This window comes from Notolepis coatsorum (genome assembly GCF_963971535.1).
Source record: "Notolepis coatsorum genome assembly, chromosome: 18".
Classification (NCBI taxonomy): Eukaryota; Metazoa; Chordata; class Actinopteri; order Aulopiformes; family Paralepididae; genus Notolepis; species Notolepis coatsorum.
In genome coordinates, this window is record NC_140182.1 from 80,733,336 (window position 1) to 80,877,514 (window position 144,179).

The 144,179-nt window shown below is 44.6% G+C and overlaps 1 protein-coding gene across 2 annotated transcripts; it reads left to right on the forward strand.

Annotated features, from left to right (window-relative positions):
* The first annotated feature begins 4,802 nt into the window (after positions 1 to 4,802).
* Positions 4,803 to 116,269, forward strand: ces2b (carboxylesterase 2b). Of its 2 annotated transcripts, XM_084334750.1 has the most exons (25): positions 4,803 to 5,047; positions 20,313 to 20,502; positions 22,528 to 22,666; positions 23,763 to 23,896; positions 25,341 to 25,494; positions 31,208 to 31,312; positions 31,403 to 31,504; positions 31,836 to 31,979; positions 44,519 to 44,599; positions 47,060 to 47,207; positions 61,698 to 61,847; positions 62,032 to 62,104; positions 63,895 to 64,071; positions 67,975 to 68,175; positions 78,475 to 78,613; positions 79,690 to 79,823; positions 80,293 to 80,446; positions 80,814 to 80,918; positions 81,014 to 81,115; positions 81,970 to 82,113; positions 107,213 to 107,293; positions 109,140 to 109,287; positions 111,481 to 111,630; positions 111,806 to 111,878; positions 115,164 to 116,269. In XM_084334750.1, exons 1-25 carry the CDS (start codon positions 4,960 to 4,962, stop codon positions 115,345 to 115,347), a joined length of 3,300 nt encoding a protein of 1,099 aa, XP_084190876.1. In that variant the 5' UTR covers positions 4,803 to 4,959; the 3' UTR covers positions 115,348 to 116,269. The 2 variants fall into 2 exon arrangements, with proteins under 2 accessions (XP_084190876.1, XP_084190877.1); XM_084334751.1 differs by lacking the exons at positions 4,803 to 5,047; positions 20,313 to 20,502 and adding an exon at positions 20,760 to 20,766.
* The last annotated feature ends 27,910 nt before the right edge of the window (positions 116,270 to 144,179 follow it).

Here is a 144,179-nt window from a genome sequence, read left to right on the forward strand (position 1 = left end):
CCATACCTCATTTTTGCATTTTGTACCTCGTCATTTGCATTTTGTACTTAATTTTGTACTTTAGGTTGTACAAAATAGTTTGTATATTGTATGCTTTTTATAGTGTTTGGTCTTTATTCTTTTTACTTTTTTTTACTGTATGAAGCATAATCTCAGGGGGGTTCATATAGAACCAAGCATTTCACTGTAATGTACATGTACTTTATATGTGATAAATAAAACAAAACTTGAACTTTAAAACTATATAGCTATTTCACAGAAACTCCATCATAAGACTCACATGTATGATTATGAAAACAACAGGTTACCCTCTCTCTGATATGACCATCAGTGTGATATGAAATGTTACTGTAATTGTGTTCCTGGATCAGCCTTAATTAAAGTGCGTAGTCACGCAGTGACACCAGTTGCATTCTTTGTAAACAAGAACGCAAGTAGGCTACTGAGTCCTGCCTTGAACCAGCCCCCTCAACACCATTATCTATCACCAGGCCTGTTTCTTTCCATATGCGGACTTTGCGGTTGCAAAGGGCCCTGAAGCCACCAGGGGGCCTCCTAAAATGCGATAAAAAATTTAAGAAATAATAATAATAATAAAAAATAATAAATGTTATATATATATATATCCTGTAGGGATGTAACAAATCATCAGCTTAAAACATTTAAACAATAGGCTACTGCTTATGACCGCAAGTGGGCGTTTTTTTTTATAAAAAAATAAAATACATAAGTAGCTTACTGACAAAACTTTAGCATTTTCAAACTTTATTTAACTTTATCTTAAATAGGTCCATTTAACTTTCAATATTGTAAGTCAGAAATTTGTATCTGCAGTCTCATTTATGTGCATTTGGGAGATGTTATAATGTGGATTCGGTAAATCCTGTAAGTTTTCAGGAGTTTCTTGATGTAGGGGAGCCCCAGTGTTTCCTATTTATTATAATTTTCTGTCATTGCTGGGGTCAACTTGAGATGTTTGATTAAAATTTGTGAGGAAAAAAAGATATACGTTTTTTTCATGGATCTAGCCTCTTTTCCTCTTAACACATTGGACGCCAGACCCGAGATAAGTCGGGTTAACTCGCCATCGCTTGAGTGCCAAACCCGAGAAAAGTCGAGTTTTGGTCGTTATTTATTTTATTCGCTATTTCCATTCATAATCCATCGAGGGAGCCTGATGTCATCATTGGGAAACAGATGGACACCAATACTGGAAATCGCAAGCACACAATTCGAATATTCCTTTTGGAATACCCCCGATCAAAGGTAAGGGCTATCTGACGTCAATTCCAGCTTGATCGTACAATGTTTTCATATCGATCCAGCTGATCAGCGTGTGTGGTGTTCAAAACGAATGCCGTTACTGGCCAATATCAAAGCATAAAAAAACTATCCCCCCCCCCCTTTCATGCATTCATGATGAAACATAATACCTATTATATACATTTGATTTGGAAATAGTAGCGTGTCCAGGCAAGAAACGCCAACGATTATAGCAGAATTCACGTGGCGCCCTATAACTCAGCTTTTCAGGAATGATCCCGGATCACTCCTAAACTATAATATTCACCACGGGATAACGCGCGAACGTATACATGAAAAAAAGTATTTATTTTTTGCATGTTCGACGGAAGAAAGTCACTGTCAAATGGCCATAGTATTGTCTCCATAGCTATAATATATAGCTCTCCAAACATAGTGACGCACAGTGAAAGTAGGCTATGGAAACCTGGCGCAACCATTACAAGGATAAGGCTAATGGCTGGTGCCCAATGAGTTAAAGGGTTTGGAATCCCCCATCATACAGTCCTTCTACTCCGGAGCTGTAGAGAGCATCTTGACATCACTGCCTGGTATGGAAACAGCACGGCACAGGACAAGAAGGTCCTACAGAGAGTGGTGCGCTCAGCCGAGCGTACCACGGGTATTGCACTACCACCCCTGCAGGTTCTATACAACAAGAGGTGCAAATCCAGAGCCTGCGGAATAATGAAAGACCCTCACCACCCCAACAACAGCCTGTTCATGCTGCTGCGGTCAGGCAGACGCCTGCGAACACCAGCTACTAGGACAGAGAGACTTCGGCTCAGCTTCTTCCCCCAGGCCATCAGAGCCTTGAACACTGAACTCTCCACACACAAGCACACATGAGCACACACACACGACACACACACTGTACACGCTCACACACTAGCAGCCACTTTAACATGAGCAAACACACACTCATGCTGCACACGCTCACACTTATGGTCACTTTACTAAAGGAAAGGTCACTTTAAGAATAGTATCTACTAGGGCGGTTAGGTGGTCGAGCGGAGATTGCGTTCGTCACCAGCCCCGGAGCTGTGAGCTTGGTTCGCCTGTTCGAATCCAGCTCACAGCTCCGGGGTTGTCACCAGCTTGGCTGGCCGTCTGCACTGATACAATTGGCTGTATCAGAGGGTGGGAGAAGCTGGCGGGGTGGGTCCGGGTCATTGTAAACAGCGACTCCTACAGTTCGGTCGGGGCGCCTGCTAAGCGCGGATTGGACGTGAGGGGGATAGTGTGGTCCTCCCACACGCTACGCCCTCTCAATGAGAATCCGCGCTGCCAGGTGAAAAGAAGCGGTGATTGGCTGGACGTGTGTCGGAGGAAGCACGTGGTAGCCTCCACTCTCCCAAAATGATCTGACTGTGGGGGGTAAAAGCGCAGCGACCAGGAAGGGACTGGGAATTGGCATACGACTAACATTGGGATGGGAGAAAATCGGAGGAAAAATGGAGGGGGAAAAAGACCAATAAAAAAAAAAAAAAAATAGTATCTACTACCCAAAGCTGTAAAGGAATGTGAATCACTACCCACTTTCAAAAACACTCTCAAAGAACACCTACGGGAGACTGCAATTCGAAACTGGCCCCTGTAAATGTCCTAACCCAACCCAATGTACAGTAAATTACCAAGTATGGTTGTCAATATTACAATGTACAGTTTTGCTTGTACAGTGCCCCCCCCCCCCCCCCCCACCCCCAACCACCTCCAATGTACAGCCCCCCCCCCCACCTACCCTCCAATGTACAGTCAAATGTATATACTCTCTTTTCTGGACTCTTTTTGTATCACAAACAGTACTGTATTTGCAAATCTGATATGTCATAAATGTATAGATGTAGCAGTACTGTCTATCTGTATGTCGTGTATGTCATATATGTTATGATGAATTGAAAATGGGGGACCCTGATGTAAACAAGACGAAAGTCTTTCTCTGGTCTGCATCCCCTTAACAATTGTATGCATTGAGCTGTACTGTACTGTACCCATTCTGCAATCTGTTAATAAAGTTTTCAATCAATCAATCAATCAATCAATCTATAACTTGAGATTGTATAATAGCATTGCAGTGTACATAAAGACCCAGTGCCTCATCCGTAGCTAACAGTGTATTGCACTACCACAGGACCTAGCATGTCCTACCATGCTCTGTAAATAACTCATGTTACGTACATATACTGATATGCCCTACTTTGTTTACTTGTTTTATTGCACAATGTCGTTCTATTGGATTCTATTATATATTACTATTGTATTATGCACATCGTTGCGGGCAAGACCCCCCGCATTTCATTGTATACTTGTATGCCGTGACAAATAAAACTCTTGACTCTTGACTTGACTTAGAATACCCTGAAGACTCTGGCAGGAGCACTCATTCAGGGGTACTACGACTATGCTTGCACCTCATGGTACCAAAGCACCTCAAAGGCGCTAAAAACAAAATTACAAACATCTCAAAACAAACTGGTCAGACTACTGCTTGACCTTACTCCTAGAACCCACCTCACCCCTGCCCACTTTGACAACCTAGGATGGCTTAGAGTAGACGACAGAGTACAGCAACTTGCAATGGGCCTGGTCTACAAGATACACTACACGACCAAGGTACCCATGTACATGTCAAAATACTTCCCAAAGGTCAGTGAATACCACGATCACAACACCAGAGGGAGCTCCACAAATCATGTTAAACCCAGATTCGGCTCAAATAAGGGACTAAACACGTTTCGCAATTATGCCACATCAATGTGGAACGCCCTACCCAAAGCTGTAAAGGAATGTGGATCACTACCCACTTTCAAAACCTCTCTCAAGGGACACCTACGGGAGACTGCAATTCAACACTGGCCCCTGTAAATATCCTAACCCAACCCCCTCCAATGTACATTTACCTAGTATGGTTTTGTCAATAGTCCAATGTACAATTTTGTTTGTTTGTACAGTGTCTCCCCCCCCCCTCAATGTACAGTTTTGCTTGTTTATACAGTGTGCCCCCCCCCCCCCCCCCACCTCCAATGTAGATTACCCAGTATGGTTGTCAATATCCCAGTGTACCCAACCCCCCCCACCCAACCTCCTCCAATGTACAGTTTCTACGTCAAATGTATATACTCCCTTTTCCTGACTCCTTCTGTATCACAAACAGTACTGTATTTGCAAATCTGGTATGTCATAAATGTATAGATGTAGCAGTACTGACTATCTGTATGTCATGTATGTCATATATATGTCCTGATGAATTGAAAATGGGGGACCCTGATGTAAACAAGACGAAAGTCTTTCTCTGGTCTGCATCCCCTTAACAATTGTGTGTATTGAGCTGTACTGTATTGTACCCATTCTGCAATCTGTTAATAAAGTTTTCAATCAATCAATTTCAATCAATCACTTGATACAGTAGTTTCACAAAATAGGGGCCACCAAACAACATTTCGCGTAGGGCCCCCAAAAAGCTAGAAACGGCCCTGTCTATCACAACCGAACAATACAACGCGAGGTCATGCATTCATTCAGGTTGCTTCACTAAGTTGTGCAAAGGTGACACAGCTCACACACCCATTTGGAAACACTACAAATACCTCATCTTTAACGGCTACACTCGGTCCTTTACTTTACCCACTGGCGAGTCCACGGAGAACCGTCGTCGCCATGCAGTTTTCTACAAACGCAGTTCAGTTGACGACGTTCTACTTGGCAGTGTGTACGCTAGTTTTGTGTACTTCAGCAGACGTGGATGGTAAGTGCGACACGTAAATTGAAATGACAACAACAACAACAACAACAACTCTACAACAGTCGTGTGTGCCCAAATACTATTGTTTGTACAAAAATACTCAAAAGTACCAATAATGATGTATATTAAAAATACTAAGTATTGAGAGTATTGAGAGAATATGACTTTGGGTTTACTCAAAATTCAAAAGATGCAATGCAGATTATACCTGAGCTGGTTGATTGATTGATTGAAAACGTTAACTTTTTAACAGATTGCAGAATGGGTACAATACAGTACGGTCCAGACCAACATTTGCAAAGAATATGTGAACATACAATCATATACATTTGAACAAGCTCCTCCTGTTTCTATGAGGTGTGCCTGTCTACACTATCTTATTTGTTGAAACCTAGAAATATAGGTGTCCTATAGCCTATAGACGTTTTATGTACACAAGCTCCAAACCTCGAAATTGGCAGTACTATGTCCAACATATTTTGGCTTATAAAATGCTGACTATTAAATGGTTGTATTGACCTGAACATGTGCTAATGAATTTGTTTACATTTATATGTATGCTAGTTCAAAAATATATACCACACGGCACACTAACTTGGTTGGTTGGATCAAATAGTTATAAGATTGTAATCCATGAATTCAATCATTCAACTCACTTCATTCATTCATTCACTCGGCAATTGAGCAATCAGGCACAACCAGGCACTCCCCGAATGACTTTTTACTTATATGTAATTATCATGACATAACCTTGAGATTGATAGGTCAACATCATGGTTTATTGCTTATGCTTAATGACCGATGATTGTTAGACAATCTCAGAGACTATTATTATTTATTTAGTTAAAGATTTAGTTGGCCTATTGAAACAGTGGCCACAATGGCTGCGTAATGTGTTGGTTGGTTCCTGTTTTGTCCTGTCTACAGACATTGTTGTGTATATTCATATTGGTATTGATAATTTATCAGATCATAATCAATGGGATGATTCTCCAGTATGGTAGAGAAAAATAAATGTATTGAGGCTAATGTTTTATTGTAGTTGATTGTGGAGGCCAATGTTTCAATCTGTAATGCTATTAAACAGTGACCTCTGGGCAAAATAACCCCACTTGGTATTGCACTTTGTTTATATTTTTGTTTTGGTCTGATATGTGGGTTGGAGTCGATTGGGGATAGGTGGGTTGCTATTGCTGACCACACAGGTTCTGCCATGAGGTCTAGTTACATTCACACTGTAATGAGTTACTAAATAGCCACATATTATGTGAAGAGTTCATTTTCAAAAAACCTATATCTCCGTTTCTAGTAATCTTCACAAATCATGTTTTTCAGGTCACTGTTTGACGGCATTACAGATTCTACCTCAACATTTAATTAAGATATACAGGCTATACTGTGCATACAGTAGGAACCATAATATTAACTGTCTAATCAGACAACCTCCCATACCTCACACTGGGTCACAGTACCTACACTTTTATTCAGTTTTCTCATTATGATCAAATGTTTTCCCATGACTGGTTTTTATATCCAGTTTTGACTCTTATATTATTATTATTATTAGTTTTAATTTAACAGTGGTTATCAGTGGTCGTCTGGTTGTCTGGTAATCAGAAGGTTCCTCGTTCAAATCCGGCTCCTCCCGGGAAGCGTGTCGAAGTGTCCTTGAGCAAATCAAATCAAATTTATTTGTAAGGCCTGACAACACACGTTAATGTCCCCATGGGCCGGACACGTCTTCTTTAAACAAGTCAAGAAGAAACATAACAATAAGTCAAGAACAAAACAAGAACACCATAAGGTCCAACAAATTTAAAATAAATGCAAAATAAATGAACGAATGCAAACACTCCCAGACATACCCCACGCGAAGGTAAGGAAAAACTCACTAAAACCTAACAATAGGAAAAAATGCACCACAGGCAGTGTGGAGGAGAGAAACCTTAGAAGGGCCATTCAAGGGGGGATCTCCCTTAGTAGGGATGGGAATTGATAGGATTTTATCGATACGATTCCATTATCGATTCGATTCTTTATCTATTCCCTTATTGATACCTGATCAATTTATAATTTAAATAAATAAATTGGAAATGCAACAGAACTAAGCTGGTTAGAATAACAACATGCAACTTGACATTTCTGATTGTCATTTATTGTTGAGCCCCCATGTCAGTGGCTCGGGAGGTAGAGCAGTCGTCTGGCAATCCGGAGGTTCCCGGTTCGATTCCCGCTCCTCCCGGGCAGCGTGTCGATGTGTCCAAGGTTGAGCAAGACACTTAACCCCTAACTGCTCCCGATGAGCAGGTTGGCACCTTGCATGGTTGCCTCCGCCGTCGTTGTGTGAATGTGTGAGTGATTGGGTAAAATGTAAGGAACAAATTGTAAAGCGCTTTGGATAAAATTCTTAGATGTCGGTGATAGTAGTGTTGCAGACGGACAGTTGGTAAGCATGCACTCATGTGTGTAGTGAAACACAGATAAGTGCATGCAATAGCAACTGAACATTTTGAAAAATTAAAGATAGAGCTGATAGCGATAGCAACTGAACATTTTGAAAGATTAAAGATAGAGCTGATAGCGGATCTATTTGAGGCACAGGGGCGGCGCAAAGAGGGTCACGTCCTCCCCGTCTTAATCACGGGACGTTCAACACTCCGGTCATCGCTCCGAGACAGCTGGAGACAGGGAGATAGGGGGGGGGGGGCGCAGAGAGGATCGCAACCTCCCCGTCATCATCGCGGGACGTCCAGGACTCCGGTCATCACTACGAGACAGTCGGAGACAGGAGGGCACGCAGAGAGGGTCACATCCTCTCGGTCTTCCATCACGGGACGTCCGACACTCTGGTCATCACTCCGGGACAGCAACTCACAGGGAGACGGGACAGGCGTTAGACAGCTCGCGTGATTGTAATGGGCGGACATAGCAATAGATACAAGTGGTAAGCATATATGTGAATAGAATAGATATATGAAGTAAGCATATTATGTGAATAGAATAGAAGTACTTAACCCAGCAATGAAACCACGTTGACAGACCACAAACCATGTTGACAGACCACAGACAGAAGACGGTAAGAAGCTGATCCATGGCCTCGGTGGTGTACGTAGAGCAGTCACTGCAATCTTGGCCAAGACCCCGAGACATCCATCACCTTGGTCAGCACTACGAGACAAGCACTCAGAGAGATGGGGGGGGGTTAGAGAGTTCCCATGTTTGTAGTGGGCGGAGATGGAGCAACAGATACATGCAGTGAGCACATGCACACATGGCGACAGCAGAACCACAGTATACAATAAAATTGTGAAATAGAGCAATAGATAGAACCACTGCAAGCGCATGGACACAGGGTGAGATACGAGACAACAGCCCAGGGCCGCATGCCCCGTGGGGGCAGGAGGAGCCACTCAGAAGGTTCAGCACTGCAGGCCAGACAGAAGGCGACACGAAGCCATTCCACGGGACCGGCCGAGACAGAGGCCAAAAGGTTCTCCCATGTCTGCAGAAAAGCAGACATGGGAGAAAATAGACATCCTAACTAAACTAGACAGATTAATCTAAAGGTCAGTCCCCGACCAGGTGGCGTGAATATTAAAGGCAACCAACTTGTGTTCGGCTTTTCTCTGATTGGCCGCGACCCCCCGCCCCCACGCGCAAGCAAGCGGCAGCCCCTCCCACGTCCCAAATGAAACCCAAGGAGTTAGCGGCAGCGCGGGCAACCAACTTGTGTACCACTACCAACCAACTTAAGCTGCTGTACCAACCAACTTGTGTTCAGCTGCGGTAGCAGTGGAGCGCTGCTGACTGATTATTATGTTTCGCGTTTTTAACAACCAACTACCAGATTCACTCGTCACTGTACATCACCTCTGTCTCTGAAGTATAAACAAAGCCCATACAGTTATGAAATGCGCTGAACTAGAAAGCGTAACGTTATTATGTTTCGCGTTTTTAACAACCAACTACCAGATTCACTCGTCACTGTACATCACTTCAGCTCCAGCAGCAGCAGCGGCCGCGCTCCGTTGAAGCCCTTCAATGACAGAGCTCTCATATTTTGCGAATGCATAAACTATATCTTAAATTATGGCTATGTGTCTAATATGGCTGTCGCTTATCAATGACTTCGCGACAGCCATATTAGACACATCGCCATAATTTAAGATATAGTTTATGCATTCGCAAATATGAGAGCTCTGTCATTGAAGTGGGTGGTGGCAGCATTACTAACAGTAGCGATTTTTATTGTTTTGTCATGACCAAACATAATTCCAACATAGATAGGAGGTGTACTGTATGTCAAATGTCGGTCATGTGGTGGAAGAGTTTAGTACAGTCACTGTAACTGAGGGGTACAATTCCCTGACTGTATTACTAGATATGATACTTACTACCACTACCTTTGTACTTAATATTCGGCCACCCAGTACACGGCATAAATATATTATCATGAACACTCTCACGTAGATGAAACGGATCCAACACAAATGTACGAATTAGAAATAGGTCTTTATTTTCCTACACAGCGATGGTGTGTAGAATAAACACTTAATCACTTAATTACATTTATGAATTGAAATAGTATGCACTTTTATGGCAAGGAGTATTCGTCGGTATATCAATAGATAATGTCCAATCTCTGAAGGCGCAGGTGGTAAATATACGACCTGGAATAGTTAAGGAATAACAGCAATGATACTTTAATGATTATAGGCTGGATACACTAGAGGGGGTTAATCCGGTCGCTTGTAAGCCGACAGGAGTAGGAGGGGGGGGGGGGTAGAATCCAGCTGCCTCGTCCGGCCAAGGGTATCCCAGGAGAACACACTGTAGTGCCGTTCAATGCGCCGGCGATCCTTGGACCACAGATGAAAGCAGGTGGACTCTTTGTGGGCCGGCTCTCTCCGGTCCACGGGGGAGAGATGTGGAGAGACCTCGTCTTGCAGAGCGTCTCCTCACCTTGCGACCTCTCCGGGGGGGGGGTTCCAACACACGGTAGTGTCGGGGGTCTTTATCCATAGAATAATCAAAGTATCCAAAGCATAATCCGTGCCTGGGAAGGCGGGCTGTCGTCGGTAGAATAATCCGGTATACAGGTCCACTCGCTCGTCGGCTCTGGGGCTCCTCGGGTGCAGCTTCACATAGGGTCAACCACCCTGGGTAAGCAGCCAGTTCTCTGCCCGAAACGATGGGGTACTGACTACGGTAGTATTCTCACCGCACGAAGCACTATATATTAACAGACTATTATTAGCTTAATAGACTACGTCCAACTCGACGATATAGTGCCAAATATGACTATTCAAATATTAATATACACGATGTCTCAATACCGATGGTAGGCGAACTTGGCCTTACTCCCACACGTGGCATCGCGGGGAGGCTTTACGTCTGTGACTCTATTGGAGGGTAAGAAACTGGACTGAAAAGAAAGTCCTACTTTAGTAGCGCAGTATATATACGCACTATGAACAAATAGTCCCATTAGTGGTGCGGTAGCCAAATTCCTACGCGGAACTAGGACTTGTTCGTACATGTCGAGCGGTACGTTTGAACTGGGTCTGAGGGGTATGGCAGCCTGGCACCAAGGTCTCGACCAATAGTAGAATGGAGACTATTATGGGATGTTCAGTAGGCTAGAATGGATATTCAATGCATATTGTACAAGGAATATACAAGGGATATCAGGGAATATTAGAGAATATACAAATACAATTAAATATATATATATAAATAAATATATATATTCGGTTTAATCTGGCCCTTCACAACAGTCACACAACAGAACACCAGTGTTTCTAGTAGATATGTTTATTAATATAAATAAACACCTCTGTCTGAACTGGTTCGAGCAGCGCGTTGGTTCGACCAGCGCTTCTGCCGCGTCTCTCAGCGGAAAAGGGCGTGTGCTAGGGCGGTCACGTGGCCGTGTGGCCAATCAGAGAAACGCTGAACGAAAAGCTGAACACAAGTTGGTTGCCTTTAATATTCACGCGACCAGGTGAGATCAGGGTAGGTTGAAAGAGAGAGAGAAAAGATGGGTCTTAAGCAGGGATTTAAAAGCTTCGACAGAGCAGGCGCCCCTGACGATGGCAGGTAATTTGTTCCACAGGTAGGGAGCGCGGTAGACAAAGGCTCTGTGGCCAGCGGATATCTTTTTAACCCTAGGAATCGATAGAAGCCCAGCATTTTGTGAGCGCAGAGCACGAGTGGGCGAGTATCGGGAGATGAGATCGGATAGATAGAGCGGAGCAAGCCCATTTAAAATTTTGTAGGTGAGGAGTAGCACTTTAAAGTCAGATCGCGCTTGAATAGGAAGCCAGTGTAGGGCGGACAAAACTGGTGTGATGTGATGAACTTTTCTAGTTCTAGTTAGTATCCGTGCAGCCGCATTTTGCACAAGTTGAAGATTTTTGATGCTTGAATTAGGTAGGCCTGAAAAAAGTGCATTACAGTAGTCCAGACGTGATGAGACAAAAGCATGAATCAGGGTTTCAGCATCAGCCAGAGTTAAAATGGAGCGAATTTTTGCGATATTATGAAGATGGAAGAAGGCAATTTTGGTGAAATTTTTTATATGTGCATTAAATGAGAGGGAGGATTAAAAAAATGACTCGGAGGTTTTTTATGGTGGAGCTCTGGGATACATGACAAGTATCAAAGTTGAGGGAGATGTCCTGAAACAGGCCTCTGTGGTTTGGGGGGGCCAACAATTAACATCTCAGTTTTATCTGCATTAAGGAGTAGAAAGTTTTGCGACATCCACTTTTTGACGGCAAGCAGGTAGGCCTCAAGGTTTTGTAATTGGGACTCAGGAATCATTTGGCTTAATAGGTACATATAATTGGGTGTCATCAGCGTAAAAAAGGAAAGCCAAATTTGCTTATGATATTGCCGCGGGGTAGCATGTAAATCAAAAATAGCAAAGGGCCCAGGACAGAGCCTTGTGGGACACCACATTGCACTGGGAGGGTCTCGGATGTTAAATCATTATAGACCATGCAGTGTGTTCTATCAGTTAAATAAGATTTAAACCAAGTGTTACAAAGGACCAGATTAAACCGAATATATATATTTATTTATTGATATATATTGCATAGTATTTGTATATCGTTTGATATCCCCTGTATATTCCTTGTACATATACACGGAATATCCCTTTAGCCCAGACCATAATAGTTCATTCTCCTATTGGACAGCGGTCCACCGGCGCCAGGGACCGGCCTCCGGAGCCAGGTTCAAAGTCACCGTCAAGATGTGTCTGGACATGCCCGGCCTTGCCCAGGGATACGCGACAGAAATGAGATTGGAACTAGTTTGTTCACCGTGCGTATAAATACGGCGCAGGTGAATATAGAAGCCCCTTACCTCCTTACCCTTCGTCCTTAGTATATGTTACCGATAAGTTGAAGCCTCACCCACGATACAACGTGCGGTGAAGTATGGCCTGTTTGGCCCCAGAATAGAGCATTGAAACCGCGTGCGAATTAGTAACTGAATTGTCAGAGTTTGGCGCTATACCGTCGAGTGCGACATATTTCTATTAAGTCATTAATAGTCTATTTGTGTATAGTGTATCGTGCGGTTAAAGTTCTACAGTGACCAGCATCTCCAACGCTTTCTCGTATTAGCTAGAGTTCTTATCCAGGCTGGGCCGACCGCATGGCGCTTTCACCCGAGGAGACCTAGACGAGAACCGTATGGACATGTACACTGGATTAATCTACCCGACGACTACATAGCCCTTTGCGGCTGGAATATATTTGCTTTGGTCCTGTGATTTATGGAGCGGATAATCGCCGACGCCTGCACGTGTTGGATTTACCCCGAGAGGAGTCAAGTCGAGTCGGCGCTTCAGAGAGCCTGAGGTCGACTAGCTTTCTTCACTGTGGAGCTACAGTCTACAAGAGAACCAAGCTGTATTTGTCTGTGGATCAAGAGGCTACTGCACCGGCTTCTGTACCTGAGGTCTCCTTAGTCATCGTTGACCAGACGTCCTACTACCGACAGATCTTCTACCCCCCCCCGCTGGCTTACAACCAGGGGAACCCCTTCCAGTATCTCCCGCTATATTACTAGTGTACCATAGATATAATTCCCTAAGATTCAGGTTGTATAATTACCTCCTGCGTAACCAGAGAATGGACATTCGTTATTGATTTGCCTACGCATACTCCTTTGCCTTACAAGTGCATTCAAAGAATAATGTAAAGTATCCTATGTACCTTTTGCTCCATTAAATACTTGATTAATACCTTTGACTGGAACCGATTTCATTGTGGGAAGTGTTCATCATATTCATATATCGTGTACTGTATGGCCAGTAATTAAAGTACATAAAGCGGTAGTGGTTTAATGATACCATACTTATCAATACAGTCAGGGAATTGTACCCCTCAGTTACACCAAGCAAGTGCGTGACCCCGAATGCCAACATGATTCTCAAGCCGACCTAGAAGAATCGAATGATCGATAGTGTCAAAGGCTGCACTGAGATCAAGCAATAAGAGCACAGAAGTTAGGTTTGAGTCAAGAGAGAGCAGTAAGTCATTTGTGACTTTGGTAACCGCCGTTTCGGTGGAGTGTAAGTAGAGCTGCCGCGATAACCGCATTACCGCGGTATCGCTGTTGCATCACGCCCACCGCAGAGTTAGGGCCCGCGTCCACCTGCCTCATATTTCCAGCTGAAAAACGCTGGCAGTGCGCCGGTAGTTTTGGGATGAAGTGCATCTTGTAGCGAGATGACAGAGAGGAAGAAATCTAGCGACAGCCATCGTATTTTACTGCCGCGGTTTTGCACATATAGCATATTTTAATACACTTTATTGTATATTAATTATATAGTTATTGCCTGACACCACAGTTCGCCCTTTGCTTTTTATTAGTGTATTCGTGTAGTTATTAGTGTATTTGTGCCCTCATACTGCTCCTGTCTCTTGCGGGTAGACAGGCAGGCAGCTCCGGTGTCAGGTTACAAGCAGAGTGGTAGATATGACTGGCTGTGATTGGTTGTCTGAATATGCGCTCGGCGCACCGCTCTGGAAAGTTCAGAAAGTTTCAACTCTCTAGGCTGTGTGCGGCCGCATAAAAAAGCTGAAAGGCGCTGAAAAAAAAAGCTGACTGCAGCGCATTACCTATAGGCGGCCGCATACACTCCCTCCCCATTCGAATACATTGAAAAAAGACGCGTGCGGTCATAAATATGAGGCAGGTGGATCTGCGCCCTTAGGCTGAATACCGCATCACCGCTGTTTTTTATAATAATAATAAAGTAGCGCCGGGCGGATACGTGGCGTAGTGGGCAAGGCGCTCGCCACGAATGCGGAGACGCTGGGCTCGCCTGTTCGAGCCCAGCGCTCCACATTGCTTTCAGTTTAGCTGGTCATTCATACTAATACACATTGGCCGTATTAGGGGGTGGGAAACTGATGGGTGGGGATCGGGCGTTGTGGACAGCGACTCCTACAGGTCGGTTGGTGCGCCTGCGCAGTAGAATCAGGAAGTGTCGGGGGCAGCGTGAGCCTACCACGCGTTACTCCTCGCCACTGAGAGATCGAGCTACGCAGGTGAAAAGATGCGACTGCTGTTACCTCAAGTACCGGAGGGGACTTGTGCTATGTATGACTTAAGGCCTCTGCATGCTACAGCAAATTCAAAGCAACTTCGACACAACATCGACAAAGCAACGGTGTTGCAGACACTCTACCTTTATGCTTCTGCAAAATCAACGCGCAGCCTATGTAACATTGTACCCCGTATGTAGCTAGGTTCCCTAGATAGATGACGCTTCCCTTCTCAACCAACCCATTGATAAAAGCAGAAAAATAAGCATAATTTTTACTTCCGGGCGGGGGGTTTCAAAATAAAAGAGCGAGTCTAAAAGCACCGTAAATACGTTTATTTTTTACAATATCTAACGTTACACGAACCTAATCTAATCTAAAGTTAGTTTAGGTTCGTGTTAACTTTGGATAATGTACAAAATAAACGTATTTCCGGTGATTTTAGACGTCGCTCTTTTATTTTGAAAACCCCCGACCGGAAGTGTTATAGTGTCTGTTGCTAGCAGCTTAACTTTCTGTGCTTTTCGAGCTAACGTTACCGTAACATCATTAGTTTCCAATGGAGAGGACCTCGGCTCACATGCAGCTCAAACTACCTATTGGAATAAATTACTTGATTGATGTTTAACTTGTAACCCTGTGTGTGTCCAGTCATTTCGACTAGCAAACGTTGTATTTAACGTTACCTCAGGACGGATACCATTGTATTTACTTGGACCCAATGCTAGCTGGCTGGCTACAGCTTTATTTACTAAATTATGGAGGCTTTTTAATCGTCAAGGTAAGAGAGGATTTGTCATGATCAACTGAAGGCGTATGCTATGGAACAATATGTGCTTGGGTTTTCAGAAAAAGGCGAGCTATGTGACGCTGATTATTTAGCGTCAACGCTGGCTTCAACAATGGAGGATATTATTCTCTGCGGGACTAATATTATTCTATGACAGCCCCGCCCCCATTCGCTAACCAACCAATCACTGCTACGCAATATCAACGCAACGGTTGTTCAGATTAGATTCTGGGGACATGTACGCAACGTCCAAGCAACACAGTCTACAAGACCCTCTAAAACAACCGCGCTGAAATCGCGCCGATGTTGTGTTGCAGTTGCTTTGAAGTTGCTGTAGCATGTAGAGGCCTTTAGTCCACATTGCAGCCGGCTTGTGGGAGGCAAGAAACAGCGTTTGTGACAGGGGAGGGTTGAATTGGATGATACGAAATTGGGATGGGAGAAAATATAGAAAATGGGAGAAAAAGTGGATAAAAAAAAATAATAATAAAGTAGCGCCCAGACGTTGGGCTTGCGGCTCTGCAGATATACCCTACTCGGTTCCAAGCGACCCTATTGGGTAGAAGTGGTACCAGAAAAGTCACGTGAAACACTGCAGACCACTGATTGGTCAGAAGAGAGACACGTCACACGTTGGAGCTTCCTGCACAAAAGCAGAAAGCCGCCATCTTTACTGCCTCGCTAAGGATGCATTTCATTCAGGATTTGTTTGCAACAGCACCAAGTGCAATAAACAAAAAAGGATGGATTCACTGTGTATTCTGCCTCATTTATTGATGAAACAAAACCGACATCAACCCAATTTACCACAGAGCGGAGAGTTTAGTGTCACAACAAGATCGCTGATGTGTTAAGCTTGTTGTTGTTAGCCTAATACTAACGCTAACGTCAGCAGATATACACGAGAGGTAACGTTAAACCCGGGTTGCTTGGTAGAATAGACACAATGAGAGGTAACGTTAGTTTTAGCAGAATAGACACAACGAGAGTCTGGTTAATGTTGTTATTGATTGATTGATTGAAACTGTGTTAAACTCTGGCTTGCTGCAAGCCCTCGGACATAGCTATGCTCATGGAGATTTCAGTGTACACAAGCGGCCCCGCCTGCATCCCCACACGGAGACAAATGGAGTAGTACCTGCAGTGGAAAAGGAACGAAGTACCAGGTACCTAAAGCGGGTTGAGTCGAGTAGGTACTATGCAGTGGAAAAGTGCCATTAGACTAGAGGCAGGCTATATGCTATAAAGAGTAGACAAAAAAAATTTAAAATGCTTTCAAACTTTTTATTTTTATATATTTTTTGCGGTTATCGTCGCGGTACGAAATATTTCGCAAATTTGTGCGGTAAGGAAAAGATCAATACCGCGGCAGCTCTAAGTGTAAGGCTCTAAAGCCAGATTAAAAAGATTAATTAAGATTATTGTTTGATCTGTTCGAATCCAGCTCACAGCTCCGGCGTTGTCACCAGCTTGGCTGGCCGTTCACATACAATTGGCTGTATTAGAGGGTGGGAAAGCTAGCGGGGTGGGTCCGGGTCGTTGTAAACAGCGACTCCTACAGTTCGGTCGGGGCGCCTGCTCAGCGTGGATAGGATCTAAGGGGGGTAGTGTGATCCTTCCACACGTTACACCCTCTCAGTGAGAGTCCGCGCTGCCAGGTGAAAAGAAGCGGTTGATTGGCTAGACGTGTGTCGGAGGAAGCACGTGATAGCCTCCACTCTCCCAGACCGACTGTGGGGGGTAAGTGCGCAGCGACCAGGAAGGGGATTGGGAATTGGCATAACGACTAACATTGGGAGGAAGCATGTGATAGCCTCCACTCTCCCAGACCGACTGTGGGGGGTAAGTGCGCAGCGACCAGGAAGGGGATTGGGAATTGGCATAACGACTAACATTGGGATGGGAGAAAATCGGAGGAAAAATGAGGGGGAAAAAGATAAAAAAAAAAAAGATTATTGTTTGATAAATGGTCAGTAAGTTGCGTTGCGACAATCCGTTCTAACACTTTGGATAGGAACGGAAGATTGGAGATGGGTCTGTAATTTCTTCAAGATTAGAGGGTCGAGGTTCTGAGGTAGTGGTTTAATGACTGCTGATTTAAAGGCCAGGGGCACCACGCCAGTAGACAAGGAGGTGTTAAAGATATTGAGTAGGGCAGGGCCTATATATAGTTGGGAAGAGTTTTTTGATGAGAGTTGCTGGAAGAGGGTCAAACAGACAGGTTGAGGGTTTAGCCGCGCCAACCAATTTAGAGAGGGCACTAACTAAGTGAGATGTTTTCAAGGCAGCATAGCGTATGGCTGGATTTAAAGTCAGGGGGAAGGCCCATCAGAGGTTGGGAGGGACTCTGATTGTTGAGTAAGCCAACAATTTCATCTCTAATGAGGTACATTTTCTTGGTAAAGAATTTAATGAATTCGTTAGCCGAGAACGCATGGTTTAGGGCACTTGGTTTTTTCTGAGTAAGTTTTGCAACTGTGTCAAACAGAAACGTTTAGTTGTTTTTGTTTTCATTAATGAGCCTGGAAAAATATGAGGTTTTGGCAAGTGACAGTGCCTTTTTGTAGTTACGTAAACTATCATTCCAGGCAAGGCGGAATACTTCGAGTTTGGTCGAACGCCATTTATGTTCAAGTTTGCGACAAGCCTTAGACACTTAAGCCTTGTTCAGACTAAAACGATTTTGATCTGTTTCATTTTCGTTTCGTTTTTAGGTTTCCGTAATTATTTAGCTAATACTGATAGCATAGCTTGCTGGCTAGTAACAGCTCAACACCATGCCATGGGGATACTATTTACTAAATTATGGAGGCTTTTTAACACTTTGGTCGCCAGGCTTATATTCTTAATATACCATCCTCCGCCAGCTCTATTTGTCTATGGAGAAGTTCCCCTTCTTTGCAGGGCTATAACTTTTTAAATTGTATTGCTAAATTGACATTACTATGGCCCATTCAACATCAAGTATCTATTGTTCAGGGTGTAGCAACGTTATACTTTTTCATTCACATATTCATACTAAAATACGGTCTAAAGTATAAGTATGTTTTTATCGTTTTCTGCAGCTTTCTCCAGAACGTGATTTATAGCCCCAAATGCATTATATTGATGATCAAATACAGTTTGATAGGAATCTGCGCGAGATAAAAAATTTCAAATGGACGTGCTTCTAGAAGTTACTACTCATCATCTGATGTTGACCGGATGGGGGGGGGGGGGTCGTTTATAATTCCGTGGCCAACGTTAGATGATTCATCTAGTGTGGGTGATATGATCATTAGAGCAGTTAGTATCGAACACGTTAAAAAATACCGTAGCTTCCTCATAGCGTTGGGCGATGAGCGTGGAGCAGAAATATTCCTATAATGGGATGTAGAAATATGCAATCCATTTCCAGGTTGTATAATAGTATATACGTCCAAATCATGTTGTTTATCGAGTTATTGGTAACGGATTGCTATCCGTTGTGTCTAGCTCGAGTCCTGGGACTATTAGCGAGTGATCGGACCGAATTGAAATGAGCACCAGCTTCCATTTCCTGTTTCCGCTCTGGGCGATCCGCCGATCGGCCACCAGATGGCGCTCTTGAACCGTTGGAGAGTTGAGAGGGGATCAACAGTAGATCTCAAGTCTCCGGGGGAGAAATATGATTTCGATCACAGATCTTTGAAATATTGATATCAAAGACGTGGTACGGCGTCTTTGGCAGAATGAGCATGGCGGGGAATGACGTGGTACGGCGTTTTTGGCGACCATAGTGTTAATCATCAAGGTAAGAGAGGATTTGTCATGATGTTGTTGTGATGTTGGCTGAGAGTTTGCGCATGCGGGGTAAGGAAGAGGTGGGCCAACGCGTCATCGGTTCAGGAGAAGACCCGTGTTACCAAGTAAAAAATCATTGTCAGCTCTCAGAAGCCCGCACCGTTAGCGTTACTGCGTTAGCATCTAGCCTAGCCATGGCAGACTATTTGATTCGTTAAGGGCTCGAAATTGCCTGGGTTTTAGTCATATGCTCCCGAAATGCTCCCGTTGTTTGGCTACTTCTATGTGCAGTGAAAACTACTTGAATGCTTTATAACCTAGTCATTGATTTAGTTCAGGGTAATCTAAGATTAGCCGCAGAGCTAACGCTAGTTAACGTGAGCTAATGCTAGTTAATCAAGCTCAGTAGCTCACAGAGAGAGATAAACAGCTGACAGCGGATAGTACAGGACGGTACAAATACAATAAAAAGGCGGGTGGGCGCTGTTGTGTAAACCTTGTACTCTTTAGTTCACATATAATAAGAGACGGATTATTTGCTTGCTCTACCAGCGCACCACAACAACACACACCAACTCTCGTCACAGCGCTTTACGGTATTTTCACAGCACTGTCGCAACATTACCGTAAAACGTGAACACCGTTGTGACCCACTCGCTCCACTAGTGAGGACGCCTGGTCTCGTCCTCTGCTGGCGCGTGTGTGCACTACACTCAAAACTCTGTTTCACTGTAATAGAAGCTGAAGCGCATCTGTGATTTTGACGGTGACGGACGGTATTGATTTTCAATACCGTCTGGATTTCTAAATACCCTGGTATACCGTAATACCGTCATACCGCCCAAACGATCAAATACTTTGCCTAAAACGACCAAAATCGTCTTAGTCTGGACATGGCCTTAACCTCTAACTGCTGCCGATGAGCAGGTTGGCACCTCGCATGGTCGCCTCCGCCGTTGGTGTGTGAATGTGTGAGTGAATGGGTGAAATAAGCTGTAAAGCGCTTTGGATAAAAGCTCTATATAAATGCAGTCCATTTACCATTTATAATCCTGATGCAAAAGGCTAGGACCCTAATCCCTAGGGGTGTTTTGTATGAAACTTCCTGTTCAGCCAGTTGCAACATGCTTATATTCCTGTCTCCTAACAGGACCTGTGGTCCAGACCAAGCTGGGGGGTCTGAGAGGACAGCATGTGAGCGTCAAGGGGAGAGAGGACGGGGTCCATGCCTATCTGGGCGTGCCGTTTGCCAAGCCCCCTGTGGGGCCGCTGAGACTGGCCCCGCCCCAACCTGCAGACGGATGGCAAGGAGTGAGAGACGCCACCCAACAACCACTCATGTAAGAGACGGGTAGCTACAGGTCACCACCCAACAACCACTCATGTAAGAGACGGCTAGCTACAGGTCACCACCCAACAACCACTCATGTAAGAGATGGCTGGCTACAGGTCACCACCCAACAACCACTCATGTAAGAGATGGCTGGCTACAGGTCACCACCCAACAACCACTCATGTAAGAGATGGCTGGCTACAGGTCACCACCCAACAACCACTCATGTAAGAGATGGCTAGCTACAGGTCACCAGCCAACAACCACTCATGTAAGAAACTCCACCAACCCCCGCCGGGTGTGGGAGGGAATCAAAGCCATCACTGACTACAAGGGGACAACATCACCCATAAATAGCTCTGTCACATTAACCGAGGAGCTGAACCATTTCTATGCCCGGTTCGACAGAGCAAATAGGGACCAAGTAGTGCAGCCCCTCCCCCCCAGCGGCACATCCCCCGTCCTGAGCCACCATGACGTCAGGTGTTTCCTCCGGAATACCAACCCAAGGAAGGCAGCGGGACCTGATGGAGTGGTGGGCCGCATCCTGAAGGAGTGTGCGGATCAGCTGACGGAGGTTTTTACAGATATATTTAATCTCTCTCTGCTATTATCATATGTCCCAGCATGCTTCAAAACATCCACAATAATACCAGTACCCAAACAGTCAGTTGTCACGTGCCTGAACGACTACAGACCCGTGGCACTCACCCCCCTCCCTGCTAAACCGCCCTAGAACATCTGGAGAAGAAAAACACCTACGTAAGAATGCTCTTCGTTGACTATAGCTCTGCCTTCAACACTATACTCCCCCGTAAACTCATCAGCAAACTCCAAACCCTGGGTCTGTGTAACATACTGTGTAACTGTGTGCTGGACTTCCTCACAAACCGCACACAAGCCGTCAGGCTGGGCAACTACACCTCGTCCACCCTGTCTCTCAGCACCGGTGCCCCGCAGGGTTGCATACTCAGCCCTTTACATCATCAAGTTCGCAGACGATACCACAGTTGTGGGTCTCATAACAAACAACAATGAGTCTGCCTACAGGAGGGAGGTGGAAGACCTTACAGCCTGGTGTGACAGCAACAACCTGGCGCTCAACATAAAGAAAACAAGAGAGATCATAGTGGATTTCAGAAGGTCAAGGCCTGACCACTCCCCTCTGCTCATCAACAACGAGGCAGTTGAGAGGGTCACTGAGTTCAAGTTCCTGGGTCTCAGTGTGAGTGAGACCCTGTCCTGGAGCACCAACACCGCCTCAGTGATCGGAAAAGCTCAGCAACGCCTATACTACCTAAGGAAGCTGAAGCAAGCTGGCCTGCCACGAAATCTCCTTGTCAACTTCTACCATCGTGCGGTTGAGAGTGTGCTGACCTACGGTGTGTCTGTGTGGTTCTCCAGCTGCACAAAGGCAGAGCAAGAGGCTCTACAGAGGGTGGTGAAGGCGGCAGGCAGGATCGTCGGGACTCCTCTACCAAACATCACCTCCGTCTTCACCTCCCGCTGTCTCCACCGCTCCAAGTGTATTATCAAGGACCATTCTCACCCAGCACATCACCTCTTTCAGCTCCTTCCCTCAGGGAGGAGATACCGGTCCATACATGCGAAGAGTTCAAGATTTATGAGCAGCTTTTTCCCCCAAGCAGTCAGACTGTTAAACTCTCATTGACTGTCCCCTCACGTGTACCATGCACTTTACCTGGACTTGATAACCACTATGTTTACCGCTCATCATGCACTTTATTATTTAAAATATTTTGTTATATGTACAGTGTTATGTGTTACATGTATATTGTACTACGGTCTGTGGGAGCTCCCCTGAAATTTCGTTGGTATACTTGTGTGCAATGACAATTAAAAGTCTATTCTATTCTAGCTACAGGTCAGATTATATTCAAATAAAATGTATTGTGATTATACAGCACAAGTAACAACAGCGTAAGCTATTCAATGTAGCACAAAACTTGAAACATCTATTACTTTCATTAAATTGATCAAATTAATTGAAATATTATTGAATTTTTTTCAGGTGTGTACAAGACAAACAGGTATCAGTTGACCTGTATCAGAATTTCTCCATGGAAATGGAATTCCCGGATGTATCGGAAGACTGCCTTTATGTCAACATTTATACTCCTGCCAAATCGGGTCAGAACAGCAAACTGCCTGTGAGTCTCAAAACGGAGTACTTCACCCAAAAACAATAATTTGCATATCAGTTACTCACCTTGTGATGCCTTGAATTCATGAAGGTTATTATTTTCCTCGCATGCCTCCACAGGGGATGGTAAACTCCAAAAAACGTTAGCCATACTCGACAAATTGAAGTTAACTGGGCCAATGTTAACAACGGCAAAACTATTATCAAAACATCTGTTTACAAACTCTCAAACACATTTTGCAGTATAATCCAAGTCTCCTTCATCCAGTCATATTCTCAATACTTCACAAACACATGCACATCCGGCTAGCAAGATAGTCTAGCTTAGCACAAATTGATGGAAGCGGATACGAGAACAGCTAGCCTAGCGTGCAGCCAGATGGCTTTCTACTGAACACACAGAGAGGAAATTGTTCTTAAAATTGACTAAATAACTAAACAATGCCGAATTCACATCAAGAAATAACCTATTATTTAAGCATTACATCACGCACGCGTGTTATAAGAATTAGAGCATGCCTAGGGGTGGTTGTTAGGCCCGAGAAGCAGCCGAGGTGTTATGAGAAATAACGACGTCTGAAACAAGTGTTTCAGCCAATCAGAATCAAGAAATTTGCATGCATTGTATAAATTTCAACAAACCACAATCTAAAAGTGACTAACTGATAACTGTGACCGACGAACCCCATTCTGTGTTTCTGGATTAAAATATTGGAAGATAATCACTTTAGTGGACTAACAATCTATTTCTTTTTAACAATCTTTTTTTTATTCTCATGTGTTAGTTGGCTGTTTATTTTTTTCTCATATTTATATATTCAGATCTAATTGTATTGCCTATATTTATGTCTTTCTACTATTACCCTGCCTATACCTGTACCTCCCATCCCCCATGCGGCTATGATGCGGGATGAGGGGATCAATAAAGGAATTTATATCTCATCTTATCTTTAGTTTGTAGTCGTGAAAAAAAATCTGTGATATAGTGTTCTATGGTATAATTGATTAGCATTTGAATAGTGGTAACCAGAAATGTTCAATATCACAAAACAATATTTATTATAAATATATTGTTATAAAACAATATTTATTTTGTCCTTAAGGTCATGGTGTGGATCCATGGAGGAGGATTTGTTATTGGTTCTGCATCGCTTTATGATGGTTCTGCTCTGGCTGCCTACCAAGATGTGGTCGTGGTTCTGATCCAGTATCGCCTTGGTTTACTGGGGTTCTTCAGGTAAGATCATAGACCGTAAAAGATGGATTCAGAACTGTAATTGTGCAATAATGTACCATAGAATGGGGGGAAAAGCGGAGTATATGAATAAGACCTATGGCTCTGACACTAAACATCTAAAATACTGCTGTGCTGAAGCAATTTTCTTATGTGTATCTGCCAATTTCATGATTTGATTGTCTATTTTATGTGTATCAGTGATAATCAAACCGTAAACAAAGAGGTCTATTAACACTTTGAGTGCCAGCCACGGCATAATTAGTTATTTCATGCCAACCGTTGAGTGCCAGAAACGAGATATGCCGTTTTTTAATAGTTTTTTTTATTCGCGATTTCCATTAATATTTCATCAATCTAGCCTCACGTTACCACTGGCACTCTCTCTGAGCTCGAATTGGGAAAATACCGCCCCTATCGTCTCTCCGGATGGTACTGCACCCCATTGGATTGGACTGAATGAAACGCATGGGAAAAAAAGAGTCCGGATTCCACATTTTTCTTATCAGGCATGTAATCCGAGCCTATTGCAGTCATCGCCCACCATCAGAACAGCGTGGAATATGTCTTTCGACCACCCAGCGTTGGATCAATAAACGCAATCGATATTTGGAATGGCGATCAGGAATTGGAATAATCTTTTTGGAGAACATCTGATCTGAGGTAAGGTATCTATTTTACCAGTATTGGGATAATCAGAGCTGTTTTCACTGATATATCATGTGTGTGTGTAGCTGATCAGGAAATAAGATAATCGATTTTTCAGCCCGCTTCTATGGCGTGCATAAGTACACATATACTATCGATAATCTAGTGTTTATTTGAAAACTATTCATAAATACGCCGAAAAATTACGACGTGTTTTGTGTATTACAGTAAAGCGCGATTCCTGCAGAATCTTTAAATTTTTTCTGAAAGTAAAAAAAAAACTAGCGTTTTTCAAAATGGTATAAAACGGAAATGAACCGATTAAAACAAGAAGAAAAAAAAAATCCGTTTCGACAATGTTGACTGCAAACAAGTCATTGATAAGCGACGGTCGTATTAGACACATAGCCATAATTTAAGATATAGTTTATGCGTTCACAAATGTGAGCGCTCGGTCATTGAATAGAGCGTTGGCACTCAACAGTGTATATAGGACTGGCACGGCTGGCACGGAAAGTGTTAAGATGTTAGATCCTAATATGAAAAACTATGTGATTTAATGTTGTATGCCTTACCTTGACTTTATGCTAATGTTATGCAAATGTTATGCCTAAATATATGTCTTCACTTTATGTATCACTCTTGATCTGCCAATTTTGTGTTCATTTTATGTCACCATGTATTTCTTTTTTTTTTTACTGCTGTGAAGCACTTTGAACTGCAATTCTTGTATGAAAGGTGCTATACAAATAAAGTTTATTATTATCAGGCATTTTAATTGTCTCCGTTCTTAAACCAGCACTGGAGATGAGAACATCCCAGGGAATTCTGGGCTACTGGACCAGGTGGAAGCCCTGCGCTGGGTCCAGGAGCACATCCACAACTTTGGAGGAGACCCTGGTTCAGTGACCATATTTGGAGAGTCTGCTGGTGGAGTGAGTGTATCCTTTCTGGTGAGGAAACACACACACACACACACACACACACCACACACACACACACACACACACACACACACACACACACACACACACACACACACACACACACACACACACACACACACACACACACACACACACACACACACACACACACACACACACACCCCTTTCAATTGACCCTATCTCGAGCCCTGCCCTCTTTTCTTGATCTTCCAATCACAACTAGGGAAGCAACAATTGTGATTCTAGGATCAAGACAAGAGGACAGGGCTTGAGATGGGGGGATGACAGTTGCTGTTCAAGCTGCTGCGGTCAGGCAAGCGCCTACGGTCACACGCTGCAGTGTTAATTTTGTCAACTAAAATGGTGACGAAAGATGTTCGTCAACGAAGGTTTTTTCATGACGACAACAAGACGTGACGTCACGTTATTGAAGACCATGTCACGCTAACGAGACTAAATAGTTTATTAAATATCGTTGACCACAACTGAGGACACAAAAATGTTATTTACAAAACCAGGATGAAATTTCTCTTCATGTATGTTGATATTGTTGACTAAAACAAGACGAGACAAAATAATAACTTTTCTTAATGCCATCGTCCTGACAGAGCAGTGTGACGGAGAGCTCTGTTATTAGCATTAGCTGAAGAGCTATTTGAAAAGCTAGTTTTAGCTTTAACGTTACCTTGGCTAAAGTTGGGACTATTCATAATCCAGCCGCAGACCTGCAAGCAAAGTACAGCAAGTTGGCAAAGGACTATTCCAAGGTAAATCACTTTTTCACCAGTAACGTTACATTATTTCCATCTAGCTCACGCTAACTGGCTAACCTAGCTCACGCTAATGTGGCTAACTGATCGACCTCTCGCACACAATTAATGACATGTTGCGGACAGCCATACCGGTGACAATGTTTAGCTTTTAGTGCCAAATGATAAGAGTCTGAGGCGGAGTCTCAAAAGAGAATGTTGAATATTTATTGTGCATTAAAAATCACAACAGAGCCGCTGCTACTACAGTAGCCAACCTAAACAGAGCCTTCTGGAAGCAAGTGCAACAACGTATAATGTCCGTGTGGAACCAATGTGCCAACAACCTTTCCGTGGGTGAAGCATAGTTGTCATTTAATGATACTAATACTAATCTATATAATCACCTGTTGTTTAATAAATACCATTACTTTCTAGTTAAAAAACAGTATATATAAAACAGTAGCTGTAAAAAAGAAAAGAAAAAAAAGTTTTATAATTTATATAATTTAAAAAAAATTTGTTCATTATATAAAAATAGACAAATGTCATCCATTTTCGTTGACAAAATTGAGACAAAAACTGACTAAGACTAAAATGCTCAGACATTTAGTTGACTAAAACTGACTAAATGAAAAATAAATGAAGATGACTAAATAGTAAATATGATGAAAACTAAAAAGGAGCACTTGACACTTGAAACTAAATGAAAATAGCTGCCAAAATTAACACTGGCTGCAAGAACAGAGAGACTCCGGCTCAGCTTCTTCCCCCAGGCCATCAGAACACTGAACACTGAACTCTCCACTCACAAGTACACATGAGCACACACACACACACACACACACACACACACACACACACACACACACACACACACACACACACACACACACACACACACACACAACACGCGGCAACCGCTAAAACAATCACTTAAAACAAAATGTCACTTTAAAAAAATAGAAAGTCACTTTAAAGGAAGGAGGTACTAATAGTTTAGATACATTAAGAGTTCAAATTGTATAGTAGTGTATATAGGAACCAGTTTCTCAGGAACTTAGCATGTCTTTTTTTTTTTACCATGCATATCTATTTAATTTTTTCTATGTTTCTTTTTTTCTATGCCTATTTTTATTATATTGTATTTTGCACAATCAATGCGGGCATGACCACCCGCATTTCACTGTATGCCCTGATATGTATGTGACAAATAAACCTCTTGATTCTTGATTCTTGACAGTGGCTCAGGAGGTGGAGCGGTCGTCTGATAATCATTTTTCTTTATCAAGTTTTTTTTATAAAAAAAATTTAACAGCAAACGACACAATATAAACATCCACAATAATAATTGTTGTAGCCAATTTAATGATTTTCTGCCGTTACGTTATTGTATGAAGGCACCGTGTCACCATGAAAGTGTTGACCAATTAGCTGGCAGTGGGCACAGGAGGCGGGGCTCAGATGTGCTCAGGTGCAGTCTATATGTATGTGTTCACAGGTGTGCAGCGGGAGGGAATTGGGTAATTATCACAGGGAAGCCACACTGTCTTTTTACCGTGCTCGTTTGTTTTGTTTTCAGTTATATTGAGTCACTTTTTGGGTTTACTTTGTAGCAACTATCCTGTGTTTAAAGTCCAGTTTAAACACAGAGTTTACAGTACGCTTATATTTGTCCACACTGCAAGTAAGAATAAAAACTCTCAAAAGTACTCAAGGAGAAGACATCTTTTTATTATCAACAAGCATCACACGTTGGAAAGAGCTTCACCCAGTATTCCCTCACTGGCATCTTTTCTTGTTAGGTTGCCCTTACAATAATAATAATGACAAAAACAATAATAAATAATATAGAGATCCAAACTTGGCAATTTTTTTTGATCTACTTTTTCTCCACCTTTTTCTGTGATTTTTCTCCCATCCCAATTTACCTCTTGTGCCAATTCTCTTTCCCCTGTCCTGATCGTTGCTCGCATGTGCCCCCCACTGGCCGGTCGTAGGGAGGATAGAAGCCCATCACATGTCCCCTCCGATACATGTGGAGGCAGCCAGTCACATCTTTCCACCTGCCAGCGCGGACTCTCATTGGCGTGGAGTAACGTGTAGGAGGCTCACACTGCCCCCGCCATCTTTGCTGTGCAAGGTGCCCTGACCGACCTGTAGGAGTCGCTGTTTACAACGACCAGACTACCACCCATCGACTCTCCTCCCGCTGACTCTGCCAATTGAGTCAGTATGATGGCCGGCCCAAGCCGGAGGCAACGCTGACAGCCGGATTCGATACCGGTGTCTCTTGCGTTGGTGACGAGCGCAATGTCCGCTGCGCCACCCAGCCAAACATTTTTGCCAATTCTTTTACTTGAAATGAGGACTGCATACTTTTTTTGCAAACCAAAACAACATACTTTATACTTATAGCACATGCATGAGCCTGGTCTCTTTTGAAAGATAACATTCTGAGGTTTCTGATTCCAGAAAAAGAATTCACTTTTAGTGCTAACGTAATAGAGTAACATAGGTCTGAACTTGAGTTGTAGAAAAACGTGTTACTCAAGTTTTTCTGTAGTAGTTAGTAGTCCAGAGGTAGTATTTCCCCAGAAGGTGGTATGGCTTACAAATCCAGACGCAGCCATAGCCTGAAGCCTTATTGTAACTGAGGGGTACAATTCCCTGACTGTATTGTTAGATATGATACTTACTACCACTACCTCTTGTACTTTAGACTCTGGCCACCCAGTACTAGGCATAAATAATTATGGTAAACACTCCCACGTAGATGAAACGATCCAACACAAATGTACCAAGTCGAAAGTCTGCGTTTAATAATAATTAATACATAGCAAAAGGTATGTAGAGCAATCACTTAATTACATTTATGATTTGAAATAGGATGCACTTTTATGGCAAATGAGTATTCGTTGGTATATCAATAGAGAACGTCCAATCTCTGGTGGCGCAGGCGGTAAATATACAACCTGGAATATTTAAGGAATAATAGCAATGATACTTTAATGATTATAGAACTGGATACACTAGGGGGGAATTCCGGTCGCTTGTAAGACAACTGGAGAAGGGGGGGGGGGGTAGAGTCTGGCTGTATCCGTCTGGCCGAGGGTATCCTGGGAGAACCCACGGTTGTGCGGCTCGGTGCCTCAGCGATCCTCGATCCACAGATGAAAGCAGTTGGACTCTCTGTGGGCCGGCTTCCTTCGGTCCACGATGGAGAGACGTGAAGCGACCTCGTCGTGTAGAGCGTCTCCTCACCTGTCGTCCTCTCCGGGGGGGGGGGTTTCCAACACACGGCAGTGTTGGTCTTTATCCATAGAATAATCACTGTATACAAAGCATAATCCGTGCCTGGGAAGGCGGGCTGTCGTCGGTAGAATAATCCGGTATGCAGGTCCACTCGCTCGTCGGCTCTGGGGCTCCTCGGGTGCAGCCTCACATGGGGTCGGCCACCCTGGATAAGCAGCCAGTTCTCTGCCCGAAACGATGGGGTACTGACTACGATAGTATTCTCACCGCACGAAGCACTACATATGAATAGACTATTATTAGCTTAATAGACTACGTCCAACTCGACGATATAGTGCCAAATATGACTATTCAAATATTAATATACACGATGTCTCAATACCGATGGTAGGCCGAACTTGGCCTTACTCCCACACGTGGCGTCGCGGGGAGGCTTTACGTCTGTCACTCTATTGGAGGGTAAGAAACTGGACTAAAAAGGAAGTCCTACTTTAGTAGCGCAGTATATATACGCACTATGAACAAATAGTACCGTTAGTGGTGCGGTAGCCAGATTCCTACGCGGAACTAGGACTTGTTCGTACATGTTGAGCGGTACGTTTGAACTGGGTCTGGGGGGTATGGCAGCCTGGCACCAAGGTCTCGACCAATAGTAGAATGGAGACTATTATGGGATGTTCAGTAGGCTAGAATGGATATTCAATGCATATTGTACAAGGAATATACAAGGGATATCAGGGAATATTAGAGAATATACAAATACAATTAAATATATATATATAAATAAATATATATATTCGGTTTAATCTGGCCCTTCACAACACTTATGTAGTACATATCCAAATTTCATAACGATCCATTCAGAAATGAGTGATTAGGAGTGATTTTGGTAAACTGTGTACAAAGAAATACTCATAGACTTCAATTAATTCGGCTGTTTTTCTCTTCCTGTTTTTGTGTTTGTGTTTGTGTTTTTTTTTTTAGATTCATACATGCATGTGGGGTATCATTGGAAAGCCACACTAATTGGCTACAACGATCCACAATAATTTTCGAGATCGGATCTAGATTGACGGAACTACTGCAGCCTGAGTTGGGAGTGGTATTTTGCGCAATACCGCATACTTTGCACAAGCCTCAAATACCGGCATGTAACTCGAGAACCGCTGAACGGATTTTGTCGGGCAGGCAACAAATAAGCCTTCAATTCGATATATATAACAAATAAAAACAAAACACACCACAAACACAAAGGACAAGACAGCCGGATTCCCCAGGACCAACACCCTACCCCCACTCCGCTGCTATGGAGTTTTTGACCAACTCGGCTGCCGCAGTCCACATTTCAACACCCGCCTGTCCCACCCCAACCACCCGAGTAGTTGATATCTCCAAATAAATAATGTCCAGCAATGTCAGGGACCAGTGAATTAGGTCGTCTGATAATCTAAAGGTTCTCGGTTTGATTCTTAGTACTAGATTATTCGATTATTCTCTGTGTGAAAAGTAGATTATATTATTCTGTGAGAAAAGTAGATTATTTGATTATTTTCTGTGTGAAAAGTAGATTATTAGATTATTCTCTGTGAAAAGTCGATTATTAGATTAGTCTCTGTGTAAAAATAGATTATTAGATTATTCTCTGTGAAAAGTATATTATTAGATTTGATTATTATTGTTCTTTTTGTCTCTGATTCCTTGTTCTTCACCGGCAGCTTCTCTCTCCCTTGTCTGTGGGCTTGTTCCATGGCGCCATAGCAGAGAGTGGCACCGCAGCAATGGATTTACTCACTAACCTCAACCCTCTGCCTGGAGCACAGGTTGGTGTTGGAACCAGGATAGACAATATGTTAAAATATGTATACAAATAAAAACCTTTTACAGTCATCTTCATTGTTCTCATCTTGTAGATGATAGCAACCATGTCAGGCTGTGACAATTCCACCACGGAGAAGATTGCTGAATGTGTGATGGAGTTGACAGTTGACAACATTTTGAAGATCCACAAAGAGGTGGGTTGTTCCGTGTAATGCTTTCTCGAATGCAAATGCTTAGTGACCCTAGAAGCATTTTATTCATTGATTGATCATTTATTCTTTATTATTCACCACTGAGAAATCAGGGCTGTCCTGAATACCATTTTGTGGCCTTCATAATAAATATATATATATATATATAAAAAGCCTTAGAGATATTTACAAATTGACCACCATTATTAAGTCATCAACATAACTGAAAAAGTTGTATTGGTGCATCCCTAATATCCACATGTTACTCTTTCTGCATAATTATCTGGGTCCAGCATACAAACACGTCTCGAGTTACTCATCTTGTCTTTTCTAGAATCCAATGCTGATGCCCCGGGTGACTGTTGACACGCAGTTTCTGCTCAAGTCTCCAATGGAGCTTTTGGAAAATCACGAGGTGCATAATGTGCCCTTTCTCCTTGGGGTCAACAGTGACGAAATGGGATGGTTAATTTCAAACGTAAGTTAACGTAATTTTTCATTCATTCCAATATGGGAGGGGAGGGGAGGTACAGGTATGGGCATGGTAATAGTATACATAAATATAGGCAATATAACTATAGTAAAGTAAAAAATAAGCATATTCTTAAAGATATTCGGAATATAAGAATATGAGCAAGTATAAAACACATGGGGGCAAATTCACAAAGGGATTGCACTGCTTTTTCTGACGCTATGCCTGTGAAAATAGCTCCGAAACAGTTTTATATTCACAAAGCAAGCGCAAATGGTGAAATGCGGTGCTAACTGCGTTGTCATCAGCATTGCGTCTCTGTGCGTCGGTGCTATTTGCGGGTATTTAAATGAGGTCATATGGGCAGAACATGTGCCCCTTTCTATTCAAATGAGCCTCAACGCAAAAACACTCCAATTCACAAAGATCGGCGCTAATTGCCACGCGCAGTTAAAGCGACGCTATTTACGTCTTCATTGCCAGGTCTCAGGTGATGAATGAATGTTGTTCCTCCAAACAAATCCCAATATCAAGCTCCGTCATACATAACAATCATAATGAAAAAGAAATTAAGCAAAAAGTCAAGAGCAATGTAGTTAGTTTATTGACATGTTAAAAAAATTTGTAGAGGGAAGCTAAGCTTATTGATCCCTACCCCCTTACATTAAAAAAAAAATTCTCCCATAACATTTTACTTGATTTAAATAATTTAGTATAATACATTACCGGTATATACTATAGTTTGACTTATAGTACAAAAAGAAAAAACTTGAGTCACTTGACAGCAGTAAATAGTACAATACCACACTACACAACACAATATAACATTACTTTGTTTATCCGCATTACTCAATTCTATATTTCTCTAATGTGTATTTTTTAAACTGCTTTTTAAATTGTGCAATATGTTTACTCATTTTGATGTATTCAGGTAAATCATTCCACAACTTCACTCCACAAACGGATATGCACATGCTTTTTAGCGTAGTGTGTACCATTGGTTGTTTAAGATTCCCTCTTAAATTATATTCTCCTTCCCTGTCTCTGAACCATCTTTGAATGTTGCCCGAGATTAATTTATATCTGGCTTTGTATACAATGAGAGCAGTTTTGAAATCAACTAGGTCCATACATTTCAATGTTTGTAGCTTTATAAATAAGTTATTTGTATGTTCATAATATCCAACATAGTTGACTATTCTTATTGCTTTTTTTTGCATGGTGCAGAGTGTTACCCCACACTTCCGCACAGTAGTTCATATATGGAAGGAAGAGCGTACAGTACAGTGTATACAGTGTCTTTTGGTTTAGAATGTGTCTTATCTTACATAAAACACCAACACTTCGTGCCAATTTTGTTCTGACATATTTGACTTGAGGTTTCCAGTTGAGTGTGTGGTCTATTATTACACCCAGAAATGTATTCTCAAATACCGTTTCTAGTTTAATACTATCATTCATTAGTTCAACCGGTGTGTTTTCTTGTATATGACGTTTACCAAATATCATGAATTTGGTTTTCTTTACATTTAATGATAATTTATTTGCATCAAACCACATTTTCAGCTTTGATAGCTCAGCTGCCACATTCATTAACAACTTTTGGAGGTTCTCTCCCTCAGAGAAGACATTTGTATCGTCAGCAAAAATTAAAATGTTCAAAAATGTTTACGCATTACCTTTTTATGTACAGTATGAATAATTTAGGGCCTAGACTTGACCCTTGCGGCACACCACAGCTTATGTTTGACTGAGTGGACCTGTACTCCCCCAACTGCACAAACTGTTGTCTTTGTTCTAGGTAACTTTTTAACCATTTGAGCCCTACTCTGATCCCATACCTTTCCAATTTTAGTAGCAGAATATCATGATTTATGGTGTCAAAAGCCTTCTTAAGATCTATGAAGACCCCTATTGCAAACTTCTTATTATCAATTATGCTTGTTAGTTCTTCTACTAGGTCCATGGCAGCAGTAATTGTTGCCAGGCGAAGGCATCGTAATGCCAGGCTGGCTCGTGAAGGAATATTTCGAATAATCCGGAGACACAGGTTGCCAGCTCAAGCAATTCTTAATCTACTTGATGAAATCAAGGATGATATTGAGCCAGCCACCCAGAGATCCCATGCAATCTTATTTATTATTTAAAGGACACTATTCTCCACCATCAACCGGCTACTCCGTCCCTTCGATCCCCCCCGCCCATCTGGTGCTCACGACCTCTTCTCCAGGATCCTTGTTTTCTTCCAGGACAAGGTTAACACCATCTACCAGCAGCTAGTGGTGCCCTCCTCCTCCCCCTCACCTGCTCTTCCTCCTGGGTGTCCCCCCCAATGCAGCCTCTCCTCCTTCTCCCCGGTGGATGGTCCTTAAGTTGCCAAGCTTCAGCCAAAGCCTCCACTTGTTTACTCGACCCCATGCCTACTACCCTGGTCAAGATCTGCCTCCCTGCTCTCTGCCCCACCATGGTCAACATTATCAACTCCTCACATCTGGTCCCCCAAGGTTCTGCCCAATTCTGTTCACCATCTACATGCTCCCCCTCGGTCAGATCATCGGCCGCCATGGCCTCAGTTTCCACTCCTACGCCGATGACTAGGGATGGGTACCGAATTCGGTACTTTTGAGGCACCGAACCGAAACACGTCGGTACTACCGAGTATCGAATCAAGTGAGAAACCGAAAAAAAAAAAAAAAAAATCTTATACCCTTTTTTTATAATTTCTTTCTTTTCATGTCAACGTTCACACGCACAATATATGCTTACCTAGGATTTGACTTGATTCAACAACAAAGCAGTCGGAGCAATGACAAGCCGAAAACTGTCGAAATTGTAGTTATTTGAATTTTGGATTTTTCTTTTACGACTGAGGTAGGTCAATTAAATTTCTTGAGACTAAAGTACAGAAAAAAGGTACCATTGGGTACCGGTATCGATTCACAGGTACCGGTACCGGTATCGGTTCAAATGTGAAAGGTACCCATCCCTACCGATGACTAGGGATGCCCCCCGGACCCCGGTTTTGAACGGGAACCGGTACTATATTAGAAAATACCGGAGTATTTATAAGCTCCGACGTCCTCGGTACTGCTATCGATACTCTAGAGAAATTATTATTATTATTATTATTATTTAAAAGTTGCGAACGATCCTCTCTCTGTCTCTGCACGAGAAGCGAGCCGCAGCCAGCGAGTCAATTATTACACACTCCTCGCGAGTCGCTCGCTAGTGCTACACATAGACATACGGGTACTACATACGGGTACTCCTTAATGAAAGTGCTCCCCGACGCCCCGTGCTATAGCGCGCTGCACACAGACAGCAGCTCTGCATGCACTGAGTCGTGATCATGGCGGATAGAGCGAAGCGTTCTAAAGTATGGATATACTTTACAAGGGTCAATGCCGACAATGCACGTTGCCACAAGTGCAACAAAACATTTGCCAGTAAGGGTGGCAATACGAGCAACCTATCAAAACATTTGTTGGCAAAACATGATATTAGCGTGCAGAAATGCGCCGTATTCGACTGCCTTGCGCGCAGTGGTCCATCTGCATCCACGTCCACTGCAGCCGGTAAGCCAAGATACGGAGTTTCCTAGGCTAATAACGAATTATTACAAATAGGCTAATAAACAAAATAATTGTTTAGCTACAAATACTACAATCTAAAAACTTTTTATAGATAGTCAAGCTGAGGCGTCAGCCACCAATGTGTCCCAGGCCAGTGAGCCCAGGGCCACCACACATCCTCCCTCTACCTCCCTCCACCACCCAAAGTCCTTTCTCCCTAGCAGCTAGAGGAAGGATGACAGAGGATAGGGTGAACGAGTGTCACAGTTCTGTTAGCCTTTTGCATTTGTTGTTTATTATAAAAAGTCTATAATTCAGAGTCAGACACATTTAAAACATTGTTGCTGCTGTTTCTGAAGAAATTATATTCATTTATTATATTTATTTATAAAGTTATATAAAAGAACATTGCTGCTGCTGTTGCTGAAGAAATTATATTTATTTATAATACTTATTTATAAAGTATTAAGTTGTATAAATAATAAAGCAATGTCGATTCTGTTCTTAATTAATTGTCTTTTTTTCTTGCAAAAAAAATAATCAAAAAGAACCGATAAGAGTATCGATAAAGTACCGAACCGTTAAGCAGTATCGATAAGAGTAGTAGTATCGATAAAATCCTAACGATACCCATCCCTACCGATGACACACAACTTTACCTCTCCACCAAACCATCCACCCAGCTCCTCCCTTGTCAACTGCCTCCACGAAATAAAAACCTGGATGTCATCTAACCTTCTCAAACTGAAAAACAATCAAACTGAGCTCATGGTTGTGGCACCCAAGGCCCTGTTCCGGAAGGTTGGAGATCTTACCCTTGATATAGACTGCTGCTCCATCTTCCCTTCCACAAAGGTCCGCAACCTGGGCGTTATCCTGGACTCCATCCTCTCCTACCAAGCCCATGTCAGTTCCGTCACCAAATCCGCCTTCTTCCACCTCAGAAACATCTCCAGACTCCGACCATCACTTTCCGACTCCACAGCTGAGACCCTCATCCATGCCTTCGTCACCTCCCGCCTGGACTACTGCAACAGGGTCCTGTCCGGGGTCCCAAGCAAAACCCTGGACAGGCTCCAGTATGTTCAATGAGTATGCGGATGAGAGGCAGTTCGGGAGCGTCTGGTCATCTGACACGTGGCGCATAAAAAGCTGCTCGCCTGACATATCGTCATGTTACTCGAGAACCAAGGCACAGATTTGGTCGAGTGAGGCGGCGTTTGAACGGCAACAAATGGATCTTTCGAACGGTAATTAATGTTTGGCGAAAAATGCAGCCCAGAGCCGCTAGACGCTCGCAAAGTGCTGTGACTATTGTGCGTTCCGCGCACGGGCACGTTGGGTAGGGCTGTCGCGGTAACCGCATCACCGCAATCCCACGGTGTGTCAAAGCACCCGCGGATGTAGAACAGACAACCGCGTCAACCGTGGTAAAAAAAAAGGGGGCGTCATCATTTTAAACTCAGTTCATTAATGACTAGATTGCCTCGTGCGTCTGTTTTCCAGTAGCATGAGCTAACTTCACGTTTCCATACAATTTACAACTCACAGATGAAATCAGGATTTATTTTCATATCCCGGACTCAAGCCCCCAATGTATACCTTTTCCTGTATTAATCTGAACCGTAGTAGAGTACAGGGGAGCGTTCTCCTAACACTCTAGGGCCGAAGTGCCGGTCATGTAATGTGCTTGTTAACTTATAACTAGCCGGACTTCGGGGTAATTCCCTCTGTAAAGTGGTGACAGTAAAGAAACCGTTCTCTCAAGGACTGGGCATTTATTTCCGTTTGCAGCTCTCTATTCTTCATGTTAGTGACTAATGTTACACGCAGATTGGGTGCTGCCTCTCTCTGCCGTGGTCCAGACGTTAGCTATAGGCTAGCTATCTATAACGTTGGTGTGGTCCCGACGTTAGCTATAGGCTAGCTATCTATAACGTTGGTGTGGTCCCGACGTTAGCTATAGGCTAGCTATCTATAACATTGGTGTGGTCCCGACGTTAACTATAGGCTCGCTATCTATAACGTTGGTGTAGTCCCGAGTGTGGCGGGGATGGCGGAGAGAGGCAGCACTTAGTTTTCCCCAATGATGAACAATGATGACACAAGTTGTGACATTTAACTAGCTATGTATTAGGGGTGGGAATCACCAGTTTCATCACGATACGATACGATATCGATTCTTTGGACAACGATATGATATTTGCCGATATCACAAAGTCTACGATATGATACGATTCGATTCAGGTGCCTGCGATCGATATGAGGCGATATTATGTGCCCATTTAACACAATCAGTCACATTTAGATCAACAAAAAAAAGGCTACGGAAATATCAATTGACGTTTTTATTTTTGAGCTCTTCCAGACATTTAAATGAAAAACAATCTATTGTTTTTAATACAAATAGACCTGTTCACTGTAAAGTGCCACGTTTTTATATATTGAGCTTTAAACTTTAAGTAAAATGTTTTGGAACTCACAACACGCAAGCTAAAACCCCTCCCTTTCTAGGGGTGGGACGATACATCGATCCAGATCGATATATCGATCTATTATCAATAATCAAATAGGATCGATGCCACGTAAAAAGATCGATTCATATTGCGATACTCTTATTTTGAAAATCCGGCGACGTCATCGCCCTGCGCCCAGTGTTGTGAAACTCAAACTCTGTTTAACATCAACAGCTGCCAGTAGCGTCTAGAGCGTCACTACTAGAGCAAGACTAGTGTGCCTATTCTGTGACCCAAAACATGTCCCTGCTGTTTTATTCCACAACGGGTCCAATGCATCTAACCTGCTTTGCAATCCTCGTCACTCCATTATGCCCACGTCGCGTTAAAGATCGAAGATAACGTTACTTTAGCGTGAGCTAACAAGCTAACCCAGAGCCATAGGCAGAGAGAAGTGGGGACTGGGAGGGTGCATTCTCGGGGATAGCCCCACTAACAGGATCTGGCCGGTACTGCACCTTGGGACTCCCAATATGCTTTTCCAGCCAAAATACAGCTCTGTGACAGTGAATAGGATATTAATATCGAGAAAGAAAGAAAAAATAACCAAAAACAGTGAACAGGAGGTCTATTTGTATTAAAAACAATAGATTGTTTTTCATTTAAATGTCTGGAAGAGCTCAAAAATAAAAATGTCATGATATTTCCATTGCCTTTTTTGTTTGTTGATTTAAATGTTACTGATTGTATTAAATGGGCACATAATATCGTCTCATATCGATCGCAGGCACCTGAATCGTATCGTATCGTATCGTGGCAGACTGTGTGATATCGGATAATATCGTATCGTTGTCCAAAGAATCGATATTGTATCGTATCGTGATTAAACTGGTGATTCCCACCCCTATACCCTTTCCCAAACTGTTCCTACAATTGTTTTATGTTGCATGATGATCATGAATACATTTATTATGTATACATGTTTAAATATCAACATTATTGTGAGGTTTTGGTCCGCTCCCTGCCACACGCTCCGTTCCTTTAAGGTACTATGTGATTAATGCATTCCCCGCCACGCGCTCCGTTCCTTTAAAGTGCCGTGTTTGATTGGTGCTTTCCCCGCCACACGCTTTTGGAGCAAGTATCAATCTCATCCCGCAGCTGTCACAGCTTGTAATTAGCGCCCCTGAAGGCTTTATATGCTCAGACCCCCTTACTATCGATGTTGGGTCGTTCTGAATTACACCTGCATATACCTGCCTTCCCCGTCGCTGTTCCTGTCTTTTTGCTCTCCAGGATCTTTTGTGGAGAACTGCTGTGGAGAACCTGGTTCCCCGTTCGGAGCTACGCCTCGTTATCTGCCCGCTTCTCGCGTTGCGCTCTGGTGAGTTTTTGGAAACTGTCTTTTGGATTATCAGTTTTTTGTGTGTTTGGTGAACACCGAAGAGATCCCGTTTTTGTTTGTACCAGGACTCACCTAATTTTGTGTTAGATTAACACTGAAGATACCGTATTGTTTTTTCTCTGGACTCAGCTAAACTTGTGTGTGGTACACCGAAGATCAAGTCACTTGGATTTATACTGGATCAGTCACCTCTCTGCCTCTGTGTGTTCGTTGGGCTAACTCTGATTTCTCTCTCTCTCCGTTTCCACCGGGAGTGAAAGCTGGGAGTATCTGCAGAGCCGCTTCAACGTCACTAGCCAATTCCTCACCACTACCTACTGGGAGTATCTGCAGAGCCGCAACATCTTCACATGCCAGTGTTGTGGCTGATGGTTGTTTAACACAGCAGGAGACGTTGTTTCCAATTTTAACAAGTAGGTAATTTATTTAAGAAAAGAAGTTTTAACAGCAGAAGCTATGGATCAGTAGACGGTCACCACAGTTGAAGAAAAACACTCTAACCTCTCAATCCCTCTGCTTGTCCCCTAAATCCCCTCTCAGTCCTGCCCCCACATGACAGATATGATGACGTGTCATATCATATCAGATATGACATGACGTACATTAAGATGACACGTAGATTTAACATCGAAGAGAGATAAAAACATTAAGAACATCGAAGAGAGATAAAGACATTAAGAAGAACATAGATTTAGATAAAAACATTAAGAACATCGAAGAGAGATAAAAACATTAAGAACATCGAAGAGAGATAAAGACATTAAGAAGAACATAGATTTAACATCGAAGAGAGATGCAAGATTAGTGAGATGTGTGTGTGTATATGTGTATGTATGAAAGAGAGAAAAGATTAAAGAGAGAAAAGATTAGATGTGTGTGTGTATATGTATGTGTGTAAAAGAGAGAAAAGATTAAAGAGAGAAAAGATTAAATGTGTGTGTGTATATGTATGTGTGTAAAAGAGAGAAAAGATTAAAGAGAGAAAAGACCAAGATATGATGTACACAAGATTAGAGCACACGATATGATGTACTGAAATGTCCATCTGCCTATCTCCAAGTTGTTTTAAGAACATCAGCCAGACCGTCTTTCAGTACTGCTTAGTTGACCCATATTAAACTAGTTCACCTCATATCCACATTTTCCCCAACACCAGATTCCCCGTTTGTTCGATTGCTGTACTTCATTCCATCTTGTGACTCTGTAAATAAATACGCCCTTGCTTTGGCTAACTCTGAACTTCCTCTCTGTGCCGTTGCGTTTGAGGTCGGTTACAAACCATAACAATTATCTGTCCATCCTCGGTAATACACACACACAGCCCTAACATCGTGACGTATACGTCCCGGTGCAAGTTATGAGGTTAACGTTGTCTGCTTCCCCAATGTGGTCGGCGCTATTGACTGCACTCATGTTCCAATTGTACTACCAAGCGAAAACAAACATGTTTTTAGAAATAGGAAGCAAACATATTCAATCAACACCCAGGTAGTGTGCAACGCCAGTAATATAATAACGAATGTGGTTGCCAAAGTCCCTGGTTCTGTGCACGATGGCAAACATTTTAGGAACAGCAGTCTATACGGAATGATGCAAGACATGCATGACAATCCCTGGTTACTGGGTAAGAAAGTAGTTTTGAGAAAACGTTTGTGCTGTAATATTCATTGCAAATGTGTGGGGGAAAAGTATGTGCTTTTGTATAGGTGACGGTGCACATTTGACCTCGTAAAAAGCCGGTTTAGATGCCTGGATCGTAGCGGTAGGGCAATGCTATATAGTCCCCCCAAAGTAGTCCAGATCATTGTATAATCACAATAAAGAGAATAGAACCTGCACACTCATATGCTCCAGAATAAACTTTTAATTTATAACGTTTCGTCAGGTGGATGAGGAGTAGACGCTGGAAATGTGGTCAGTGAACAGTTTATTCTGGAGTATATGATAATGCAGGGATCTATTCTCTTAACTAAACATTAAATACAACTTCATTTCTCACTAAAAAAATATTCCTAAATTTCACTGGCACAGTAACTTTAGTCTAAAGATTCAGCACCATGGACAGGTCTGCTCAAAATAATTGATTTGGGGATGACATGAATGAATGAATGAATGAATGAATGAATGACGAAAGATGGTGACAAAAAAAAGGATGCAACGTGTCATGAAAATATAAATTAAGCAAGCTCTATGCATTACGAAATAAACGAAATACAATACGAAATACAAATGGTGATATACTGTTATGTCATTTCAGGTTTATTTTTTCCCCTTCCTGATATCTGCCAACAGCACTGCCAGGTGCAAACAGCTCCGTAAGCCAACTGTGCTGACAGATATCAAGAGCAAATTGCACACCTTGGCGCTAGTATATCATCTGCGCAATATCTTTAGTGAATAGCTCACAAAGACAGAGCAAATAGCCGGCGCTAATCACGCGCAGTTATGGGTGCTATTAGCGCGCGCAATCCATTCTTTGTGAATTCGCCCCATATAATCTGAATATATATACTATGAGTAAGTCAAGTATACATAATACACAGGTCAGTGCAGTTACAGGTGGTAAGAGTCAGACACACTTGGTGATCAGACATTCCTAGTAGTTCTCGAGTTCTGCTGCTGTTAGTTCTCCGGCTGCTGGTAGTTGGCTAAATCATGTCATTCACTGCTGCCTTACTTTACTGTTTTACTCTGCTTTACTTTGCTGCTTTAGCTTTTTCTGAATATAGTTAATTGTTAATTGTGTCCATCCTTTTAATTTCAAACCTTTATTTCAACTCGTAAAACACTGAAGTTACCCTCATTTACAGTGATGACGAGCTTACAAAACAAGACTCAGTTTATCAGCAATTTCATACATATAGACACAATAAATAAGAATAAACAATACAAAATCCGCTAAGACATTTACAAGTCGACACACCGTGGTCGGAGATCATACATTTAAATGCAGCTAGAGAAGGAAGAACTAGTCAGTTGGAGGGCATTCCAGGTGTTGGAAGCATCGAAGGACCTAAGACTGCTACTGTTCCTAATGTACCGGTATGCAAATGACATGTCGTCAGCTTGTGACTGCAACTTGTTCTTGTTCATGGATGACTCAGCCCTGCTGGTCTCTGACAAGAACAAGTTGCAGGTTGAAAAAACCCTCAGCTCGGAACTAGGCAGAATCTGCATATGGCTCGCTGATAACAAACTATCATTACACATGGGTAAAACAGAGTCCATTCTCGTGTTCAAATAACAAACTCAGCAAGACCGACGGCTTCTCAGTTACAGTGGGTGACAATATTGTCACAAGGAAAGATGAAATTACCTACCTGGGTTCCATCCTAGAGGCTAATCTTTCCTGTGACAAAATGGCATCCAATGTAATAAAAAAAAGTCAACCAATGAACTCGATTCTTGTACCGGATCTGCTCTCTGGTAAACAAGAATACCCTGAAGACTCTGGCAGGAGCACTCATTCAAGGGTACTACGACTATGCTTGCACCTCATGGTACCAAAGCACCTCAAAGGCGCTAAAAACTAAATTACAAACATCTCAAAACAAACTGGTCAGACTACTGCTTGACCTTACTCCTAGAACCCACCTCACCCCTGCCCACTTTGACAACCTAGGATGGCTTAGAGTAGACGACAGTACAGCAACTTGCAATGGGCCTGGTCTACAAGATACACTACACGACCAAGGTACCCATGTACATGTCAAAATACGTCCCAAAGGTCAGTGAATACCATGACCACAACACCAGAGGGAGCATCATGCATCATGTTAAACCCAGATTCGGCTCAAACAAGGGACTAAACACGTTTCGCAATTATGCCACATCAATGTGGAACGCCCTACCCAAAGCTGTAAAGGAATGCCACCGTTGAAAGCCTATGGAGATGTTTACCTCCTTTGCAGGGCTTTAACTTTTTTAATTTGATTGCTATATTGACATTACTATGGCCCATTCAACATCGATTATCTATCGTTCAGGATGTGGGAACGTTATATTTTTTCATTCATACATTGTTGTGTTAATACTGTCTAGAATATAAGTATGTTTTTAGACAGTATAGCAGTAATTCCAAAAAAACGAGAGTTATAGGCCCTGACACATATGATAGATTATCGATTGGCGTTTCTTTCCTATACACACTACCGGTATATTAAAAAATTCAAATGTATATGATCGGTATACATTATGCTTCATCATGCGTGAAGGAAAGGGGGGGGTCGTTTTATAATTCCTTGATCGTCAGTAACAGCTTTATTTAGTATGGGTTGATATATTGATCAGATGGTTTGCAGTGAAATGAATAAACAATCAGGCTGAAAATAACGTTACTGTCCTCTTACCGTTCGCTGATGAGACTGGAGGAAAAAGATCCCAATTATTTGACGCCAATCTCCTACATCCATTTCCGGTTTGTATGGCGCAATAAACGCCAAAATCATATTGATTATTAAGTTTAGAAAGCGATCCAAATGCACTATAGTGTTTATCTGGAGCCACATAACAAGATATCACAGCTGGAGGGATTTCCTCGACGCACCGATCGGCACTTCCGGTTTTGGCGAGAGTGTGACTCGCCCGACCATCCACTAGGCGGCGGTATTGAGGCGTTGCAATCTCATACAGGGTCCCGCTGGAGTCCGGAGGTTGGCTGGATGAATTATGAATGCCATGGCGAAAAAATGTAATATTGATCCCAAAAACGGCGTAAGTCGTTCTTGGCGTTCAACGCATGGCGGGCAAAAACGGCGTAACTCGTTCTTGGCACAGGATGTGTTATAACACACAAACTCAGTATCTCACTCTCTCTACGAACTCTGCTCCTTCCTCACCTCCACTCAACTCTTCTCTGTCTCTCCTAGGGTTTTATGCTATTTGTGTGTGTGTGGGATGTGGGTGATCACGTGCTGCACAGGTGTATTCAATCAGTCCTAATCAACTCCTTAATTAACTCTCCTCTGCCCGTGGCAGTAGTATCTCCCTTCCTCCACGTAGCCATGGGATGGGGGATGATATCTGCCACACCGTAAATAAAATATGGGTCCCGTCCACTGATGAATAGAGAATGGTCCAACTATTATCTGTTCCTGTGTTTCCTTCTCATAGATGGTAGCTCCAGCAGGTTGGGTGGATGGAATGGACCGGGAACAAGCCACACCCATTTTGACCATGTTCGCATACCCTGATGTAAGCAGAGACATCATGATTCTTTAGACAATATCTGGTGATATTTCAGTATTGCATGTCATTTATAGGATGATAAAGACGACAAAATATTGCAAGAATGGAGCATCTTGCTTGTAGGGCTGGGCGATATATCAAGTATAATCGATGTATTGCGGCTTGTTCTACATGAGATGTAGTAAATTACTATATCGTGAACATTGAGTATAATGTTGTCACGTCATTAAGCCGCCGCGGCTTAGATGAGACTTGCTTTAGCGCAGAGCTTTCCTCTCATTTCATTATAGACACAGACCAGCGCGGACTTTCAATGACATGCAATTTAATTGACGTGAGCAATGAACTAACGTTAGCTGTTAACCCTGGAAATGCTCAAAGCGGACTCCACGACACCAGTTCCATTAGTGAGGAAAGGGGGGGGGGGGGGTTATATTGACAAGGCTTGACAACAGAGGTTCAAAGATAACTTCACATTTATTGGCTATTCGTTTCTTTATATCGGGCATCCAGTTTCCATCTCTGTGTGTTCAACTGTTCATGCACAAAGGGCCGGATGTTGTTAGTTCAGCCCACGCACACCACTGAGAGATTACCTGTAATTTAGCATAGCCTCATAGTATGGCGAACGCAAACAACAAACAAGAGATAGAAGACGTACCCCCCCCCCCCCCCCCACACACACACGCACACACACACACACACTATATATGTGGGCATATAGAATGGACAATTCATACACAGCAACGCGCCTCTGAACAAGGTGTGATAAACAGCGATATATGAAGTGATATCTTTTCCTTGGCATAAAACGGGTCTCTATTCATTATTCAATCTAGTTTTACCTTGAGGGATGATTTACAATAAACTAAAGTGTTAAAAACTGAGAAATAGGATTCTTACATTCTTGACGCTATAGAACTCCCAAAATAGCGTTAGCATGGAAAAAAAAGAAGGTAGGCCAGCAATACAAAATCTGAAGTATTTCCAAATGGGGCTTTAAGATTGCTCAGAGTGCAAATCACTGTCTTCGTGACTATCTGCCATCCCGCCATGTAGGGGTGGACGGTATAAACGGTATACGGTATAAACGGTATTAATTTGCTCTACGGTATGGATTTTGACTATACCGTGTAACCGGTAGAGCAGCTCTAAAATAGCAATGACGTCATGTAACCACAGCGCGACTATTTCAATCGCATTTGCCCCTAAAAATAGATAGAATTAGTCATAGATAATAGATATGTGCAAACTGGAAAAAGTTATTTAGGAGGCTTCGCGCAGTGGGCGTGTCAACACGCAATTGTCATTTCATAATAAACACATATCACCCGGCGCACAGCAAGTTTCAATTTCAGTTCCTGGCATTTTTAACCAGTGGAGAAAGGTAAGAGATGTCCCTATCGTTTTTCTTATATGAATTATTCGACGTTAATAAAACATACCTGGTGATCAACTACAGTTTGCTGTAAACATTATGATATGCGTGTAGTGTTATGATAACGAGAGGACGGGAGGACGGCTGCAGCAGTGGATTTGCGAATAGCATGCAGCTGCAGAGCCAGCGGCGCTTTCAGGTCTCACAGGCCCGCTCAACAGCGCCCCCCCACCCAACGGCTGAAAGCTGTGACCAGACCTGAAAGCGCCGCTGGCTCTGCGGCTCTGCAGCTACATATGCTTCTAGCAAAATCCAGCATCCAGCCCGCTGTTTGCAATGGGAGCAGCACGGACTTGGGACTTATTTTATTTGGAATATAATGACTTTATACGCAAAAGTAACCTAGTTTTAAGTTAAAATATTATAAATCTACATGCCTTGAGGATGTCATTCTTTATATAGCCTGCCTATCAGGCAAAAAAAATTATTCTAACGGAAACACTGATACCGTGATATATACTGTTACCGTCTATGCTTCAAATTATACCGTGGTATACATTTTAGACCATACCGTCCACCCCTACCGCCATGCGTTGTTGTTGTTACTACTGGCACGTTTTTCAGCTCAATGAAAGTGATGTTGCGTGTCTCCTATCCGTCATGCAGCGCATTCAGGCCCACGCGAGAAGTTGAGAGGAAGACAGCAAGTCGTTTATTAATTTGAATATAGAATACTTGTTGACAGCCCTAGTTAAAAAGAACTGCACACTACGTCACCCCCGAGTGGAACATGGAAAGCCACGTTCTGCAAACTTTTCCCCACTGTACCGAAATGAACCGTGACTTCTAACCCGAGGTACGTACTGAACCGTGGTTTTTGTGTACCATTACACCCCTACTGCATTGCCATCGTTCCTCCCAGTACACAGAACCTGTGGGTTTGAGGCTGGGAACAGGCTCACTAGAGTTCCCAGTCTCAGCCCAACAGGCAGGCAAAAGTGGTTATTTCTGTGCATTTTTGTAGTAGTGATTTGACGATTACAGATTGATATGTTGTCTCAAACCATATTGAATGTCCTATGATCTAGCCTAAAGACCAATGGATAACTCTGCTAGTGGCTGATGAATACATGGGAACATCTGGTGATCGTGTGAAGATTAGAGATGGATTTACTGAGGCAATCGGAGATTTGACGTTTGTCATTCCTTGCCTGAAGACTGCAAACTTCCATAGAGGTAAGTTCCACAGTGTTGTGGAAATAATATTTTCTGTGAAATGAAAGATAACTTCAAGAGTATGAAAACCAGAGACAAAAAATGCTCTCAACTTCATAAAAGTCTGTCAAAGCTTGCCAAAAGCCCAAACAGTGATCTCCAAGCCCACGTGGTTGAACTCAAACAACAAAGAAACAGACTTAAGAAACGATGTAAACACCATGATCAAATCTGCACACAAAAAATGTCATCAATGACAAAACGTACGTTATGTATATAACCATAGTTATATGAACAATGGTGACGCTCAGCGTCATAGTGACAATACTCTTCATGTCAGTACTTGCACTGAAATAAATTTTCACAATGTACCTTTATATACCATCATCTGTCTGGCCACACCCCCATCCGCTTAGGGGTGTGGCCATATCATCATCTCCTTCCCAATCTTTCACCACAAGGCAAGATCAAAGGGGCCACACTATGAACTATGGCTATATATGCCTCAGGCCCCCCCCCCCCCCCCCTCGGTACCCCCCCCCCCCCCCCTCCTCTTCCCCCAAGTGACACTGGCACAATGACACTGACTGCACTGCACTAGTCCGTACTGGATCTCTGCACTCTTCACTTTATATATATGTACTTTATTGATTAATCCCCCACTGCACTGTTTCGTTTCTTGTCTGTGTTGGTGTTGTTTACTGTGAAAAAAGATAGAAAATGCATACACTGTATTGCTGCAAAAATGTGTTTTAAATGTGTTTTACACAAATGGCTCAATAAAGGAATCTGAATCTGAATCTGAATAACCGTACGTTATATTTCACAATGGCTCTGCTCAGCGTCATAGTGGCAACCCAGGAGCTGAGCAGAGCTTAAGCCCGACAAATGCACCCCACTGAGGCCCCCCACAACCATCAGAACCGGGGAGGACCCGAGCCCCCCCGACCCTCTCTATTGGAGGGAACCCTCCCTATTGGAGGGAACCCTCCCTATTGGAGGACGGGAGGGAGACGGATCCGACTGCGCGAAGAGGAACTCAAGCAACTTAACGCACAGGGTGAGCAGACCGTGGGGTAGGTACCCACGACTACACACACGCACAACCCGCATGCCACCAGGGAACGAACGGAAGGAACAAACCTAGTTACCTCCCCCAAAATCACGGGGTCAAGAGGAAAACTCAACCCTGTGGCAAGGCCGTAGCAGCGGAGCACGAAGGAAGACCCAGACCCAGAAGGGACTGGATCCCCCCGGAAAAAGGGGGCCCGGAGAGGCCAATGACGCGACAGCATCGAGACCTCACCAGGCGGTCACTAGTGACGCCGCCCCCCACATCGCCAGCGTATTCGGACAGGGCCCATCCAAGAGCAGGCCCTTCCCCCCAATAGCACGCCGCCTGGCTCACTGACTCTGGCATACTCAGGCAGTCAGCATGGCTGTAACTCGAAGCACTCAAGAGGCTACACCTACAACGGGAGCAGGCAGCGCACCGGGGAGACGACCTCTAGAAAAGGTCGATCCCTCAATCCAGGCACAGGAACTCGACCCGAGCCTGGAGCACTGCGGACTAGACAGGCGCCAAAGGGGTCAACTGAAAACAGCACCCCGGCGGAAGGGGCGTATGCTGGCATTGTTGTGCACCATGTCACAGCCTCCACAAAAAAAACCCAGACTCTCTAGAGGGGCCGAGGCAGAGAAGGCTGACACGATTGGCAGACGTCATGAAACGTGCAGGGGCACACTCAAGCGGTTAACCCGGGAGTTGACTCCGCTCCAACACACCAGGGAACCAACCAGCCTCTTGGTTAACATGATGTGGTTGTTCCTATAACCCCTCAGGAAAAAACTCCAAAACACACCTGCGGGTATACACTGGCTATACCGCAGTACAAGTGTTTTAGTTTTCAAAAAGGGGTTATCCCAGGCCTACGGGTCGACGAAAACAACTTCGGACCGGGCCCGGCGGACCGGGACGTACACAGGGATGCCAGAGGAGTTCTATAAAAACCACCTCAACAGCCCCCTCTCAGCCATGCGTAAGTGGGAGAAGAGAGGGGCGAAAAGAATGGAGAAGGACCAGGCCCCCTTAGCGCAGCTCAAGGTACAACACAACATGGACCAAGCAACAGTGAGGGGTAACACGCAGTAACAACCACGAACATCTCCATAATATCAAACCCTGTGACACCCGGGCCGACCCGGCATTTTTCCCCCCGAAAAAAGCCCAAGTCCCTCAGGGTACCAGAACAGCAGATCTGCGTCCCCGGCGGACAACGGGTTAACTGACCTGGACCGGCGTGACCAGAACCAGTCCCGTGCCCTAATCACGCCGACATCCCCAACTCTAGGAGGGGGGTAGGTACGTGTGTCGATCTAAAACAATATAGAGGGCGCCACCCAGACGGTCTCTTATGTACCGCGCTTAGTGGCCCACCCCAAGGGCGTGAGACCCCTCTACCTATGTTTTGATCTATTCCGTTAACATCCCCCAGATATGAACGAGAATTCGTCGAGACAAACCTAGTAAACTGGCGCTCGGAAGAGACAAACTCCATCCCAGTTGCCCCATAAAAACGCAGTTTTAATGATGAGCAACCAAGGCGCGCGCGCAAGCATCATGCGTGATTCCTATCAGAAACACCCAGGGCCAGCACTATGTACACGTCGAGACCCAAAACACATCAATGGATAGTATAACAAGACACCAGATACCGTTCCTCCAAGCCGCCTGGGAGAACAACAAGAAGCCGCTTTTTAAATTTTTCATTTTTGACAGAAAAAATAAAAAAGAATACGGACATGGGTCCCATGCGACGCGGCTGAGGGAAACACCATCCCGTCAACCACACTTCATAAGAGGGGACGGTGAGCGACGTACCCCTATGATGGGGGGAAACCCATGACTCAACAGACCTGTAAGGCGAGGAGTCAGGGAAACCCTAAACAATACCCCGTCCACCTACTCCAAACAGGAGAGGACGGGGAACCCCCAGAGAGGCTTCCCACGTGAGCAATAGATTGAAAAGACATATTGCAACATTGAGCTATGTAACAATTGGATTGTTTGTTTGTTTGTTTGTTTATTTACACATATAAAAACAGTTACATATATAATACAATATAGTCCACAGGGGATGTGTAGGAGAATTGCCTAAAAACCCTCAAGGGGCTTGCATGTGGCATTCACCAGGAAGCAAAATTACATTATATCAAGATAAATATAAAATATAAAATAAAATTCCCCCCCCCCCCCCCCCCCCCTGAACAAACAAACACACACAAGCAGGCCTACATAGACACCGAAGTAGGCACCCCATGCCATACGATTTCTGGTATAGAGAAAACAATCAATGACAGTAAGAATATATAATAAAAACGAAAATACAATAACAAAATACATCAAGCCATCAGACTACAGTTTGTAAAGGAAGTCCATATGGGAAATATTGGTGATCTAGGAGATGAGATTTCAGTGCTCTTTTGAATTTCAGAAAAGAAAATTCCAAAATATGTGGAGGCAAAGAGTTCCACAACTTTGACCCTCGGTAGAGCAAACAAAACTGAGATTGGGAAGTGCTGGAAAAGGGTGGTCTAAGCAAACAGGAACTACGTGTGGGGTAATTATGAATTTGGTGATTGTGGGCAAACATGTCATGAAAAAAAGGGGGAAGGGCTCTGTTTAAAGAACTATGCACAAATAAACCAGTCTGAAGATGATTCACTTGATAAACACTGAGGATACCTAACTTATGGAATAGAGGCTGAGAAGAATGACTTCTATGTACACAGCTGATTATTTTTAGAGCTCGTTTCTGCAGACGGTATATGGGCTCAAGTTTGGTCTGATGCGTACTACCCCAAACTAAATTACAGTAATTGATATATGGGTAAACCATAGAGTAATATAACATTGTGGCAACCTCGGTGCTCAGCAAGTGACGTGTTTTTCCAAGAATACCAATACTCTTGGCCATTTTTGTAGTTATGGCTGTGATATGAGGTTTCCATGATAGGGATTCATCAAGCAGAACACCAAGGAATCGTGTAAAACACACCCTAGCTATGGGGATGTCATTGATCACTACTTTAGATGAAGAGTTAAAAATCACAGATTTGAGACAAAAAAAATGAAATTCGTTTTTTTAATGTTTAGTGATAATTTGTTGCATTTAAACCAAATTGATAGTTTGTTAAGTTCTTCATTTATGACCCTAATGATGGTATCAGGATCTTTATGTGAATAGAATACACACGTGTCATCTGCAAATAAAATTTTCGACAGCCTGTCTGAGACGTTAGGGAGGTCATTGATATATAACAAAAATAACAAAGGCCCAATAATTGAACCTTGGGGCAGACCGCAAAGTAAAGGAAGAAAAGGAGAATTTATCCCATTATAGGATACAGACTGACGTCTATCTTTAAGGTAACTGGTGAACCATAGCAGTGCATTGTTTTTTATTCCAAGATGTGAGAGCTTCTGCAGGAGGATATTGTGATTGACTGTATCAAATGCCTTTGATAAGTCTAAAAAAATACCTATAGTGTTTTCCTTTCTGTCTTTAGCTTTGTATATTTCATTAATTAGATGTGTTATTGCCATATATGTGCAATAACGGGGGGAATGACGGGGGGAAACCCATGACTCAACAGACCTGTAAGGCGAGGAGTCAGGGAAACCCTAAACAATACCCCGTCCACCTACTCCAAACAGGAGAGGACGGGGAACCCCCAGAGAGACTTCCCACGTGAGCAATAGATTGAAAAGACATATTGCAACATTGAGCTATGTAACAATTGGATTAGGACTCTCCGAGGAGGCTCCCTCACTGAGAGGGAGACTCTAACTCACAGAGGAGGCTCTGAACTCCCAGAGGAGAAGACTCTGAAACACCCTGAGGAGGAGGCTCTGACCCAATACACACACTACCAGTAGGGAGCAGAGCAGAAGAACAACGTCTGTACTGCGTTGCATCACCCACCTAGCTCAATACACATACAACAGAGCAGAACTTCTTTTTAAGTTCTACTCACCTTGACAATCTGAGGAGGAGGCTCTGAAAATTCTGAGGAGGCTCCCTCACTGGGAGGGAGGGTCCGAACTCACAGGAGGCTCCGAAACTCCCTGAGGAGGCTCTGAACTCCCTGAGGAGGAGGCTCTGAAACTCCCTGTAACAGAGGTCCATAACATGGAGCCTGAATAACCCACGGAAGTCTTACCAATAGAAACGTGCCCAGTGACGTACTCTATGGCGGGGGAATTTCCGCTGTCCGCACGCCCAATCTTTCATGGCATGGGACTAGGAAACTCCCCCCCCCTCCCACCGTGTAACGTGCTGATCCAGCAACGTGACAGGAAGCCTGAAGGACAGGGGCTTTAACCCCTGACCAATCAGAAAAGGGGAGGAAGGCTTACCAGTTCACCCCTTTACGACCCCTCACCCCTGATACGATGTAATGACAAAGTAGAGCCATGACACCAGTCATAGCATGCTACATGAAGCGTTTAACAGCTTCACATAGACCCATGTGCGAAACCTGCTATCTAATTTTTACAAAGAAAAAACACAGACCCAGAGAAAACAGCCATCTGATTTTTACAAAGAAAAAACACAGACCAGAGAGGGCCCCTTTAAGAGCCCCGGTACCAGACTTACACATGTGCTTCTGTGGGCCAAACCTAACCCAGTTGTAGATCTCAACGACACACACAACCCTTCATCACAATAAAAAAGGCAAAGTACACTCTTACTACCGTAAGAGGAACGCCGTTTTTCATAACGAGAGAAGACATAAGTCCTCGATTATGTATTGGCCACAGGCCTTGCTAAGCACACATGACAGCGACCAAAACAATCTTTTCCCTAGGAAAAAATCTTTTCTCAAGCAGGAGCACAACCCCAGCAGCTTAAGCTGAGGGTTACATCGTATCCCCACAGTGACACAATATATTGTAAACAACCTGTTTGAGAGGAGGGGGGAAAAAGCCCCAGGGAACCTGGGGGGAAAATCACCCCTCCCTACCTTACCCTTGATACGACTAGGTTGAACAGGTACTGCCCTGTTAACATGTGAACACGCTACCTGTTTATTTGTTATCACAGGCTGAGAGAAGGACTTACTCCTCGATCACATGTCACTAAGCATAGCTTTGCAGGTTAAATAACCCACTAGTTGTGAGCTCAACCACGTCACTAACGGTACATGAACACATGTTCTCATCACAACTAAACCAGTTAATTTTTACTCACGTAAAAAACAATGCCGATTTTCTAGGTAGAGAGAACCTATACCAGTGACAAGACAATTCACACACAACACACGTCGTATCCTCAATGTATTGCAGCAACATACGTTTTGGAAAACATCGTTATTACAAAACATTTAGAAGGGAAGGAAAGAAGAAGTGTTAAGTCCAGCAGGACTCCTACCTACACCCTGAGCGCAGGCTGAGAGGACTGCAAACACTGGTTAACGGGGACAGCCGAAGTCGAACCCGGCGTCTCCTGCGTTGGTGACGAGGGCAATGCCTGCCGCGCCACCCAGCCGCTACGTTCTCCATGTTGACGAAGTCCTCGCTGGCAGGGCACCTGGTGTAGGGTCGACTAACATCCTCTGTCAAAAATGACGTCGTAGTCAGAGTGTTAAGGCTTGTTATTCTCACAGTAACGTTCAACAGTGTAGCATTAAGCTAACAACCAACTCCCGACTGATAGCAACAAGCTAACGTTCCTAGCCTAGTGAATGCAACGGGCTAGCGCCGCAGCTAACAGCTGACTGGCTAACAGGTAGGCCACACAACTAGCACGCAAGCTAAGCAGCTATCACCTGAATTGTACACAAGAACATAATAAGCCACACTTCAGACAGGCCGCCGTCTGAGTCCCTCCTCATCCTAAGAGAGAAGAGAAAAAGAAATGTCAACACAGTTTTCAACTGTGATTTAACAAACATACAGCGGAGTCGGCACAATTCCCGTATGGGTTGCAGCCGACTTGAGCATGGAACTTCCGATAACGAAGATCCAGACCCACTTTTCCTCGTGCTTAGGGTTTAATCTTTCATTCAATTGAAAGATGGGGCCTACACAGGACAGAGAAGCATCCGCTCGTCCAGAGAACCCCAGGTTTAAACCAGATCTCGGTCGCGGCCCACTAGTTTGACCATTATGGGCTTCAAACCAGGACCCTCCGTCCGTCGCCTAAGAGGCCGAACAGAGGACCCCAATCTGGGGCCGGCCTTCGTAAAATTGTGCAGCTAACCCCCATAGCATTAGCAATACAACCGGCGCCCGCATAGCAAAACATCACTCACCCAGCCCAGAGGCAACCAATGTCTCACAAACAGCCGGTGCCTCCTGCAGTCCAGCTGTAGAACCGGAGGTTCAATACCTATCCAGCCGCAGCTTTGGAGGACTGCAGGTGGGGCGTAGACCAGCGACGCGAGCCCCTAATACGAAAAAGCCGGTGGAGGTCAGAATGATCATCATTTTCCAGACACCCCAGTGACGAAGACATTATCGCCGTATTTTCTCGAAAATAGTGAGAGAGAAAACAAAGATATAACGTCAACGTATCTCCTTGCTCTTCTGTTCTCCTTTCTTCATACTAAACAACCTAGCTCAAGTGCTGGTATACAGGCACTTCTTTGTGGTGAAAATTGAAGAAGGAGATGATGGTATGGCCACACCCCTGCTTATGTAGGTAAGCGGATGGGGGTGTGGCCAGACAGATGATGGTATATAAAGGTACATTGTGAAAATTTATTTCAGTGCAAGTACTGACGGGAAGAGTATTGTCACTATGACGCTGAGCAGAGCCATTGTGAAATATAACTGAGGAAAACAAACCCTGTAAACTTTGGAAATTACTCAACAACCAACTAAGCTGCAGTAAAAAAAAAACTAAACTAGATTTACAAACATCAACATAAAGACAGAAAACACTCATCACAGACAAGCTGGATGTGGCCAATTACTTAAACCAATTAATTACTCCTTTACAAACATAGCCACAACACTGGTTAATAAACTACCCTCCCACTCAGGGCATTTTGGGGTAGAACACATCCTAGCCTTCTACAAAAACCTAGGGGTCCGCAAAGACTACTTCAAACTCGAAATGGTAACAACAGATGAGGTGCTCAAAAAACTGAGCGCCCTCCAACCTAACAAGGCCACTGGCCATGACAATATCCCCTCCAAGTTCCTCAGAGACTCATCAGCCACCATCACCCACATAATAAACCTCTCCATAAAACAGGGATACGTCCCCAAATACTTCAAAATTGCGAGAGTGACCCCCCTGCACAAAAAAGGCAGCAAATTAGACCCAGGCAACTACCGCCCTGTTTCTATTTTTACCTCCATCTCGAAAGTCATGGAAAAATTTGTCTATGAACAGGTCGAAAGTACCTTACAGGGGGAAAAAAATAGCAAATCTACGAATTCCAATCTGGCTTCAGAACATCCCACTCCACTGACACATGCCTTCTCTATTTGAACAACCACATCAAACAAGAGGTGGACGCGGGCAAATACTGCGGCAAGGCATGGTCATGCTGGACCTCCAAAAGGCTTTCGACACGGTCTCACTCCATTCTGATTGACAAGCTAATAGCAATTGGTTTTGATGGTTCCATCAGTGAGCTGGATGCAATCCTACCTGGAGGGGAGAGAACAGATGGTGGAGGTAAACGGTACACTATCCCCCCCCCCCTCCCAGTGAGCTGTGGTGTTCCACAAGGAAACATACTAGGACCGTTACTGTTCCTAATTTATGCAAATTACATGTCATCAGCTTGTGACTGCAACTTGTTCCTGTTCGCGGATGACTCAGCCCTGCTGGTCTCTGACAGGGACGGCGGCACGGTGGTGTAGTGGTTAACACTGTCGCCTCACAGCAAGAAGGTCCAGGGTTCGATTCCCGCTTGGGGACCAGGTTTCCATGATGCCAGTTACCCAGGTGGGGTATCTCCCAGGCCTTTCTGTGTGGAGTTTGCATGTTCTCCCCATGCTCGCAAGGGTTCCCCCCGATACGATAAAACCAATGGAAAAACATGCACAACAACAGATCGCTAACGCTGTGGCGTCCTTGACGAAGACGGACAGGAGCACTTGGATTGGTCCCCGGGGCGCGGCTCATGTCGACGCCCTATCTGCTCCCGGCTGCCCATGGGGGGAAGGACGACGGGATGGGTCAAGTGCAGAGACTTAATCGCATTAGGCAAGAAAATTGCATGTGTGTGTTCCTGTGTGTGTGTGCCGCCCATCGCATGTGTGTGTCGTTTGCATGCCAAATAAAGACTTCATAAATCCTGCATTATTAAGTTGCAGGTTGAAAAAGCCCTCAGCTCTGAACTCGGCAGAATGCACCTGGCTCACTGATAACAAACTATCATTACACCTGGGTAAAACAGAGTCCATTCTCTTTGGATCAAATAACAAACTCAGCAAGGCAAACGGCTTCTCTGTTACAGTCTTCTTCTTGGCCCCTTAACTCCAAGCGGAGCATAGGCCATCGATGACTCTTCTCCATCCAGCATGGCTTTGGGCTGTCTTCTCCGCCTCTCCCCAGCTGGTACCACGTCTCTTCAGCTCTGCCTCAGTGTCCCGCTTCCAGCTGTTTTTGGGCCTTCCTCTCTTCCGCTTCCCCTGGGGATTCCACATCAAGGCCTGGCGTGTGATGGTAGCTGCTGGTTTACGCAATGTGTGACCAATCCATCCCCACTTCCGTCTCCGGATTTGGCTCTCTACTGGCTCCTGGCTCCCCCTCTGCCACAGCTCCTTATTGCTGATTTTATCCGGCCACCTGATTCTGAAGATGCGCCTCAGACAGCTGTTTATGAATGTCTGGATCTTCTGCAATGTCTTTTTTCCCATGTCTCTGAACCATAGAGAAGGACACTTTTAACATAGGAGTTGAAGATGCGCACCTTCGTTGGTGTAGCTATTTCCCTTGTGGCCCAGATGTTCTTCAGGATAATGAAGGCTGCTCTAGCTTTGCCTACCCTGGCAGTGACATCGCTGTCTGTGCCACCCTGCTTATCGATAATGCTGCCAAGGTAGGTGAAGGAGTCAACTTCTTTGACGGGTCTGTCATCTATGGTGACGGGTATAGTGGTCGGGGTGTTAATCCTCATCAGTTTAGTCTTCTTGTTTATCCTCAGGCCTATTCCAAGGGATGTTTTTTTTTTTTTTTTTTTAATCTTTCTTCCCCTCCTTTTTCCCGATTTTTCTCCAATCCCACCCTTCCTGGTTGTTGCGTACTTTCCCCTACTGTTGGTCCGGGAGACCGGAGACTGTCACATGCTTTCCTCCGACGCATGTGCAGCCTGGGGCAGGCCAACCTGGCCGCGCAGGTTCTCACCGGGGAGAGTGTAGCGTGTGGGAGGCCACACTATCTCTCCTCAGATCCAACCCTCGCTGAGCAGGCGCCCCGACCGAACTGTAGGGGTCACTGTCCACAACGCCCAGGACCCACCCTTCAGCTTCCCACCCCCTGATACAGCCAATTGTATCAGCGTGAGAGGACAGCCAAGCTGATAGCAACGCCGGGAGCTGGATTCGAACAGGCGAATCCTAGTGTCTCCCGGTGTTGGTGACGAACGTAATCTCCGTGCGCCACCTGCCCCCCTATTCCAAGGGATGTTGTTGATAGCTGGGTGGTCTTGTCCTGCATGTGCTTATGGTTGTGTGACAGGAGGGCCAGATCGTCAGCAAAATCCAGGTCATCGAGTTGTGCCCAGAGGGTCCACTGTATGCCGTTTTTTCCTTCCTGTTGTGGTGGTCTTCATTATCCAGTCGATAACAAGGAGAAACAGGAAGGGCGACAGTAGACATCCCTGCCGAACTCCAGTCTTGACCTCAAAACTGTCTAACATCTGGCCTGCATGTAAGACCCTGCAGGACATTCCCTGGTAGGTGTTCTGGACCAGGGAGATTATCTTTTCAGGGACACCATAGTGCCTCATTAGCTTCCACAGGGTCTCTCTGTCCACGCTATCAAATGCCTTTTCATAGTCGATGAAATTGATGTAGAGGGAGGTGTTCCATTCTATTGATTGTTCTACTATGATGTGTATGGTGGCAATCTGATCATTTTACATTTAGGTATAGTATGTGTACCCACATACACATACACAACTGCACCTATCCATACTTACATACGTACATACACACACAAATGTACATACGCATATTCCAAATCTTGACACTTTTTTCTTTTTTTTTTTTACCCATCACCCATACAAAAAACAAGAGACAAAAACACAAACAAAGGGGTGAGCACCAGTATAGATCCCGGACCGGTACACATCCAACATCCATCCCTACTCGTCCCCACATACACACACAAGAAAAACAACAACAACAATAATAATAGCAAAAAATAAAAAAATGTATAGAAAAAAGAAACCAAGCAAAAAACAAAAAATACAAATAAAATAATAATAAGTAAAAAGGCTTGAATTTTCATTGTAGGTATAGCTATAGGCCTAAGGGGTGTTCCCCAACAATTGAGGAGTAGATCATCACTGTTTCATGTTACTTAAAATCTTCCTTAAAGACTGATCTGTCTGTCATCTAGTACCCCTCCATAGTTTAAAGCAGTGCTTCTCAAACTTTCTCTGTCAGGCCTTGTGGATTTTCTTATGGGGGAAGATGCTGCCTCCTATGACCAGCTAGACATCATGGGAACGGGTCTGCAAACCTTTCTACATTTTCATTAATTTGGCCCAGTCCGTGTGTTCCCATGATGTCTTCAGCTCCGGTTTTGGCCCATGAGAATAGTGACATTGAGTGGAGTGGTTAGCCCCATGCCCAACCCCCATCCTGGAGGGCCAGGTGCTGCTCTTAGTCTGGCCCATCCCCAGAGGCCAATAATCCCTCAGGTTTGAGGCACGCTAGCCCCCCCACCGCTTCAAGGTGGCAGCACATCTCTGTTACAGTGGGTGACAATATTGTCACAAGGAAAGATGAAATTACCTACCTGGGTTCAATCCTAGAGGCAAATCTTTCCTGTGACAAAATGGCAACCAATGTAATCAAAAAGGTCAACAAACGAACAAGATTCTTGTAAAATAATAATAATAATGATAAATCAAATTTGTATAGCGCCTTTCAGGAAACCCAAGGTCGCTTCACAGTCAATTGATTGATTGATTGAAAAGTTTATTAACAGATTGCAGAATGGGTACAGTAGAGTACAGCTCAATACATACAATTGTTAAGGGGATGCAGACCAGAGAAAGACTTTCGTCTTGTTTACATCAGGGTCCCCCATTTTCAATTCATCATAACATATATGACATACATGACATACAGATAGACATCTGCTACATCTATACATTTATGACATATCATATTTGCAAATACAGTACTGTTTGTGATACAAAAGTGTCCGGAAAAAGAGTGTATATACATTTGACGTAGAAACTGTACATTGTAGGAGGTTGGGTGGGTGGGGTGGGGTTGGGTGGGTGGGTAAGGGCTGTACATTGGAGGTGGGGGGGGGGGGGGGGGGGGTTGGGTAGGGGACACACACACATTTTACACTGTACATTGGAATACTGACAAAGCCTTACTTGGTCATTTACTGTACAACTAGGTTAGGACATTTGTAGGGGCCAGTTTCGAATTGCAGTGTTTTTGAAAGTGGGTAGTGATTCACATTCCTTTACAGCTTTAGGTAGGGTGTTCCACATTGATGTGGCATAATTGCGAAACGTGTTTAGTCCCTTGTTTGAGCCGAATCTTTTACATGATTTGTGGAGCTCCCTCTGGTGTTGTGATCATGGTATTCACTGACCTTTGGGAAGTATTTTGACATGTACATGGGTACCTTGGTCGCGTAGTGTATCTTGTAGACCAGGCCCATTGCAAGTTGCTGTACTCTGTCGTCTACTCTAAGCCATCCTAGGTTGTCAAAGTGGGCAGGGGTGAGGTGGGTTCTAGGAGTCAGGTCAAGCAGTAGTCTGACTAGCTTGTTTTGAGATGTTTGTAATTTGTTTTTTAGTGCCTTTGAGGTGCTTTGGTACCATGAGGTGCAAGCATAGTCGTAGTACCCTTGAATGAGTGCTCCTGCTAGAGTCTTCAGGGTATTCTTGTTTACCAGAGAGGAGATCCGGTACAAGAATCGCGTTCGTTGGTTGACTTTTTTTTATTACATTGGATGCCATTTTGTCACAGGAAAGATTAGCCTCTAGGATGGAACCCAGGTAGGTAATTTCATCTTTCCTTGTGACAATATTGTCACCCACTGTAACCGAGAAGCCGTCGTGGAGGACCGTTGTACCGGATCTCCTCTCTGGTAAACAAGAATACCTTGAAGACTCTAACAGGAGCACTCATTCAAGGGTACTATGACTATGCTTGCACCTCATGGTACCAAAGCACCTCAAAGGCCCTAAAAACAAGACTACAAACATCACAAAACAAACTGGTCAGGCTACTGCTTGACCTTACTCTTAAAACCCACCTCACCCCTGCCCATTTTGACAACCTAGGATGGCTTAGAGTAGACGACAGAGTACAGCAACTTGCAATGGGCCTGGTCTACAAGATACACTACACCACTAAGATACCCATGTACATGTCAAAATACTTCCCGAAGGTCAGTGAATTCCACGACCACAACACCAGAGGGAGTTCCACAAGTCATGTTCAACCCAGATTCGGCTCAAACAAGGGATAAACACGTTTCGCAATTATGCCACAACAATTTGGAACGCCCTACCCACAGCCGTAAAATAATGTGAATCCCTACCCTCCTTCAAAACCGCTCTAAAAGAGCACCTACGGGAGGCTGCAATTCGTAACTGGCCCCCGGTAAATGTCCAAACACCCCCCCAACCACCCACCCAACCCCCTCCAATGTACAGTTTCTTCCCCCTCAAATGTATATATTTTCTTTTATAATCTGTCTCTTAGATGTATTGAGCCGTACTGTTCTGCAATTTGTTAATAAAGTTTTTAATGAATCAGAGAACAAAGTAAGAAAATAACAAAAGTATGTAATTTCAGTTGTAAAAAATAAGTCCATACTTCTCAATTTCAACATTGTTATTTATTTAGAACATTTTGTTATTTATTGCCGTAACACACCACACAAAATTAATCGCATGATCATGTATTGTGTTTTTAAATGTTTAAATCATTATCTGGCCATCCTCTGCAAATATTATCAAACTCCTCTGACCTCGCCTGGTCTTTCCAAATACCCAAGAGATGGGACAGTAATATTTGTGGAAAAGGCTCCCTCTTGTCTAATGTCTAGTATATTACACTCTTATACTAAACATGTAAATGTACCGAAATTTGGTAGGGTGAATCGGTACTCCGTAGTACCGGTGTAATTCGGTTGGTACCCTAGTAACATCTCGTTGAGCCACCTTTGACAGCAGGGAGGGGGAAGGGGGTTAAAATTACGTTCTTGGCTGCACCCATCCAAGCATTAACACCAGTTGTTCCCCATACCTGGCTCCAATAACTGACCATCATCCACCCAACAGATGCTGGAGTACCCGTGTACCTTTATGAGTTCGAGGAGACTCCTAGCATGTTTAAGGAGAAGAGACCGAGCTTTGTTGGATCTGACCACGGAGATGAGCTCGTTTTTGTTTTCGGAGGCTGCTTTGGAGAAGGCCACACAATACTTGTTGGTAAAATAATAATAATGTACTCTTAATTACTTAATGAATGTCTAAATGAATGCATTAATGAATAAATATGTGACCATATGAATGATGTATTCATACTATGCACAATTATTATTATTTTTCTTTATAAATGAACTGTATTCTGTTTATACAGTCTGAAATGACTAACTACAATATTACCATATAGGTCATTGCACAGAGGAGGACAAACAGCTCAGCAGGACTATGATGGCATACTGGGGCAACTTTGCTCGTACAAGGTAAGACTTGTACAAGATAAGACTTGTACAAGATGAGACTCGTACAAGATGAGACTCGTACAAGATAAAACTCGTACAAGGTAAGACTCATACAAGATGAGACTCGTACAAGATAAAACTCGTACAAGGTAAGACTCATACAAGATGAGACTCGTACAAGATAAAACTGTTGTGAGTAGAAGCTTTTATTCAACTATGTACTAGTATCATAATATGAAATAGCTACCTAAGCTACTACAACTCTATACATACATCTGATTAGCACTATTAGGGGAGAACGGGGGACGTTGTCACACGGGTAGGTTGTCACATTCATTATATTTCACCACCAGAGGATCCTGTCTCCCATACTTTGGTATTTAAATGTCCAGAATTGGGGTCAGAGTTCACCTACATTGTCATATTTGAAGTGAAACTGCTGAATTTGAGGTGAGAGGACTTTTTGTGTTTGTCCATTTGTAAATATTCCGCTCCTCAGTATTTTTCTTCTAGGCTTTTACACAATTGGTTTATAATGAAACAATTATTAACCTTAAAAAGTGTGAAGGGATAGCTATAGTTTAGGATCAGCGGTTCCCAAACTTTTTTGGCCGTGCACCCCTTATCACCTCCCGACCTAGCTGACGCACCCCCCAATGGGTTTCTGTTAGAAAAAATTGTTGCTGGTCTCCATGCACAGATTAAATTTTTTATTTTATCTCTTCCCACGGCGACTATGGATAGGGAATTTCTTTATTTAATTAAAATGTTCACGACAACATGGATGCATGTACTCTGCCAGCATGTTTAATATCCATAATACTAAAGGTTTGACTAAGATTTTAATGAAATTTTATTTTATTTATTAAAAAAAATTATTTACCACCATTAGCCTTTTCATGTCACGCACCACCTAGAGGGCGCTCGCGCACCACAAGGGGTGCGCGCACCACAGTTTGGGAACCACTGGTTTAGATTGTTGTTAGCTAGCTAACTAGTTGTTAGATGGCTGTTAGCCTTGATGCTATCAAGACATTCCAGTTGGGGTTGGTCATCACATTTTATTTGGGGTTGGTTGTCACATGTTGTGTAGGCTATTATTGTTAGGCCGATTTATTGTGTTCTTATTTTGTTATATAGGATGGCCTAAAGATGTGTTTCCTGTTTATGTTCATTAAGATGCATTAAGTTATGTATTTGTCAACTTGTCAATGCAATTAAACTTTCAAATTTAGTTCTGCCTTCTTGTCTATTCTCAGTCCTTGCCCCACAATGGTGGAATGAACTACCCACCCCAGTTAGGACAGCCGAAACCCGTCCAATCGTTTGCCGTCGACTAAAGACGCACTTCTTCAATCATTATCAGAAATCTAAATCTTCTAAGTCTTCTTTTTAAGATTTTCCCATTAAAATTTTTAAACACATGGTGACAACCAACCCCATAGTGTGTGACAACCATCCCCATGATGGGGTTGGTTGTCACAATGTGTCAGAGTGTCTTTGATAGGTGATTAACTCTTTGTTACAATACGTTGGAAAATGAGAGGGATACACATTTCAAGCCAACATCTTAAGCTTCAATTTAATGTAGGAATGACTATTGAAAGATGTTTTGATTATGAGCAATTCACACTAGAGTAAAAAAGTGTGACAATGTCCCCCGTTCTCCCCTACTCAGTAGTACTAATTTACCATATTTTATTGTGTTAGTTTTAAGGCCTTGTACAGCACTTTGGTCAACTTGTTTTTAAACATGCTTTATGAATAAAGTTGACTTGACTTGCGTCATGTGTGTGTATGTGTGTGTCTAGGTCTCCTAACGGAGCCGGCCTGGTAGAGTGGCCTCAGTACGGAGCAGAAGGAGACTACCTGTCTATAGGGATGGAACAGGTACCTGGTCAGCACCTGAAGAAGGAGCGCTACACCTTCATGACGGAGACCCTCCCAGAGAAGATCCAACAAGGTCGAAAGAAGATGATGGAGGAGACGTAGGTTTACCCCTCTTCTCCCCTTTTACCTCTCTGATGATGATGATGAGATCCATTACGGTAAATGGCATTAGCTTCATTAGTGTTTTTCAGAATTATATTCAGAGTTAACACTTTAATCGCCGGGAACGCCGTAACTCGTCTTTGCTCGCCATGCTCATTCTGCCGAAGACGCCGTAACTCGTCTTTGATATCAATATTTCAAAAATCTGTGATCGAAATCATATTTCTCCTCCGGAGACATGAGGTGTACTGGTGAGCTCCACTCAACTGTCTAACGGTTCAAGAGCGCCATCAGGTGGCCGATCGGCAGATCGGCCAACAGGAAGTGACGCGCCAAACAGGAAGTGCTCATCCATATTTCGTCCGGGCACTCGCGATCGTTAGCCGTACTCCATCTCAACACACTGGATAATCAATCGCTCGCCCTAACTCAATAAACAACGTTATTTGGACGTATATAGTATTATACAACCTGGAAATGGTTCATCTAAATCAACATCCCATAATCGAAAACTGTCTACTCCAAGCTGATCGGCGCGAGGAAGATACGGTCAGTTTCAACGTTATTTTCTAACGTCTTCTATACTAACTGATCTGATGATCATATGACCCACCCTAGATGAATGATATAACGTTGCCCACGGAATTATAAACGACCCCCCGCCCATCCGGTCAATATCAGATGATATGTAGTAACTTCTAGAAGTACCTCCAGTTGAAATTTTTCATCTGGCACCGATCGCTACCAAACTGTATTTGATCATCAATATAATGCATTTGGGGCTATAAATCAAGTTCTGGAGAAAGCTGCAGAAAACGATAAAAACATACTTATACTTTAGACCATATTTTAGTATGAATATGTGAATGAAAAAGTATAACGTTGCTACACCCTGAACAATGGATATAGGACATTGAATGGGCCATAATAATGTCAATTTAGCAATAGAATTTAAAAAGTTATAGCCCTGCAAAGAAGGGGAACTTCTCCATAGACAAATAAAGCTGGCTAGGGATGGTAAATTATGAATTTAACCATGGCGATCAAAGTGTTAATTTACAGTTTACACTGTTTATTTGTGTCATGTTTTTATACTCGGAGTTAATTATATTGTTTACACTGTTTATTCTTCACATATTTATATTCCGAATCAGAAAGGTCTTTATTTCCAAGTAGTTTTCACATACAAGGAATTTGGTCGACATTAACGGACAGACAATAACGGACAGATAATAATGGACAGATCATAAAATAAAAAGGTGGAATAAAATAAAATGGAATATGAACTCAATTAAATAGAAGCACAATAGAATAATAGTATAATTATAAATAAAAAATGCAAATAGGCCAGGGCTGTACACTGGTCAAGTATATACACTAATTATAATAAAATAACATTAACACTTTGGCTGCCATGGGTTAAATTCATTATCAACCGTAGGTTGCCGGCTCTATTTGTCTATAGAGAAAGTCCCCTTCTTTGCAGGGCTATAACTTTTTAAATTATATTGCTACATTGCCATTATTAGGGCCCATTCAAAGTCCTATATGTATTGTTCATTGTGTAGCAACGTTAAACTTTTTCATTCACATATTCATAGTAAAGTATGGTCTAATGTATAAGTATGTTTTCGTCTCTTTCTGCAGCTTTCTCCAGAATGTGATCTATAGCCCCAAATACATTATATTGATGATGCAATACAGTTTTATGGCAATCAGCGCGATATAAAAAATTCCAACTAGACGTACTTCTAGAAGTTACTACACGTCATCTGATGTTGACCGGATGGGCTAGGGGGCGTTTATAATTCCGTGGGCAGCGTTATACCAATCATCTAATGTGGGTCAAATGTTGATAATAGCAGTTAGTATCGAAGACGGTAACTTTACACGCTAAAACTCACCCCAGTCTCCGCGCGCCGTTGGGCGATCATCGTAGAGTAGACATTTTATCATTATGGGATGTAGATTTACCCGGTCCATCTCCAGCTTGTATAATGGTATATACGTCCAAATCATGTTGTTTATCGAGTTATTGGCAATCGATCGCTACGTATTGTGACGAGCCAGAGTGCCGGGAGCCAAACCGAGTGCCCGGAAGTAATACGGCCGTCCAGCACAACCTCTACGGCACTTCCTGTTAAGCGATTGCGCCGATCGGCCACCAGATGGCGCTCCTGAACCGCCAGAGAGCTCAGTGGGTCCTCCTGGTGGATCTCAGGCCAGCGGAGGGGACATATGAATCTGATCCCAGATTTTTTAAATATTGATATTAAAGACGCTGTAAGGCGTCTTCGGCAACTTGAGCATGGCCGGGAATGACGTGTTTAGGCGTTTCCCGGCACCCAAAGTGTTAAGAGTATTTAAGAGTATTTTTATATTCAGAGTTAATTATGTTTAAACTGTTTATTGGAATGGAATTTTGGAACCCGTTCTAGTGACTGGCTGGTCCTTAACACTTTCAGCGCCAGCGTGTATCCCCATCCCTGCTTTCAATGGGCCATGCTTTAAAAGATAGGCAGTTTCACAGTGCGTCACGATGTTTGCAGAGCTATATCTATATTCTATATTATAGCTATGGAGACAATACTATGGCTCATTTGACAGTCACTATCTCTCGTCCAACATGTACAAAATTTGTATCTATACGTTTGCGTGGTGAATATTGTATAGTTTCAGAGTGATCCAGGCTAATTCCTGGAAGCTGAGTTATGGAGCGCTATGTGCATTTTGTGAAAGTCGTTCGCATTGCTTGCCTGGACACGATACTATTTCCAAATCAAAGGTATATAATAGGTATTATGTTTCATCATGAAGGCATCAAAAGGGGGGGGGGTCGTTTTGTGATGCTCTGATCGTCAGCAACGGCATACGTTTTGAATACTACATACATTGATCGTTGGGATCGATGTGAAATCATTGTAGGATCAAAGTAGGATTGACGTCATATAGTCCTTACCTTTGCTAGGGGTTATTCCAAAATGAATATTCCAATTGTCTGATCGCGATTTCCAGTATTGATGTCGATCGGGTCCCTGACATGAAATGGGACAAAATATGCAACAAGTGTGCTGGACGCGTTCCAAGTTGCTAGAATGAAGCATTTCACTTGCCCGGGTCCAAGTTCTCCACCCGGACCGTATGAAATGTAACACACAGTGTGAAATAAGGTTTCAAAGGGTAGGCGATACTGCCACCTAGCAGGATTCGGCCGGCATTGCACTCTCGAGGTCTCAGAATGAGTTCCAATGATAACACTGAGGTCCGTGAGAGTGTATAGAATATTAAAATCGAAAAAAAGAAAACGTTGAAAACCTGAGATTTTTTGGGGGTTCTGGCGCTGAAAGTGTTAAGGTCCCAGAGTTAATTATATTATTTACAGTGTTTATTTTTCTCGTATTTCTATATTGGGAGTTCATTATATTGTCAATACTGTTCAACACTATATACACTGTTACACTATACTGTTTTTTCTCATATCTTTATATTCATATAAATTGTATTGCCTATATTTATGTCTTTCTACTATTACCCTGCCCCTTCCCTTACCTGTACCTCCCCTCCCCCGGGCTGCTTTGATGCCCGAATTTCCCCAAGGGGATCACTAAAGAAATATCTTATCTCAACATGACACATCTCATACAAGAATGAAAATGAATAGACGCACCTTATAATTTTGCTTAATAATTTATATCATGCAAGAGGACATTTGAACATAATGTACAGCTGATGGCCAAGGAGGAAAATGTATTAACGTTGAGGAAAGAATATGTATTGATACAACCACTGGTCTACATCATTTATTTAAATTGAATCAATGATCATAGACTGACGATTAAATCAAACTGATGTTCTCTTCAAAGTAATGCAAAAATTACTGATTTCTGAAAACCCTACAGACTGAAAGCCGCACCTATGATCCAGACCAAGCTGGGGGGTCTGAGAGGACAGCATGTGAGCGTCAAGGGGAGAGAGGACGGGGTCCATGCCTATCTGGGCGTGCCGTTTGCCAAGCCCCCTGTGGGGCCCCTGAGACTGGCCCCGCCCCAACCTGCAGACGGATGGCAAGGAGTGAGAGACGCCACCCAACAACCACTCATGTAAGAGACCGCTAGCTACAGGTCACCACCCAACAACCAGACATGTAAGAGATGGCTAGCTACAGGTCACCACCCAATAGGGAGGTGTAGTCTGACGTCACTTTAGTTTCCCGCGCGGTCCACCCGTATAGGGATTTATCATTGGGAAAATGTATTATCGGCTATTGTAATAATTCTGCCTCAGGAACATTGGCATGCTTTCCATTTTTGCACAACATTATCATTATTATTAAGCTCACCTTATTAGTTTGGCCCAGCGCTGTCGCTCCGTATTAAGTTTCGGGAACGAGTAAAATGTGCATGTCCTCTTCTCAGACCTGTAGTTACACTCTGGGGCAAAGCACTGCACCATGCCGGCTAGCAAGCTAGCTAGCTACTAACGTTACGTAAAAAAACAATAACGTTATAAACTATATACACAATATATACAACCAAACAATGATTTACATTAGTATTTACAGTGATATAATATGCAGCGAATTAACGTTGTACAGTTTAAATTATAAATACAAATATGGTAACGTGGTTGGCTTTAGATCATCAGAGCACCAGTGTGTGTTGGGTCAAGGTGACTAAAGCCAGGAGTCTAGGCTGTGGTGACGTCAGTCAGCAGTGCCAAAGTGAAGTGTATATTCTCAGTGAATGAAAACATAAACGTTATTTTGCTACTTTTACGATTAATTGTGAATTTTTTCATGTTGAGCTATAGATTGTGGATGAATACACACAGAAAGGTACACCATGCCAAAATTATGCTTTATTTGTTTTAAACAAGACTATTTAGAAATGTGTCCTTTGGAAATACATTGCAATTTCAAGTGGGGTGGACCGCGCGGGAAACATCAATGACATAACCACTACACCTCCCTATTAGGGATGGGATAGAATATTAAAAAATTCAAATATTCGATCCCATATCTACATTTGATTTTCATGTCAGAAAATCGGAAAAAAAGAGAAAAAAAAATTAAGTATTCTTTAAATTACATTTTTTTTTAAATGTTTTGCAAACCATTCTTATTTCATTCCTTTTTATATTTAGAGACAGCCTAATTGATCTAAAAGATGCACATGCACATGCTACTGTTTCTGTTTGTTTAAAACCGGTTGATAGAAGTGCCTATTTATGTGCAATACCCTTTGCTTTTATTAATGATCCATTGAGAATAACTGAATTTAACTGAAACTGAACATTTTGACTGAATTTAAACTGAAACAGAAAATAACAATATATTTTTAATTAAAAAAAAATTATATATATATATATTTTTTTGTGGTTGGGGAGGGGGATTGAATATTCGAATATTGGATATTAAGAACCAGCGATTTTCGAATAGCACTTTTGCTAGAAAGTCCCATCCCTACTCCCTATCAGATGTATGTACAGAGTTTAAATTTTTTTTGTATCCACTTTTTCTCCTTATTTTTCAATTTTTCTCCCATCCCAATTTCACCTCGCCAATTCTCCCTTCAATTCTCCCCTCCCCTGCCTCAAACGTTGTTAGACTATGCCTCCCACTGGTCGGTTGCAGTGAGGACCAAGCCTTGCATCACGTGTCCCTTCCGGTACACGAGGAGGCAGCTGTCGCATCTTTTCACCTGAACAGTGCGATCTCTCAGTGGCGAGGAGTAACGCGTGGGAGGCTCACGCTGCCCCCGATACTTCCTGATTCTGCTGTACAGGCGCACCAACCGACCTGTAGGAGTCGCTGTCCACAACGTCCAATCCCCACCCACCGGCTTTCCCACCCCTAACACTGCCAATTGTGTTAGTATGAACGACCAGCCAAGTCGGGAGCAACGCAGAGAGCTGGGCTCGAACCCAGCATCTCCTGTGTTAGTGGCGAGCGCCTTGCCCACTGTGCCACTTAGCCGCCTATGTATGTACAGATTTGTTATTAATATGAGGTGTGTTTACATGCTTGTGTTGTATCTTGTGTATATTCAGACATTCAGTTTTCTGAAGTCAAGGGTGCTGCTCATGTGGCTGCCCACGGCATGCGAAGCAAACAAGCTGTTGTTTTATGTTGATTTATGTCATGGCTGTAGCTTTTAAAGTCTCCTTTTTATGACACTGTGAGAGTGACTCATATTCCTATATGTGCCCAACCGCACAAAAATACTATAACCTAAGTAAGTTTGCCAAGATCGGAGATAATGAATATCTACAAACTACTCCTTGCGGCACTGATTGTGTGCAGCTGCCTACACCCGCTGTTTGGATGGGGAAATAACAAACACCACGGACCAAGGCTACCGATGAAACCGGGACTTTATTCTTAGTTTGCAATACATCGAAACTGGAGACAGCAATACAGACTGGAATATACCGTCAGAGATATTCCGTGAAAATACGCTGAGCACAGCAAGCAAACAAACTAACAGGGGGAGGACAAGAGGAAAGAAAGCCGGTCTGAGACAGCAGATGAAAAAAATCACGACGAAAACCCCTGCCACCAGTTATCCTTGGAAATCTACGCTCACTACGCAACAAACTGGATGAGCTACAGGCGAATGTTTACCATCAGCAAGAGTACAGGAATGCGTGCATCCTGGCCCTAACGGAGACGTGGCTGGACAACCTGGTTTCCGACTCGGACCTGTATATTGAAGGCTTTGGCACACCGATACAACTCGACAGAGATAAGACCATCACCAGTAAGCAGAAAGGGGGAGGTGTCTGCTTATATAAACCAAAAGTGGTGTAAGACTGTTACTGTATGGGACACAATATGTACAGCTGACATAGAAATGCTGACTGTCTCTTCGCCCACATTACCTACCAAGAGAGTTCCCGCAACTTATGTATGCAATAGTGTCCATCCACCCCCGTGCCAACATGAACAATGCACTGGAAGTTATAGTGGACGTGGTAAACAAGATGGACAAAATATCAACAGATGCACCTAAATTTCTCCTAGGCAACTTCTTCAATCACTGTCAGCTGGATGGTGTCTTACCCGCATACCACCAGTATATTGACTGCCCTACACGACTCAACAAGGTGCTGGATAAATGCTACGGCTCTGTTCCCAGAGCATATACCGGTAGATCCTTCCCGCTACCGGGCCTGGGACTCACGGACCACAACGCAGTTCTGCTGGCCCCTGCATACCAACCAGTCATTAAAAGAGAAAAATCAACCATAAAGACATTCAAGGTCTGGTCAGAAAACAACATGGAGGCCATTAGAGGCTCATTTGAATGTACTGATTGGGATGGACACAGTAATACCCTCTAGTCTAAAGAGACAAAAATATTTCCTAATAACAAACCCTGGGTAACGAAGGACCTGAAAAGCATTCTTAATAAAAAGAAAAGGATATTTTTCTGTGGGACACCTGAGGAGAAGAAAGATGTTAATCAAGAGGTCAAACGAGCAGTGAGACAGGCAAGGCTAAACTATAAGAATAAAATAGCAGATATAATAATAATAATTAATAATAATTGGTTAGACTAGAAGTCTTTATTTGTCATGCAGTTTTAACACACGCGCGAGATGGCCATGACTCCCTGCCAGACGAGGCAAATAAGTCGTTTTGACTCTCAGGATTTTAGTGCTGAACTTAAGGAGCTATCAGATTCACTCTCACGTGGACATCCACTGGAAGTCTCCACGCAGTCAGTAAACATTTTAAAGAGATGAAGGTAAATAAATCTAAAGGGCCAGTTGGAATATGTGGAAGGACACTGAAACACTGTGCTGATCAACTGAGTCAAGTGTTTCAAAGACTATTCCAGCTCTGCTTGGACTCAGCAGTGGTTCCTGATCTCTGGAAGAATTCTATCATCATTCCAATTCCAAAGATCAGCAGACCCAAAATCATCAACGACCTGCGGCCTATAGCCCTAACATCATTAGTAATGAAAAGTCTGGAGAAAATTGTGAAATCTGAAATTGTTGATGCAACCAGATCAGCTCTTGACCCCATGCAATTTGCATATAGACCTGAGAGAGGTGTTGATGATGCCAAATTATTTATTTTGAACTCTGTACATGAGCACTTAGAAAAAAAGAACACGTATGTCTTTGTTGACTTTTCGTCAGCCTTCAATACAATGCAGCCTCACATACTTGTAGAAAAACGTATAAATTACTTTAACTTGGATCACCAATTTATCAGATGGATGATCAGTTTTCTTACCAATAGAACTCAGACAGTAAGTATAAATGGAAAAAGTTCCAATCAATTCTAATCTCCACTGGCTCACCGCAAGGCTGTGTTCTTTCTTCTGCTTTTTTTTTTTATACACAAACGACTGTCTTAGCAAATATATAAATCACCATATTGTAAAATTAGCTGACGACAGTATTATCCTATCTCTTCTCAGTTAGTCAGATAAATCACATGGACCTATAATACAAGACTTTGTAGACTGGTGTGATTTTCTGGATTTAAATGTATCCAAAACCAAAGAAATTATTATCTCACCAAAACACATAGAAGTCGTCCCAACAACCATCCACGGAGCTGAGGTGGAAATTGTCCAGAACTACAAATACATAGGAACTGTGTTTGATGACAAACTTAAATTTAGTGACAACACAGATGTTATAATAAAAAAGGCTCATCAGCGTCTGTACTGTCTTCGCAAACTAAACTCTGTTGGAGTCGACCAGAGAATTCTTTATTGAGAGTATTTTAACCTTTTCATTTGTATGCTGTGTTGTCAACCTTAGCAAAAAAATTATCGGCAGAACACAAAGATCCCTAATGCAGTTTTACAATGCTCAAGTGCTCAAGAAAGCACATAAAATAATTGATGACCCCACACATGTCCTTCATGTGTGTTTTGACCTGCTGCCCTCAGGAAAGCGCTTTAGACAGCCTGCCTGTAAAACAAACAGAAGAAAGCTTGGGTTTGTACCAGAGGCCATTCGACTGGTGAATGGAAAGGTCAGTTCTGTATCACACTAGCTCACGCTCAGCGTTTCATGCATATATCTCGCTTCAGCATATATACACTGAATAATTTCACAAATGTACCTTTAATGCCAGCATTCATCTGGCCACACCCCCATCCGCTTACCTATATAAGCAGGGATGGTGCCACACACTCATCTCCTTCTCAAATTTCATCACAAGCAACGTGTTGCTCATATGCCCACTTGACGTGGAGAAAAATATTGCTGGAAAAGCAATGTTTACGAGGAGAGGAAGAACAAGGAGATACGTTGACATCATATCTTTATTTTCTCTCTCACTATTTTCGAGAAAATACGGCGATGTTGTCTTCGTCACTGGAGTGTCTGGAAGATGGTGATCATTCTAAAACCCTCCACCGGTTTTCGTATTGGGAGCACGCCGCTGCATGCTTCTCAACTGCAGTTCCTTGTTGTGTTGGTTGGGGTGAAACCTTTCAGGCCACAGCTGAACTGTAGGACGCGCCGCTGTTGTGGGAAGCGGTGGGTTTCAGGTTGGGTCAGTACTGTTGCTGGCAGGCTTCACTTGTCTGTTAGTGCTATGGGGGCTAATTGACAATGTTTATGAAAACCGGCCCCAGGATAGGGTCCTTTGTTCAGCCTCCTAGGCGACAGAAGACCTTGGTCTGAAGACCATTGTAGTTTTAACTAGTGGGCCGCGACCATTAACACTGGTGATCCCTGTGTTTTCTGGACGAGTGGGTATCTCTCTGTCACCGTGTAGCCCCTTCTTTCATATCCAAATGAGAGTATTCCTTCACGAGGAGATATGTGCATAAGATGTTCGATAGCGGAAGATCTATGTTCAAGTCAGCTACACAGGCCAGTTTGGTATTGTGCTGACTCCGTCGGGTGTTGGTAAAATCACTGTTGTAAAGCTGTGTTGACATCTTGTTTCACTTTTCTCTTAAAAAGTGAGGAGGGTTTCAGAACGGCGGCCTGTCTGGGTGAGTGTTATATCATTGTGTACAAGTTCAGGTGATAGCTGCTTAGCTTACGGTTAGCCAGTCAGCTGTTAGCTGCGGCGTTAGCCTGCTGGGATCACTGCGTGGCCTACAGAGGTTGGGCCTACTGTTAGCCAGTCAGCTGTTAGCTGCGGCGCTAGCCTGTTGTGATCACTAGGAAACGTTAGCTTGCTGCTATCGGACAAGGCCAGCGCGGGGTAGCTCTGGCTACTCGCGCGCCGCCGCGAGCTCCCCTCTGGTCGCGTGCGCCGTTCGCTCGGCGTCTCGCGAGCAGGGGCAGTAGCGACCGACGGTTGGAGCGGCCATTAGCTTAATGCTACTCTGTTGAACGTGCTTTGATTATAACATGTTTTACACTCTTGACTACGACGTCATCTTTGACAGGGGATGTTCGTCGACCCTGCCCTGAGCCAGGACGGCAAGGATTGCGTCAACAAAAGGGACCGTAGCGACGGGTGGAGCGGCGACGCTGCCCAGATCGAACAACACAGGATGGCTGTGTTTCTACGGTGTCTTGAGACTGCACTTCGCTGATCTACGCTCCGGGTAGGACAAAGGTTTGACCAGACCTTATACGCATCTTCCGGCTTTACCTTCTACATGTTTTGTAAATAACGCTGTTTTCCAAAAACGTGTGTTGCTGCAATGCATTTGGGATACGACGCGAGTTTTGTGTGAACTGTCTTGTCACTGGTAATTAGCTTCTCCGGGCAAATCGGGTTGTTGTTACAGATGTGAAAATGATCTGGTTGTTGTGTGAGAAACATCATGTGTGTTGTTATGTACTGTGTACTCACAACTAAGGTAACTAACCTATGAAGCTATGCTTAGTGACAAATGAGTGAAAGAATATTCTTTTCTCAGCCTGTGATGACAATGAACAGTGTGTTCACATATTAACAGGTTCCTGTTTTAACTGGCCGTATTAAGGGTAAAGTAGGAGGATTGTGTTTTTCCCCACGGTTCCCTGGGGACTTCTTCATCCTCCTATCAGACATGTTGTTGCACTACATTGTGTCTTTGTGTGGTAGGGATGCGATGTAACCCTTAGCTTGATTGCTGAGGTTGTGCTATGACTGCTGGAGAAACTTTATTTTCCTAAAAGAAAAGATTGTTTGGTCGCTGTCGTGTGTGCTTAGCAAGGCCTGTGGCCGATACTAATCGAGAATTATGTATTCTCTCATTATGAAAAACGGCGTTCCTCTGTAGAGTGTTTTTGCGATTTTTTGTAGGTGATGATGGGTTGTGTGTGTCATGTGACCTGCAACTGGGTTGGACTGGCCACAGAAGCACATGTGTATGTTGGACCGGGGCTCTTAGCTCTCTATTCTGTGTTTTTTCCTTAGTAAAAATCAGATAGCAGGTTAGCTCATGCGCTGTGTGAAGCTGTCAAACGCTTCATAGATGTCATTACATCGTATCATGGGTGTGGGGTCGTAAAGGGGTGAACTGGTAACCTTTCCTCTCCCCCTTGTTTCTGTTGGTCAGGGGTACACCCCCTGTCCTTCAAGGTTCCTGTCACGTTGCGGTTCGGCACGTTACGGGGTGAGGGGGGGGGGGGGGGGGAGTTTCCTGGTCCCACGGCCTGGAATATTGGGCGTGTGCACCGCAGAAATTCCCCCGCCATAGAGTACGTCACCGTGCGCGTCTCTGTTGGTAGGACTTCCGTGTGCTGTTCAGGTCCATGTGATGGATCTGTTTCGGGGGGGTGGTCAGGGCTCCTCCTCACCAAGCGCCTATTCGGGCCTTCTGTGAGTTCGGACTCCTCCTTCCATGTGAGGGAGCCTCCATCAGAGTACAGAGCCTTCCTCCTCAGATTGTCAAAGTGAGTGGACCCTCTAGAAGGTGTCCTATTCTATTGTGTATGTATTCGATTCAATTCGATTATTGAGTGTGTATGGGTTCAGTGCCTCTTCCCCGGAGAGCCCTAAAAACCAATTTTTTACATGGCTCAAGGTGCAATATATTCTTTTCAATCTGTACAGCTCGCGTGGGAAGTCTCTCTGGGGATTCCCGTCTCCTTCCTATGGGAGGGTGGTGGGATGTAAAAATGTGAATTTTTTTTACCCCCGGCTGTGTAGACTGGGATACATACTGTTGGTGCTTCCTTCTTTTCTATTAAAAAAAGAGTTGGAGTTAGGAAGTGTCACACCCCTCTTGTCGTTCCCCTGGGCGCCTTGGGGATTCAATGACAGGTCTAAATAGCCTGTTCATTGATGTGGGTGTGTCCCGACGCACGTATAGTGCTAGCTCGCTATAAACAGGCGACTGACTGGCACGCCTTGGTTGCTTGAGGTTAAAACGGCGTTTTTATAGAGCAACTGAGATGGAGGTTTTTCCTCTTCCGACGACCACATCCCACGACCTGGGTTGGTTATCGACGGATTCTCGTTCATGTCTGGGGGATGATGACGGAATGGATCTGAACATATGTAGAGGGGTCTCACGCCCTGGGGGTGGGCCACCGGGCGCGGTTCGCCCGAACGTCTGGGTGGCGCCTTCTTTTCATGTTAAGATCAACACGCATATCTGCCCTTTCTCCTGGAGTAGGCATGTCGGCGTGGTTAGGGCACAGGACTGGTTCTGGTCACGCTGGTCCGGATCAGTTGAACCCGTTGTCCGCCGGGGATGCAGATCTGCTGTTCTGGTACCCTGAGGGACTTGGGCTTTTTTCAGGGGGAAAAATGCCAGGTCGGTCCGGGTGTCACAGGGTTAAGCACTATGGAGACCCTGGTTGGGTACGTTTTTACTTGAGGGGTTATAGGAACAACCACCGCATTGGGTAACGCCAAGGTGGTTGATTCCCTGGTGTGTTGGAGCAGTGTCAACTCCCGGGTTCACCGTTTGAGGGTGCCCCTGCACGTTCATGGCGTCTGCCAATCGTGTCAGCCTTCTCTGCCTCAACCCCTCTGGGTGGGGGTTTTTAAATGGAGGCTTGGTCATGCAACACCGCCAGCTTACGCTCCTTCCGCCGGGGCGGCTGTGTTCAGCTGTCCCCTCTGGCGCCTGTCTCGTCCGCAGTCTCCAGGCTAGGGTTAATAGCCTGTTGCCTGGTTTTTCCCCGGTGCGCTGCCTGCTTCCGTTGGTTAACCTTTTTTGTGTGCTTACGGCCATGCTGACTGCCTGTTCTGCAGGGTCAGTGTGCCAGGCGGTGTACTATTGGGGGGACAGGGCCCGCTCGGCTGAGGGGCCTTTGTCCGAATACGCTGGCGATGTGGGGGGCGGGGTCACTAAGTGCCCACCTGGTGGGGTCTTGATGCTGGCATCATGGACTTCTCCGGGCCCCCGTTCCAGGGGGTCCAGTCCCTTTGGTGGGTCTGGGTCTTCCTTCGCGCTCCGCTGCTACGGCCTTGCCACGGGGTTGGGTTTACCCTTGACCCCGTGATTCTGGGGGCAGTAACGAGGTTTATCCCTCCGTTCGTTCCCGGGTGGCATGCGGGTTGTGCGTGTGTGTAGTCGTGGGGTCAAGCCACGGTCTGCTCACCCTGTGCGTTGAGTTGCTTGAGTGCCTCTTCGCACGGTCGGGTCCGTCGCCCTCCCGTGAAGCCACCAATAGGGGGGGGTGCCCTCCATTAGGGTGGGTCGGGGGGGCTCGGCCCTCCCTGATCTGATGGTTGTGGGGGGCCTCAGCAGGGTACATTTGTCGAGCTTCTAGCTCCCGCTCAGCTCCTATTATGCATGAAACGCTGAGCGTGAGCTAGTGTGATACAGAACGTTAGGTTATGACTATAACCAAGTTCTGTTAACACTTAGTGAACGCTCAGCGTCTAGACGCCGCTGCGGCCCTTGATTTTTCATTGTGGTGAAATTTGTTGGGAAGGAGATGAGTGTGTGGCACCATCCCTGCTTATATAGGTAAGCGGATGGGGGTGTGGCCAGATGAATGCTGGCATTAAAGGTACATTTGTGAAATTATTCAGTGTATATATGCTGAAGCGAGATATATGCATGAAACGCTGAGCGTTCACTAAGTGTTAACAGAACTTGGTTATAGTCATAACCTAACGTTTACTAACGTGCACCCTTTTACCCCTTGATTTTAAAATATTTGACGAAAGTGCACTTTTTTTGTACTTTTTTTTTGTACTGACCGATCTATTTATTTATTGGACTGACAGATCAACAGTGTAGGGATCCCGTTCTGGCAGTGTCATGTCTCTTGTGCTTTGAAGTGTCATGTATGTCTCTTGTCCCTGTTTTGTCCTGTTTTGTCTTGAATGTATAGAAATGCAGCTGTTTGCCGTATCATGCTCTAAATTGCACCTTGTGGGACTAATAAAGGTTTTTGAATTGAATAATAATCCTCTATTCATTGCCATGTAGTGCTGTTGACAACAACACACACAGCACAAAACATGAAACATCTATTACTTTCATTAAATTAATAAAATTATTATTTATTATTTTCAGGTGTGTACAAGACAAACAGGCATCAGTTGACCTTGCAAAGAATTTCTCCGTGGAAATGGAACTCCCGGATGTATCGGAAGACTGCCTTTATGTCAACATTTACACTCCTGCCAAATCGGGTCAGAACAGCAAACTGCCTGTGAGTCTCAAAATGGAGTACTTCACCCAAAAACAATTATTTGCATATCAGTTACTCACCTTGTGATGCCTTGAATTCACGAAGGTTATTATTTTCCTCACATGCCTCCACGCGGGAAGGTAGCCATACTCGACAAATTTAAGTTAACAGGGCCAATTTTAACAACCGCAAAACTATATCAAAACATCTGTTTACAAACTCTCAAACACATCATTGTCATATTCTCAATACTTCACAAACACATGCACATCCGGCTAGCAAGATAGCCTAGCTTAGCACAAATTAATAGAAGCGGATACGAGAACAGCTAGCCTAGCTGTTGGCCAAAAACACCTCTTCTGGAGTTTTAAGGTAGGCTAGCTGATCCGTATCTGCTTCCATTTAATTTGTGCTAACTTTAAGCTAGGCTAGCATGCAGCCAGATAGCTTTCTACTGAACACACGGAGAGGAAATTGTTCTTCAAATTGACTAAATAACTAAACTACGCTGAATTCACATCAAATATCTTATGTTTCAACAAATCACATTCTAAAAGTGAATAACTGATAACTGTGATGGACGAACCCCATTCTGTGTTTCTGGATTCAAATGTTGAAAGATAATCACTTTAGTGGTCTATCAATCTATGTATTTATTTTGAATAAGGTCATGGTGTGGATCCAGGGAGGATGAATAATTATGGGTTACAATGATTGTACCATATACGTAATCATTACATTTTGAAAATATCCTTTTAAAATGTCCTACATTTGTCGATTGTCATGTGTTAGTCAGCTGTTTATTTTTTTCCTCATATTTATATATTCAGATCTAATTATATTGCTTATATTTATGTCTTTCTACTATTACCCTGCCCATACCTGTACCTTCCCCCTCCCATGCTGCCATTATGCCGAAGGGGATCAATAAAGGAATATCTCATCTTATCTTTAGTTTGTAGTCATGAAATAAATCTGTGATAGTGTTCTATGGTATAATTAGCATTTTAATAGTGGTAACCAGAAAGGTTCAATATCACAAAATTATATTTATTATAAATATATTGTTATAAAACAATATTTATTTTGTCCTTAAGGTCATGGTGTGGATCCATGGAGGAGGATTTGCTATTGGTTCTGCATCATTTTATGATGGTTCTGCTCTGGCTGCCTACCAAGATGTGGTCGTGGTTCTAATCCAGTATCGCCTTGGTTTACTGGGGCTCTTCAGGTAAGATCATAGACTGTAAAAGATGGATTCAGAACTGTAATTGTTCAATAATGTACCATAGAATGGGGGGAAAGGCGGAGTATATGAGAAAGACCTATGGCTCTGACACTAAACATTTAAAATACTGCTGTGCTGAAGCACCAATTTCATGATTTTATGTCTATTTTATGTGTATCGGTGATAATCAAACCGTAAACAAAGAGGCCTATTAAGATGTTCGATCCTAATATGAAAAACTGTGATTTAATGTTATATGCCTTACCTTGACTTTGTCTATTTTATGCAAATTGTATGCCTAAATATTATGTCTTCACTTTATGTATTTCTTGATCTGCCAATTTTGTGCTCATTTTATGTCACCGTCTTTTTTTTTTTACTGTTGTGAAGCACTTTGAGCTGCAATTCTTGTATCAAAGCAAAGGTGCTATACAAATAAAGTTTATTATTATTGTCTCCGTTCTTAAACCAGCACCGGAGATGAGAACATCCCAGGGAACTTTGGGCTACTGGACCAGGTGGAAGCCCTGCGCTGGGTCCAGGAGCACATCCACAACTTTGGAGGAGACCCTGGTTCAGTCACCATATTTGGAGAGTCTGCTGGTGGAGTGAGTGTATCCCTTCTGGTGAGGAAACACACACACACACACACACACACACACACACACCTTTCAATTGACCCTATCTCGAGCCCTGTTTTCGCGATCCTCCAATCACAACTAGGGAAGCAAATGGCCAGGGCTTGAGAAGCAAATGGCTCAGGAGGTGGAGCGGTCGTCTGATCTAAAGGTTCTCGGTTTGATTCTTAGTACTAGATTATTAGATAATTTTCTGTGTGAAAAGTAGATTATATTATTCTCTGTGTGAACAGTAGATTATTAGATTAGTCTCTGTGTGAAAATAGATTATTCGATTATTCTCTGTGAAAAGTATATTATTAGATTTGATTATTATTGTTCTTTTTGTCTCTGATTCCTTGTTCTTTACCGGCAGCTTCTCTCTCCGTTGTCTGTGGGCTTGTTCCATGGCGCCATAGCAGAGAGTGGCACCGCAGCAATGGATTTACTCATTAACCTCAACCCTCTGCCTGGAGCACAGGTTGGTGTTGGAACCAGGATAGACAATATGTTAAAATATGTACGGTATACAAATAAAAACCTTTTACAGTCATCTTCATTGTTCTCATCTTGTAGATGATAGCAACCATGTTAGGCTGTGACAATTCCACCACGGAGAAGATTGCTGAATGTGTGATGGAGTTGACAGTTGACAACATTGTGAAGATCCACAAAGAGGTGGGTTTTTCCATGTAATGCTTACTCGAATGCAAATGCTTAGTGACCCTAGAAGCATTGTATTGATTGATTGATCATTTATTCTTTATTAATCACCACTGAGAAATTGGGGTCTTGTCAGTAGAAATCGGGGCTGTCCTGAATACCATTTTGTGGCCTTCATAATAAATATATATATATATAAAGTAGCGCTGTCAATAGATGATTTTTTTTTAACAATTTTCTGTAATTAATCTAGATTAAAAATCGCATTTTTCAATTACATTTTTCTACTTAAGACCGAAACTTGTAACAGATATTTACTTGAGTAAAAGCATGGAATTAATGTAGAATCAACACAAAGAAAATATATTTAGATTCAAAGACTATTTTAATAGCTTTCTTTGATCTTTGAATAGTTTCTCTCCTGTGAAATACAAATGTTCAAGACAAAACCATATTACACACTGATCCATATTTAATATGACGCCTTTGTCCATCTTCGCGCGTGACTGTCCTCTAACCAGGCGGCTCGCTTTATCTAGTTTGGCTGCACACGTTATGGGTCCGCCGCGACAGGAAGTAAACAAAACTGCGTTAACGGCGTTACATTTTTTGTAACGCGTTATTTAATTAATCTCCAAAGTTAAAGCATTAATTTTGACAGCACTAATAAAAAGCCTTAGCTTGCCTATTCACATACTGACAATAATCATGTTGAGAGATATTTACAGATTGACCACCATATTAAGTCATGAACATAACTGAAAATGTTGTATTGGTGCATCCCTAATACCCACATGTTACTCTTTCTGCATAATTATCTGGGTCCAGCATACAAACACGTCTCGAGTTACTCATCTTGTCTTTTCTAGAATCCAATGCTGATGCTTGGGGTGACTGTTGACACGCAGTTTCTGGTCAAGTCTCCAATGGAGCTTTTGGAAAATCACGAGGTGCATAATGTGCCCTTTCTCCTTGGGGTCAACAGTGACGAAATGGGATGGATAGTGCCAAACGTAAGTTAATGTAATTTTTCATTGTCTAATATGGGAGGGGAGAGAAGCACGCACTGCATGTTAAAGAGGGTTGTGGCTTGGTAGATATTTCCATGAAGTTTACACCGGCCATCTAATATAATGATAAGATATTCCTTTATTGATCCCCTTGGGGAAATTCGGGAGTCATAGCAGCATGAGGTATGGGGGGGGGGGGTACAGGTATGGGCATGGTAATAGTATACATAAATATAGGCAATAAAACTATAGTAAAGATAAAAATAAGCATACTGTTATGGTTTGTAACCGACCCCAATCGCACAACACAAGACAGGTATGAGAGTAAGCCAAGAACTGGGCATTTATTGAATACAACAGAAAAGCGGCACTGTCCCTTTAAGGGAGAACACAAAAATACTGGAACAAGGAAAAAGGGCAATGTGCCTTTAAGAGGCGAGCAGGCTAAGGGGAAGGCTAAGGGAGAACACAAAATACTGGAAAACAAGAACTAGGGAAAATAGGCACTGTGCCTTTAAGAGGCGAGCAGGCTAAGGGGCTAAGGCTAAAGGACAGGGCCAGGGCAAGGACAGGGCAGGAACAGGGGCAACGGAGAGGGGAACAGGGACAGAGGCCCGCGGAGGCGGGCTGGAGACAGGGACAGAGAAAACAGGGTTAAGGCCTTGGACAGGGCGAGGGACTGGGGCACTGGAGAGGGGAACAGGGACAGAGGCCCGCGGAGGCGGGCTGGAGACAGGGACAGAGAGAACAGGGTTAAGGCCTTGGACAGGGCGAGGGACTGGGGCACTGGAGAGGGGAACAGGGACAGAGGCCCGCGGAGGCGGGCTGGAGACAGGGACAGAGAGAACAGGGTTAAGGCCTTGGACAGGGCGAGGGGCAGAGCTGCTTACAGGGATGGAGTAGGAGCGCGCAGGCTAGACGTCTGGAGGAGAGCGCGCCGGCTCGGAGAGACACATCCTCCCGTAGAGAATTAGAGAGCGATGCGCGTCTGGAGTGGAGCGCGTCTGCTTGGAGAACGCGCCGGTTCGGAGAGCGCGCCGGCTCGGAGAGACACATCCTCCCGTAGAGAATTAGAGAGCGATGCGCGTCTGGAGTGGAGCGCGTCTGCTGAAGGAGCGCGTCTGCTGTAGGAGCGCATCAGCGCGGAGTCTGGAGTGGTGCGCGTCTGCTTGGAGAACGCGCCGGTTCGGAGAGCGCGCCGGCTCGGAGAGACACATCCTCCCATAGAGAATTAGAGAGCGAAGCGCGTCTGGAGTGGAGCGCGTCTGCTGAAGGAGCGCGTCTGCTGTAGGAGCGCATCAGCGCGGAGTCTGGAGTGGTGCGCGTCTGCTTGGAGAACGCGCCGGTTCGGAGAGCGCGCCGGCTCGGAGAGACACATCCTCCCGTAGAGAATTAGAGAGCGATGCGCGTCTGGAGTGGAGCGCGTCTGCTGAAGGAGCGTGTCTGCTGTAGGAGCGCATCAGCGCGGAGTCTGGAGTGGTGCGCGTCTGCTGTAGGAGCGCATCAGCGCGGAGTCTGGAGTGGTGCGCGTCTGCTGTAGGAGCGCATCAGCGCGGAGTCTGGAGTGGTGCGCGTCTGCTGTAGGAGCGCATCAGCGCGGAGTCTGGAGTGGTGCGCGTCTGCTGTAGGAGCGCATCAGCGCGGAGTCTGGAGTGGTGCGCGTCTGGCGCGGGGTCTGGAGTGGAACACTGGAATACCTCCCATAGAGAATTAGAGAGCGCAGTACTGTGTCCCACTCCAGGCAAAACGGCGACAGGTGGCGAAGGCTGGCACCTCGTCTCACGCCGGAGATGAAACAGCATCCAGAATACAGAACAGATACAGATAGGGAATCTCCCGTAGGAGCTTACAGATAGAGAACGACCCGACAAGGACTGGGGGGGAGATCGAGGTATTTAAAGCCCACTGGGGCGCTAATTAGAACACACATCAGGTGCGTGATGGTAATTGATACTTGACTTCGAAGTGTGTGTTCGGCAAGGACCAATCAAACACATAATGAAAGGTAGTCCAAGGGTGTGGGCTGCTGAAGAGCAGACGAGAGTAAACGAACGCGAGGGTGGGGGCTGGAGAGGTGAGGAGACAGGGAATTAAAGGTCCAGGGAACAGGAATTAAAGGTCCAGGGAAGAGGCGAACCTCACAGTAACGACAACGTGAGGGTGGGGGCTGGTGAGGTGAGGAGACAGGGAATAAAAGGTCCAGGGAACAGGAATTAAAGGTCCAGGGAAGAGGCAAACCTCACAGTACCAGGGAATGCAATAAATCAACAACGACAACGCGAGGGTGGGGGCTGGTGAGGTGAGGAGACAGGGAATTAAAGGTCCAGGGAACAGGCGAACCTCACAGTACTCCCCCCTCCACGGGAGCCACCGGGCGACCCAAAAATACAGACAGAGGGGCAGGGGACCAAACCAAGGCAACAAACAAAAAATTACTGGGCCATGCTAGCAGGGGAAGCTACACCAAAAGTGGGGCTAGCAAAGGGACAGGGTAGCTGAGGGGTAACTAGGGTAGCTGAGGGGTAACTAGGGTAGCTGAGGGGTAACTAGGGTAGCTGAGGGGTAACTAGGGTAGCTGAGGGGTAACTAGGGTAGCTGAGGGGTAACTAGAGGAGCTGAGGGGTAACTAGAGGAGCTGAGGGGTAACTAGAGGAGCTGAGGGGTAACCAGAGGAGCTGAGGGGTAACTAGAGGAGCTGAGGGGTAACTAGAGGAGCTGAGGGGTAACTAGAGGAGCTGAGGGGTAACCAGAGGAGCTGAGGGGTAACTAGAAAAGCTGAGGGGTAACTAGAGGAGCTGAGGGGTATCTAGAGGGCACTGATAGCTATAGGGCCTATGCTAGCTGTAATGCTACATTAACATAGAGGCTGCGCTAGCTGCCGGAGCTAGGCTAGCAGACAGGGCTGGACCAGCATGAGAGAACAAGCTAGCTGGAAGGACAGTCCTAGCTGTGGGGAAACTGACCTAACAGGGGAGCTAACAGGGGAGACTAACAGGCTAACAGGGGAGCTAACAGGGAAGCTAACAGGGGAGCTAACAAAGGCTAACAGGGACTAAAGGACAAACTCAACATACACTGTCTGTGCTGGCTGGGGTCGTCGACTGGTCGGGTCGTACTGTTATGGTTTGTAACCGACCCCAATCGCACAACACAAGACAGGTATGAGAGTAAGCCAAGAACTGGGCATTTATTGAATACAACAGAAAAGCGGCACTGTCCCTTTAAGGGAGAACACAAAAATACTGGAACAAGGAAAAAGGGCAATGTGCCTTTAAGAGGCGAGCAGGCTAAGGGGAAGGCTAAGGGAGAACACAAAATACTGGAAAACAAGAACTAGGGAAAATTAGAATTAGAGAGCGAAGCGCGTCTGGAGTGGAGCGCGTCTGCTGAAGGAGCGCGTCTGCTGTAGGAGCGCATCAGCGCGGAGTCTGGAGTGGTGCGCGTCTGCTTGGAGAACGCGCCGGTTCGGAGAGCGCGCCGGCTCGGAGAGACACATCCTCCCGTAGAGAATTAGAGAGCGATGCGCGTCTGGAGTGGAGCGCGTCTGCTGAAGGAGCGTGTCTGCTGTAGGAGCGCATCAGCGCGGAGTCTGGAGTGGTGCGCGTCTGCTGTAGGAGCGCATCAGCGCGGAGTCTGGAGTGGTGCGCGTCTGCTGTAGGAGCGCATCAGCGCGGAGTCTGGAGTGGTGCGCGTCTGCTGTAGGAGCGCATCAGCGCGGAGTCTGGAGTGGTGCGCGTCTGCTGTAGGAGCGCATCAGCGCGGAGTCTGGAGTGGTGCGCGTCTGGCGCGGGGTCTGGAGTGGAACACTGGAATACCTCCCATAGAGAATTAGAGAGCGCAGTACTGTGTCCCACTCCAGGCAAAACGGCGACAGGTGGCGAAGGCTGGCACCTCGTCTCACGCCGGAGATGAAACAGCATCCAGAATACAGAACAGATACAGATAGGGAATCTCCCGTAGGAGCTTACAGATAGAGAACGACCCGACAAGGACTGGGGGGGAGATCGAGGTATTTAAAGCCCACTGGGGCGCTAATTAGAACACACATCAGGTGCGTGATGGTAATTGATACTTGACTTCGAAGTGTGTGTTCGGCAAGGACCAATCAAACACATAATGAAAGGTAGTCCAAGGGTGTGGGCTGCTGAAGAGCAGACGAGAGTAAACGAACGCGAGGGTGGGGGCTGGAGAGGTGAGGAGACAGGGAATTAAAGGTCCAGGGAACAGGAATTAAAGGTCCAGGGAAGAGGCGAACCTCACAGTAACGACAACGTGAGGGTGGGGGCTGGTGAGGTGAGGAGACAGGGAATAAAAGGTCCAGGGAACAGGAATTAAAGGTCCAGGGAAGAGGCAAACCTCACAGTACCAGGGAATGCAATAAATCAACAACGACAACGCGAGGGTGGGGGCTGGTGAGGTGAGGAGACAGGGAATTAAAGGTCCAGGGAACAGGCGAACCTCACAGTACTCCCCCCTCCACGGGAGCCACCGGGCGACCCAAAAATACAGACAGAGGGGCAGGGGACCAAACCAAGGCAACAAACAAAAAATTACTGGGCCATGCTAGCAGGGGAAGCTACACCAAAAGTGGGGCTAGCAAAGGGACAGGGTAGCTGAGGGGTAACTAGGGTAGCTGAGGGGTAACTAGGGTAGCTGAGGGGTAACTAGGGTAGCTGAGGGGTAACTAGGGTAGCTGAGGGGTAACTAGGGTAGCTGAGGGGTAACTAGAGGAGCTGAGGGGTAACTAGAGGAGCTGAGGGGTAACTAGAGGAGCTGAGGGGTAACCAGAGGAGCTGAGGGGTAACTAGAGGAGCTGAGGGGTAACTAGAGGAGCTGAGGGGTAACTAGAGGAGCTGAGGGGTAACCAGAGGAGCTGAGGGGTAACTAGAAAAGCTGAGGGGTAACTAGAGGAGCTGAGGGGTATCTAGAGGGCACTGATAGCTATAGGGCCTATGCTAGCTGTAATGCTACATTAACATAGAGGCTGCGCTAGCTGCCGGAGCTAGGCTAGCAGACAGGGCTGGACCAGCATGAGAGAACAAGCTAGCTGGAAGGACAGTCCTAGCTGTGGGGAAACTGACCTTGCTAGCTGAAAGGGCAGTCCTAGCAGTGGGAGAAAACTGACCTTGCTAGCTGAAGGGGCAGTCCTAGCAGTGGGGAAACTGACCTTGCTAGCTGAAGGGGCAGTCCTAGCAGTGGGAGAAAACTGACCTTGCTAGCTGAAGGGGCAGTCCTAGCAGTGGGGAAACTGACCTTGCTAGCTGAAGGGGCAGTCCTAGCAGTGGGAGAAAACTGACCTTGCTAGCTGAAGGGGCAGTCCTAGCAGCGGGAGAAAACTGACCTTGCTAGCTGAAGGGGCAGTCCTAGCAGTGGGAGAAAACTGACCTTGCTAGCTGAAGGGGCAGTCCTAGCAGTGGGGAAACTGACCTTGCTAGCTGAAGGGGCAGTCCTAGCAGTGGGGAAACTGACCTTGCTAGCTGAAGGGGCAGTCCTAGCAGTGGGAGAAAACTGACCTTGCTAGCTGAAGGGGCAGTCCTAGCAGTGGGAGAAAACTGACCTTGCTAGCTGAAGGGGCAGTCCTAGCAGTGGGGAAACTACACAAAAAGTGGAGGCCAAGCAGAGGGACCGGGTTAGCTGCCTGGGCATGGCTAGCTACAGGGCCTATGCTAGCTGCAAGGGCTGCATTAACATAGAGGCTGTGCTAGCAGCCGGGGCCATGCTGGTAGTAGAGGCCTGGCAAGCTGCAGGGGAGCTAACGAGGCTAACAGGGAACCTAACAGGGGAGACTAACAGACTAAACAGGGGAGCTAACAGGCTAACAGGGGAGCTAACAGGGAAGCTAACAGGGGAGTCAACAGGGGAACTAACAAAGGCTAACAGGGGAGCTAACAGGGGAGACTAACAGGCTAACAGGGGAGCTAACAGGGAAGCTAACAGGGGAGCTAACAAAGGCTAACAGGGACTAAAGGACAAACTCAACATACACTGTCTGTGCTGGCTGGGGTCGTCGACTGGTCGGGTCGTACTGTTATGGTTTGTAACCGACCCCAATCGCACAACACAAGACAGGTATGAGAGTAAGCCAAGAACTGGGCATTTATTGAATACAACAGAAAAGCGGCACTGTCCCTTTAAGGGAGAACACAAAAATACTGGAACAAGGAAAAAGGGCAATGTGCCTTTAAGAGGCGAGCAGGCTAAGGGGAAGGCTAAGGGAGAACACAAAATACTGGAAAACAAGAACTAGGGAAAATAGGCACTGTGCCTTTTAAGGGGGAACACAAAATACTGGAAAACAAGAACTAGGGAAAATAGGCACTGTGCCTTTAAGAGGCGAGCAGGCTAAGGGGCTAAAGGACAGGGCCAGGGCAAGGACAGGGCAGGAACAGGGGCAACGGAGAGGGGAACAGGGACAGAGGCCCGCGGAGGCGGGCTGGAGACAGGGACAGAGAAAACAGGGTTAAGGCCTTGGACAGGGCGAGGGACTGGGGCACTGGAGAGGGGAACAGGGACAGAGGCCCGCGGAGGCGGGCTGGAGACAGGGACAGAGAGAACAGGGTTAAGGCCTTGGACAGGGCGAGGGACTGGGGCACTGGAGAGGGGAACAGGGACAGAGGCCCGCGGAGGCGGGCTGGAGACAGGGACAGAGAGAACAGGGTTAAGGCCTTGGACAGAGCGAGGAGCAGAGCTGCTTACAGGGATGGAGTAGGAGCGCGCAGGCTAGACGTCTGGAGGAGAGCGCGCCGGCTCGGAGAGACTCATCCTCCCGTAGAGAATTAGAGAGCGATGCGCGTCTGGAGTGGAGCGCGTCTGCTTGGAGAACGCGCCGGTTCGGAGAGCGCGCCGGCTCGGAGAGACACATCCTCCCGTAGAGAATTAGAGAGCGATGCGCGTCTGGAGTGGAGCGCGTCTGCTGAAGGAGCGCGTCTGCTGTAGGAGCGCATCAGCGCGGAGTCTGGAGTGGTGCGCGTCTGCTTGGAGAACGCGCCAGTTCGGAGAGCGCGCCGGCTCGGAGAGACACATCCTCCCGTAGAGAATTAGAGAGCGAAGCGCGACGGCGCTAGGTGGCGAAGGCTGGCACCTCGTCTCACGCCGGAGATGAAACAGCATCCAGAATACAGAACAGATACAGATAGGGAATCTCCCGTAGGAGCTTACAGATAGAGAACGACCCGACAAGGACTGGGGGGGAGATCGAGGTATTTAAAGCCCACTGGGGCGCTAATTAGAACACACATCAGGTGCGTGATGGTAATTGATACTTGACTTCGAAGTGTGTGTTCGGCAAGGACCAATCAAACACATACTGAAAGGTAGTCCAAGGGTGTGGGCTGCTGAAGAGCAGACGAGAGTAAACGAACGCGAGGGTGGGGGCTGGAGAGGTGAGGAGACAGGGAATTAAAGGTCCAGGGAACAGGAATTAAAGGTCCAGGGAAAAGGCGAACCTCACAGTAACGACAACGCGAGGGTGGGGGCTGGTGAGGTGAGGAGACAGGGAATAAAAGGTCCAGGGAACAGGAATTAAAGGTCCAGGGAAGAGGCGAACCTCACAGTACCAGGGAATGCAATAAATCAACAACGACAACGCGAGGGTGGGGGCTGGTGAGGTGAGGAGACAGGGAATTAAAGGTCCAGGGAACAGGCGAACCTCACACATACTCTATAAAAAATTTCAGAATATAAGAATATGAACAAGTATAAAATACATAAAATCTGAATATATAGTTCAAGTTCAAGTTTCTTTAATAGTTGTCATACAGAAGTACAGAATACTTTTATACAAAATGCTTCTTACTGTTACGCTCCAGAGACTGTGCAAGACAAGATAAGTATGAAATAAAATAACATAGTATAGCATGTAAATTAGAAGTAAAAAATTAGGTCACAGTGTTCAGTATAGACATATGTAGAATGTTCGATGCATAATAGACGTAACTGAGTTACCATATAACAATATACTATGCAGTGTACTAATATACAATACTATATAGTGCAAAGCAGAAATGGGATGAGGTACAATTTACAGTAGGTGTACGAGTTGTAGTGCAAATCCTTTATCAATAAATATAAAGTGTGTTTGTGTGATCTAAAGTGTGGAGAGTGGGTGCTGCAGTGTGTTGTTTGTTTAAGTGAGTGTGTGCGTGTGGGTGTGTGTGCTATGTGCAATTGATGGTTGTTGCATAGTGTTTATTGTTCGTTGAGCAGCCTGATGGCCTGGGGATAGAAGCTTCTTCTGAGTCTTTCTGTGCTTGCCTTAAGACTCCGGTATCGCTTGCCTGACCGCAGCAGTTCAAAGAGGCAGTTGTTCGGGTGGCTGGAGTCCTTGATGATTCTCTTCGCCTTCCCCCTGCACCGCTTGTTGTAAATGTTCTGGAGGGTGGGAAGCCCCCCTCCAATTGTGCGTTCGGCTGAACGTGTCACTCTTTGTAGTCTGCTACGGTCTTGTGCAGTGCTATTCCCAAACCAGGAGGTGATGTTGCCAGTCAGGATGCTCTCTATTGTACATGAGTAGAAGTTCCTAAGGATCTTCTGACTGACTTGGAACTTCCTTAGGCGCCTGAGGAAGTAGAGGCGTTGTCGTGCCTTCTTCACAACACTGTCAATGTGTGTGGTCCATGTCAAGTCCTCGGATATGTGGGCTCCGAGGTACTTGAAACTGTTCACTCTCTCAACCGGTGCCCCGTCGATGCTGAGGGGGCTGTAGTCCTTGACCCCCGACCTCCTGAAGTCCACAATAATCTCTTTTGTTTTGCTGACGTTCAGGGAGAGGCAGTTCTCCTGACACCACTGTGACAGATTCTCTACCTCTTCCAGGTAGGCCCTCTCGTCGTTGGCAGAGATCAGGCCCACCACTACTGTGTCATCAGCAAATTTGATGATTGTGTTGTTGTTCCGCTGTGCCACGCAGTCATGTGTGTACAGGGAGTAGAGGAGGGGGCTCAGAACACAGCCCTGGGGGGCCCCTATGTTGAGCGTGATGGATGAGGAGGTGCAGTTGCCTGCTCGTACCACCTGGGGTCTGCCCATCAGGAAGTCCAAGACCCACTGGCAGAGGTCATAGTTCAAGCCCAGGTCCCTGAGCTTGGCTATGAGTTTGGAGGGGACTATGGTATTGAATGCTGAGCTGTAGTCGATGAACAGCATTCTCACATAGTTCCCCTGCCTCTTGTCCAGGTGTGATGCTGCTGTGTGCAGCACATGGGCTATGGCGTCCTCCGTGGACCTGTTGGGGCGATATGCAAATTGCAGGGGGTCCAGGTTGATGGGGAGGGAGGAACAGATGTAGCCCTTCACTAGCTTCTCAAAGCACTTCATGGCTATGGAGGTGAGGGCTACAGGGCGGTAGTCGTTGAGGCAAGCGGGCGTCGATTTTTTGGGTACAGGGATGATGGTGGACTTCTTCAGACAGGTGGGGATGACAGCCTGTTCCAAGGACAGGTTAAAGATGTCAGTGAATACCGGGGCCAGTTGGTCGGCACAGACTTTTAGGACGCGGCCGGGGATGCCGTCCAGTCCTGCTGCCTTCCTGATATTCACTTTTTTAAAGATCCGTCTCACCTCATGCTCTGTTACCCTGAACACTGAGTCTCCATCAGCAGACCCCCCCCCCCCCCCCCCCATTGCCGTGGTTTGTAGGCTGGTGTTGTAATTCACAGCCTCAAACCTCGCATAGAAGGAATTGAGATCATTTGCTAAGGAGATGTCACTGTTCAGTTTGAGGGAGGTGCCTTTGTAATCTGTCATTGTTCTGAGGCCCTGCCACATACCTCTAGAGTCAGCCTGTTCAAACTAAAGTTCAACTTTATCCCTGTAACGCCGTTTTGCCTCTATTACTGCTCTCCTGACGTTGTGTCTTGCCGTCTTGTGTTCTTCCATGTTGCCTGTCACCAGCCCGGTGTTGTAGGCTGATGTGCGCACTTTCAGAGCCTCACGGACGGATTTATCTACCCAGGGCTTTTGATTTGGGTAGATTCTAATTGTGGTAGAGGGGATTGTTTCTTCTACTAGAGTACAGACAAAGTCAAGCACCGTTTCAGTGTATTCGTTAATATTGGCTGTGTTATCACGGAATACCCTCCAGTCTGTGCATTCAAGCGCAGCTTGGAGTGTCTCCTCTGACGTCACGGTCCAACGCTTAACCTCTCGCGATACTACAGGCGTTCGCTTGAGACTTTGTTTATACTTTGGCAAAAGAAAAATTAAAAAGTCAAGTATACAGTATACACAGATATATGTCATACATTATAGGTTATAGTCCGTGAAGTTACATGGGGTAAGAGTCCGACACACTTGGTGATCAGACATTCCTAGTAGTTCTCGAGTTCTGCTGCTGTTAGTTCTCCGGCTGCTGGTAGTTGGCTAAATCATGTCATTCACTGCTGCCTTACGCCCTAGTGACGTACTATAAAGCACTAGGCGTGGTCACCACTCGCCCTTCCTCTATTTCGTTTCCATCATGGCGGATGCTTGCACCCTGTGAACTAGTGTAATGAAAAGTTTAGAGAAATTGCGCAATGTTGAGTGCTTACCGGAGATTTGCCTACCCCTGGAATCTTCACGGCATGTTCCAACGACACGTCGGGTCTATCCTGGTGTTTCCTCGTCTTGTGGCAGCAGATCGAGGGACAGCGTGCAAGGTTTGGCTATCGAGCCGGCTCGTACACAGGTAGGCTCTGTGTCATCAGGCATTAACGCTGGTGTTAGTAATGCTGCTGGTTGTTTTGTTACACAACCGAGTTGTGTGTCGGCGCCAGGGGTGGGATGTTTTGGTGAACGTCCCTCTGAGTTGGACGTTTTCCAGGCGATCTTGGAGCGCGCTGCTAACACTAATGCTATAATGCTGGGTCACTGTTTTAATGTTCCCCGCCGTGGGATGTCACTGCTTTTCCCTCCTCTTAACCGGTTCATTGATGAAGGTCAGTCGGTAGCTAATGTGGGGGGTTTTGCTGAGTCTTATTTACCCTTTTTACGGGTGAATGGGTTGACAACAGGGCGCAGGGCGGGTGTGCCGTGGCTAGAGAGCCAGGTAGCATCGATCCTGTGCCCCGGCGGGGTTGAGCGGTGTCCCACCCGGAAGCCGACGCTTGAGAGCAAGTCGGCCCGGCAGGTGGCAGTATGGACTGATGAGAGTTATACTGCTACAGGATGGAATTTAGCGGCGGCCAGTGTTGTGGCTCAGCTGACTGTTTTTCTGTCCACATTAGCGTCGGGTAGTGGGGCTACAGGACCAGCCGACGCTGAAAACATTTAGCATGTTTTTGGTGTTATAGAGATCTTGACTCAGTCGCAAGCTATAACTGCGGGGAGGATTAGGATGCTATCAACGCTTGTTAATAGGCATTTCTGGTTGGAGCAGTCTCCTCTTGGGCTCCTCTTTCCGCGGAAGGACTCTTTGGTCGTTCTGCGGAGACGCGGGCGGTTGTTGACCTAGGTCCCACACCGCCTCACGCTATGCAGCCAGAGGTTGGAGCACGGCCTCGTCAGCAACTGTGGCGAGGCCCTCGACAGTCGGCCATGTTTCCCCCGCCAGTGGTACCCTGGGCGTCGAGTCAACAGGTGTCCACAAGGCCGACAGCCTTGGCGGCCGAGGGATCGGCCATGTTGGATGTGCTCGGCTTGGAATATACAAGCCGTCGCCATTCTGCCGTGAGCAGCCCGCTCCCCGATCACTCCTTCCCCCGTCACCAGCGGAAAAGGGGCTCTGATCGGTTTCCTTTGGCTGAGGGCCGCGAGCCTTCATTGAAGCGCATGCGGCCCCACGTTTCGCTTCTCATGGGGACAGGGGCTGACACCCAGTTGATGGCTGAGCCTGGGTCTGTCCGTGAGAATGTTGTGCTGTCACGTGGCTCCCTCGCCACACGTTGTGCGATTGATGAGCCTGGTGTTACGGCTGCCACTATTGACGGTGGTCAGCAGGGGGACTCGAGGCCTCTTCGAAAGAATGCTCAGCACGGGTTACCCCGACCTCGCCTTCGCCAGGCGGGGTATCACGTTGATGCCTCCCACTCCCGCGAGATCGGCAGTGGTCTGAAAAGAAGAGGCGCGCGTGATTTGGGTGGTAGCAATATCACTGCAGGGCTACGGTGTGTAGGAACCCATGGGGTCCTCACGCCTTGCATGTCTGGCTGCAGAACAACTCCTCAGCATGTTCTGGAGGGGTGTTCAGTGGGGGAGCGTGTGTCACCTAGTTTGATGTCAGCTTCTCCCGTATCAAACCAGCCCTTTCTGTCGACCCTTTGGGTGCGAACGCCCTGTTCGCTTTGGCGGGTTCAGAGGCTACGCACAGCGGGAGGGACCGGGCCGCCTATCTACTGTTCCTTGCGGCCCAGCGTCAGTTGACGGCGGGTGCGCTCTGGGATTATTATCACATATGGCTACAAGAGTGCCATATGTCAAGGTGGGTAGAGAGAACGTTGAGGCGGGGGCTTGTTTTGCAGTTCGCACAACCCCACCCTCCGTTTTCAGGTTTGGTGCAGACCCTATTGTCAGGGTCAGCAGCAGTGACAGCTCTGGCCGACGAGATCCAATCTCTGTTGGCGAAGCAGGCCGTAGTCGTGGTCCCGAGGGAGGACGCGATGTCAGGCATCTACTCCCGTTATTTTCTGGTGCCCAAAAAAACGGGAGGTGTCAGACCTATACTGGATCTGTCTGCGTTCAATCGTCTGATTGTGGCGAGACCATTCAGAATGTTGACCGTCAAACACCTGCTACTTGCTGTCAGGGTGGGAGACTGGTTCACCTCCATAGACCTGAAGGATGCGTATTTTCACATCCCGATTTTCCCTGCTCACAGGAAGTTCCTACGGTTCCTATTTCAGGGCGTAGTGTACGAATACCAGAGGTTGCCGTTCGGCTACTCTCTGGCTCCCCGCACATTCACCAAGTGCGTAGAGACTGCGCTGGAGCCTCTACGTCGTCAGGGGATACAAATTATTTTCTATCTCGACAACATATTGCTCCTCAGTCGGTCGGAGGAGGTCGCCAGGTCTCATACCAGGCTGGTGGTGGAATTCCTCACCAGGCTGGGTTTTGCTGTGAACTGGAAAAAGAGTACGCCTCTTCCCAGTCAACAGTATTTGGGCTTGGTTCTGAGTTCAAGACCCATGAGGGTAACCCTCTCGGAGCGACGGAGGGTGTCTATCCTCCACGCGCTCGGGGGTTTCCGTCCTGGAGGGACGGTCACGGCGCTGCAGGTGATGCGCCTGCTCGGTATGATGGCATCTGCTCACGCTGTGGTCCCTCTTGGCCTCCTCTTCATGAGGAGGATACAGAGGTGGTTCTCCAGTATGAGAATAGACCCGGTGAGGGACAAATGGAAACGGTTGACGGTTCCTTTGTCGATACGGCGGGATCTCGCCCACTGGAGGAGGACTGGTATCCTCACCAACTGGGTCCCCATGGACAGCAGGCGTTCACACGTCACGGTCTTCACCGACGCTTCCCTCACGGGATGGGGAGGGACGTGTCGGACCGACGCAGTAGGGGGCAGCTGGACGATCCATGCTGCCCGGTCTACCCTGCACATCAATGTGTTGGAATTGAAGGCGGTCCTCCTGGTCCTCAGACGGCTCGCCCACTTGGTAGTAGGTGAGCACGTTTTGGTCAGGACGGACAGTATGACAGCAGCGGCGTATATCAACAGGCAGGGTGGAGTACACTCCACCGCTCTGCACCGGGCGGCGGTCGGGGCTCTGGCTATGGGCGTCTCGCAATCTGCACAGTCTGAGGGCGCTCCACATCCCTGGCAAGGAGAATGTGGGCGCGGATATGATGTCACGGGGCGGTCCTCGTCACGACGAGTGGGAACTGCGCCAAGACATAGTCAGGCAGATCTGGGATCGCTTCGGGGAAGCTTCAGTGGATCTGTTTGCGAGCAGACGATCTCACAAGTGCCCCTTGTGGTTCTCGGTCAGCCGGGGAGACAATCCTCCCTTGGGGGTGGATGCCTTCTCAGTGTATCCATGGCCGCCCGGGCTTCTGTACGCCTTTCCCCCCACACACCTGGTAGGTCAGTTGTTGGAGCGGCTACGGTGGGAGCACAGGACCGTGATCCTGGTTGCACCAGACTGGGGCACAGCTGTGTGGTTCCCGGTCCTGATCCAGCTATTGGTAGCCCCGCCGTAGCCTGTTCCTTGGTCGGCGAGGGCCCTCTCTCAAGCGTACGGGTCGCTGTGGCAGCGCTCGGTGCCTTAAGCCAGTGACACGCTCTCTGGCTCCGAGCTGGGATCTTCAATTGGTCCTCGGTCGGTTGTCCAAGGCCCCGTTTGAGCCTCTTGAGCAAGCGACTTTGGAACAGCTGTCGTTCAAGACTGCATTCTTGCTGGCCATCACCTCCGCTAAGCGCGTGAGTGAGCTTTGTGCTCTCTCGTTGCGGCCCGAGTGTCTGTCTATTCGTTTCTATAGCGGTGCCACTCTGCGGCCTAATCCAGCCTAATCCAGTTCTTTCCGCTCCAGGGATATTATGGTTCAGGCGTTTCATCCGCCTCCTCACGCTAGTGAGTTGGAGGCGGGCCTTCACCTGTCATGTCCGGTCCGGGCTTTGGGGATTTACCTCAGCCGTACTCAGGGCCTCAGGGCTACCGATCAGCTCTTTATCTGTTACGGTGGCTCTCGTGCTGGTAAGGCACTGTCGAAACAGCGCCTGTCCCATTGGTTGTGCGAGGGCATTGCCCTTTGCTACACGTTGGCTGGGCTGGCCCCCCCTGGGGGCGTCAGGGCGCACTCCACTCGTGGGGTGGCGGCCTCTGACGCCCTGTTAGGTGGGGCCTCGGTGGAGGACATCTGTGCTGCGGCTTCATGGTCCTCACCGGATCCCTTCGTAAGGTTTTACCTCATGGACATGACTGGGGGTTCTGTCTCCCAGGCGGTTCTGAGGTCTGGAACCTCTCCTGCTTCCCGTCCTTCGGTGGGGTAGCAGGGGTGTGTGGGTGTGGACCACAATTTTTTGTGTCACACGTGGTCCCGCCTGTGCTGTGCGTTTAGGAGGTTCTGGTTCCCTCTTTTTCGCACTTGGGTGGAGTTGACTGCCGCCCCCTCTTCACTAGGAAGGAGGGGTGACGGGACTCCCCTCCCCCCCCTGATGTGGGCTTTCGGGTCCTCAGGGGGTGCATTTGTCGGTCCTCGCGTCTGCTCTGTCCCCATATCTCGATGGCGAAGAGCAGGACGCGATTCGCCAGTACGACTATATAACGATAGGTTATGTATATAACCTAGTTATATGAGTACTGGCTGAGCGTCCTGCTCTTAGCGTGCCCTGAGGTCCCTTGGGAAACTTTTCTATTGGAAACTGTTTTCCGAGGAAGGGCGAGTGGTGACCACGCCTAGTGCTTTATAGTACGTCACTAGGGCGGGGCCTGGCAGGTGCTGGGTGCATTTGTTTTCTTCGTTGATGAAGTACAGTAGGTACTGGAGATGAGGTATATCTCGATGGCGAAGAGCAGGCCGCTCAGCCAGTACTCATATAACTAGGTTATATACATAACCTATCATTTTACTCTGCTTTACTTTGCTGCTTTAGCTTTTTCTGAATATAGTTAATTGTTAATTGTGTCCATCCTTTTAATTTCAAACCTTTATTTCAACACGTAAGACACTGAAGTTACCCTCATTTACAGTGATGACGAGCTTACAAAACAAGACTCAGTTTATCAGCAATATATAGACACAATAAATAAGAATAAACAATAAAAAATCCGCTAAGACATTTACAAGTCGACAAACAGTGGTCGGAGATCATACATTTAAATGCAACTAGAGAAGGAAGAGCCAGTTAGTTGGAGGGCATTCCAGGCAGAGGTGGGACCAAGTCATTGTTTTGTAAGTCTCAAGTCAGTCTCAAGTCTTGGTACTCAAGTCCCGAGTCAAGACAGGCAAGTCCCGAGTCAAGTCCCAAGTCAAGACTGATAAGTCCCAAGTCGAGTCCCAAGTCCTAACCTTTGAGTTTTGAGTCCTAAACAAGTCATAATACGCGCTTCACCAAAATATTTCATTATCAACTTGTTGGCAAAACAATCTAATTTCTATAAATGTAATAATATTCAGAATCAGCGTTAGTCTTACAACTAGATACAATTGGGCAAGAGCTGCTTGAGAAAACCAGTTCAGGAGTATATTGAGAAAAAAAAGAATAAGGATCACCATATCCATTTTAAAGGTAGGTTAACAATAACCAACATATTGTCTTCCCACTTGGACCAATCATTTATTTAACGTCTGCCTGCCCTGTATATACAGTCTAAGGCACATTATCCATAATAGCAGACCTCGGTTCAACTAACTAGTCTACCTTAACACTTTCAGTGCCAGCAGGGGGCGCACGATTTAGTGCTTGAGTGCCACCACCCACTTCAATGATAGCGTTAAAACGCCTAATCTATGTTTTAAATTATGGCTATGTGTCTAATCTGCCTGTCGCTTATCAATGACTTGTTTGCAGTCAACATTGTCAAAACGGATTGTTTTTTTATCGGTTCATTTTCGTTTTATAGCATTTTGAAAAGCCCTCGTTTTCAAGGAAAATATAAATATTCCGTGATAATCGCCCTTTACTGGAATATTCTAGAATACACAAAAACATTGTCATTTTTCGGCCTATTTATTAATAGTTTTCAAATAAACTTTAGATTATCGATAGTATATGTGTACGTATGCACGCTATATAGGCAATCTGAAAAATCGATTATCTTATTTCCTGATCGCTCGCACAGCCACACAGCCACACACACACATAGGGGAAAAGCTTATATCTCCGTGAAAACAGGTCTGATTATCCTAAGACTGGTAAAATAGATTCCTTACCTGAGATCAGATGTTATCCAAAAAGATTATTCCAATTCCTGATCGCCATTCCAAATATCGATCGCTTTTATTGATCCAATGCTACATACTGTTACATGCCTGAGAAGTAAAATGTGGATTCCGGATTTTTCTTTTCTCATCCATTTTCATTGAGTCCATTCCAAAAGGGTGCATTACCATCTGGGAGACGATAGGGGGCAGTTTTTTCACATCTGAGCTCCTACAGGGGCTGCTGTACCAACGGGAGACTCGGTTGATGAAATATGAATTCAGATCGCTAATAAAAAAATTAAACGCTAATAAACGTCGTGGGCATTCAGGCATTGGGCTGATAAAACGAGTTATGACGTCATGGGCACTGAAAGTGTTAACCCTTTATCAATTTTGGGGTATAAAAAATCTGTACTGAAATGACAAGGCATCTCTGCATTTCATATATTAGGTAGTTTATTAGGTATTATTAGGTAGGGCCTAATTCGTGTGCGAGTTCTCTCTCTCTCTTGGATAAAATAACAAACTCAGCAAGGCCAACGGCTTCTCTGTTACAGTGGGTGACAATATTGTCACAAGGAAAGATGAAATTACCTACCTGGGTTCCATCCTGTGACAAAATGGCAACCAATGTAATCAAAAAAGTCAACCAACGAACAAGATTCTTGTACCGGATCTCCTCACTGGTAAACAAGAATACCTTGAAGACTAACAGGAGCACTCATTCAAGGGTACTACGACTATGCTTGTACCTCATGGTACCAAAGCACCTCAAAGGCCCTAAAAACAAGACTACAAACATCACAAAACAAACTGGTCAGACTACTGCTTGACCTTACCCCTGCCCATTTTGACAACCTAGGATAACTTAGAGTAGACAACAGAGTACAGCAACTTGCAATGGGCCTGGTCTACAAGATACACTACTACACCACTAAGATACCCATGTACATGTCGAAATACTTCCCAAAGGTCAGTGAATTCCAGGACCACAACACCAGAGGGAGTTCCACAAATCATGTTCAACCCAGATTCGGCTCAAACAAGGGACTAAACACGTTTCACAATTATGCCACAACAATGTGGAACGCCCTACCTACAGCCGTAAAATAATGTAAATCCCTACCCTCCTTCAAAACCGCTCTCAAATAGCACCTAGGGGTGGCTGCAATTAAAAACTGGACCCTGTAAATATCCAACCCCCCCCCCCCCCCCCCACCCAACCCCCTCCAATGTACAGTTTCTTCCCCTTCGAATGTAGCATATATTTCAGTTTCTTATGATCTATGTCTCTTATACAGTACTGTATACTTGTATGTCATAAATGTCTTGATAAAACAGTACTGTATAGCTGCATGTCATGTATGTCATAAGTGTCATGATGAATTGAAAATGGGGGACCCTGATGTAAACAAGACGAAAGTCTTTCTCTGGTCTGCATCCCCTTAACAATTGTTTGTATTGAGCCGTACTGTATTGTACCCATTCTGCAAGCTGTTAATACAGCAGCATTACTGTTAGGCTACTGCTGGCCATTCATCAAGCTTGACATTGCTGATTGTTTATTTATTTTATAAGATAAGACTATGACTACCAACTGCCTAGCCAGCCGTGTATCAATCTTGGATGTAATGAATGATAACGTTACCACTGTAGTGGGTGCTATGGACATAATTCACCATTGTATTGTTTTGATGTATTGATGGGGCACTGTCACTTTAAGGAGGTTGGTTGGGGTTGGGCTTAGAGAAGACGCGCTGGTGGAATGTCATTGATAAAATGTTTGTTTACTACGGGCTGTCGGGGACTAGCACGGCATAGATCTGACAGCTGTCACTTGTGCTAAAAATATAATAAATGACACACGGCTGTTATAAGTTTTGAAGACGCTTCCGTGGCAACATGTCTACGAACGCAGTTTCGCTGAAATTACCTGAGTTCTGCGAGTCGTCAGCCTCGGCATGGTTTGCGCAAACGGAGGCACAGTTCGAGCTGCGTGAGATTACCTCGGACACAAGATATTATTATGTGGTGTCAGCCCTGGGAAGTTCGACAGCCAGCAGAGTGGTGAGCCTCCTCAAGAACCCTTCGGCTCGAGATAAATATCACACGATCAAGTCTCATCTATTAAAGACATTCAAACTTTCCGATACCGAGCGGGCCAGCCAGTTGTTTTCTTTGCAAGGGCTCTGTGATAGCAAGCCATCGGAGCTCATGGATAGGATGCTGGATTTATTGGGAGAGCACAGGCCTGATTTCCTTTTCATGCAACTTTTCCTGTGTCAGCTGCCTTCTCCGGTTCGGGCCGCTCTGGCCAACACCACTATAGACGATTGCCGCGCTCTGGCCGAGGAGGCTGATACGTTTTTTTTGGCTGGTCAACAGCACTGTGCAGCGGCAGTTTTCCCAACCCAAGCTTTTGTTTCACCGCCGCAGCGACAGCCCCTCGCCAGCAGCGTGACGCGGAGCTGTGTTTTTATCATGCACGGTTTGGACCTAAAGCCAAGCAGTGCCGCCCGCCATGCAGCTTCAGTGGGCCGGGAAATGCCCGGGCCGGCGCTCGTTAGTGGCCATGAGCGTCGGTCGGGCTGGCAGGCTACTGTTTGTCCAGGACACCATCTCCGGGCGGCGTTTCATGTGCGACACGGGCGCGCAGAGGAGCGTCTTGCCGGCTTCTAGAGTGGACATCCTATCCGGCGGACACGGACCCCCCATGGAGGCCGCCAACGGCACCCCCATCCGCACATACGGCACCAGGTATGTCGAAATGTGTTTTAGTGGCCAGCGGTTTGGCTGGGACTTTATCACAGCTAATGTAGCCGTCCCTCTTCTAGGCGCTGATTTTTTGTGTGATTATGGACTGTTAGTGGATGTAAAAAATTGCCACTTAATTGATGCCATTACGTTCTGCTCTTACGCTGGTGCGCTTGGGGGTGCAGACTCCATCAGACTCTCTAGCATGCTCTCCGCCGCAGATGAGTTTCAACACCTTCTCGCCGAGTTCCCGGGCCTCACGCGGCCCACGTCCTCATCATCTACAGCCAAGCATGGAGTGGAGCATCATATCGCCACGACCGGCCCTCCGGTCTATGCCCGGGCTCGGCGCCTCGACCCGGTCAAGCTCAGCATTGCCAAGGCAGAGTTCGAGAACATGGAACACCTCGGCATTGTCCGTCGTTCCGACAGCCCATGGGCCTCCCCCCTCCACATTGTCCCCAAGCCGGGAGGGGGGTGGCGCCCGTGTGGGGATTACCGCCGGCTCAACGATGCTACGACGCCGGACCGGTACCCAGTCCCGCACATTCAGGACTTTTCTGCCCGCCTTTCAGGGACATTAATGTTTTCCAAGGTGGACCTTGTGCGTGGGTATCATCAGGTGCCCGTCCAACCGCTGGACGTCCCCAAAACAGCAGTCATAACTCCATTTGGACTATTTGAGTTTCTGCGCATGCCATTCGTCCCTCAAAAACGCTGCACAGACATTCCAGCGCCTTATGGACTCTGTGCTACGAGACTTGGATTTTATTTTTGTATACTTGGATGATATCCTCATAGCCAGCGCCTCTAAGGCTGAGCACATGTCCCACCTCCGGATGCTTTTTGAGCGGCTAAATGAGCATGGACTGATAATCAACCCGGCCAAATGCCAGTTTGGGCGGTCGACCATTGACTTCCTGGGGCACAGAGTCACTAAAGAGGGAGCGGTCCCTCTTCCCATGAAGGTGGAAGCTGTGATGAATTTTCCCCGGCCGCCCACGGTTAGGTCACTGCAGGAGTTTCTCGGAATGATCAACTTTTATCACCGCTTTATTCCCCAGGCGGCTCGGATTATGCTGCCTTTGTACGAGGCCCTTAGGGGTAAAGTGCCAAAACATGCTGTTGACTGGTCTGCAGAGAGAGACAAAGCTTTTCTGGATGCCAAGGCGGCCCTAGCCAACGCCACCATGCTGGCACATCCTTCCTTTAAGGCCCCGATCTCCATCACCACCGACGCCTCAGATTTTGCCGTGGGCGCAGTGTTTGAACAGTGGGTAGGCGGGGCTTGGCAGCCTCTCGCTTTTTTCAGCCGCCAGTTAAGCCCCAGCGAGCGGAGGTATAGCACCTTCGATCGGGAGCTCCTCGGCCTCTACCTTGCCATCCGCCATTTTCGTTTCCTGCTGGAGGCCCGTCAGTTCACGGCCTTCGTGGATCACAAGCCGCTGACGTTCGCCATGGCCAAGGTGTCTGAGCCATGGTCCGCCTGTCAACAGCGACAGCTCTCATATGTCTCGGAGTTCACTACTGACATTCAACATGTGGCAGGTAAAGCAAACCTTGTTGCAGACTGCCTCTCCCGGGCTGTAGCGGGCGCCATCCACTTGGGGCTGGATTACACCGGTATGGCGGCAGACCAGGCTACCGACCCTGAAGTGCGAGATTAGAGGATGTGGTTTTTGACAGCGCTGGCACCACACTCCTGTGTGATGTCTCTATGGGACAGCCCCGCCCTATCGTTCCCACAGGATGGAGGCGGCGTGTTTATGACGCTGTTCACGGCCTCTCCCACCCGGGAAAGAAACCTACACAGAGACTAGTGTCTGCCAAGTTTGTCTGGCCTGGGCTTAGGAAAGATGTGAGAGACTGGGCTGACTCCTGTTTGGAGTGCCAGTGCGCTAAAGTGTACCGGCACACCAAGGCCCCCCTGCAGCACTTCCCTGTACCTGAAAGGAGGTTCGACCATGTGAACGTTGACCTAGTGGGCCCCCTGCCCCCCTCACACGGCTTCAGTTACCTCTTTACTATGGTAGACAGGACTACCCGTTGGTCCGCCGAGGTGGCCAGGGCCTTTATTGGAACCTGGGTCGCCCGGTTTGGCACTCCAGCCGACCTCTCTTCAGACCAGGGCCCACAGTTCACGTCCGAGCTCTGGAACACGGTCGCCAAGAGCCTGGGCGTGAAGCTACACCGGACTACGTCATACCACCCGCAGGCCAATGGGTTATGCGAGCGCTTTCACCGCTCAATGAAAGCAGCACTTCGGGCCAGCCTTACTGACTGGGTCGACCGGCTCCCGTGGGTCATGCTTGGTCTCAGGACGGCCCCCAAGGAAGACCTTCAGACCTCCTCGGCCGAGCTGGTTTACGGTCAGCCTCTGCGGGTGCCAGGGGATTTCATCCCTAACATTACTGCCCCCTGGTCTGCAGCCCAGCAGCGGACAGCGCTTCTGGAGAAGGCTAGGGTATTCACACCGGTCCTCACCTCACAGCACGGCCTCCCCCGGTCGCACGTCCCTACAAGTCTGCAGTCAGCGGAATATGTTTTCATCCGTCACGATGCCCATCGGGACCCCTTGAAACCTCCATACGACGGTCCGTTCCGTGTCCAGGAGGCTGGAGACAAGTACTTTGTCGTGGACATGGGCGGGAAGCTGGAACACATTTCCATAGACCGCCTTAAACCGGCTCATGTGGACTTGGGCAAACCTGTTGGACTGGCCCAGCCCCCACGGCGGGGACGACCCCCTACCTTGCCCCGTCTTCTGAGTAAGGCCCACGAGACCCCCTCGCCACCTATCCTGTGCCCGAGTGGCCGTAGGGCCCTTGAGGTTTTCCCTACAGAGGCGCCGGCCGCTACAGGGGTCAGGCAGAGCCGTTATGGCAGAGTTCTCCGCCCTCCTGTTCATTGACTTCTTTTGTTATGATGAATTCTGGGGGGATGTATGTAGTGGGTGCTATGGACATAATTCACCATTGTATTGTTTTGATGTATTGATGGGGCACTGTCACTTTAAGGAGGTTGGTTGGGGTTGGTTTGTTTACTACGGGCTGTTGGGGACTAGCACGGCATAGATCTGACAGCTGTCACTTGTGTTAAAAATATAATAAATGACACACGGCTTGGTGTTGTCACAAGATAGAAATTGTGCGTTTCTCCTTTCCGACTATTTCTACACCACACTGATTGCTCATTAATTTAACTACTGTAGCTAGCAAACCAAGTTACATACCGTTATTTATGCAGCTTCAAATGTCAACGAAGTTGGAAGTTGTTGCGTCTCCATCTGTGATTTTCTGCAATTCGTTTTTTGTTGACCACCACGTAGTTTTTATAAGCAAACGAAGCAATATTTGGTATCATTTTCCACTGGATCTGTTGTTCTTAACGTTCGTAACATTACTTCTTCTCTGGCGCAAATTGATTGGATGCTGTCGGATTGTTTCAAACAAAGTGGGCAGTAGATAGGATCTTTGAGCCATGACACAAATTACATTTAACTAAAACTTTCTTTTCTTTGTGCTCAACAAAAGAGAAATTGTGAGAATATCCATCTGTAAAAACGCGACTAGTGGGGGCCGCCATGACACTCTAGACTATAGTAAACAAAACACGCCCCCAGCACAGCGTGATTGGTCCCCGCAGCCCGCAGGTGAGGTGACCAATAACGCTGCAGTTATACCCTACTCGAGGTGACACACAGACAGGAGTCAGGAGGACTGCGCTGCATCACTACCGCTCGCTACCAATCTACATAAAAATAACGCTGTACGAACCATTCAGTATTTAATATAACATAATTTCTTATCTTTGGTCATGCGGGAAGGTATCAAGTCTTCTCAAGTCAAAAGGCTCAAGTGAAGTCACGAGTCATTGGTGTTAAAGTCAAAGTCGAGTTGCAAGTCATTTTTGATTTGGTCAAGTCGAGTCTAAAGTCATCAAATTCGTGACTCGAGTCTGACTCGAGTCCAAGTCATGTGACTCGAGTCCACACCTCTGATTCCAGGTGTTGGAAGCATCGAAGGAAAAAGCAGTTTTTCTAGTTCAGAGCAAACTGGAGGAACCCTAAGAACCAGCCAGTCATTTGAACGTGTAGAATAGGTTCCAAGATTCCATTCCAACAGTGATCTGATTCGATATACGAATAAATAAATTATGATGATGATGTAAGGGGGAATTTGACCAATAAGGGCTTTAAAAATAAACAAATACCAATGATAGTTATACCTTTCAACCAGAGAAGGCCATCCAACCTCTTCATAATGGATTTCAGGCCATTTGTTAAGCAGTCGTTTCTCATCCAATATTTAAAGTGAGACATTAACTTCATGCATGAAAACTAAACATGAAATCAAAGTAGGCTCAGAGGTAGATCTCACAATACTTCATCTTTGATAACCGCAGTGTTAATTTTGTCAACGAAAATAATGACTAAATATGGTCGTCAACAAAGCTTTTTCCCCCGACGACAACGAGACTTGACGTCACGTTAATGTAGATCATGTGACACTAACGTGACTAAATTATTTATGCATTATAGTTGACTACATCTGAGGACACAAAAATTTACTTTACAAAAACCATGACGAATTCTCTCTTAATTTATGTTGACTAAAACAAGATGAGACAAAATAATTATAACTTTTAGAATAATTCATGTTATTATTTCAGCATTTCCCATTTCCGTTTCTGGACCCTACTAGTATAAGTTGTTAATGAATCCCTTTAGTGCTTGAAGTGCACTAAAACATCGTAATGACTTTTTATTTTTCATATAATGTTGGGTACATGCTCAGTAGAGTTAGAACGCTCCCAGTCTTAGGGGCTGTGATATTTTGTTACCACACTTTATGCCCATAGAAGTGCGGTGGCAGGTTCGCTAAGCTAATGTTGTTAGCCGAATGCTCTAATGTAGGCCGCCATTTTAAGTTTTAAGTTTAAAGTGACGTCAGCGATCTACGGTTGTACTCGACGGACAAAATGGAATGTGTGTGTGACGTGTGTGAAATTTGTACAGTAGGTCCCAGTGAGAATTGCAATCAGTGTGTACTGTGTATTTACACTATCCTAATGTTGCTTTGTTGGTAAAAAAAAAGAAAAAGCTATTAAATCAGAATATGTTCCATTCCATGTCTGACTATTTCTGTATCTATTGACCATTTCAAGGAATGTTTGGTTACTATTGGGCTTCTAGCCTTCTACTGAACTTATTGTGAATCAGCTGATAGGGGTTTGGCTAGAATATACTTAATAAATAGAATTGCATTATTTACAATATAAAAATATAAAATGCCTTTTTTTCATTAGCGAAAACTAGACAAAAATCATCAGTTTTCTGCAACTAAATCTAGACAAAAACAAAAAAGACTAAACGAAAAATAAATGAAGGTGACTAAATATGATGAAAATAAAAAAGGAGCATTTGACACATGACTAAGACTAAAACTAAAATTTAAATAGCTGCCAAAATTAACACTGGATAACCGTAAATAAAATATGGGTCCACTGATGAATAGAGAATGGTCCAACTATTATCTGTTCCTGTGTTTCCTTCTCATAGATAATAGCTCCGGCAGGTTGGGTGGATGGAATGGACCGGGAACAAGTCACACCCATTTTGACCATGTTCACATACCCTGACGTAAGCAGACATCATGATTCTTTAGACAATATCTGGTGATATTTCTGTATTGCATGTCATTTATAGCATGATAAAAATGACAAAATATTGCAAGAATGGAGTCTTGTCTTTATCTTGAATGGCTACATTGTAGGGGTGTAACGGTGCACATATCCGTACTGAACCGTTTCATTTCATTATTCAATATCTAGTTTTACCCTGGGGGATGATTTACAATAAAGTGTTAAAAACTGAGAAATAGGCGCAGCTGGGTGGCGCAGCGGAGATTGCGCTCGTCACCAATGCAAGAGACTCCGGTCTCGAATCCCGGTGTCAGCATTGCCTCCGGCTTGGGCCAGTCGTCATACTATCTCAATTGGCAGAGGTAGCGGGTGGAAGTCGATGGGTGGGGATTGGACGTTGTGGACAGCGACTCCTGTAGGGCTGACCTTCGATTTTTATTTTGGAATTCGAAGCTTCGGGGCCGAGATTAGATTTTAATCCGAAGCTTAAAAAAAAAAAAAAAAAAAAATATATATATATATATATATATTATTTTTTTATTTTTATGTTGTGGGACTTGTACAGCACTTTGTTCAACTTTGACAGTGCTGTAAAGTTTAAACCTTTTTAAATCTTAGACAAACAAAACACTTTGCTTTCATGAAATATTGTAAGCCGTCATTTGAGGCTTTATAAAAGCAGCACAATGAACACAAATCTGTCAGTGCCGAGTCCGACCTCATCTTAAATAATTAACAGCATTGCTTGTTGTAATTAACAAAGAGAGGCAGAGTTGATTTTGCACAAAAAAATGTCTATATATATATATTCATATTATAATTTTTTTTTTTAATAATCAAATTTTATTTTCATATTCGAATCCCATGCCCATCGAACGAAGCTTCGAAGCTTCGAAGTATTTAAGACAGCCCTAGACGCCTGCACAGCAGAGACAGGAAGTAGCGGGGGTAGTGTGAGCCTCCCATGCGTTACTCCTCGCCACTGAGAGTCCGCGCTGTCTGGTGAAAAGATGCGACAGGCTGCCTCCTCGTGTACCGGAGGGGACACGTGATGCAAGGCTTCTATCCTCCCTACGACCAACCAGTGGGAGGCATAGTCGAGCAACGTTCAAGAGAATTGGAAAATACGAAATTGGGATGGGAGAAAAATAAGGAGAAAAAGTGGACAAAAAAAAAACCTGAGACATAGGATACTTACATTCTTGATGCTAGAACTCCCAAAATAGCGTTAGCATGAAAAAAAGAAGGTAGGCCAGCAATACAACATTTGAAGTACTTCCAAATGGGGCTTTTAGATTGCTCAGAGTGCAAATCACTGTCTTTGCGACTATCTGCCATGCGTTGTTGTTGTTGTTGTTGTTACTACTGGCACGTTCTTCAGCTCAATGAACGTGATGTTGTGTGTCTCCTATCCGCCATGCAGCGCATTCAGGCCCACGCGAGAAGACGGCAAGTCGTTTGAATATAGAATACTTGTTGACAGCCCTAGTTAAAAAGAACTGCACACTACGTCCCCCCCGAGTGGAACATGGAAAGCCACGCTCTGCAAACTTTGCACTGTCTGTACCAAAATTAACCGTGAATCCGACCGTGACTTCTAACCCGAGGTACGTACTGAACCGTGGTTGTTGTGTACCGTTACACCCCTACTGCATTGCCATCGTTCCTCCCAGTACACAGAACCTGTGGGTTTGAGGCTGGGAACAGGCTCACTAGAGTTCCCAGTCTCAGCCCAACAGGCAGGCAAAAGTGGTTATTTCTACTTAGTGAATTTTAGTAGTAGTGATTTGACGATTACAGATTGATATGTTGTCTCAAACCATATTGAATGTCCTATGATCTAGCCTAAAGACCAATGGATAACTCAGCTAGTGGCTGATGAATACATGGGAACATCTGGTGATCGTGTGAAGATTAGAGATGGATTTACTGAGGCAATCGGAGATTTTATGTTTGTCTTTCCTTGCCAGAAGACTGCAAACTTCCATAGAGGTAAGTTCCACAGTGTTGTGGAAATTATATTTTCTGTGAAATGAAAGAATTCAAGTAAGAAAATAACAAATATGTAATTTCAGTTGTAAAAAATAAGTCCAGACATCTCAATTTCAACATTGTTATTTATTTAGAACATTTTGTTATTTATTGCTGTAACACACCACACAAAATGTATCGCATGATCATGATAGTGTTTTTAAATGTTTAAATATCAACATTATCCTGTAAATATATATATATATATATATATATATAAAAAAAAAAAAAATCCAGACAGCCAAGATGCATCTTTATGCGGACGATACAGTCCTGTATACAAGTGCTCCCTCCCTTACTCAGGTGATCGAGAACCTCCAGGCAGCGTTAAATTTTTTTCAAACCTCCCTTTTTGATCTTAAACTAGTTTTAAATGCAAAGAAAACAAAATCCATGATGTTCACAAGGGCTCGCTCACAGCCAGTGAATCATGTTCATATTGTTACGCTAAAAGGAGCAACCATAGAAAAATTTTCATCCTACAAGTATCTTGGGCTATGGCTGGATGAAAAGATATCTTTTAAAGCGCATATTGGAAACCTCACAAAGAAACTTAAACTAAAACTTGTTTTTTTCTTTCGCAACAAACAATGCTTTTCTTTTGAGGCCAGAAAGAACCTTGTTCAAGCCACATTCCTGTCTGTAATTGACTATGGTGACATAATATATATGCATGCTGCCTCTTCAATGCTAAAAAATCTAGACAGTGTGTATCATGCTTCTCTGCGCTTCATCACTAGTGCCAAAGGGCTTACTCACCATTGTGTGCTTTACCAAATGGTAGGATGGACCTCTCTGTACGTACGGAGGAAATCCCACATGTTTGTTTTTATATATAAGGCCATCCTAGGGAAGCTTCCCCCATATCTTTCCAACCTAATTAGCTTTTCCTCTAGCAGCTACCATACCAGGTCCACAAGATGGCTACTTTTAAAAAACCAGAGAATAAACACTGAACTAGGAAGAACAGCTTTTTCAAGCTTCGCACATTGGGCATGGAATGGGCTACAGGACCATATCCACTTAGATACCCTGGTCTCTCTCTGCGAATTTAAATCTGTATTACATAACTTCTTACAAGAAGAATGCCGCTGCTTTCTGTAGTCGGGTCCCAACTGCAAAACTACTGTATTACCCTGTATTTTACTGTCGTACACTTTTACTATTATGTAGACTATTCTGTTTTGTGTTTTTGTGTTTACATGTGATGTATTGTATATTGTATACATGCACTTTTATTATGTTCTTGTGTGATGTACCGCACATTTGATTGCTGTCTGATATATTGCAAATGTTATTGCTGTCATCTTGGCCAGGTCTCCCTTGCAAAAGAGATCTTGTATCTCAATGGGACTTCCTGGTTAAATAAAGGTTAAAAAAAAAAGAAAACTCCTCTGACCTCGTCTGGTCTTTCCAAATACCCAAGAGACGGGACAGTAATATCTCATTTATATTTGTGGAAAAGGCTCCCTCTTGTCTAGTATATTACACTCTTATACTAAACATGTAAAGGTACCGAAATTTGGTAGCGTGAATCGGTACTCCGTAGTACCGGTGTAATTCGGTTGGTACCCTAGTAACGTCTCTTTGAGCCACCTCTGACAGCAGAGAGGGGGAAGGGGATTAAAATTACGTTCTTGGCTGCACCCATCCAAGCATTAAAACCAGTTGTTCCTCATACCTGGCGTCCAGGCCAGCCTCAGAGCATCCGAAGAGAGCAGGTTCAGTTTTGGCTCTGAATCGGCTCGATTTATCGATTATCTTGTTTTAATTAATTGTGAAATCCAGGAGATGTTAAACAGCTCCCTGGTTACCACAAAGTAGTGTCCTTAGCAACCAATATCAGCCGTGCTTTATGGGAATTATCAGCTGGAACATCGTATTTGACAATTTAAATAGTTGGGCCAAGACTACCATGTCATGCATAATGAAAAGCACACACACACACACACACACACACACACACACACACACACACACACACACACACACACACACACACACACACACACACACACACACACACATACACACACACACACACACACACACACACACGCACACACACACACACACACACACACAAAATGGAGGAGTCCAAAATGATGGCATGATGAGGACAGCACCAATAACTGACCGTCATCCACCCAACAGATGCTGGAGTACCCGTGTACCTTTATGAGTTCCAGGAGACTCCTAGCATGTTTAAGGAGAAGAGACCGAGCTTTGTTGGATCTGACCACGGAGATGAGCTCATTTTTGTTTTCGGAGGCTGCTTTGGAGAAGGCCACACAATACTTGTTGGTAAAATGTACTCTTAATTACTTCATTCATGTCTGAATGAATGTCTGAATGAATAAATATGTGACCATATGAATGATGTCTTCATACTATGCACAAATTTATATATTTTGTTTATAAATGAACTGTATTCTGTTATACAGTCTGAAATGACTAACTACAATATTACCTTTTATAGGTCATTGCACAGAGGAGGACAAACAGCTCAGCAGGACTATGATGGCATACTGGGGCAACTTTGCTCATACAAGGTAAGACTTGTACAAGGTAAGACGTGTACAAGATAAGACTTGTACAATGTAAGGCCATGTCCAGACGAAACCGATTTTGGTTGTATCAGTCAAAGTATTTTATCGTATGCACCTTTCATCCACACGGAACTGCGTTCTGGGATCCTGAATACGCTATTTTCTGAGACTGGCTCCCAGAGTGGGCAAATCTGAAGACGCCCCCCTTGCGTCGCCGTCTTTACAAGCCTATACGCGTCTTTTCCTGAACCGATGACGCGATAGCCCACCTCTCCCTTAATCCGCATGCAAACCCAGCCAACAAAAAAGAAACATGATACATATATGGCTTGTATGTCCAGATATGTCCTGGCTAGAAGTTTTTATTAAACACCGGGTGGCTACTGTGATGAAATACATGATACTAGCTAGAGATTAGCGTCACATAGCAAGCCTTTTTCTGAAAACCCAAATAAGCTAGCTAAGTAGCCAAGCACATAGACTGTTCCATAGCATACGCCTTCAGTTGACAAATCCTCTCTTACCTTGTTGATTAAAAAGCCTAATTTAGTAAATAGTATTCCCATGGCTGGTGTTGAGATTTTACGATGCCAGCTTGTGAGAATTCGTTGTAGCCAGCCAGCTAGTGTTGATGCTATTCAATGCTATCAACATTAGCACTAACATACCCAACTAACATTAATGCCATTCAAATGTATTAACATAGCTACAACACACAGTAACGTTAATACAATTACATGCATCATTCATTGTTTACAATGCACGGATGGAGCTAGTCGAAAGGACTGGACTGTAGAGTTTCCTGTTCCTTCGCTCGCCATGTTCAATGTAGAGGGTTCTGTTCCTTCGCCATCCATGTTCATATCATATGTATTTATCCACACAAAGAACGCCTGATCCGTTTTGTTTCATTTATGTGAATAGTTTATTTACAAGTGAACCAAACTTCTCCTCCATTGCAAACACCACAACGCTCCCAGCTGTGACACACCATTTCACCCCTGTGCGCACTGACAGCAGACAGCTGACAGCTAAGTATACGTTCTCGGCTTCCCGCCACTGTGTCATACAATCACGTCTTTACGTACTGCAAGTACAAGAACAAACACAGACTTACAATAGAGTTGCACCACATTTCAATACAACACATGCATATGAACGTATAGGCTACTCACTTTAACACAAAACATAACCATAACATATGATCCCATTTTCAACATATGAGAACATATATCTCAACATGGACACAGAGACAAGTTAAACATCAATCAATTAATTTAATACAACAGGTAGTTCGAGCTGCCTCCGACCGCACCACAGGGCTATTATATTATATATGGCTTTGACACGCTCTCGCTCTCCTGCCGATTAAAATCAGCAGCTCTTCCTCCTCCTAATCGATTGCCTGTAGGCTGTAGCTGCATTTTGCGCCGTGGTGTGTCTCTCCTATCCTTTGGAAACTAGCGTCAGCTCAAAAGCACAGAACCGGACGACACAAGTTACTCCGCTAGCGAAAACAACGATAACTTCCGGTCGGGGGGTTTCAAAATAAAAGAGCGACGTCTAAAACAGGAAAGACACTTATTTTGTACATTTGTGGCATGCACTTATTTCTTGAGACGATTTCGTTTTTACGTTTTTTTTTAATGAAAACGAAATGAAAACAAAAAGGATCAAAATCGTTTTCGTCTGGACATGGCCTAAGACCCGTACAAGATAAGACTTGTACAAGATAAGACTAGTACAAGATTGTGTTCGTTTTAAGGCCTTGTACACTTTGGTCAACTTGTTTTGACATGCTTTATAAATAAATAATAATAATAAATCAAATTTCTATAGCGCCTTTCAGGAAACCCAAGGTCGCTTCACAATCAAGAGGGCTAGGGAAAGGGGGCAATAGGGGAAAAAGGGGGGGGATGAGGGCAGGTAAGGGATAATGAACCTAATCTAATCTAAACTAACTAATGGAGAAAAGCCTTGGTGAAAAGGTGTGTTTTGAGAGCAGTTTTGAAGGTGTCCAGGGTTGGGGCGTTGCGGATTTCAGGGGGAGAGAGAGTTCCAGAGGGTAGGGGATGCCACGCTGAAGGCTCTGTCACCGAAAGTTCGCAACCTGGTGCGAGGGATGGAGAGGAGACCCAGATCAGAGGATCGTAGGTTCCGGGATGGAGTGTGCTGGTGGAGGAGATCAGACAGGTATCGGGGGGCGAGGGCATGGAGGGACTTGTAGGTGAGGAGCAGGAGTTTGAAGGATATCCGGAACTTGACTGGGAGCCAGTGGAGGTGGATGAGGGTGGGGGTGATGTGCTGCCAGGGCTTGGTGTGAGTGAGAACCCTGGCAGCTGAGTTCTGTACATACTGGAGCCTGTCCAGGGCTTTGCTGGGTACCCCGAACAGGACTCCATTGCAGTAGTCCAACCTGGAGGTGATACATGAGTGGATCAGGGTCTCAGCCACAGAATCTGAGAGTGAGGGTCAGAGACGGGAGATGTTTTTGAGGTGGTAGAAGGCAGACTTGGTAATGGATTTGATGTGGGAGTGAAATTAAAGTGTGTAGTCGAGGGGGACGCCCAGGTTACGGACTTCGAGAGACGGGGAGATGGAACAGCCGTCAACGTGGAGGAGGAGATCTCCAACCTTCCAGAGCAGTGCCTTGGGGGCCGCAACCATGAGCTTGGTCTTTTTGCTGTTTAGTTTAAGTAGTTTGGTTGACATCCAGGTTTTTATGGTGTGGAGGCAGTTGACTTAAGACTGTGTGGGGAGCTGGGAGGATGGTGAGCTGCTGAGATAGAGCTGAGTATCATCAGCGTAGCAGTGGAAGTTGAGTCCGTAGTGACGTATGATCTGACCGAGGGGGAGCATGTAAATGGTGAAAAGTAGGGGACCCAGCACGGAGCCGTAGTTGACTGGGGCCGGGGGGGAGGATGAGCCGCTGACACTGACAAACTGAGACCTATTTGCGAGATATGAGTGAAACCAAGACAGAGCTGTACCGGTGATGCCAAGGTTGTCGGAGAGGCATTTGAGGAGGACTGAGTGAGATATTGTATCAAACGCCGCAGAGAGGTCGAGAAGGATGAGGAGGCTGATGTGTCCGGAGTCTGCAGCAAGGAGGAGGTCATTTGTGATCTTGACTTGAGTCCTGTGTGTGTGTGTGTGTGTGTGTGTGTGTGTGTGTGTGTGTGTGTGTGTGTGTGTGTGTGTGTGTGTGTGTGTGTGTGTGTGTGTGTGTGTGTGTGTGTGTGGTGTGTGGTGTGTGGTGTGTGGTGTGTGTTGTGTGTGTGTGTGTAGGTCTCCTAACGGAGCCGGCCTGGTAGAGTGGCCTCAGTACGGAGCAGAAGGAGACTACCTGTCTATAGGGATGGAACAGGTACCTGGTCAGCACCTGAAGAAGGAGCGCTACACCTTCATGATGGAGACCCTCCCAGAAAAGATCCGCCTGCATCGAGCGAACGTGGAGCACAGTGAACTGTAGGGTGGAGCACAGTGACCACTAGCACTATTTACAGTTAACTGCACTTGAACTGTATGTCCATCGGGAGGTACGATGTGGGCTCAACATGAACAATGTTTTATGAAATGTATCATGCTGAATTCACACATGCGCGCGTGCACACACTGGACAAATGGTATGATGATGCCTAAAACAAAACTGATAGCCATAGAATACAGACCACTCAACTTTTTTGCAGTTGTAAAAGTTGGATTGTGATATATCACAAGAAAGTACTCAACCTCTACTGTCTTTAACTATGAATGAACACAACACTCTTAATAATCTTTTTAGTAATTATAGTAATTATATAATAATAATACGTTTGAAAACATTGTTCCTCTGTAAACCTAAAATGGAGTTATATGATTCTTTGTTGGATGCAGAGTACATGTCTTGCACTGATTGTATTTTATATGCCAGTATCTGACCCAACATTGACGGAAACGTTGTTTTGTAGGTATTCTTAATGGTATTTTAGAGTTTATTTCCTGGAAAAACATAAAAAACATTGTTGAGTCATCCTGCACTAATTTTGTGTCCAATGAAATGCTTTCTAGATTAACATTTACAGCACATTGACACTAACTTTTCCACTGCATGGTACCTACTCGACTCTACTCGCTATTGGTACCTGGTACTTTGTTCGTTTTCCACTGCAGGTAGTACCCCCCGTCAGTGTAGCTGGTCGTCATAGGGCGCCGTGACATCACCTTCAACACGACACACACACATCGAAGCTAGCTATGAAACCAGTGCCTTATTAGCTAATGTACGCTAGCCGCAATGCTAATGGTTACAATGGGAAATCCCAGTCACATTAGCACATAAGCTAACACAATTAGACTAAATACTTTGTTCTTGGTGGTAAATTGTGTTTGTTTTGTTTCATCAATAAATGAGGCAGAATACACTGGTAATGTATGTTTTTTTGTTTATTACACTTTGTTCTTGCTGCAAACGAATAATAAGTATTTGCAAGGCTATTTAAAGATGGCGGGTTTGTGTTTTTGTGCATGACGCCCCCCTGTATAGCGCAATGATGACGTGATGATGATTCTCTCTTCTGACCAATCAGTGCTTGAGGTCACTTTTTGGTACCCGTTCTACCTGCTTGGAACCTCGACAAAGCGGTTACTAAAAAAAGTACCCGGTACCAGGTACCATCCGCACATTTCGGCAATGGAAAACCGAAAAGGCAGAGTAGTCGAGTAGAGTAGGTACCACAGTGGCGGCTCGCCACCGGGGGCGCTAGGGCGCCGACCCACCTGTTAAATGAGAGAAGAAGAAAAAAAATAGTTTTTTGTTTTATAGCCCTATAAATAATATAAACATGTTTAAAATGAATAATATTTACTCATTTTAAGTATGTTTGTGTTTCCAATGCACAATATAACTTAATTTTACAAAGATTAATAATAGTTTTCCTGAACAGGAAGTGACGATTCTGTCTGATATAGACCTTTTCATTACGTAGCCGCAGGCATTTCTCCTCGCCGTATTTCTCTCTGGGCTAGGCGCAATTGCGCCTGGAGTGCGCGTGCCCGCCGTGCACTGGTTCATCGCTGTATCCGTCGCAGCCACGCGCTTTGCGTTGAATATGATGTATTATGATGGAACTCGGGCGCTGGTTTGAAACGACCTAGCAAGCAGCCGAGCGTCTAAAAGCTCTCTGATTGGCCGACGCGGTACTTTCCGTAACCGCAGTTTGCAACATGAGTTTATGCTGTTGTTGTGTTGTGTGATGCAGATATTTGTCTTGGAGCGTGATGGCAAGTTCTTTCAACGGTTAGGCTTAGGCACTCTTTCAAAGTTGGTTAAGGTTAGAGTTTGTCTTAGAGCAGGGCGATAGAACACCAGGTAGTTTGCAGGCTGTTCGAGGCGGACATGGACAAAGGAGGGACATGCATGGACAATGGATGGACATCAACACAGGCTGGATGGACAATGCCATGGAGTGGATATACTTTATCAACAAGCCAACAACAAGGTAGATTAGCGATCTTAACTCTAGTTTAATACATGCAGTGTTGGGAAAGTTCACTTTCTACATGAACTAGTTCAGTTCACAGTTCACAATTTTTAAAATGAACTAGTTCAGTTCATAGTTCATAATTCAAAATTTTGAACTAAAGTTCGTGGTTTCAAAAATGAACTAATTTAGTTCTTTTTTGATATATATTTTTTTATATAGATTTTTCACATACAGTTACTTACATTACAAAAACACACATTGGGACAATGGAGGGGGGGGTCCTCCAGTTCATCTCTATGCCATCCACACCATAAGCAAGCAAAAACAAAACAAAAAGAAGCAAGCAAAAAGGAAAAGCAAACCATCTCTATACCACATTTGTAAAAATGGAGGCTTATCCTTAATCCAGTTTATCAGAATGCATTTCCGGGCTGAAATAGTTTGAATTATAAAGGGTGTCACCCCTCCTACCCAACCCCCTCCAATGTACAGTTTCAAATGTATATAGGCCTACTCTCTTTTCTGGACTCTTTTTGTATCACAAACAGTACTGTATTTGCAAATCTGGTATGTCATAAATGTATAGATGTAGCAGTACTGTCTATCTGTATGTCATGTATGTCCTGATTAATTGAAAATGGGGGACCCTGATACAGTACAGCTCAATACATACAATTGTTAAGGGGATGCAGACCAGAGAAAGACTTTCGTCTTGTTTACATCAGGGTCCCCCATTTTCAATTCATGACTGAGCTGTATACTGTACCCATTCTGCAATATGTTAATAAAGTGTTCAATCAATCAATCAATCACTTGGCCCCAGAACCTGGATAAACACTTAGATTCCCAAAAGTAGTGATAGACTGTAGCCTGTAGGTACCCAGGTCTGTTTGACATTTCGAACATAAAGGAGATATTGAACGGCCCATTTTGTTAGTTCTTTTTTCAATACGTTGCTGCAAACTATTATTTGTAAAAAAATATTGAACCACACAGACAGCAATCAGAATACTGGCATTTCCATAACGCTTTGCACCGCGCATTCAGTCCACACTGCAGCTTTCATCTCTACAGTATATTTTCAAAAACATGAGGAACAACTTTGCTTGAATTGTCTTTATTATGAAAACTAAAACAGGACGTTTGCATATTCTCAATGTTGCTGTCGACGTCGCGTCGATGTGGGGACTTGCTTCTTCAAACCGGGTGGACAAAGTTTACAGACAAACGTTAGATTGTTTCCGTCTGAGTCAGTACTGACTTTAACGTTAAACTATTTTAAATCCCCAAGCGCCGACATCTAGAGGTAGAGTTCTCTGAGCGAGTGCTGCTCTCGACCTGCTGCTGCGCAGCTCTGGGCTTCTGCGCGCAGATTCCGCTGATGTTGAACTTGTGATGAGTCTGATGACGTAGCAGGGGGTGTACAGGCGCGTTGCCAGATCGGTTGGTTTTCCACATAATTTTAAAGCCTGTTTACGGTGTGTTTTAACAGGGGTTTCGGCTGAAATACATATGAAATCTGGCACATCTTTGAACGCCGTTATAACAGAGTGCTGAGAATGAACGCACTTTTGAACTCCGTTACACAGCGCTGAGAATGAACGCGTTCTCAATTACGTTCATTTAGCGGATAATCAGTACGTTCAGTTCATGTTCGCCCAAAATACGAACGCGTTCATGAACGATCGTTCATTGAACGCGTTCAGGTACATCACTGAATACATGATACGTTGTCTACTGATGCCGCATAATATCAACAGCTGATTCGTTGTAACGTTACAGCTTTCAGCTAACGTTAGCTACTGCTAGCTGTTAGCTCCGTTAGCTTAGCTGGCCACTTTTATAATTACTGCATGGAAACGGAGTAACGTTAACGTTTAAACGTTATGTCGAGGTCATACAATACTACAGTCGACATAAGGTTAATGTTACCCCGTTTCCATGAAGTGTTTAAATAGCAGCAATCTTGTTGAAAATGTAACGTTACTAAAATGCTCTCTCTCTCTCTCTCTCTCTCTCTCTCTCTCTCTCTCTCTCTCTCTCTCTTTCTTTTGGATTGAAAATACGTGGATTATGGCTTGTTCAATATCGTCTATGTTTGAATGAATGAATGAATGAAAACTTTATTAACAGATTGCAGAATGGGTACAATACAGTACGGCTCAATACACACAATTGTTAAGGGGATGCAGACCAGAGAAAGACGTTTGTCTTGTTTACATCAGGGTCCCAGATTTTCGATTCATATCGATAGTTTAATAGCTAGCCTTGGCTCGTTTAACAATATGCAAAATATGTGTACAGCCCTGTACTCATACTGAAGTTATTCTTGGTATATAATACGTATATACTAGGTCTGATTGTGTAACGAAACGATTCCACGTCGCGCTGTGTGTGAGAGAGAGAAGGAGAGAGAGGGAGAGATCTGCGTGTGTTTGGAGACAGAGCGAGTTTTGTTTCTAACTTTTCTATTTATATATTGTGTTTCAAGTTGTGAATTAGACTATACTTTATTTGACTGGTTGTGTGTTGTTGTAGTAACAGCTGAGCGACTCGTTCATAAGAGCCGATTCATTGCCGTGAGCGTGAGTCGAATCGCTCACGTCTTGCCATGAGTCGGTTGCGTGGTACTGTACATGTTTGCAAAATGTTTTGGTATAGCGCCCCTAGTGGAGAGAGAACCAGCAGCCGCTACTGAGGTACCATGCAGTGGAAAAGCGCCATAAGTTAGCACTCTGCCTCTTCAACTAAATTGAACAAATGTTCAATGTTAGCTTGCTAGCTAACGTGGGAACATGTCTATGTTCCCCGGGTTCTATGTTCCCCGCTCGGGATAAAAAGGGTCCTACAGTATGTTCCCCGGGTTCTATGTTCCCCGCTCCCGCTATACCCGCTCCCGAAAACTGAGTTGTGTGAGGGCCGACCATGTTAGCTGTGCTTCATTCTCTGTCATTATCGTTACAGGCCCGGTACAAAAAATACATTCATAACAAACTGTAGTCTAACCTACAATCGTTGTCATAAATGTGGAAAGCTGAGAGAGCCGAGAGAGAGAGGATATTGCGAGTGCCGTGTTCTTGTTCTTAATTAATGTGTTCTTAATTATATCTTCTATTTCATCATCCAAACAGCCAAATATGCCTATTTATTGAATATTTGTACATACTACTACTGGCGTTATAGGCATTAGACTTTGAGCAGTCATCGAATTACAGTAGATAAAACAGTTTATTGCCTTAAAATGGAACACAATATAAATAAGGACAATTAGAACATCTAAGTAGTAGCCTAACAAATAACAATAATTTAGTATTAATTAACAATTAAATAGTCTAACAATTAAATAAGATGCACAGTCGTGTGTGTGTGTATGTGTACTGTCTGTGTAAAAGCTTATTTTGGATGGATTATTGACAGATATCTCTACTGTATTTCTTTGATTTCGTTTTGAGAAAAATACAGAATAATGTAGCCTATATACAGTATATAAATACAGAATTATATATAAGCCTATATATATATGTGTCTCATTGAAGAAATATGTTGCATGTTTGTATAGGCTATAGGCCTTTATACAACGGCATGCAAATTTCTCGATTCTGATTGGCTGAAACAGTCAACTTACACGTGCGTATTTGTCACGCTTTACTATCACTCCGCCATGCGAGTTTTTAGAAGTGAAGCAAGATGGCGGACAAACCGGACAGTAAACATTACGAAAGGATATGGATCAATAGGGTCATAAAGACTAAATGAAAAACGATTCTGTCACGGCGAATGTGTTAGTTGCTTAAACAATGTTGGATGATGTAATTGATGGGTCATGAGTCATTGTGGAACAAAAGAAAAATTGTGCAAATTGATTGATTGATTAATTGCAAAAAATTATTTAACAATTTTTTTTACCTACTTTCTATGGAAGCAGCTGGGAGGTGCGCTGTTTTAAGTGAGCGTGGACTATTGAATTGATTGATTGATTGCTAATTTTATTACTGTCCGCCTTGTTTCCAACTGGTTAAGTTTAGGCCCTCTTTCGAAGTTGGTTAACCCTTTTCCCGCCAATAACGTCGTACGACGTGATTCTGATCATAATTTCATATTTTCACCATGGTATTCATATTCCACTCACGGAGCCTTGTCAGATGCTGATGGACTCAGCACAACTCTGCAACGCTTCAATACTGCCACCTGGTGGCTGATCGGCGAGTTGCCAAACCGGAAATGCCCGTTGCAGCTTGGTCCGTCCCCTAATTCCGTCCGGCCACTCGTTTTAGCGTCCCGGGACTCAATACACACACCGTGGATATGGAACTTTGCCATATCTCAATAATCGACATGATTTGGGCGTGTATTAGTAATATACAAACCGGAAATGGATCGCCTAGATCCCCACCACATAACTGGGATCGGTTTGCTCCACTCTCATCGCCCAACGGTACGAGGAGACTGACGTGAGGTTCAGCGTTTTTGTTTATCATTTTCGATACAAACTGCTCTGATCAATATATCACCCATACTACATGAAGCATCTAACGACTATCACGGAATTATAAACGCCCCCCCTCCGTTCACCCGCGCATGATCAGTCATAACCCTTAGGACCATGTACAGTTGACATTTTTAATATAGCGTCGATTGGTATCAAACTGCATTTGATGATCTAATATATGCATTTGTGCCTATATCTCACGTTCTGGGAAATACTGCAGAAAACGATAAAAACATATTTATACTCTAGACGGTATTTTCATATGAATGTGTGAATGAAAAAGAAAAATTTTCCTACATCCTGAACGATAGGTAATCGATGTTGAATGGGCCATAGTAATGTCAATTTAGAAATACAATTTAAAAAGTTATAGCCCTGCAAAGAAGGTGAACATCTCCATAGACTTACAGTACTGGCAGATAATGGTATAAGATGATTAAAGTGGTGGCAGGGAATGGGTTAAGGTTAGAATTTGTCTTTAGAGCAGGGCGATAGACCACCAGCCCTGATTCCAAACTCTAACCTTAACCAACTTCGAAAGAGGGCCTAAACTTAACCAGTTGGAAACAGCTAATTTTATTACTGTCCGCCTTGTTTCCAACTGGTTAAGTTTAGGCCCTCTTTCGAAGTTGGTTACGGTTAGAGTTTGTCTTTAGAGCAGGGCGATAGACCACCAGCCCTGATTCCAAACTCTAACCTTAACCAATTTCGAAAGAGGGCCTAAACTTAACCAGTTGGAAACAAGGCGGACAGTAATAAAATTAGCAATCAATCAATTCAATAATCCACGCTCACTTAAAACAGCGCACCTCCCAGCTGCTTCTATAGAAAGTCAGTTAAAAAAAATAAAAAATAAACTCTTATAGGGAAAAGAGAACCCCCCCCCCCCCCCCCTGCTATATAGGGCAAAGAAAAAAAATCCCTATAGGGCAAAGAAAACTTTTTTGTTGTTGTTTGACCTACTTTCTATAGAAGCATCTAAGAATGAAGTGCTATAGAAAGTAGGTAAGAAAAGAAAAGTTGGATGTGTTAGTTTGTTGGATGTCTAGTTGAAAGACAGTTGGATGTCTTAGTTTGTTGGATGTCTAGTTGAAAGACAGTTGGATGTCTTAGTTTGTTGGATGTCTTAGTTGAGAGACAGTTGGATGTCTTAGTTTGTTGGATGTCTTACTGAGAACAGTTGGATGCACTTCCGAGCTGCTTCCACATGGAGGCAACTTCTCTTCTTTTTTTTTTGGGAACAACTTTTTCTGGCGGATGGTTTTTTCAAAAAATCTTTAATTAATGTGTGTTTATTGTATAGCAATAAGGTTGGATGAATGCGCCAGTGGTATAAAAGCCATTACACCACGTGCAGTCCAGGGGCGTTTTTAGGGTTAGAAAACATTGGGGGCTTCAGCCCAGGGGGGGGGGGTCACCTTTTTTTTTTTTTTTTTTTTTAAGCACAGAAATACGCAATTTTAGAGTAATTAGAGATGAATACTGAATAACTAGAATCATTAGAGGTTCTCAAAGTGAGGTCCAGGTCCATGAGAGGGATCTGGGCAGTCCCCATAGAAAATTCAAAGTTAACAGGACCAAATCATCAGTTTCTTATTTATTTATTTATTTAGCCAGATAAAACATTGATCTGGTCCAAGAAGCCCCAACAGGAGTACAAATTATACATATATACACATATATATACATATATATATATATATATATATATATAATATATATACATATACTGTACATACATACACATATACACCAATAACAAAATATAAACACAGTTAAGAATCATACACATAAGCAAATAAACAAACAAACAAACATATGCACAGCCTATGTACAAAATAAATAAACAGTTCATCTCTAGTCTTTACAGTTTTCTTCAATTGCATAAACACTCAAATCAAAAGTATTACACAATTATCAAAACCTTACACTCAAGGAGCAAAATATAGGCCCAGATTTGCACCCCTACAATGTCAGCCTCACTTTTTGCAAAACAATACACACAGTGATTTGCAAAACACTAAACACACTTGCATTACATTAGACACAGAATGTCAAATGACCACACATATTAGCCAATTGGTTAAACACAGCCATCAGATGCACAAACACACCATTGCTTAATTGTAGATACACAATCAGGTTTAAGCACTATAAAAATGCAGCAGGTGAGTTCACCTGTCTTCAACCAAAATGGAAGGAGAGTGAAGTACTGTACACAGAGAACGTGAAAATATACAATACATTCACCAAACACTACACAAGACAACCAATGATGCAGACTGATGAAAATATACATTTTCTCCCATTTTCCCAAATAAGTCAACATGTCAACATGGAGAATCACAACAAAAAAGTATCTTGCCAGATCCAGCTAGGCAAAGAGATAATGTCTAGTATTTTCTGTTTAAATTTTTTCAAAAAAAAAATTGTGTTACTGTAATTTTAACCTGTACTGGATACAGTATTTTATGTGTGTCTGATATTTGCTGAGCTTACAGTGTTATGCACATAGTAGCATGCAAACTGGGACATGTATTGTTGTGATTCTCCATGTTTAAATGTTGACTGATTTGGTTATATGGAGAGAACATTTATATTTTCATCAGTCTGCATCATTGATTTGGGTATATGGAGAGAAAATGTTATTTTTTTCATCAGTCTGCATCATTGATTTGGGTATATGTAGATAAATAAATTATATTTTCATCAGTCTACACAGCATTGGTCTTGTGTAGTGTTTGGTGAATTTATTGTATATTTGCACATTCTCTGCGTACTTCACTTACAGTACTCTAATCACTGAGAAGTAGAATTGCTAAATGTGTTTTAGGTTAAGCACAGCAGTGTGTGTAACTGGTTCAAACAGAATTAAGTCATTATGTAACGTGTGTTTCATATGGTAACAAAATTAGTGTATGGTTTTGACAAGTGTTTAATTTAGCAAAGGATCTGAGGTGTTCTGATAATTGTGTGTGTGGTTGTGCTAATTGTGTGTTTTGAAACACCGGGCCCCGTTTTCAAAATCATGCTTAGGCAATCGAAAAAAAACTATTGTGTGTTTCATTATATACATATGTTTCAGTCTTCTCATAAAAAAAATATTCGATTTTTGGGTCTTTTCCTGCCTTTGGTCCGCTTTGCATTCACATCTCAAATGAACCGCAGCAGGGTTCACTTGCAAGAGTGAATGAGCTTTCACACCACCCCAAACCAACCGGACTATCCGAGGTTCGATTAAAGCTTATTATAGGACACTGGACATGGGTATGGATGGCTCCAGGTGCTGCTGCGTTAAAGTGCACATCTTCAATATCTGTACTATTTAAAAGCACAGTGCAGGACACACTCAAAGGTTATCGCACCTCAGAGATGGCAGTGGACATGTATGACAGGACAAAGGCCATATGTAATGGCCTTTGGATTGAGGAACATACTACCAGCCAAAGGAGGAAGCAGAAAAGGATGGACGAGTATGTAGTTGAGTCATCTTGTGGCACAAGCTCAGACCTCAGCTCAGGAGATCAGCTGAGACAGAGACTGTTCTATCCAGTCGTCGACAGAATGCTGCAAGAGCTTGAGAGCAGGTTCTCATGAGTTGGATAACAACTTATGAGAGGCATACAGGCATGTTATCCAGCCTCAGACCAGTTTCTCTCAGTGGAATTGCTGCAACCCCTCGCCACACATTACAATATCCAACTATTGCCAGAGGAGATCACAGTTGCAAAGTGTTTCCTGGTCAGGACAGGCAGAGATGCAGTCCCTACTATCCAAAGTGTCTTTTCCCTCCTGGATGATAATAATAATAATGCATTTGATTTATAAGGCGCCTTTCAGGACACTAAAAAAAAGTCCACAAATCGGTGAATGAAAGAATTATAGGATCAAATGAAAACTACTTACTAAAAATGTTTTAAAGTACTAAAAACCAACAAAAAATACCAAACACTAACAAACATTCAGCACAGACAATGGGGATGCTGACATAAAAAAAAAAAAAAAAAAGGTAAACAATTTTTTCTTTTTTTAGATCCGGGGCTAGGAGAAAAACATCCGGGGCTAAAGCCCCGGAAGCCCAGGGCTAAAGCCCCGGAAGCCCAGGGCTAACGACGCCACTGGTGCAGTCGTGGGTTGTGAGAATTAGACCATGCCTAGGGGGTCTAACGACCACCCCTAGGCATGGTCTAATTCTCACAACCCACTCCTGCGCGTGATGTAATGCTTTAATAGTAATCAGAATAATGTAGCCTATAATACAAAAAGCATGTCGAATTAATGAGTAAATGGAATGTATTTTTCATGATTACGGTGGTGGCTCTTTTTTTTTTTTTTTTTTTTAAACTTAAATTTTTTATTAACATTTATTTAGACAGACAGCACTTACAAAAAATAAATAATAAAAAATGAAGAGACTAGTATCACGATAAAAACAAAAAGAAAAAACAGTGCACATAAATATTTACATGGGTATCACATGGTTGGTTGTCTGGTTCCCCTACTGTTGTTTTCTAGGTATTTGATACAAAGGCTGATTGTGTATCTCCCTTAAACAGGCATAAACAGGTAATTCCTACTCAAAGACAATAAATGCTGACTAAGGTTTGTATGTGTGATCTGGGTCCAGAGACCCTCCTTGAGTTTCTTACTTCCCTTCTCCTTTGTCCTTTCTTTTTTTTTCTCTTGTTTATTAACTTTCACTTTGCCTTTTGGTTCACCCATACACAAACCACATCATCCCTGAATATTTAATATCACACCGTTAAACAGACATAAATAATAAGGTGTGGTAAATTCCCACAGAACCTCTACAATAATTTGAGGTTATTGTAGTACAGTACAAGTGAGATTGATTATCTGGAAGGAGGAGAAAGGGATCATACGTGATAGAATTGTTGATCTCCTCATCTGACTTAAGCAGATGAGGAATAAACGTGTAGGCCAGACAAACCATGAACTATAGTCCAATTCAACATTTATTTGATCAGAGCCAGGAGACCAAGGTGAATAGGACAAAAGATTATCAGAGAACATTAACAGGGCTATCTGTGTACAGAAATTACAATCAGGTTTGCATCTCAAACCCCAACATGTACATAAAACAGTCACTCGTTAACATAATTTGAACATACATAGTTTCCTGTAGGCCCCTTTTTATATGAGTAAGCCTGGTTTCTAAGATAAGTATCTTTACATTCTATTTTAACCAACCAAGGGTCCATGATTTACTCACATAAAAAGCAGCACAGTCTCTCTGGTGGAAGGAGCGGTGGAGCCCAACAGACCCCTGGGGTCGGTCCGGTCTGAGGGCTCCCGAACTACCAATTTGTCTCCTCTTATATACTATAATTTCTAGCCAATAATAGAATACAGTTGGTCCGTGGGCGTCTTCTGTGAGCGGTCTCCTGTGGGCGATCTCCTGTGGGGGCTGGCAGCCCCCCCCCCCCCCCTGGGTTGTGGCGACGTGATGGGACAGAGACAGAGGGGGCCCGTCGGTGGCCCCCGTCGGTGTGGTCCCCCGCTGAGCACAGAGGGGTTCCGCCGGTGGCCCCCGTCCGTGTGGTCGCTGTTTTGGGTCTTGTCTCACGAGCGGGGGCTGGCATGATGTCCTCTGGTGGGGGGGTGTGAATACTCTTTGACCTTTTGGGCCTTTACCATACAGTACTAATCTGGTCACATTAGGTGTGACCTTTATCTATCCAACTGTCCCTGCGTCTCATTCCTCATTTAGCCCTGCAACCACTTCTGCTAAACAGTATACAAGGTTATTTATGAAATTCAACTCAATATTTACCACAAAGGTATAAAAGCATTCAGCACTTGTAATATCCCAAAAACAAAATAGATAATATTAACTAAAGTACAGGTGTGTGACATGGGTTCATAGACCCTGCTTGAACATCTTTCCTCCTTTACCCTTCGCTCTCTTGTGTTGCATTTGGTTCTTCCTCTGTGATGTCGTTCTCGTTCCTTTTATAATCCTCCCACTTTCCCCATCTTTCCCCAAATTTCTCTTCCTGTAACCTCAGCATGTGTGTTATCCTTTCCATATCCTGTATTTCTTCCACTATTCCTACCCATTTTGCTATTGTCGGTGGGTCTTCCTTATACCACAGTCTCGTTATTGCTTTTCTGGCCGCTATCAACATTATCTTTATTAAATATTTGTCCCCCCCTTGTATTCCCTCGTGTGTCAGGTCTCCTAAGTAAAGCACCAGTCCTGTTTGTGGTATCCCGTATCCTAATATTCTGATCATTGCTTCCCCTATCTCCTCCCAATACCCCTTCAGCTTCTGACATCCCCAGAATATGTGCGTGTGATTTGCCCCCTCCTTCCCACACATCCTCCAGCATGCTTTTTGTGTTGGTGCATATTTTCCCTTCAGCTCTGGGGTTATAAAGAATCTGATTATGTTTTTCCATCCAAATTCTTTCCATATTCTCGATCCTGTTGTTGAGTGTTGTACCTCGCATATGTTCCCCCATTCCTTCCCTGTTATTTCTATCTCTAGCTCTCTCTCCCATTTCTCCCTTATGTAATCGGTCGTGTGTCCCTTGCTGGTCATTATAGCCCGGTATATTGCTGATATTACTCTTCCTTGCCCCCCTTCGTATGCCCATACTATCATCTTTATTATTCCATTCTGTTCCTCGTCTTTGGCCCCCCTTATTTCTTTGTTGTAGTAGTCTCTAACCTGTAGATATCTGAAGTGGTCCCTGTTTTCTAGTCCAAATTTCTCCTTTAATTTTTGTAGTGTCTGCATTTCTCCCTTCTCTATCATTTTGCATATTGCTGTTGCCCCCCCCCCCCTCTCCCACCTTCTGAATCCGTGGTCTAACCTCCCTGGTTTGAATCTCTTGTCATGTGCTACCCATCTCAGGACCCCTGACTGCTTCTCCAATTTGTGTGTTTTTACTACTCTGTTCCATATGGTCAAGGTGTATTTGGTGATTGGATCTAATAGTCCCTCTTTTTCTTTAAATAGTTCCCTATCCCCCACCAGAGCTTGTACCTTGTATCCCTCCCCTTCTTTTTCAATGTCTTTCCATCTTGCCTCATATCTGTCGTTACACCAGCACGTCACTGCTCTCAGTTGTGCTGCATAGTAATAATCTTGTAGGCTGGGTACTGCCATCCCTCCCTCTTCCTTTGGTAGTTGTAGTGTTTTATATCTGATCCGTGGTCTTCTCCCCGCCCATATTAACCTCGATATCAGTCTGTCCCACTCCCTGAATTGATTCTGTGGTATTTGTATGGGTAATGACTGGAATAGGTACAGTAACCTTGATAGTATGTTCATTTTAATGACCTCTATTCTTGAATTGAAGTCCAAGGGCATTACTGTCCATCTCTCTAGGTCTCTCTTTATGTTCTGATTTATCTGTGTATAATTCGCCTCAAACAGTTTCTCCACCCCTCTCGTGATGTTCACCCCTAAGTATTTAATCTTGTCCATGTCCCATCTTATCCCGTACTGTTCTCTAATTTCCGTCGTTGGAGAATAGTTCCATGCTAAGGTCTGTGTCTTTGTCACGTTTAGTTTGTATCCTGAGTAGTGGCCATATTCCTTCAGTAGATCCATCAGTGCCGGGAAGCTCTTTTCTGGTTGCCTCATGTATACTATCACGTCGTCTGCAAATAGGCCTAGTTTATATTCCGTTCCCTTTATCCTTACTCCCTTGATGTCCTCGGTCTGTCTGATCAGTTGTGCCAGTGGTTCTATGAAAACGGCGAAGAGCGTCGGTGAGAGACAACATCCCTGTCTGGTAGCCCTCTCTAATCTGATTCTATCCGTCAAGCTGCCATTCACCTTAACCCTCGCTGTCGGTTCTTGATATAGTGCCTTGATCATCTTCATCGCCCTCTCGTTCAGTCCGAACCTCATCAATGTTTTATATAAAAATGTCCAGCTCACACTGTCGAACGCTTTTTCTGCATCTAGGCTAATCAGTACCGCGCTACCCCCTTGTTTTTGTATCTCCTCTACTATGTGTAATGTCTTTCTCACGTTGTCCTGTGTCTGTCTCCCTTTAATAAATCCAGTTTGATCTTCATCTATAATGTCTGGCATAAACGTCTCAAATCTTTTTGATATTATCGATGTATACATCTTGTAATCTACGTTGAGTATGGACACAGGTCTGAAACTACTACATAATTCCCTATCCTTCCCTTCCTTCGGTATCGTGGTGATTATGGCTTCCTTCCACGAGGGGGGCATTTTTCCCTCTTCCATCGTGTGTCTGAACGCCGCCCCTAACATGGGTGCTAATTCAGTTCTAAATGTCTTGTAGAATTCCGATGGGAATCCGTCGCTCCCCGGAGACTTGTTGTTTTTAGCTCTACTAATTGCATCTTCCAGTTCTTGTTCCGTAATTATTTTATTTAATTCTTCATTCTGTTCTTTCCCTATCGATGGTAACTCTAGCTTCTCCAGATATGTTTCTATTTCCTCTTCTCCCGCTGCTTTTGGCTGTGTGTATAATTTCTCATAGTATTCTCTAAATGTCCTCTCTATTTCAGCTGGGTCCCTCAATATTTCATTAGTCTTTGTATCCCTTATTGTGTGTATCGTGTTCAACTTCTGTTGCGTTCTAATTCTCCTAGCCAACAGTCTGGTCGCTTTTGGTCCCCCTTCATAGTACGTTTGTTTCATGAACCTCGCTTTCTTTTCTATTTCCGTCAATAATTCCCTATTTATCCTGGCCTTTACTTCTTTGATTTCTCCGAGCGTTTCCTGTTCTTTTGATATCTGGTGTCTCCCCTCTAGCTTCTTCAGCTTCCCTATCAGATTGTGATATGTCTCCGTTCTGGCCTTCTTCAGCATTGCTGTTTTTTCCATCAATTTCCCCCTTATCACTACCTTCAGTGTGTCCCATAGAATGTTCGGGTCTACCGCCCCGTTGTCATTTTCTTCCTTATATCTGGCTATCTCCTCCTTGATCTGACTCACCACCCCTTTGTTATTTAATATTCCTACATTTAGTCTCCAAATCGTGTTCCTCCGTCTCCCTTCTAGATCTACTGTCAGATATATGGCACTGTGATCCGATATGTCCGCTACTCCTATACTGCTCTCCCGTGCCCTGTAACTGTCCCCTGTCGTCATCAAAAAGTAGTCTATTCTCGCATATGTCACGTGTGGGTGTGAGTAATGTGTGTATTCCCTGTCCATGGCGTGCATCTCCCTCCAAACGTCTGTAATTCCCATTTCCGTCATCTGAATATTCATATATCTACTGATGGGCGCCCATCCTTTTCTAGTACTCGTGGTGTCTAGGTCGTGATTCAGTACTACGTTAAAATCTCCCGTACATATCAATATCCCTTCTAGTTCCAACACTATCATGTCAAAAATGGTCTCATATAAATCCCTCTCACTCTCTGGGGATGCATAAACATTTACTAACGTAACCATTTGGCCCTCCATTTTCCCCTTCACCAGAACAAACCTTCCCTCCTTGTCTCTTACTTCCTTGATCAATTCAAATTTGACTGTGTTTTTGATTAACGTGATTACTCCTCTCCTCGGGTTTTGTTCAAAGGAACTATAGTATGCATTTTCATATCCAAATCTCTTCAGTTTCTCATGACCCTGTGCTACCAAATGTGTCTCCTGCAGAAAAATCACTTCCATCTCACTTTTTTTACATTTCAACATCACTTTGCCCCTTTTTATCGCATTATTCATTCCATTAACGTTTAACGACATCATTTTTATACCTTTAACCCTTGTCATCTTTCTTCTTCTTTCGCCTGTCAGTCCCCCCCATGTCACACTCATTCCCCCCTCCGGTTGGAGCCTCCGCTCTCTTCACCGAATACATATAATGATTAACATAAATAAAAAACATAAACTTTACATAAAGTGCTCCCAAGGCGTTCGGGGGGTCCCTGTGACCCCCCCTGTCCCCTGCTGGTGGGTGAGGGGTAATTGCCCTCCTAACGAGGGGCCCCCTCCTGACGGCTTGGGGGTTTGAAACCCTTGCCCCCAATCGCTCGTCATATTTGTCCAGCTTTCTTACTGTTTTTTTTTTGCTTTCGAGCTCCTGGTCAAAAAGCGCTCTGTCCTTCCTTTTGATCAAAGACCCTCTTTTCTTGGTCCCTCTCAATGTGACTCATATGTTTCATTGTCCCTCCTTCCTCCCATATCCGTGTGCGGTGCCTCCCGTGTACCCCTTATTATTTTCTTTTCCTCTCCTCTATTTTCTATGTGATGTCCATTTATCCCCTTAATCCCTCCCAACTGTGTTACTCACAGCATGTGTCTATATATCTGTTTCAGTATGTTCTGTGTCTCGCCTATCAAACCTAGTTATATTTCCATTTATTTCCTCCATCAGCTTGTGTATTATGTGTCCATGTATACGTTACGTTCATTTCTATATCCTGCCTCTACCTGGGAATGTGTGCTTATGTATATGTTATTTCAGTTTCTATACTTTGTCTCTATTTGAATAGTTTTTTCAATCTCTTGTGTGTGTACTCATCCGTTCGCCTCCTCCCGCCTCCTCTCCGTCTGGCCTCCTCATCCGTCTCAGTCCTCGCTCCGTCACGTTTCACCTCCGCCTCCTCCTCTCTCCTCCCTCCTGTTTCGGTCTCCGGCTCTGATCCACCTGCGTGCTCCCTCCAATCTCTGGTGCAGGCTCCGCGTCTGTTCCTCCCGCCTCCTTCCTTCTCCGTCCTCCGACATCCTCATCCCTCGCCGTCTCATCGCTCGCTCCGCTTCTCGTGCCGTCGCGTACGTCACCGTCCCTTCCTCCCAGTGAATCCTTAGCGAGGTCATGGGTGACTGGAATCTCATTCCGTTTTCTTTCAGGGTTTTCTTCAGTCCCGCGTAGGACCTGCGTGTTATCGCTACCGCTGTCGAGTAGTCGTGATCAAATGATAGTCTTTTCCCTTCGATTTCAATCTTCTTGGTCCACGCGGTTCTGAGTACCAATTCCTTAACCTCGAATCTCAGAAAGTTAATAATCACCGCCCTCGGAGGTCTGTCCGGTTGTGGTCTCGGAGCCAACGCCCTGTGGGCCCTCTGTATCTCCATTTTTTCCAGTCCCGTTTCCTTCATTTGTTCTTTGATAAGTTTTTCCACATATAGGGTCACCGATTCCCCTTCGACTCCTTCTTTCAGTCCCCATATTCTGATGTTATTTCTCCGAGACCTCCCCTCCATGTCCGACATCTTTGTCTCCATCTGTTCTTGTTTCTGAATCACACATGTTAATACCTCGTGTATCTCTGTGTTCCATTCCTCCGCGTGAGCAGTCCTAGTCTGTAACTCGGTCACGTTTCTGTTCTGTTCCGCCATCTTCTCCTCCACCCTTTTGATTTCTGTATTCATTTCACCTCTGAAGTCCTCCTGTTCCTTCCTCAATTCCTCCCGTAGCTTCCCAATATCATTCCTTATCGTGTCCGTGTTCAGTTTTATCGCCGCTGTTATGTTCTCCAGTATCCCGGCCTGCATGACCACGGCCCATCCTGGCATTCCCGTGTCTGCCTCAGCGGTACCTCCCCCTTCTTTCGTCTGGCTTTTCTCGGCTTCGCTCCGGGGATTCTGTTTCTTCGGATTCTCTCCTTCTCGTATGTTCTCCATTTCTATTTCCTTCACAATCGTTGTCTCTTCCTTACTTCTCGTGAGCATTTTCCTTTTTAATTACTTTTCGGGTCTTTTTTTATCCGTTTTTTCACTCATTTGACCAGGAGCTCTTTCGCACGTGTGTTACCCTTCTGCTCTCATACCGGAAGTCGACCTACGGTGGTGGCTCTTAAAAGAGCCTTTGGGTTATGAATGTAGAAAAACACAGCCAAATTAAGCGCATTCTCCACGGATGCGGCGGGCCAGCTGGATGTCTTTGGTCATGATGGTCACCCTCTTGGCGTGGATCGCGCACAGGTTGGTGTTCTCAAACAGGCCGACCAGATAAGCCTCACTGGCCTCCTGAAGAGCCATGAAAGCAGAGCTTTGGAAGCGCAGGTCGGTCTTGAAGTCCTGGGCGATTTCTCTGACCAGGCGCTGGAAAGGCAACATAACTCGGTGGACTTCTGTACACATACACACACACAAGACTCACTGTGCATCTTATTTAATTGTTAGACTATTTAATTCTTAATTAATACTAAATTATTGTTATTTGTTAGGCTATTATTTAGATGTTCTAATTGTCCTTATTTATATTGTGTTCCATTTTAAGGCAATAAACTGTTTTATCTACTGTAATTCGATGACTGCTCAAAGTCTAATGCCTATAACGCCAGTAGTAGTATGTACAAATATTCAATAAATAGGCATATTTGGCTGTTTGGATGATGAAATAGAAGATATAATTAAGAACACATTAATTAGGCGGCTACGTGGCGTAGTGGGCAAGGCGCTCGCCACGAATGACGGAGACGCTGGGCTTGCCTGTTCGAGCCCAGCGCTCCACATTGCTTTCAGTTTAGCTGGTCGTTCATACTAATACACATTGGCCGTATTAGGGGGTGGGAAACTGATGGGTGGGGATCGGGCGTTGTGGACAGCGACTCCTACAGGTCGGTTGGTGCGCCTGCGCAGTAGAATCAGGAAGTGTCGGGGGCAGCGTGAGCCTCCCACGCGTTACTCCTCGCCACTGAGAGATCGAGCTGCGCAGGTGAAAAGATGCGATTGCTGTTACCTCACGTACCGGAGGGGACTTGTGCTATGTATGACTTAGTCCACATTGCAGCCGGCTTGTGGGAGGCAAGAAACAGCGTTCGTGACAGGGGAGGGTTGAATTGGATGATACGAAATTGGGATGGGAGAAAATATAGAAAATGGGAAAAAAAGTGGATAAAAAAAAAAGAACACATTAATTAAGAACAAGAACACGGCACTCGCTCTCTCTCGGCCAGTGATGTACCTGAACGTGTTCAATGAACGATCGTTCATGAACGTGTTTGTATTTTGGGCGAACGTGAACTAAACGTACTGCATTTCCGCTAGATGAACGTAATTGAGAACGCGTTCATTCTCAGCACTGTATTATAACGGCGTTCAAAAGTGTGTCAGATTTCATATGCCTTTCAGCCGAAAACCCAGTTAAAACACACCGTAAACAGGCCTAAATATAATGCGGAAAACCACCCAATCTGGCAACCGCTCTGGGTGGGGCTATGGGGAGTCGGGTAGTGTCTATACTTTTACCAACCCATTTCCAGTTCTGCGATCTGATTGGCCACTGACGTTTCTGGTCATGTGACATGTGCGCCAATCGTGTGACGCCTGTTTCTGCGCCTATTTCCACGTCGAACAGCCTGCAAACTACCTAACGCCTAGTTTATCATGGTTAAGCTTAGGCGACTCTTTCGAAGTTGGTTAAGGTTAGAGTTTGGAATCAGGGCTGGTGTTCTATCGCCCTGCTCTAAGACAAACTCTAACCTTAACCAACTTCGAAAGAGTTCCTAAGCTTAACCGGTGATAGAAACAGGCGTCACACGATTGGCGCAGATGTCACATGACCAGAAACGTCAGTGGCCAATCAGATCGAAGAACGCAACGAGGAACTGGAAATGAGTTGGTAAAGGTAATGACGCAGTCGGGTAGTATAGCAGCAGCAGTGCAGCACTCGCTCAGAGTCAGACTCTACAGCGTCGGCGTATGAGCATTTAAAAGAGTTTTAGTTAAAGTCAGTAAATGTTTTGCACTTTGAATATTGAACTTTGAGGTACAACCTTAGTTTCATACCTCAGCCTGGTTCCTACCTTGTGTTGTGTTAGTACACAGTTATGTCAGCACAGGGTTTATATGTTATATGTTTGCACAATGACTACTTTCACTTTTGGTACTTTAAGTATATTTAGATTATTATACTTAATAAAGACCATTCAAGCAGCACATTTTTCCTCATGTTTTTGAAAATATACTGTAGAGATGAAAGCTGCAGCTGCTACTAGTGTGGACTGAATGGGCGGCAGCAAAGTTATGGAAATGCCAGTATTGAATGAATACTGAATAACGAAAACTTTATTTAACAGATTGCAGAATGGGTACAATACAGTACGGCTCAATACACACAATTGTTAAGGGGATACAGACCAGAGAAAGACGTTTGTCTTGTTTACATCAGGGTCCCCCATTTTCAATTCATATTGAGTATTCTGATTGCTGTCTGTGGTTCTATATGCGTTGTGGCAATAAATTTGACAAATAATAGCTTGCAGCAACGTATTGAAAAAAACTATAAACTAAATTAGTTCATTTTTGAAACCATGAACTTTAGTTAAACATTTTGAATTATGAACTATGAACTGAACTAGTTGATAAAAAAAATTGTGAACTGAACTGAACTAGTTCATGTAGAAAGTGAACTTTCCCAACACTGTCTATATTATAGCTATGGAGACAATACTATGGTCATTTAACAGTCACTTTCTCTCGTCGAACATGCAAAAAACATGATCTCAGAATGATTTCCTATGGTAACACAGAGGTCCGTGAACCTGTAATGAATACAATTATTGAATAAAAGAAAAAACTACCAAAACTCGAGAAATCTCGGGTCTGGCGCTCAACTGCTGGCGAGTTAGCCCGGGATATCTTGGGTCTGGCGCTGAATGTGTTAACCTGATAAATCAAAAGGATTTATGTAAAAATAACGTATACATCTATACAAATGCATATTGTGGTGGAATTTTAGCTAACAATGACCCAGTTGGAACTGAAAGAATGATTACTTGAATCAAGGATAGAAGCTGATAAGCTAAATCAGTGGTCACCAACCTTTTTAAGCCCAAGATCACTTTTTCTTTTTTGGTGAAGGCAAGGTCTACCTATCGAAGCGTTGAGAGAAAAAGACAGCCAAGATTGTACTTTAAACTAAATGACTTTTATTTGCCTGTATTCTAATTACATGCAATGCTTTGGTCCAACATTAAAACGTCAAAGTAGAACTGTAATTATGTACTTTCTCAGTCAGTGCTAAGTCATCTTATGCAGCATCACTTTTCACATCAAAACAAAAGTAGAACTGTAATGTGGACTTTCTCATATTATTAACATTGACAAACATATTTACAATTAGCATTTTATAAAGTAGAACTGTAATGTGTACTTTCTCAGTCAGTGCTAAGTGCTTCATCTTATGCAGCATCACTTTTCACATCAAAACAAAAGTAGAACTGTAATGTGGACCTTCTCCTATTAATTAACATTGCCAAACATATTTACAAGTAGCATTTTATAAAGTAGAACTGTAATATGTACTTTCTCAGTCAGTGCTAAGTGCAGTCCTCTTATGCAAAATCACTTTTCACATCAAAACAAAAGTAGAACTGTAATGTGGACTCTCATATTATTAACATTAGAAAATGCTAATTGTAATATGTTTGTCAAAGTAGAACTGTGATATGTACTTTCTCAGTCAGTGCTAAGTGCAGTAATCTTATGCAGCATCACTTTTCACATGAAAACAAACGTAGAACTGTAATGTGGACTCTCAGGGAAAGATAAACTTTTTTTTTTTTTTTTTTTTATTTTTTTTCAGGGAAATATCTACAGGGAAGGTCTCAAAGATCGACCAGTCGATCAAGATCGACGGGTTGGTGACCACTGAGCTAAATGTATTATCTGTGCAGAGTCTCACTTCAGTTTACAATGTGTAGCTGAAAAGAGACTGTTTGAATGCAAAGAGACAGGCAGGATACCGGGGGTGGGGGGGCTGCCCAAAATCAGACATTTCTAAGAAGCTGCGCTTCGTATGTTAATAGTGGAATTCAGACATGGCTATGTCATGGACAAAAAAATGCAAACCTAGAATTTCTAACAGGAAACAAGCTTCCTGTGTTGCAACGGGCAGTTGTATCGTTATGTTTTACGTATAGCAGGATGTGTGGGGGACTGAAAGTAACACCTCTGTGTCTCCTTGCATCTTCACGAAGAAATATAGAACAGAAAAACGTAGGCAATTTCAACAGAAGTGCATTGTAGAATTTCTTTTATTTTTTTATTATCTTTTTCCCCCTTTTTTTCCGTTTTTCTCCCTTCCCAATGTTAGTCGTTATGCCAATTCCCAATCCCCTTCCTGGTCGTTGCGCACTCTACCCCCTACCGTCGGTCTGGGAGGGCGGAGACTATCACATGCTTCCTCCGACACATGTGTACCCAGCCCACCACTTCTTTTCACCTGGCAGCGCGGACTCTCACTGGGAGAGTGTAACGTGTGGAAGGTCACACTACCTCCCTCCAGATCCTTCCCTCGCTGTGCAGGCGCCCCGACCGAACTGTAGGAGTCCCTGTTTACAACGACCCGAACCCACCCCACCGGCTTCCATCCCGCTGACTCTGCCAATCGAGCCAGTATGACGGCCGGCCAAGCCGGAGGCAACGCTGACAGCCGGATTCAATACCAGTGTCTCTTGTGTTGGTGACGAGCGCTTAGTATATATTATATATTAGTATATTAGTTATATATATTTTCAGATATTGATTGAAGAGGTGTGTTTCTATTAGACGGTGGAGAATTGGACGCTAATGATAATCTGCTCGTTAGATTGACTGAGTCTCTGCGACAGAACCTTCGGTCTGACATCATGACATGGATGCAGGTATTTTTAGCTGCCAATTAAAAAGTTAATTGGATTTTTTTAAGTGTCACAGACATGCTTCTTTATCAAGGGACCTTTGATTTAGGCCTACATTCTGTTGCGCTACTGAAGGCTATTTTCCATTTACTAAGGATTTCTATGAAGACCGAAGCAAACGGCTGGACTGCTCAACTCTTCTAGGAAAGACACCTCAACACCTCTCCAGCCACCTGCATCTTTCCCATAACAACTACCACCTGAGGGCCAGATCTTTGGCCAGAATTCCTTTAATTTTGCTGCAGCAAAATGACTCTCTCCAAAACTCCCTTAAACTTCCATCACTTCCGTCATTTCATGTGTTTAAGCAGAAACTGCAACAGTCCCTACAGTAGCTGACTGTTGCACATGTTGATTCCCCTCTATACATTACACACCTGCAACTGCCACCCAGCCTTCTAACTGTCATTTGACTGTTCTGCTTCATGCATGCATATGTATCTTGCACCTCGTGGTACCAAAGCACCTCAAAGGCACTAAAAAACAAATTACAAACATCTCAAAACAAGCTAGTCAGACTACTGCTTGACCTGACTCCTAGAACCCACCTCACCCCTGCCCACTTTGACAACCTAGGATGGCTTAGAGTAGACAACAGAGTACAGCAACTTGCAATGGGCCTGGTCTACAAGATACACTACGCGACCAAGGTACCCATGTACATGTCAAAATACTTCCCAAAGGTCAGTGAATACCACGATCACAACACCAGAGGAAGCTCCACAAATCATGTTAAACCCAGATTCGGCTCAAACAAGGGACTAAACACGTTTCGCAATTATGCCACATCAATGTGGAACGCCCTACCCAAAGCTGTAAAGGAATGTGAATCATTACCCACTTTCAAAAACACTCTCAAAGAACACCTACGGGAGACTGCAATTCGAAACTGGCTCCTACCCAGTTGTACAGTAAATTACCAAGTATGGCTTTGTCAGTATTCCAATGTACAGTGTACAGTGTCGTCCCCCCCTACCCAACCCCCCCCCCCCCCCCCCCCCCCCCACCTCCAATGTACAGCCCCCACCCACCCAACACCACCCCACCCACCCAACCTCCTCCAATGTACAGTTTCTACGTCAAATGTATATACACTCTTTTTCTGGACACTTTTTGTATCACAAACAGTACTGTATTTGCAAATCTGATATGTCATAAATGTATAGATGTAGCAGTACTGTCTATCTGTATGTCATGTATGTCATATATGTTATGATGAATTGAAAATGGGGGACCCTGATGTAAACAAGACGAAAGTCTTTCTCTGGTCTGCATCCCCTTAACAATTGTATGTATTGAGCTGTACTGTACTGTACCCATTCTGCAATCTGTTAATAAACTTTTCAATCAATCAATCAATCAATATCATGTACAGTCTCATGTATGTAATTTAATTTGGTTGTTTGTTTGATGTGTGTTTTAACTATTTCCCGTACCTCTGTGATGTTTGTACCATCTGTCTCTCTTCTATTTAATTTAATTTAGTTTTTGTCCCCTTTCCCTGTTACTGTTACCTTCTGGTAGAGCGGGTTTTAGCGCCTTAGCCAATCCTCTGACAGCTCTCACTAAGGCCTCTCTCCCTGGCTTTGAATGGTCGCCTCGGGCAGAGTCAGCCTTTCGCAACCTCAAACGTCGGTTTACCTCCACCCCTGTACTGATCCGCCACGATTCTGAGGCTCCGTTAATAGTGGAGGTGGATGTCTCTGATATTGCGGTTGGGGGGGGGGGGGGGGGGGTGATCTCTCAGAGATGCTTAAAGGACGGGAAAGTGCATCCTTGCGCTTTTTTTTCCGCGCCGGCTGTCTTCGGCCGAGCGCAACTACGACGTGGGTAATCGGGAGTTGTTCGCAATCAAATTGGCACTGGAGGAATGGAGACATTGGTTGGAGGGGGCGGCACACCCTTTCATTATTTGGACTGATCATAAGAACTTGGCTTACATCCAGGGGGCTAAACGCCTTAACGCTTGCCAGGCCAGGTGGGCGTTGTTATTCCATCTCCTACCGGCCCGGTTCCAAGAACGTCAAGCCTGACCCTCTGTCACGCCAGTTTGACCCCCCGGACCGGGAGGAGAAGCCCCATCCTATTGTGATTTGAATGGGCCGAGTAATGACGTCAGGAGCAGGGACTCAAGTGGCTTCATTATTGAACTCAGGTGTTGCTGATTTGTGTGCGGGGATGAGACGCTGATACTATTGATAAGCCAGTGGGACTCAGATATCGGGGTTGGAGCACGCAAGCGGTAACCAGACTCTGTTAGGGCCCGGGGGGTGGGGTCGATCGTGGAGAGTTATCCACCGGCGATGAAGACAATTTAGCCAGCCGTCCACAGGTACCGGTAGCGTGAGGAGGGGAGGCTTACCCTCCTGGAGACAGATAGGGACGGGACATAGAGGGTACTGAGTTACCTCGCTCCTAAAGACATTATACTCGGAACGTCCTCGCGGACACCGGGTACGATTGCCAGGTTACAAGTCAACTACAACCTGGAGGACCACCGTGCGCCGGAGCATTCGCCCGGAGAGTTGGACGGGGTCCAAGCACCGACCCTCGGAGGGGTCGCGCCGTGCACCGAGTTAAGTCCACTGTTACCCACATTGCACTTAGTATAGGATTTTGTATTATGATCTATTTTTATAACTGTATAGGCCTACTGTATATATATATTGTATATGGTATCTTGTGTATCTGCTAGTTACATTATCTGTATTATATCGTGCCCTTAATTAACCTGCATATTGGCTAGTCCTTTATATGCCCTATTTATTATATAGCCCAGGCTGGTATATGTTGTATTTATATCGTGTGACCAATTGAAGGGGAACAGGGGAAGCAAGAGGGAGGGGTAATTAGGACCTGGGGAGTCTTCCATAATTAGTGTACAGTTGATCTATTGTCTATGAGTGCCTATTTGAGAGGGTGATTAGCGGGCCGTGTGTGTGATTAGGCATCTACTTTGTATAACGCGCATTGCCTCTTAAGGAGGGTGTTTTTACGTGTGTGATAGGACATACCGTGTTCATATTTGCGTGCCTCATATAGAGGGTGACTGAGTTACGTCTGCAGACGACCTTTACGGTGCCCGATTATTCCCCCCAATTAGAGACCCCTAGTCCCCTGCATGAATTACTTATGTGTTGTAATAAAGTGTCCTATTGTGCATGAGGCCGTACCAAGAGAGAGGGGTGGCGGAGGATTTACAGCGAGAGAGAGTTGACTGGTAACGGGAGGTGATTCCCTAAATATTCACGTGGACCCGTGGGTCGGATAGAGTGTGTGTGTGACTATTGTAAGTGCATTGTGTATGTACCGTACCTCATTCAAACTAAGGGTTGTTGCCTATATAAAAGTGTGCTGTGATATGTGCTCTACCTAGAGGTGAAGGGTTTACCTATATAGAAGTGCTGTAATTTATAGTGTGCTTAACTTAGAGGTGATATAATTTACCTAAGGGACGCCTGGCTATACCTGCTGCATTCTCTGGTTCTGCTAAACCCTGTCATGTCTCGGAGGGGAAATCCGTATCGGCTTCATGGCTCAGAGGTTTTAATTAATAGATCTTGTATCATTGTTTAGCATAGGACCTTGATGAAATAAAGTTGTTATTCCTTGTAACCCGGTTGTGCAGTTGGTTATTTCAGGGCATTTGGATAAATAGCAGTTTCCCTGCTACATAGCAGTTTCTCCTGCTACTGGTATAACTCACGTATTTATTACATTGGTGACTGTGGTAAAGCTTAGGTGGTGTTTCATATAAGGACTCCGACAGCGTGGCCATTTCAAGTAACGTCTTTATTAATCTAACACAACTGCGCCTGCGCCACGCCTTACAGCAACAGCTATGGATGCCCGTAAGGGACATCCACTACATCTCCCCTTCTCCCAGGAATAAACCTAACATCCTCAAGTATAAACATCCTCCAGTATATTCAGACATCTACTACAGACATCCATTACATCTCTCCTTCTCCCTTTTACTGAACGTAGTCCTTGAGCCATTCTGGCGGCTTTATCTGCTGTCTCGGAACGTCTCTCACTTTAGTCTCTGTACTCTCTCTCTCTCTAGTCAGGGCGCTTGGCGCTATTTCCTCCTCCGTTGTTTGCTCCTCCTGTGGAGTCGGTGTCTCTTGTGGCTCAGAGAGAGCTTGCAGATGAGCCCTGTTCCTCCTCACCACCTCTTCTCCTGCCCGGACCACATAGGAGCGTGGCGTGTCAGCCTTCCTGAGCACTGTAGCTGGCCGTTTTGAGGTGGAGATCCACACCGATTGACCCGGTCTCAGTTCCGGCCTCTGTGTGGCCCGGTGTCTCTCATTAAAGTTCTGCGTCTGTCTCAGTTTCAGTTGGTAGTCCTTTTCCTGAAAGGCCTTCGTTTTGGGCCATTGTGGTTTCAGGTGGGCAGGCGCCTGTGGCAGTGGGGAGCGGAGCTTCCTGCCCATCAGGAGCTCAGCAGGTGATGGTCCATGGTGCAATGGTGTGACTCTGTACGCTAACAGTGCCCTGTGTGGGTCTTCATTCTTACTCAACAGTGACTTAGCCGTCTTGACAGCTCTCTCTGCCTCTCCATTGCTCTGGGCAAAGTACGGGCTACTTGTCACATGAGCAAAGTCATAATCTGTGGCAAAGGCGGCAAACTCCGCTGACGCAAACTGTGGACCATTATCACTCCGCAGGACCTCTGGGACCCCGTGTCTGGAGTACATGGCCTTTAACGCCTCGATCACTCCTTTAGTTGTGGTAATGGGGGTTTTCTCTATTTCAATGTACCTTGAATAGTAGTCTACTGCTAACAGGTAGGTGGTGCCCTTTAGGTAAAACATATCCACCCCTACCTTTTGCCACGGCCGCTGAGGCAATGCCGATGGCATCATTGGCTCTGGATGCCGTGTCTGACTCTTCACACATGTTTCACACTGTGTTACTACCTTAGCGATCTGACTACTTAAGCCCATCCACCACACTGACTGCTCTGCTCTCGCTCTGCACTTAGATATCCCCATGTGTCCTTCATGTAAACGTGCCAGCATTTCTGTTTGCAAAGTCTCTGGTACTACTATCCTCCGTCCTTTCATTAAAAGGCCTCCTGCACAGTATAGCTCACTCTGGTAGATCCAGTAGGGCTTTAGCTGCTGTGGCAGTTCCTCCTGTCTTGGCCACCCCTTTTTGCACTGCTGTATAAGCTGTCTGCAGACAGAGTCCTTTTGCTGTTCCTCAGCAATCTGTTGCAGCTTTGCCTTAGACGCTGGTAGGCCCTGCTGTACTGCCTCAACAAACACCTGTGCTTCTCCTTCCAGCTCTCTTTCCTCCTCTGTCAGTGTGCGCACGATTGGGGCCCTTGATAATGCATCTGCCGTTATCAACGCTTTCCCTGGGACATATACTATGTGGTATGTATATCTCAGTAGTCTAAGCCTAAAGCGCTGGATTCTTGGGGGTAAGTCATCTAGTGCCTTCGTACCTAACAGAGCCAACAGTGGCTTGTGGTCGGTCTCTACGGTAAATTGAAGGCCTATTATATACGAGCAGCGGTGGGATATAGAATAAAAATGCCTGGAGATAACCAACCGCCGGCTGAGGCAAGCACGGCTGAGGCAAGCACAAGTCGATCAGACGCGTCTCCTTCCCCTAGTAGTAATCTGGCTATGTCCCGACCCATTTTTATGCCTGAGACTTTCACTGGTGCCGGCCGGGAATGGTCTGATTGGGCTGAACAGTTTGAAATGGCCGCTGGTGTTAATAATTGGAGCGAATCATTG

What these genes read in the sequence shown, in the direction of transcription:
- ces2b (XM_084334750.1), top strand. Translation starts at nt 4,960, where the DNA reads ATGCAGTTTTCTACAAACGCAGTTCAGTTGACGACGTTCTACTTGGCA. An exon ending in CCATGTTCGCATACCCTGAT is followed by an intron (nt 44,600 to 47,059) that starts GTAAGCAGAGAC and finishes CCTATGATCTAG; the next exon opens with CCTAAAGACCAATGGATAAC. An exon ending in GGTTTACTGGGGCTCTTCAG is followed by an intron (nt 79,824 to 80,292) that starts GTAAGATCATAG and finishes TTCTTAAACCAG; the next exon opens with CACCGGAGATGAGAACATCC.